The sequence below is a fragment of the Papilio polytes genome, unplaced genomic scaffold, assembly GCF_000836215.1.
Source record: "Papilio polytes unplaced genomic scaffold, Ppol_1.0 DF824080.1, whole genome shotgun sequence".
Taxonomy (NCBI): domain Eukaryota; kingdom Metazoa; phylum Arthropoda; class Insecta; order Lepidoptera; family Papilionidae; genus Papilio; species Papilio polytes.
In genome coordinates this window covers 647,592-791,770 of record NW_013525124.1, presented here as the reverse complement: position 1 = coordinate 791,770, position 144,179 = coordinate 647,592, and the positions used below count along the sequence as shown (strand labels likewise).

The 144,179-nt window shown below is 33.2% G+C and overlaps 6 protein-coding genes across 7 annotated transcripts in view; 3 read left to right on the top strand and 3 right to left on the bottom strand.

Moving 5' to 3' along the window:
• The window catches only part of LOC106100049 (RING finger protein 212B-like), a 7,408-nt gene extending 3,391 nt beyond the window's left edge, over positions 1 to 4,017 (top strand). The window contains exons 6-8 of the mRNA XM_013278784.1: positions 1,603 to 1,680; positions 3,385 to 3,479; positions 3,834 to 4,017. Coding sequence (XP_013134238.1) covers positions 1,603 to 1,680; positions 3,385 to 3,477 — 171 coding nt within the window. The 3' untranslated portion in view covers positions 3,478 to 3,479; positions 3,834 to 4,017. The remainder of the gene's footprint in view (positions 1 to 1,602; positions 1,681 to 3,384; positions 3,480 to 3,833) is intronic.
• Positions 4,018 to 4,519: 502 nt separating this feature from the next.
• Positions 4,520 to 6,463, bottom strand: LOC106100048 (ATP-dependent RNA helicase glh-1-like). Its single transcript, XM_013278783.1, has 3 exons — positions 5,394 to 6,463; positions 4,998 to 5,290; positions 4,520 to 4,707 (listed from the first exon to the last, which is right to left on the bottom strand). The coding sequence occupies exons 1-3, from the start codon at positions 6,184 to 6,186 to the stop codon at positions 4,567 to 4,569; spliced, it is 1,227 nt and encodes a 408-aa protein (XP_013134237.1). The 5' UTR covers positions 6,187 to 6,463; the 3' UTR covers positions 4,520 to 4,566.
• Positions 6,464 to 33,014: 26,551 nt separating this feature from the next.
• LOC106100047 (serine proteinase stubble-like) lies at positions 33,015 to 112,280 on the top strand. Of its 2 annotated transcripts, none has more exons than XM_013278782.1 (10): positions 33,015 to 33,155; positions 47,262 to 47,331; positions 79,890 to 79,976; positions 105,956 to 106,120; positions 106,200 to 106,601; positions 107,013 to 107,258; positions 108,600 to 108,792; positions 109,683 to 109,980; positions 110,489 to 110,638; positions 111,704 to 112,280. In XM_013278782.1, exons 2-10 carry the CDS (start codon positions 47,310 to 47,312, stop codon positions 111,839 to 111,841), a joined length of 1,701 nt encoding a protein of 566 aa, XP_013134236.1. In that variant the 5' UTR covers positions 33,015 to 33,155; positions 47,262 to 47,309; the 3' UTR covers positions 111,842 to 112,280. The 2 variants fall into 2 exon arrangements, with proteins under 2 accessions (XP_013134236.1, XP_013134235.1); XM_013278781.1 differs by having other exon boundaries at positions 79,890 to 79,991.
• Positions 112,281 to 114,564: 2,284 nt separating this feature from the next.
• Positions 114,565 to 115,028, bottom strand: LOC106100006. Its single transcript, XM_013278722.1, has one exon. It carries the CDS (start codon positions 114,956 to 114,958, stop codon positions 114,599 to 114,601), a length of 360 nt encoding a protein of 119 aa, XP_013134176.1. The 5' UTR covers positions 114,959 to 115,028; the 3' UTR covers positions 114,565 to 114,598.
• A 15,097-nt stretch (positions 115,029 to 130,125) lies between these two features.
• On the bottom strand, positions 130,126 to 134,126 carry LOC106099981. The gene is made up of 2 exons (XM_013278684.1): positions 134,011 to 134,126; positions 130,126 to 131,096 (listed from the first exon to the last, which is right to left on the bottom strand). Exon 2 carries the CDS (start codon positions 131,079 to 131,081, stop codon positions 130,200 to 130,202), a length of 882 nt encoding a protein of 293 aa, XP_013134138.1. The 5' UTR covers positions 131,082 to 131,096; positions 134,011 to 134,126; the 3' UTR covers positions 130,126 to 130,199.
• A 5,512-nt stretch (positions 134,127 to 139,638) lies between these two features.
• The window catches only part of LOC106099982 (UDP-glucuronosyltransferase 3A1-like), a 6,189-nt gene continuing 1,648 nt past the window's right edge, over positions 139,639 to 144,179 (top strand). The window contains exons 1-7 of the mRNA XM_013278685.1: positions 139,639 to 139,785; positions 140,439 to 140,526; positions 141,003 to 141,168; positions 141,418 to 141,612; positions 141,943 to 142,162; positions 142,578 to 142,797; positions 143,902 to 144,121. Coding sequence (XP_013134139.1) covers positions 139,642 to 139,785; positions 140,439 to 140,526; positions 141,003 to 141,168; positions 141,418 to 141,612; positions 141,943 to 142,162; positions 142,578 to 142,797; positions 143,902 to 144,121 — 1,253 coding nt within the window. The 5' untranslated portion in view covers positions 139,639 to 139,641. The remainder of the gene's footprint in view (positions 139,786 to 140,438; positions 140,527 to 141,002; positions 141,169 to 141,417; positions 141,613 to 141,942; positions 142,163 to 142,577; positions 142,798 to 143,901; positions 144,122 to 144,179) is intronic.

The window sequence follows — 144,179 nt, the reverse complement described above, 5'->3', positions numbered from 1 at the left end:
ATTTCTTCTAACTTAAGTTAACGATACAAATAGTATTACCCTACAATAGGACAAAGCGTTAAGTGAAGGGGAAAAAATGTGACCTCGTTTTTTCACATTCCATAAGATACGTATTTTCCGCTGCGAATCATCCCAGATCGATAAAACATGCGACCCTTTTCAACCGAAATGTTTTATACGCTGTGGTCACTGGATATAATGTAATTTTCATTTTTTTCGATCTCAAAATCAATTGCTTTTAAAGCGTTTTATTTTTAATGTTGATTATATTAATTATGATTTAAGGTATAGCTGAAGTTATCTTATACTTTTTTCCTTATCTTTGTCCCACGAACGTGAAAATTGAATATTTTAACTAAACTTTACTGTAATAACTTGAGGCTATAAAGGTAGAAAAAGACTGATGAAACTGTAAATATATTATATGAGTACACAGATATGATAGCTGATAGAGATGTATGGAAGAGCAGTTCATACTCTGCAAACCCTCCGTAGGAACAATTTACTTAGTCACCTATACTATCTATACTATTATAATAAAGCGTAAACACACACTTCTTTGTTGCTTAAGAACTCTGCAATTACAGCATATTTTTGTACAATTCTTCTTTTAATAAAAAGCCCTACACTTAAGTTATGATTGAGGCTATATATTTTCACACCAATAAACTTAGGGGGTAAATTTTTTGGATAAAAATCCTAATGTGGGAATGAGACCATCAGAAAGATTGCTAAGGTGTGTCATGTCATGTCATTTTGACATTTGCTATTGACAATTTGACAAATGTAAACAATAAAATAAAATATTCATAATTTCATGCTGATGAAGTCGCACGGGAACAGCTAGTTATAAATAAAGTTTGAGTAAGTTAAGTTGTAGTATTGTGTTTAAATTGAGTATCGTTTTATTCCGTCTGTTTATTGGCCGTGCTCTTGTCGCGGTAAGTTAAAGTGACGTGGATTAAGTTGAGCTGTGTCGCTGCAGCTGTACGACTTAAACAGAATTCCTGCAGTAAGCAGATTATACGCTTTAAATATTGCCTTAAATATAGCTCGAGGCGCTCGCTCGGATGTTCTTTGCCAAACTCGCAGATTCCAGATTATAAAGTAAGATAGCTTGGAAATTGTAACGGTTTAATTTCTTTTTATTATGTAAAAGACGAGGTTTAGCTGTTTTTAAGTTTACTGTCTAAAATGTGATTGAAGTAATTATTTTGTATCCACAAAAATAAGTTATAGATCAAGTCAATAAGATTACCAATGTGTTTGATAATGTTAAGTTATCATTTATCATTAACATCAGCTTTGATTTATTGATTAAAATTTTACTAGTCATCGAGAAGAAGTATGAAATGTTTAAAATTTGTAAAAACCCTCATTCGTGTTAAAATATTTTTAAGCGTCGTGAACTCACAATAAGAAGATATATAGCAATCAAACGAACAAAAGATAATATTGAATGTTTTTATAATTTGACATTGTTGCCTAATTCACTAATAAACAATGTTGAAAAAAAAACCTTTAATGGGTTAAATTTATCGCCGGGTAATCCCCAGTTACAAATAAATGTACGTATAGTAACAGCGAGTGATGTTCCGACAGCAAACTTATCAGTCGAACCTCGTGACCCCAGCGAGGATAAGCAGGAATCGATCTATCAGTAGCGGTGCTCAAAGTCAGGTAAACATAATCGATATATACTTCTATACTAATATAATAAGCGTAAACACACACAACTTTGTGGCGTAAGATGTCAGCAATCGCAGCATATTTTTGAATTACACTATCTTTAATACGAAGCCCTTCACTTACGACAGGCTTAGGCTATATATTTTCACACTATTGAACTTAGGGGGGTAAATAAATTGGATATAAACGCCAATGTGGGAAAGGGACCATAAGCTACAAGCTGCCAACATCAAGGAAGTACGATTGCAATTGTTTGTCATGTCATTTTGACATTTGCAATTGATAATTTGACAAATGTAAACAATAAAATGATTTTTTCATAATTTCATGCGGATGAAGCCGCATGGGAACAGCTAGTATTTTATACAAATATAAACAGTTTTATTTCATGAAAATTATATAAATGTATCACATATATATTTCAAAGTTTCATTAAATAAATATCAAATTTAAAAAACTCCATACAATATACATGATGGGAGATAGATTTCTTCGGTATTTGCCACTTAACTGTTATTACCTACGATAAAAAAGTATTTAAATTTAATTTGAGTAGTTAAACTGTTTTAAAATGTATATCTGTCTCCAGTAAAGATTCCTACTCCATTCTTAATTTAAATTATTTTTAAGTTATCTCTTTTACGTCATATAAATATCGGTGTGAGACTTAAAGGTGGTTTAGTTCAAATGTTATAAAATAGACTGGTCAGATAAGAGAGAAATCAATTTAAATTACGATCGTAATGGTTAATTATTTTTAATGGCAATGAGATAGAAAAGTAACGTAAGCATAGGAATAACTATTAGAATAGGAATAACTAGACGAAAGGTGATATTTAACCAGAAATTGTACTACATTTTCCTTTAAATCTAACTTCTAACTAATATTATAAATGCGAAAATTTAGATGGATGGATGTTTGTTAGAGTTTGTACCATAAACGGATGAACGGATCTAGAGAAAATTTGGCATAGAGGTCAGTCTGGAAGAGCACACAGAACTACTTAATTTTTTTTTTTAATTTCACGCGAACTGAGTCGCCGTCGAAAGCTATTCTGAAATAAAAAAAACAAACTTTGTTAAATGCGCCTATATTTACATCTAACGTTTTTTTGAACATTGTTTTTCTTCAAATGAATGTGAAACATGAATTAAATAAAGGACAGAAGTACAAAAAATATCTCATTAGAATTTCATAGCATGGGTTCGCTTTCCCGATGTCAAAATGTTTGAAGAGTTTTTGCAAACAGATTCAACCGAACTCGGTATGAGTTTGTTATTTTTATTCAATTATTAAGCTTAGAGATTTTCCTGTATTGTTTTTTTACATTTACAAAATTTCATTAAATGTCTAAAGTCCTACAATCTAAAGAGTTACGAGTATATCGCAAGGGGTTTTCAAACTAAAGTTTACTATAAAATGCTTCCGATTAGTTTAATTATTTACTAGCTGTAGTCCGCAACTACGTCTTCTCGAAATAAAAAAAAACAGTATAATCCTATTTGTTTTCCAGACTATCCTCTACATCTATGCCAAATTTCATCGAAATTCCTTCAGTAGTTTACGCGGCAAATTTTAACATCTATCTAAACTTTCGTATTTATAATGTTAGATTGAAATTGAGATGGAATTGTAGATAAGTGAATATCACTGTCTGATGATAAGCCAGTGTTCACTTTAGCTTTCTCTTCCAGAGATCAAGCACTTCTAACAGGATATCATCGACGGTGTTCACTCCGCCCACGCAGGAGTCCGTCGGGTACATCAATTTTTTAAAGCATCTCTAACGGTATTAAACAACATCAAGAAGCTTGCGTTGCATTGCGAATAGCATATATGCCACTGACCAAAAATGTGTTGTTATCCCTTTCATTTATTTTGAAAAAATAGAGACATATATGTCTTTAATATAGAGGTTATTGCATTGAGTTGATTGACTTATGATCTAAACTGAAGATCTGAGTTCCAATGTGAACAGAGTTCAGATACTTGTAGTAGACGTTATTTTTAATTTCTTAAAGGACTATTTCGTGTATCATATGAAATAAGAACCCGTTTTGATGATTTTATCCCGAAGATTTGATGCTTGTCGGTAATTTTATGGTAGGATTTCTTATTAATTGTTTTTTGTGGTATATTCTAGGAATCAAAATTACGATTCGGGGTACAACTCTAATGGTAGTTTTACAGACAGCCTGCCTAAGAAATGCTGTATTCTGCAAGGACTTCATTGGAAGAAGTATATTTAGTGTGTTTCTTAACTATTAAGCAAATAATTGATTTTAGTTTTAGTTTTAAGGATAATAATTTCGTTTTTATTAAACTATTAATGCATGTTTTCTACCGAAAGGTTTAATAAATTGATTTGCTTCTTTGTGTTTTTTAATAGTTTTTAGCGAAGAAATTTTACAAACTAAACTAATCAAAAAAAATGTTTCTCGCGGTCTCTTTAAGGAGACTTTTTTATAGTCCCATGATATTTTTATTAAAAATAAACAGGAACCGAACTTTAGGTCAATAATGTAAGAAAAGATGTACGTACCAGGAACAAACATAAATTAGCAAGACGAGTTTTTATCAGAAAACATAACTCATCTGTAGAACAATAAGTATTCTTTAAAAAGTTATAACGAATCGCCTTATGGGGTCCTTATTTTCATGGAATGCATAGTGTTTAAACACTTTTTGCCGCCTCACTGTTGTCCATTGTTTTATCTGTTCTTTTAAATAAAGTGTAAAACCAACAGTTTTAAATGCCAAAATGTGGTATTTTTAGTAATCATATTAGTTAGAAAAAACAAACAAACTGAAGATCATTCTTTTATTCACTCAGTTGTAACAAAACAATCGCAGGTTTTCGTATGGATGGTATTTCGTCAATGGATTGGCAGTATAGCTTTGTTCTGTTGGTATCCCCCGGATGCCTCCTGATGACCGTGTATAGAGTGGGCACCCAAGTTGTTAAACTTCTCCAATTGTTCCGCACCACCTTTGTACCCTTTCTGAAGAAACTCGCCCTAGAAAAACAGACACGAATTAATCCTGTGTCTTTTATGAGACTACATTAATTCATAAAACCGCGGTACAAATATGAAGTACTAGCATTCGCTGGCGACTCCGTCCGCGTGGAATTAAAAAAAAAAACAGTGAAATGAAACAAATTTCATCGGGATACGTTATGACGTTTAGGCAACAAACTCTGACAAACATCCATCCTTCTAAACTTTCACATTTATAATAATTAATAAGATTTATATAATATAAATTAGCTACAAGATTTATTTATTTGGTTATCTTTGAATCTTACCTTATTAGCTTTAGTATCGTCAAGTTTATGTTCAGATAAGTGGTGACCTTCTTTGCCTTGCGAGTTAGCATCGAGTACCTTCTCTTCATGTGCACCTTTGAATCCATGCTGCGACTGCTCTCCGAATGAACCTGCGTTCTGTCCGGAGACTTTATGATCGGCTTCATCATGAGCCTCGTCGTAGAAGCTTTCAGATTTTTCTTCCTCATTCTTACTACTGGAGGTCTTGAATCCTTTGCTCACGTGACCTTTCTTATGACTCTTTGCTTTCTTGACATGTTCTTCGTTAGCACCTGGTTGTAACGTTGAAAAAAAGATCAATATGATATATGTGATTTCCACTTTTGTGATTGGTGAAATCAAGGGAAAGTTTCCTTAACAAATAAAAGTTCTTACCTTGTTTATCGATTTTCTGTCCACCTTCGTAAAACTTCTCATCTCCGGCCGCTTTCTTTTTCGCCTCTTCTCCTTTGTAGAAACCAGATTCTCCTTTTTCGGATTTTGCCGCTTCTGCTGCCTGCTGGAATCCTTCCTGGCCGTGTTTCGCTTCTTCCTCTACCTTCTTTTCTACCTTTTCAATGTTTTCATCGGCGTCCTTTTTCTGCGCAGCGTCGTAAGCTTTCTTATCTAAATAACCACCTCCGGCAGCTCCCAAGATAGGATGGTATAGGTAACCATTCCCAACCCCAATACCTCCAAATCCTCCAAGACCGGCAAGTCCGGGGTTAATATAACCGATCCCGTTAGGCAGGCCTACGCCGCCTGCACCAATGCCTTGTCCTCCAATGACTCCGATTCCTCCGTTATTAAGTCCAATTCCTCCAACCCCGAAACCACCGACGCCTAAACCTCCAACACCACCTAAACCGATACCTATTCCTTGACCTATCCCTGTTCCTAGTCCTAGACCACCAAAACCTAGTCCTTGGCCCAATCCAATACCACCAACACCAGTAACTGTATTCAAAACGTTAGACGCTGCACCTTTGATAGCCTCGGGGTAGTCTTCACTTTCTTCCACTTCGTACGAATTTGATAATGGCAATCCAGAACGTGCATCCATTCCAATAGCGTCTAAACGTTCATTCACATAATCGTACGGCGTCTTTTCTTCGGCTAGCTCAACTTTTTTCATATCCTGTCCACACGCCAATGCACTAAACGCAAGTATAAACACTGTTACTAACATCGTGCTAATGGTTTACCGTCACAGTTCGACTGATGACATTTCAGAATTGCGTTGATCATTTATACTGGGCCCAACAACCGTGGAACGAAGTTGGTATTTTACGCGGATTAAAACTGTGATAGTTTTCTCGACTTTTAGGGTTCGAAGCGTGGAAGTTGTACACTTCCTGTGGTATTGTCTTTTATAATTGAAATGAAAACGTAACTCCTAAATCACAATGATTCGGTCAGAGACCTTGCTTTCCAGTTCATTGGCGGCGGCAGTGGGGCATTGGTTGCGAAAGCTGGTATAGGTGACACGTTTTATTTGTAATAATTTTTATTATAGAATTTTCTGGAACATCATAACTAAGTTTAAGCTAAAATAGATTTTAACTCTTGCTCGTAAAATTAATATAATTTTCTCAACAAAAACTATGTATCAATTGATCATGTTTGTAGTTTTTTATTCTTTTCCATATTCTGGCCTTGTGTCATAGTCAACGATTTCACGTTTTCTTACTCGAAAATATATGTCGAGGGCTCACTGTAAGGTTAATTGTTTGGTTTGAATTGACCATTTATAAGTCACCTAATTTCAATTGATAACCGCGAAGACTCATTAAGTATTATAGAACTTAGCTGTTTGTAGATTCCTAAACACAGTTAAATACGACACGAATAACAGAGCGTATTTTTAACATACCTGTTTGGTATGCGCCACTACAAAAGGCAAACTTTTGAGACAAAGCGTATAATTGTAATTTGCAACATGTTTTATAAATCCAAATAGTAAAAGTTTGAGTACAGAGACATAAAATGTATAACGCCTGTGAAAAAAATATAGCAATTTTATTCAATATGCTTTTTACCATTGACAAAACGAATCGTCAAAAGGCGTTTGTGTAATTATCTAGCAGCGAAGCAGTGCCCGCGCTGAGTTTGTTGTCTAAATTATATTCATTTTATATTATTTAGAATGTAAAATTCATGCTTACGAAAATTTGTAAGATAACTATGATAATTTAAATGAATATTTATTCATGAATTTGATAATTTTAGGATACAAAAATATGTAAATCGTTTGATTACCACGGCTCTTTTATAGTAGTTAATGTATGAAAAAAGGGGCTTTTACATATGACCTAATAAATGAGGATGAAATTCTATTTTCTGATTGATAACTTACATTGAATGATTCTTATTTTCAGAACAGTTAAAAAAATAATCAAAGAGTTTATCACGAATATTCATGAGAACGTGTACGTAACGTAACGCAATTTGTGCAGCGTACCTGCCGGGCGTAAAGTACACCAACAAATATCATTCAAATTTTAATGACTTACGAATACATTCTCGCAACTGACACGAAAATATTCGTAATAGACCCTCTGTTACTTAACCCGGTCAAACCGTTTATTGTATTCACAAAAACAATGACAACATAAACAATGAAAATTGATCGTCAGTTGCTGCAAAAGTGAAATAGCCGACTGAGATACAAATTGCTCCGTGTGGAAACAATTTCAACGTTATCAAATAAACGGCTCCTACGTATAGAGTAGAACTCGATTTTTGCTAAATGACTTCGTACTTTTGGAATAACAAGAATTGTATTTCTTTAAAATATGTATATTTTGGAACTACCTGTTGTTCGCTACTTCGCCCGCGTTATATTAAAAAAAAAAGTATCCTATTTTATTCACTGATAACGTATCTTTTTATAGTGAAACAATTTTTAAAACCAGCCCAGCAGTTTTTGAGTTATTTCAATACATACAAAAATACAAATATTTCCTCTAGATAGTCTTAACATAAGAACAGTTTTATGTCATTATACTATTATCTTGAAAAATTACATTTCTTGTGTTACTTTAGGTCGAAATTGTCCTGCATAAGGTAACAGTTTTATCACCAGCGGAGGACGCGTCATTGTGGCACAATTCAGCTGTCAGTTGTTGCACGGCATTAGGCAAGCTTGCTAGATAATGGTTGCAGCGTAGAAATTCGCGGTAGACGTTATTCAATAGCCGGTTATTGTTACGTTATGCTTTCTGTTTTTGATATTAAATTAAGCTTTTTTATATCATAAGGTGGCAAACCGCTGCCCATAGACATCCGCAATTGCAGACGGAGGAGCTAGATTAACTATCGACCGCGACTCCGTCCGCGTGGAATTAAAAAAAAGCAAAAGTACATGCTTTTTCCAGATTATCCTCTACGTCTATGAAAAAATTGATCCACTTCCGATCTGCCGTTTAGGTTACTAAATCTAACAGATATCTATTCATATAATCTTTTGCATTTATAATATTAGTGAGATGTATTTAATCATTCAAGAAGTAGTCGACTTTATTAATAACTAGCTGTTGCTAGCGACTTCGCCCGCGTGAAATTGAAAAATAATAAAAAAGCATAGCCTATGTCACTCACAGACAAATTACCTTTCTAACGGTGAATGAATTTTTAAAATCGGGTCAGTAGTTCTTGAGTTATTTCAATACATACAAAAAACAAATCTTTCCTCTTTATAATATTATTATAGATATAGACAAACAAACAAAAACACTAACACTCCCCGCAGAAGTAAGCTTAGATCAAACGTATCAATTTCACAAGTTATTTAGTACTTCCTTCTCAGGATTTATCTAAAACCATAAATATTTGCAACCAAGCTATCACTACGGTAAGCTTCATATGGTCTTCCTTTAGTATAGAATCACATACATTAGAGTGACCATATAAGAACACGACATTGATAACAAGAAATTTTAACATGCTGTTCCCCTTTGTTCGCTCACGTGAGGAAAAAGCCGAATTTTCATTTCGTGATCGAATTCTCAAAGTTCAGAGACTACTTAGAATCAAGTATTTCACAGTGAAAACTTGCTTTAATAAAATCAAATTTAAATTTAAACTTCTCTTTCTTATCTTCAGTTTGGAAATATAAATTAAATTTTCAACTTGCCAACTCAATTTGTCAATACAAAGCTATAGAAACGGCCGTCTGTATTATAAAGTTTTAGTAAATTGGAGCAAATCAAGTTACACGTAATTTGTTCAAAAACTTAATTATTATCATTATTCTCATATGTTTAATGTCTTATTTTAATATATAAAACATATTACATGATCTTTATTTAAAAAATAAAACATATTATATAAAAAAAATAGAAGTCCACCGGCTGCGGAATCCGATGACTCAAGCAACCAGTGGTCAGGGCTGCAAAGACAGGAACCTCCTCAATATTCATGCGGTGTCCGTTTCGGTATCGGTTATTATTATTATTTTGTTTCTCATATCTTTATTTTATAATAGTAATATATTTTTATTAATATTATTTATTTATTAATTAAGTTTAGTTGTTAATACGTTTGTAAAATTGTGATCCATTTGCGTGATTTTCCCTTTTGAATTTAAAAGATATAATGTTATGCCTTCTCTTTTTAGACTGTAATGTAGAAAAAGAAAACAATAATCTGTTAAAAAAATGTTTCATTCATTTTCTCCCTAAGATGTTTTATTTCAATAATTTCTTACACAACATTTAATATTAGCTAAGTGTGTATTTTATAGGAGGCTTATAGTTGAACTATTTGCTAAGTATCCGGTATAAAGGAGGCGAGGCGTCCTCTCTGAATATATTCATGAGGTTCCATCAATGGCCGGGGAATTAGAATAGGTGGCCTAGGTGAACACTACGGTAATGTATTCTACACAACTTAAACCTTTTATATCAAAGATTCTCAAACTTGCATAGATCCAATTGAGAATTATATTACTGGTCTCGTACCTGCGGAATAAATAGAGCATTTCTTCTAATTGTGGCCCTACAAGTTAATTTCTCGTCATTGTACAATCAGCTTCTAAAGTGGTAGAGCCCGCTTTACATCTTTGCACGAATGGGCCGGCTCGCCCGGTGTAATACCACGACCACACAGAAAACAGGCGTGAAGTGGAAGCAATTTTGCGTTTCGTTTGATGAGTGTGGTACCGGATTTTAGTCCCTTTCCCTTTCCACCCTTTTTTTAAGAGGAAAGGAGAGGAAAAGTGGATTTGTCGGTGGAGGAGACGCATAGGAAGGGGAAATGTCTTTTTGTGGGTCTCCTCCGCCGTCAATTAATGGTAGGCAACGCATCTGCTATTGCGGATGTTTATGGGCAGCGGTTGCTTTCCATTTCGGTGGATTCAGGTGGCTGCTTGCTCATTTTTCACCTTATATTATATAAAAAAAAACATAGATGCATTTAGAAAACTTTAGAAACTGGTCTTTGTCTCAATTTAATTAAAAAACATAAATGTATTAGTTAAAATGACAAATTAGTTCTTGGATGAATATAGGCTTGTATGTTTTTGAAATTCTAGGCGTATACAAATCTCTAAAGCTCTGTAAATGCACACATAGTTTTTGCAGCTGACTGTACATCTCGTTTTCCGTTGTCATAGGATCGGCTTTGACCACTTTGGGAATCACTGCTTTGGATCCTTTTATTTATTCAGCTTGAAGCTTATTTATTAGCATTTTATATTCTTTCAAATATATTCGCAAGGTTTATTTGTCTGCGGTGAGCTCTGTAAATATTCTACATAGAGTCTATTTGACTTGGAATGGAACGAACTAGATTTTTTATTCAAACTGTACTCTTTTTTCGAAACGATTTGATTATTAAATTATACCTCAAAGTGAACATTGAATTAAAGATTAAGAGTACTTAATTATTGTTTACTAAAATTTACTTACTAATCTTACTAATATTATAAATGCGAATGTTTAGATGGATGGATGTTTGTTAGAGTTTGCAGCCTAAACGGCTGAACAGATCTCAATGAAATTTGACATAGACGTAGAGGACATCCTGGAAGAACACATAGACTAATCACTTTTGGTTTTTTAATTCCACGCGGACGGAGTCGCGGGCGAAAGCTAGCTTTTTATATATTCATAGGTCATTGACGACCACATTTTTAACAGAAACACATAAAGATAGTCTAATTTAGATGTATATAAATGTTTCAAGCCACTGTTTGATATCTTTTCATAGTAATTTTAAAATACAACACTAACAAACATGTAAAACAAAACAATATTTACACAAAGGAAATATAGTGTTATTGAAATGAATACAGGATTTGTTCGTATTACGTTGGATTAGATATTTATGATACATTACGCTTTATAAATGTAACGCCTCGTTGTGGTTTACTAAATAATAAATCAATGGAGTTTGTTTGCTGGTAAATTTTCTCAACTCGTACAAAATTCGATTACATTTACATACTATAAAGGGCAAAGATTTGTATTTTTGTATGTATTTAATTTACGCAAAAACTACAAGGCCGATTTAAAAAATTTGTTCACTGTTAGAACGGTAATTTATCTGTGAGTAACATAGGCTTGTTAAATTTCACGTGGACGAAGTCGCGAGTAAGAGCTTGTTAAAAATAATTTAATTGCTTTTTTTACCTTTACTTTCTCATCAATCAAGAGTTTTTGGAAATTACCAGAGTTTACGAAATCCATTTAAAGTAAACTAATAGACAGGTTTTTTCAATAAGGAAATCTTAACCTTAACTATGTTAAAAAACAAATCCTAGTAATATATCGATAGACGGAACAACACTAACCAATAACCACAACTTATTACTATTATGTAATAAAATAATATAGAGATATCCATAAATTCACGAGATACGCAATTTAAACACATACTTTAAAATGAACCATAACTTTTAATCAAAAAGAACATTACATTTCTACATTTATGAGCACATTTGCTGCAGAACTCAACACTATGTCTCTTTAAATAAGAATACAGTTCTGTCTATATAGTCTTTTATGTGTTAAAATGAGAATTTACAGAGTTCTCTGTACATTGTTAGAGTTTAATACAATCCATCGCTATATAAATGTAGTGCTTTTTATCTTTGTTTTGATATAAAATGTACACGTAATCCTAAAACTTATTAAAACTTTTCGTAGCCTGTAGTTTACAAAAAGTTTATCCGCCATTAATCCGAAAAGGATCCACAGATTATAAAAGTTTTAAAGGTAAAAAAGGATCCCTTTTCCCAACGAGTTATTGAAGTTCACAAATTTATGAAATCAAAATGAAATACCGTCCCAAAATGTTTATAAGTTAGAAGCGTGCTGCCACTACTGAGTTCAGGAAATAATATTTGATAGAAAATTTCCAATTGGTTATAAAGTTTTACTTTATTACTTTCGACCACGACTCCGTCCGCTTGCCGCCTTATTATTCTTGCAATCTATCTCTAGATATATGCCAAATTTCATTGAGTTCCTTTAGCAGTTTAGGCTAAAAATTAACAAACATCAATCCATCTAAACCTTCGCATTTGTAATAATAGATTAGATAAGTAGTGAAATAAAATTAGAGTATACTACATTTAGAACACATTACCATTTACCATTGAGTGGTGTATTGTAACAGTTTTATTATGTGGAAAAATAATAGTGCAATTTTTAATAAAACTTGTTACCTTACATAACATTCTAAGGCATCCAGGTCCATTTAAAACCTGTCATATTAATTCAATGTAGTAACTATAACCTGCATGTCATCCGCGAACATTTACGTAATTGCGACGAGAAACGGCATTCTCTCGTAAATCCCGTTGTATACAATTTTAAAATTAATTCATATTTAAATAAGTTTTATATTTCATATTGAGCAAAATTATTCATTAAAACTCAAATTCTAAGAATTGTGACACCATTAATTTCTCAAAAATTATTTCTGTATACCATTAAAAAGCTACTGAAATATGCCTAACAATATACCTATTATTAATTTGTAGTTTGCATCTGTCGCAAAAACTTTCATTGGATAGATGACAGTCAATGTAGAGTTGAGAACTAGTTGAATATCTTTTCAAATTTGAACAATGGCAGCTGCCTCGGCGGGTAGCTGAGATCAATACTGGTGGACTGCGCGCGACTGATAAATCTTTATCCTCTACCAAATTATAAATTGAAGCTTTATATTTTTCATAAAATATGTCTTTACACTTGTGCGAACCTGCCAGACTTTGTTTAAAACTTGGGAGTTTAACATCGTACTCTCGCCATAAACTTCGAATAGGCAGAGTTTTTCTGCTTGGAAATTGAAGATTTTTCACCTAGTCCTGGACAGTGTTTAAATAAATATTTGTGATTATACTTTTGCCGCATATAATTCGTTTCATTGAAAATAACTGTCATTGTTTATTAAAATAAGTGGTAGAAGATCTGAATAAACTAAAAAAAAATATAGAATAAGTGAAATATTATTTTGTTTTTAAAGATGTTCTAAAGATACGAAACCTTTTAATAAATCAAGACTTAATATCTTTATGAAGTTGACCCTTTTTCGGTTGATAGGATTACAAGAAACACAAAGTCAATTGTTAACAAATCTGCAAAAACATTAAAGACACGACCCGAAGATCTCGGTCCCAAATGAAACCCTTGAGGGACGCTGAGATATTATCGCAATTCATTATGAAACCAAGCAATCAGTCGTTACTAAGAAACACCGTGTAAGGCACAAAGAGACAAATTAAACCTCTAAACACAAAGGCGATCAGTTGAACAAAGACTTATGTTTAGTCAATTTGATTAACATAGTCTTAGTAAATTCACCTTCGCCTTTTTATTTTTCTAAAAAAGGAAAGGCCCACAAACAAGTATCTACTAAATCACGAAGTACTAAGAAATTAAAGTAGTGCGAATCAGTCCTACTAATAATCAATCATATCTTGAGATTAAATAATCTCATTTATTTTCTTTCTTTAATATAATTCGATTTAAATTACTCGTACTGTAGAGAAGCGTCCGGTGACATGTCCAGTAGCGGCTACTAAACTACTAACTTGCTCTTTGCAGCTGTACAGAATTTATGCATGCACAGAACATGCTCTGTGTCGCTACACGGTGTCCCATGCGGTGTTTATAGCCTAGAGATAACATCGACTTATAGCAGTCGATTTAAACTATAACCTTATTTTATTTCCTATTTAAAAACCTAATAAAATACTCGACAAAATATTCTGAGAAACAAAATAGATTGTTTACTAACTTCTAGCTTTTCGAGTAAAAAAACTCGAAGAAAAAAATATAATTACCACTATAAAATGCCTTTTGTTACTTTTCTAAATAAAGAACCAGATAAAAGCGAAACAGATATTTGAAAGTGCTAATGAAAATTACTATCTAGACATTTTATAATTGGCACTTACTAAACTTTCACAATAAAAATTCGCTACATGAAAATTGTTTTATTCAAATGACGCATTAGCGGGATTACTGAGCGAACAATTCACATAGGTATTCTTGTGGTATTTTATCTTAATTATATCCTAAAAAGTTGTTTTACATTTTGTGTTACGGTCGAGGTAATAATTATTTAGAAAGGTATACTTAGCAATTAAAATAATAAGTCATAAATCACCTCAATTCTTGAAAATCTAATAGTTTACTTGTAGTATATTGAAAAAAAAATTAAGAATAAAAATCCACCACAATCTTCAAAATTGATTTAATCCCAAAGCTAAAAGCTACAGTGTCAGGATTGAAGTATAAAGCGTTATCCCTCTGTCCATCTAATAAGTGAGAAACGGTACGATGAAATAATCAGGTATCTTAGCAATAGTTATGGAAAGCAAAGCAAGCAGTGGTGATGTGTGGAACGGAGCTGCGGAGTCACGGCCGATGCAGACGATAGCCACCACGCGCCGTTTACCTCTGCAAACTCACACAGATACAAACATACTGGATATGACAATGTTGCATTAGCAACGTAATGGTTCAGGGTAGGGATTACGAACTTAGCAGGCGTTGGTTCGAATTACGTTATTTTTTATATCATAAGGCGGCTAATGAGCAAGCGGCCACCTGAATCCGCCGAAATGGTGAAGCGCCCGCTTTCCATATATATTCGCAACAGCAGATGTGTTGCCTACCCTATATCGATGAAGGAGGAGACGCACATGAACAGGATATTTCCCCTTCCGATCTCGTCCCCTTCACCGTCAAATCCATGTTCCCTTCTCATCCTTTTCTTATAAGAAAAACGGTCGGAAGGATAACGCACTAAAGTTGGGTCTCCGGCATCACACTCACCAGACGAAACGCGAAATTGCTTCCACTTCACGACTGTCTTCAGTGTAGTCGTGGCTTTGCACCGGGCGTGCCCATCCATGCGTGCGAAGATGTTAAAGTGGGCTCTACAACTGTCAAAAATCATTCGACTGATGACGAGAACCATTGCCCGATATAATTTTAGACCTAGCATCTAAGGTAGTACGTTTTATTAGTAAAGAAACATCTATGTATTCATTGTGCAAATGCACCATCTTGTAACACAACATTCATGTTGTAAGCAATCACGGCCAATTAGCCATTCGAAACTTGAACTTTCATTGTTTCTCTGCTGAAAGATCTTAGATAACTGTGCGCTTTATCTTAATATATTACCAATTATCTGGTTTGTGAATCGCTTTTATTACGTTATAAAATGTACTTTGTGGCCTGGAGATGGTGAAGAGAACGCACCAGAAACAGTCGTCGTGGTAATCGCTTTGGCATGCTTTAAGATCGTAAATACATGTTAGCACATAGCTATAGTAATTTTGATTGATTAAATAGTGTACGAGTATTACTGAGATATCTTAACACAGTTTCGAGTCTTGGACTAAACATACACACACTAAAGTTTGGTGCCAAAATACTGTTGTCAGTTCGCGTTTTGACTCACCATATATTTCAGATTTGTATATGCAAAACTGCATATCGACAGGTCCACACTAACGTAATGGCCCTGTGGCATCTACTTTAAACGGCAAGCTATGTAATTATTTGATGTTGAAAGTTAAATTTCTTCCTTCGTAATTATTCTCAGAAAAGGTAATACGTAAGTTAATTACATCGTACAAAATTATAGCTCAAATAAGAGAATGTGTTCTGAGTTAAGACAGAGGTCCTGTTTGAGGGCAAACATTGGTTTATTTAATGAAGCCCGTACGAGGGTCTTTTGCTCGAGATTCGTTAAACTTTACCGTAGACTTGGAAGTTTCTTATGTTCTCAGAATGTTTTCTTTATAACTGGGACATGTTCTAATTAAAATTTCATTAAGACTGTTTGTGTTAACATGTAGATCTGTTTACTGAGAAATTTTTTAATTCAAATTTTGACGAAAATAAAATTCTTATTTTTACTATGATATATTGATCTGTGTTATTTAGATTTACAAAATGTAGGAACTCTCCTAGTAGTGTATCCTTACTAAATTTTCTTTCAAGTGTTTTTACTTACTTTTAGTTCGTTAGTTTTAACTAATACACCGATACTGTCCAATCCATAATCTTTTTTATACAATTTCTTACTTTACACTATAATCTATATACTGTGTACACAAACAGATCTCTATTTCTCAGAGTATTTTAGTCAAATCGGGCAAAGAAACTTTGTTACGAAAGTTTCTGTGATTTGAGTGCAATGTTTTTTTAGCTCCTTACTCTATTGACGCAGAGACCTAAAATGGTACTTGATCTCCGACACTAGAGAACATTAGAGCCTTCCACTCCTAGTATAATACATGATTAATTATGATCAGATAGCAGCAACCGATCAAGTCGAGATTCGGCCCTCTCGGGCGCCCTTGAATCGGAATGCTAAACGCGTATTGAGTGACAGCCCAAGACGAGGTCCCCTCTCGGGGACCCTCGTGCTTAGTCACTCCATGGAGCGACCACCGAAGCGATCTAAGAGCTCGGTGGCCTCCCAATCCGGTAATAATAACGAAGTAACGGCCCGAGCCGAGGCTCCTGAGGGAGCCCTCGAGATTTGTTACTCATAAAAGAGATTTAGGCTAAGCGCCATCTGCGCTGGGCCACCTCAAGCCCGGTGAATCTGTAAATGCCTCTTCAAGGCAAACAGTGACAAATCAGTCACAAAAAAAATCCTAGTATAATAGTATAATGTTGGCAATAACTTTTGCAAGTAGTAAAAGTAGAACTTCATATTTACTTTCACGACTTGATAAGAATCATCCGCACGAATATAAAATGTAATAGAGAAATTGCGTTTCATAATGTTACGTTTTAGTTGATTTTATTAAAATGATTTAGTTTGTAAGCCGAAATGCTACGGTTTAGAGATAATTAATGTCGAGAAAATGGAGCACTCTCGCCTTCTGTGAGAAGAAAGCATGTTTACATAACTATCGGTGTGTGAAGATGCAGGAATACGTCACTGAATTTACGATCGCTCGTGAATTTCTTAATTAACTAAGTTATTTGCAATTAATGTTTTGTTACAATACTGGTTCAGTTTTATTATTTTTCTAACTGTTCCTGTGCGGCTTTCGCGTGATATTATAAAAACGTTTTATTGTTAACATTTGTCAATTTTTTAATTGCAAATGTCAAAATGACAACGACGCCTTTGACATTTATCGTTGCCATAAACCTTGCTTCCTTAATGTTGGCAGCTTGTAGTTTACGGTCGCTTTTCCAAGTTAAGTTTTTTTAATTTATTCACCTCTAAGTTTAATAGCGTGCAAATATATAGCCTAAAGCGTGTCGTAAGTGTAGGGCTTTTTATTAAAGAAAGAATTATTCAAAAATATACTGTGATTGCTGATATTTTACGCCACAAAGCAATGTGTGTTTACGCTTTATTATACTAGTATAGACTAGTATAGAAGTATAAATTCCATTATCAAGAGATGGATGGATAACGTGAAAGATGACATGATCAAGTAGTGTCCATGATGACGGAAGGAATTAACTTCTTCCTTAGCTCTACAGCCCTTTGTGGGTCTTGGCTTCGTCAAGCAATTTTTTCCACTTCGGTCTATTAGTGATAATCGATTTCCAATTTATTATGCCAACATTCTTTGCGTCACGATTTACACTGTCTATTCATCTTAACTTTGGTCTTCCTCGAAAGAAAGATTAATTTAGATGACCATAAACTGGAAGCTATCTAGTAGGAATATAACGAAAAGACGATGAGTATTTTATATCAAGTAAAAGAAGAAATAAGAATTTATGTCGTCGTAGATTGAAGTATTACTATTATTACTATTACGGGTAAAATCGAGGGAAGAGATCTAAAGGACGTCGCCCTATGCATTGGCCGGACCAAATATGCACCACTCTCAACACAACTATACATAACATTTTAGCACAGAATTTAGAAGCACTCTTCGAGAGAGTGTCAAGGAGAGTGGTCGCGACCCTCAGGAATGAGGAATCGATCCGGAGAGAGAGAGAGATTGAAGTATACACTTAAATATACAAAAAAACCATAGCAGCACACCTTTTTAATTATAACGTTGAACTTTCAGACTCCAAATTACCTACGTTCCTCAGCCCAATTGAGAATTCAGTGCAAAACATCATTTAACGCACATTACGCGTTTTAATTAATGAAATGTATTCTCGGCTTCGTTGTTCGCTGTCGATTCCGTGAATCGAGTATTTAGCGACGGTATCACCGCGGCCGTACCACTGTTATGTTATTAAATAAATCTCGATCATATCTCACGCGTCCTAACTCTAACAAGCAGTGAAATCCAGATAATGTATACGATTAGTGGCAATTAAAACTGAGCATTCGGCGCGCTTTGTGAACGCGTGATACAGGCGAATTTTTAAACGCATCGTTTGATTACCGCTACTACGAGTTTTATCGACGAGTACATTTTTTTTTATTTCATTGCATTTATTAAAACCAATGTAGCATATCTCCGATAGTTTTAGATTGTCAATTGTTAAAACATACGAGTAACTTTCTGACTGATTGTATCTGGTTTTATAGATATTTAGTATTCTACTAGCGATATCATTTTATATATACTCATGATACTGAAAATAACATTTATAATATTACAAATAATTACACTAAGAGCAATCTTAAGTGTAGATTTTTCATACTACATTTGGCGTGTCTTTCAAGAGTAAGAAAACGGAATAAATGAGTTATTTGATGAAATATCCTAAGATGAGTTCGAGTCGAGTTACAATGGTATCTACCGATGATATCGGTGAGACAGATTGCGCCTAGGTAGGAACTCGTTAGCTAGATAACAGGATTGTCGGGCGTTTCTCTGATTCCGAGACGCGTTAGTTTACGCATGCAATATTCATAGCAACTAATTAATGACAACAGTTATGTTGAAGGCTGTAGGGGATTACTTTTGTTTTTTTTTTTAATTCCACACGGACGGAGTTGCGGGCGAAAGCTAGTATCCTAATGAATTATAAAGAGCTTAAATTTGGTACAGATATAGAGGATGGTCTGGAAGATCACATAGGCTACTTGAATTTGTTTTTTTAGTTCCGTGCGGACGGGGTCGCGGGCAAAAGCTAGTTTTGAATAAAGTTTTCTCCTAATATTATTACTTTAACATAATTATTATAGACAAATTAAACAAGGCCTTTTAATTGTTTTTGCTTTTTTCCTCGTGAAATATTTTACAAGACCTTTTTTCTCATTCCACTTCAAGTTAATACAAAAGATGAAAACATTAAGTAATTTACCGTTCCATTAAACACGTTCGAGTAATTACGTTGAATGTGACAAAGGGCTTTTATAAAAGAAGGGTAAAATGTCGGCCCATCATGCTGGGTCGTTTGTGAATTTCCTTTTAACGGAATTCTTACAAATGTATACTTCTATACTAATATAACAAAGCGTAAACACACACTTCTTTGTTGCCTAAGATGTCAGCAAACACAGCATATTTTCGTATAACACTTTTTTAATAAAAAGCCCTATACATACGTCACGCTTTAGGCTATATATTTTCACGCCGTTAAACTGAGGTAAATATTTTGGATAAAAACCCTAATGTGGGAAACAGACCATAAGTTGTAGCCAACATCAAGGAAGCAATGTTGCCATGGTTTGACATCATATCATGTCATTTTGACATTTGCAATTGATAATTTGACAAATGTGAATTATAAAATGAAATTTTAATCATTTGAAGTCGCATGGGAACAACTAGTGTTACTATATGTCGAATTATTTTTCTCATTTTAGGTCGCCTTTGTAACTGACGTCTGCCACTTATGTTTGTTTCTTGTGTATTATGTTTTTATGGAAATCTCTTAAGTGATCCTTTGATCGTTTGAACGTCAAGTAAGATCTGAAAATGAAATCCGATTTCTACCGCCTTTTATATTTGAACGCCGCTTGATTACTTTAAAGAGAGGCTTTCTTTTATATGTAACTTTCATGCATAGATAGGTATTTTATAATATCTGCCGAGGTTTGATTACATATGATTTCCCAACACAAGTACGAATACATAGGGTAGTCAAGGTTCTAGCTTTTTATAAGATACTAGCTTCCGCCCACGACTCCGTCCGCGTGGAATTAAAAAAATAAAGGTAAAAGCCTACTATGTGTTCTTCCAGACTATCCTCTACATCTATACCAAATTACATCGAAATCCGTTCAGCTGTTTAGGTTACAAACTCTAACCAACATCCATCCATCCATCCATCTAAACTTTCGCGTTTGTAATATCAGTATGAGTATGATTGATTTAATGTAAACTTAAATAGTTCGGTATGAGGCAAGTTATTTTAACAACAAATGACGTTTTCATTGATATGCCCGTCTATGTCCGCTACCCTTTAGTGAGAGTCCGGTCGAAATTGGCCTAGTCGTTTCGAAGATTACCCGGAACAAACGCACCTTGCGGACAGACAAAAATTTTTAAACGCAAATACATCATCTTCCTAAAATCTGGAAATTTTCTTTTGATATTACAAACAAACACTCCAATTTTATTATATGTATAGATTAAAGTAAGAACAGAGAATTCTATAAAAACTTTTTTTTTATAAAATTGTTGGAACTCAACAAAGTTTTTCAGGTTTGTTGGTTGAAATGGAAATTATGTTGATGATAAAAGTTTGTACTTAATTAAGTTACATTCGCAGTACACGTGTGGGTCTATATCTGACGGAACTAGTGATGGGACGGTCATTTACTAATAAGAAATATTTAAAATAATATTATAAAAAGGAAAGATTTGTATGTATTGAAATAACTAAAAAAGTACTGGCTCTATTCCAATTTTTTTTCACTATTATAAAGCTACGTTATTAGTAACGTAGACTATGTTTTTTTTTAATTTCACGCGGGCGAAGTCGCGAACAACAACTAGCATTTGATGAAGAAATAGGTAAATAATAATTGAAAAATACGAGCGATATGGATTTTGCTCAATTCCATTCGAGAGGATGAATTGCATGGTAAATTAAAATTTTTCATACAACTAAAATAGGTTTGAAATAAAATTTAAAAAAAATAACTTAGTTAAATTCAAGTTTATGTAGGTTTATTTTCATACTTAATTTTTACTTTTTTTTCAACTGTACTCCTCTAGATGTTAATAATGAAAACATAGCTTTGCTTAAAGTCGGCTTCCACTGATGTTTATGTGACAAGTACAAAAGTATGACAAATGAGCCACGCCCATCACTGGCGCTGCGGTCGACGTTAATTAAACCGCGAGATAATTGGAACACGCGCCGTGACATGCTTGCTGGAGTTATGCACGCGAACTTGCGATGCGAAATTGTTTTCTATACATATAATAAAATTGGAGTGTCTGTTTGTAATATCAAAAGTACAATTCCAGATTCCGGGAAGATGACGTATTTGCATTGTTGATAACGAAAATCGCATTTAAAAATTTTCTGTCTGTTCGCAAGCCGCGTTTTTTTTCGGGTAATCACCGAAACGGCTGGGCCGATTTTGACCGGACTTTCACTGAAGGATAGCTAACATTGACGGACATATTATAGGCTACTTTTTACCTTAATATTGCACGAACAAAGTCACGGACAACAGGTAGTTTATAAATACGTCTATAATAAATATAAACATACAAATATAATATGTCTACTCCTCCGTCAATGAAGGGTAGGCAACACATCTACAATTGCGGATGTTTATGGGCAGTGGTCGCTTGCCATTTTGTTGGATTCAGGTAGCCGCTTGCTCGTTTGCCGCCTTATATTATAAAAAAAAACCTAATGTTCTATACAAGAGTTACAATCTTTACTATAATATAATAAAGCGTAAACCCACACTTATTTGTTATTTATGAAGTCTGAAATCATTTATGTACTGTACAATGTACTGTAAATTTCTGATAATCTTTGAAATTCGAAGTTATGTGTTAACCATACATTAATGGGACAGGTTTGATAACTATGACCTAGTCCTATAATCATCATCATCACCATCTCACTACATGTCCCTACCGAGGGGCTCGGAGCCTACCATAAGTAAGGGGTGATTAGGCCATAATCAACCACGCTGGCCCAGTGCGGGTTGGTTGACTTCACACATATCTTTAAATTTCTTCACCGATATGTGCAGGTTGCATCACGATGTTTTCCTTCACCGTTAGACCGTCGAGTAAATTATGTACATATGAAAATTCGAAAAATCGAAAATCACATTGGTACATGGAGGGATTCGAACCCAAGATCTGTAGATTACAAGTCAAGAGCCTTAACCACTGAGCCACCGACGCTCCGACGCACCGAGTCCTATAATGAGATGTTGAAATAAATAGATTCAAATTAAATTTGCTATGATTACCTTACTCAAAACATAATACTCATAAACTTTAAACTATTAGCAATTTTAAACAATCTTAAATACTCACTGAACAAGACTTTTCCATTATTTAAATTATAAACGCCTTTAAAACTTTGTCTAAAACACAAGCTCTTATGACTTCTTTAGGGCCAAAAAGGTTACATTGTCCTCTACGCCTCAGACAGACGTTAACATCAATTATGAAGTTGTTTCAACTTTGAAATAGAAATTAATATAAGTGTGCCTTTGCATTGTCGAAATACATGTAAAAATGAACTCATATATTATGTTTAAACACTGATCTCTAAAAATGGACAGGCTATAGACTAACTTTTTTAATGATTTCGTTTGGTGATGGATTTGAACTAATTATAGAGATAGACTTAACTGTCACTTTCTAGAGGCGTGTAAGTCGAAATGAAGCAAATTTTCATTACAATTAAAGACCTGTCTATTTGTAGAGGTCAGCATTTTGATGTAGGGAAAGACCGAGAGTATAAGAGAAAAAGAAAGAGAAAGAAGATCAATAACATGTTTTGTTACACTCTAGATAGTGAAAATATTCGGTTAGTTATTTATTTCAACAGATTTAGTTCTTCACCAACTAATATTCTAAACAAAAAACAATTGTATTTTTGTATATATTGAAATAACTCAAATGTAACTAATCCGATTTCAAATATTCTTTTACCATTAAAGCTACGTTATCTGTGAATTACAAAAGCTATGTTTTTGCTATTTCTTTTAATGCCAACCAAAGTCGCGAGCAAAGCTAGTTTACCCACTATCAAAGAGAAAAATTGCTTTAAGCGACATCTATTTAAATGTACAATTTTTCGCAACAAATAAAAAAGGCAAAGTGAAACTGTATCTCTTTCAAAGAGAATTGAATAATTCAAATTATTTCCTTTTGTGCTGAAATGTTAGAGAACTTTAGTTAGTTTCTTTGCTTTTCACAAATAGCAATTACTTGTGAATGCTTTGTATTAGTGAAAACAAAGGAATTTTGTTATCGTTTGAAACGGATTTTTATTCTCCTTTAGTAAAGTACTGAAATTAATTTTTAATATAAGTTATCTGTCATACTCAGATTTAGAGTCGCTTTGGAGGTCCTAAGGGTAGATTAAGTTAATCCTACACTAAAGAATCTAATATGGCAAATTGCTTTGTTTAGAGTAAACATTGTTTAATTTTCAACTTTTAAATAATTAATCTGGTCTATAAATAATATTGTATCATTAATTTGAGTTAACTTTGAAACTATTTGCGCTATCTAGATGAGAAAATAGTTAAATTTACAGTTTATGCTCTCAACTATGAAATAAAACATTTACCCTCCGCCGCAAATACTCTGAATACTTGAGATTCCGTACTACAGTTATGTATATAAATGAAGAATAGATAAAGCTTTTACATTCTTATTTACTTAATATTACACTGGAAGCAGTTTGTCATTGTAATCTTCAGTTACTTTTGTAATGTACAAAAATATATTTATCTCTGTTTCTTTCTAAGAGAACGTAAGAGACGGCACTAGTTTTTTATGTTTTACTAAAACGAAATAACTAAGAATTCTTTAACTTCCGAAAAAATAATATTGCTAGACTTAAGTTCGTTGTAAGTTGAGTATTTAGTTTGTTATTTGAAATGTAATTAAAGGTTCTTTTTATTAGATTTTTACTCGAAGTGAGGCATTTCACACGAAATGTAATAAACGCTCTTTGGGGTCGAACAATGTGACTTATTCACCCGATACGTGGCGTCGTACTTTGATAAATTCGTGTTGGTTTCATAAAAGCGGATAAAAGCATCTGAAATTGAATATAATATCGCCTTTCAAGATGGCTCAGGAATGTCAATTATTTTTATATTGTCTATCTTACAATTTTGTTTTGATTAAAATAGTTATCTACCTATTATTTAAAATGTTTCAACATTAAATACATTTGAGTTTTATTTAAATACTAGCTTTCGCCCGCAAATCCGTTCGCGTGGAATTAAAAAAACAAAAGTGAGTAGCCTATATGTTCTTCCAGACTATCCTCTACATCTATACCAAATTTCATCGAGATCCGTTCAGCCGTTTAGGCTACAGACTCTAACAAACATCCATCCATCCATCCATCTAAACTTTCGCATTTATAATATTAGTAAGATAAGATTAATAGTAAATCCAAATAGGCTACATATCCAATATTTTCAAAGCACAGAAAATATTTGTATTTAAATATATTTTCAATTTGCACGTTTGATATTGAAAATTGAATATGGGCATAATTTGTTTATTCGTCTGAAAACAGTGTATTTTATTGTAAATGATAAAAGTAAAAAATAATTATTACGACAGTAACGCGCACAAATGTACGCCATCTGTCGGATTTATGAAGCCCGAATAGATTGTTTTCTACTTTATACTGGCGAACGAATACACTGTAGGGAACATCTGGTTAAAATTTATTGTATTCACTAACGTAGTTTCTATTTCTGCTACATTTTAAAGTTCTCTTTATTAAGCCAGCTGTTGCTCACGACTTCGTCTACGTGAAAATTAAAAATATAGCCTATGTTACTCAACTATAAAACTACATGCTGCTTTTTAATGGTGAAAGAATTTTTAAAATCGGCCCAGTAGTTTTTGTGTTTTTCTTTTTTTTTATAATATGAAGTGGCATACGAGCAAGCGGCCACCTGAATCCGCAATTGTAGATGCATCGCCTACCCTTAACTGACGGCGGAGGAGACGCACATAAAGAGAATATTTCCCCTTCCTATGAGTGTCCTCCACCGTCAAATCCACTTTTCCTTCCCATCTTTTTCTCTTAAGAAAAGAGTGGAAAAGGAAAGGGACTAAAATTAGGCCACCGGCACCACACTCATCAGACGAAACGCGGAATTGTTTCCACTTCACGCCTGTTTTCTGTGTCATCGTGTTATTACACCGGGCGAGCCGGACCATTCGTACGAAGATGTTACTTCAATACATACAAAAATTAAAAAATCCAAATCTTTCCTCTTCATAATATTAGTGTAGAAGTATGAGTAAATAACGATACATGAAATGATATTTCTGCTATCGTAAAACCGTAATCGTATAGCGATCAGAACGCAACGAATCATATCGTTTACCTCATCCCAGGAGCAGTAATTAAGCTACACAAGTACTTACCCCCTTCAGTTACAAGCATGATATCACGCTAAATAACCGCAACGGCTAAAGTACGGTGAATTAAATGTCTTTGAGTTTTACAAGCAACGACATTTTGTTAAATGTACGTCAGAATATATTCTAGAGAATTTTGTGACTTTAGAAGATACTAGCTGTTGCTCGCGACTTCGCTCGCGTGAAATTAAAAAAATAATAAAAACCATAGCCTATGTTACTCACAGATAAATTATCTTTCTAATGGTAAAAAAATATTAAAAACCGGCTCTGTAGTTTTTAGGTGAATCGAAATACAAAAATATTAATCTTTTCACTTTATAACATTAGTATAGTAGATTAAAACGCTCTTAACGCAAGGACATGACATGATTTTTTGTAGTAGAAACATATTGTTTTTCTTTTTTTTTTATAATAAAAGGTGGCAAATGAGCAAGCGGCCACCTGAATCCGCCAAAATGGCTAAGCGACCGATGCCCATAGACATCCGCAATTGCAGATGCGTTGCCTACCCTTAGTCGACGGAGAAGGAGACGCACATAAAGAGGATATTTCCCCTTCCTATGCATCTTCTCCACCGTCAAATCCACTTCCCGTTCCCATCCTCTCCTTTAAGAAAAGGGTGGTAAAGAGAAAGGGTCTTAAATTAGGCGTCCAGTACCGCACTCATCAGACGAAACACGGAATTGCTTCCATTTCACGCCTGTCTTCTGTGTGGTCGTGGTATCACACCGGGCGTGCCGGCCCATTCGTGCTAAGATGTTAAAGCGGGCACTACCACTTATAACTGTTCTGATTACAAAACTAAATATAATAGAAATCACTTAAATGGGAAAAGGATAAATAGGAGGTAAGGAGTGTGTAGGGAAATATCTCAAATTTTGCTCATTCTACACTCAAGATTTACTCATTCTATATTTAAGGTTCCGTCAAAGAGGACTCGATATTAAATTATAAATATAAATGTCTGTTTTAAACCGATGTATAAATAGTTCGCTTGTTCGCTTAACTTGTGCATACTTAACATAAACTTAACACCAACCTAACACTTGCATATTGTACTTTCACATTAAACTCGCTAAACTGGCAACTGCTAAAGTTCTGCTTGTATTATTTGTTGCTTTATACTTGTGTAAATCGTTTCCTATCATATGTGAGTTTTTGATAACTACGTCGGACACTTTATTAAAGCAATTAGGTAAACAGAGTAGGTAAATATGGAAAAACAGAAGGAAATCATAAAAAAAGAAACTTAAAAACATATAAAATGGTAAGAGTGAAATATTTTCTATTTAATTTAAACGCCTGGCGTAAAATAAACAGCATTTTGTGACATTAAACATTTAACCACAAAGTCGTACTTACGTTGCTATAAAATAACAACTACGTCAAGATCACTATCAGAGTTCGTTTTTATTTATTTTTTAATAAAATAATAATTATCTAATAATAGCATATTATTTAAAATAAATAGATTGCTGTTATTTATTTTTACTAACAGAAATAATATTGTCATACATTATTACTTTATCTGTAGGCGCTAACGAAGACTTTTATTTTTAATTTTTTTTCAACAAAACAGTTTTACATAATTGTGTTAACACAGCTTGGTGCTATTAAACATACAATGTTTATATTGGCACTGCACAGTTCATATTTTAATTAAGAGTTAGTTAAAAGATACAATAAAGTTTAAATAATGGTTTAAATAATAAAGCAATAATGCAATTTTATAAAACTTTTGAAACTTAATAAAAAGATTGCAAAAGGTTATTATCTTACCTTTTGATTGAGTGTAACCGAAATATAACCGAAGTGTAATACGGTCTTAACTATTACTTGTTTTTAAATCATAATTCAAAGTTTCTTTGTTCATAAATTTCATTGATACAAGTAGGTTAAATAAAACGCATGCAGCGTCATACCACAGACAAGTGCGTAGGGTTGCCGATTTACAAAATAACCTACTCTTTTGAAAAATACTTTACAATAGGAGGCCTCGGCGCCTCTCCAAACGATCCCGGGAACACAGCAACAAGGTATGGTCCTGAGTTGTAGTATTCATGGTCACGAGGGAAGTTCAGTCTCCAACTGGGTCATGCAGAAGCCCAATGAAGAGAGTCCGGGGGCGTTTTTTCAGTGATCTCGAGACTCTAAACTTACAATCTAGGATTGCCAGAGAAATGTGTTTTAGTAAGTCAAGTCCCACATAAACCTGCCATATAATGTCTCTCAGACAAAATATGCATTGTAGAAACTCGCATATTTCAAGTCAAACTTGTAGAGACAGCCCTAAATGTAAGTGGCAAGAGGCAACGTAAAAGCAGCTCGGAAATTTTAATATATCACGGTAAAACTGTTTTTATGCAGTAACTGCACGCGGAATGAAACCCCGAGAGCTTCTGCGTTCAAAATTACTTCTTTATGACGTGCAATAAAATTTGCGCGACTGCATGTTCCTGGATGATTACTTTGTTGAATTGTTACTCTCGATTGAAAATTTAATAATAGGAAACAAGTAAATTTTATGTGACAATTTTTGTAACTATATGCAAAGGATGTTGGAGACATTTATAGGCTAGATTTAACTTTACATTTTATTTCGCCCGCGACTCCGTCCGCGTGGAAGTAATAAAAAACAAAAGTGAGTAGCCTATGTGTTCTTCGAGACTATCCTCTACGTCTATGCCAAATTTGATTGAGATCCGTTCAGCCGTTTAGGCTACAAACTCTAACAAACATCCATCTATCCAAACTTTCGCATTTATAATAGTGATAATATATGTTTAGTACACAAAACTTCTCTTAGACATATAGAACACCCAAACACCATAATCTGTACTGTGCTTTGTTAATATTTATAAGACAAACAGATATTGATTTATTTTCCTTTAGTAAGATACAATAATTCCGTTTTATGCTTTATATTACATGTTTTAATTTAACATAACGTAAATTTTGATGAAGACCGTTTCTTGTAGAAATTCTCCCTTGCAGAACGTCGTTTAGATGTGTATCGCGATGGTTATTCTGGTGTCGGGCTGTGTTGAAACTGTTCCGGTTACAGCGGCGTGCCTGCAATTACTGGGTTAACAGGCGCCGTTCTATAATATCACGAAGTATGTTGCAAATTTCTATTACATATGACAAGTATATCATGAGCCTTAATTACAATAGTATTTGAAGAAATTGACAAAACAAATGAATGCTAAACATGTTCTTCTTCACAGTACTTTCTTGCGCTATGACAAAATAGTGAGTGTAGTTTTGTAAAGTTTATTCATACTTTCTATTGAAATTAATTATTTCACACTAGCTCTTGCCAGCGACTCCGTCCGCGGGAATGGATAAAACAAAAGCCTATTTGTTCTTCCAAACTATTTGCTACATCTATGCCAAATTTCATCGATATCCGTTCAGCAGTTTAGGCAAACTCTAATCCATCTAAACTTTCGCATTTAGATTAGTAAGAAGCCATTTTGGAAGCTGTTTTCTTTTGTTTTTGATAAAGCAATAAAATACTGTTTATTTATTATAGACAAATTGGCGTCGTCAGTTATTTTTCCACTTCACAACCGAGGATGAGTGAATGAGTTTTCTATTTATGTGTTACTCGTCACTAGCCGATACTTTGTTGTTAACGAGACTTTGATAAATATCGCAGAATACACATCAATCAAGAAGACAACTGTGTAATGTAATTTCACTAGTCAACAAGACGTGAATCGAGTTGACGATCATTGTGCACGCATGATGCGAATTTACACAATTTTTTTTTGATATAAAAATTCTAAAGCGTTTATTACTTATTACTTTACAAACTAGCTGTTGCTAGCGACTTTATCCATGTAGAATTAAAATGTAACCTCTGTTAATCAGTAATAACGCAGCTTTTTATAGGTGAAGGAATTTTTGAAATTGGCCCAGTAGTTTTTGAGTTATTTCAATATATACAAAAATCTAAAATTACAAATCTTTCCTCTTTATAATACCAGTATAGACTAACGATCCACACCTGCTTTGCCTGGGTAGAATGTACGTCTCATATCTTTTTGTAATATCTATAAACTACCCATTGTTGTCAAATATAGCCTATTCGTCGTTAGCCTATTATTCGTATTTCTGATGGCGAAAGAATTTTTAAAATAGGTTCAGTAGTTTTTAAGATTCAATGCTTACAATCAAATCTTTTCTCTTTATATAATTTCTAATTAAAACTAGCTTTCGGTCGTGTATCCGTTCACAGGTAATTGAAAGAATACACAAAAGTGTTCCTATATGTTCTTCCAGACTTTTCTTTACATCTATGCCAAATCATCGAGAGCCGTACAGATATTTAGGCGGCAAATTCTAACATCCAACCATTCATTTAAACTTTCGTGTTTAGGTTTAATATTGGGAAGATTGTGCAATGTGAATTTTAATTTACCGTTTCTCATACATAAAACAACACCAATATGCGAACTGATAAATATACGATATGATTGGAATAGTAGCTAATTAATTATTTACAAATAACAATGGAAGAACTATTAACACTGATACGATAATTATTATGCGCAAATACAAAGTATCGATTTTATTGTTGCGTTAATAACGTGGGAAGCAAATAATTAAAACATAGTTTTCTTTTTCCATTTTATTGTAAGTTTCTGAAACTAATTTTTCCCCTGGTGTAGAATATTACTAATCATATCTTACTAATACGAGTATTATAAATGTGAAAGTTTAGATGGATGTTTGTTAGAGTTTGTAGCCTAAACAGCTGAACGGATTTCGATAAAATTAGGTGTAGATGTAGAGGATAGTCTGGAAGAACACATAGGCTATTTACTTTTGTTTTTTTTTTAATTGCCCGCGGACAGAGACGCGGGCGAAAGCTTGTGTTTATTAATTATATTCAACATATAGTTTTATTTTTTAGTTTAATTCTTCTCATTGGAGATTAATGAGGTAAGACTCCTTTAAGAAGCGTATCATTTCCTCAAGGGCCACGAATCTTGTAGTTACTCTACTATTGCTGGTTGATTGTATGTTCTTTCTTTAAAAAAATGTACTTTTTTAATTAAATTTAGTTATAATGCTCACTGATGCGTTTATTAGAATTTCTTCATTGCCTCATTTATCGTTACCATCAATTATCTGCGTTGGTTATTTTGACAGCCTTCTCACCGCGTGGGAAGTAAAGTAATATCCGCGAATATCTCTTGCGTCACTTTCACCGAACTGTGCGATTATTTCTTCATCTAAAATACAATGTCCATTTGTAACTCATTGAACAACTAATAGTTTGTTCGATAAACACTTAACGATTCGTTTGAATTTTCATTTGATCCTGACATTCAGAGTAAACAAATGACTAACGATAATTAAGAAATTTTTATTATTTTTGCTTTATATTTACACATAATGCAGACAAAATACATTAAACACAACTACACTTTCATATTAAGTTGATGAGTCTAGTGATTCTCAACCACTATGCCGCGGCATTTTTGTGTGCTGCCAAAGTTTGCATATTTTTATCATAAACTTATACAGTATGTTGTATTAAGTAAATAATTTTTATCTTTTTCTTTGTGTGCCATCAAATTTTGAAAACGTTAAATATATAACGCAACAAAAAAGGTTGAGAATCACTGGTTTAGATAAACATTTGACAGTCAGAATGTTTTCTAAAAATGTAAATTTTAAATTCGATTGTTTAGTTCAAACTGTGCAGTTCGAACTTACTGTGTTTAATTTTACAAGCAAAGAAAGGCACATAATTTATTTAAGAAGCATTTACCGACTCGAAGTTTGACTGTTTTAAATTGAATATGGTAAATATTTAGTTTAACGGTTAAACATATTTAAAATATTAATTTAGCTTACGTTCGTTAATAGCACTATAAACGTGAGTAAAACATCCGTTAGGAGTATTTGACATGAAGTTATTGCTAATAATTAGCGACTTCCATTTCCTATTAAGGAAACTCGTATGTAGTTCAGTGGGTAGGCCTTTAAATATTAAACTTATTTTATTGATTACTACTAGTTAAAATGGTTGTTTCCGTTGGGAAGATTGGCCTGATGAGATTTTTCCCCACTGTACCGAATCCATAAAATTTTGCAGCCTAGCGGAAATTTTTCCCATTGGATTGGTCGTGAAGCCGATTGTTCATGGGAAATATCCATAAAAATGGCTCATATTTGTTAAAACTAGCTGTTGTCCGCGACTTCTTTCACGCAATATTAAGATAAAAAAGTAGCCTATAATATACCCGTCTATATCAGCTACCCTACAGTGAAACTCCGGTCGAAATCGGCCCAACCGTTTCGGAGATTACCCGGAACAAACGCAGCTTGCTGTCAAACAGACAGACAATTTTTTTTAAATGCGATTTTTGTTATCAGCAACGAAAATACATCGCCTTTCTATATCTGCAATTTATCTTTTGATGTTACACATAGACATTCCAATTTTATTACATATAGGTATGGAAGATATAGATTTGCGTTGAAGTCTTTAGTATGAATACTCTTAATTTGTTTAAAATAAATGAAATTTAAAATATCAAAATAAATATTTACATGAAATAAAAACTACACTTATAGCTTATGTTATTATCCATATAATAATAACATCCAATAAACTGTAATAACATTTCACCGTCACTAAAAGATCACTGATGCGAATAGGAATAGAAAATGTATGAAAGTTAAGACGTCAAATTTAATATTTCCTGTGCAATCAGATGAAAACAAGCTTACACGATTCAATGAACATACGAGAATATATTTATATGTGAGGATATTAAAAAAAATATTTATTGTCTTTACAAAAACATACAGAAATTCAAACTACTGTTTGTGGAGAGTTTACTTTGAGAATAATCTTGTTAATGTTAACTGAATGAATTGTGACTAAATATAAATAAAGTAGCACAAACTGTTATGAAAAACTTTCAGCAGATAGTCAGGAAAACGGGGTGAATCACGTTTAGAATGTTGACCACTTTTACGTTTGGCAGAAAGAGATTTTACTTGCACGATGCGATACATCCCGGTGGATCGCAGCGGTCAGTCGCGCTTGCGCATCGGAGACGCACGCACGCGCCTCTCAAATATATAAAATCACCGCGTTCAACTTACGAATTGTGACAGTGATATGGTTTTGTGCTCTAAACGGATTACGTTACGGTGTCATTGAAAACGTAAGTCATAGATCAAGAATATTTTCAGAATTGTATTTCTATAATGTCAAATAAAATTATTATAAACAGATGTGAATTCAATAAATAATTTACTTGTAGATTATTTGAATTACATTAATTCTTTGTGTAACGCATGTTAAATGGACACGCGAAAGCAAACACAGAAACTATGGATGCATTAATTGCATATGTTCGTTTGTAACATGCGTATTTAAATGATTTAGAAATCGTCATCGTGCAAAAAATGAACAAAATCGCTGAAGCGGTGAACAGCCGGTGGCCGCAAGATGCCGCAAACCGCTTTGACTGCGACCGCAACTTGATAGTGTTGGTTTAACCGATGATAACCCTACATGCCTGATACAAATAGTTAAGTACTTGATTTGTAGTCCAATTGACCACAAGAATTTCAAACTATAAAAGTCTACAAGTAGATATTGGTAAATTTTCTGTTAATTGTAAGTTTATGATGTTTGAAAATTATGGTCAAAGTACTTACAAGTATAAAATCAAGGTGCAAGAGGTAAAACAAGAGCATGATGTATGCAGAATAATAGAGCGATACAATATTCTAGAGATATCTAATGCTCATGCAAAATGCAACGAATCCACTAGCCGTTGCTATAGACACCAAAATTCATCTAATTCCCAGGATGATGTACAATTTGAATATTTCAACTCAAATTGGTGCAAAAAGTAAAATCGTAAACAATTTATTTATTCATCGCTTATTCATATAATCGAAACGTCTTGTTCATATAGACAGGAGTAAACAAAAACAATTTTATACAAATATCAGATAATTACTTAAAGTAAATCATTTAATTAAAACGTCAAGGAAAATTAATATAAGCACGTCAAATTTCATTAGTATTAATTTTAGACGTTATGTTTATTATTTCATTAAATATTTTATGGTAGGATATTACGACTTTCAAGCGCCAATTTTGAAGATTATTAATTAGGACACGTTACATTTTATACCAATTGTTTGTTACATTTATTCACTTTTATTTTCTATTATTTATGTAACTACTCGATAAATTACAAAAGGTGCAAAGAACGACGAATGCAATAAATAAATTTACAGCAATAGGTTATAAATTAGAGGCTTATTCGTTGACAGATGTTATGCTGTTAGAATAAATTAGCGTGCAGGAATGTCCTGTAAAAGCGAAACGTATGGTGACTCTCCGCTGGAGATGGTATCCGCGCGTGCTCGAGTGTGTTAGTGGTGCGGCCAGTGAGAGTTAGAATGTGTAGCGGCGACCTGTAATACATTGCAGAGAAATACTGATGCTATACACGGACTGCAAGCAAACGCTACCGACAACAGTGGTCGACGTAAGCTATACACGAAATGCAGTTAGCAGTCTGTTAAAATGTCGCCGACCACGTGAACTGTCGACTGTTAAAAGCAGTCCCTGTACAGCTTCATTTAACCTGCGTGAATTTAATACACATCTTAATTTTCCTCTAAAACAATCGCGTGTTTCATGCAGACGTTTTACGAAATTGTTTGCGATGTAATTTTGGTAAAATTATCTAGGTTTGTCGACTAAATGCACATCTGTTAAGACGATTGTAGATTTTTGTTACCGTTAGTACAAATAAGTTTGGAAATGCGTGGACTACATTCGATGGACTACGATATTCAGCTTTTTAACATACTTAACTTTTAATATATATTCATGTGCTAATAAAAGTGTTGTAAAATCGTAATTGTCTATTTAAAATTATTGTCATTAGACTTTCAATCATAAAATAGTTACATATATCGATATTTGAAATCGATCATAATACGAAACGAGCTGGTAAAAGCCCGGAAGCTGCGAGATATCGATTACGTGTCGTCATAAAGTATCGGAGCTCGGTATTACAAGATTCAAATTTTATGACCGCTCAGAGATCGAATTTACGAGTGGAAGACACTGCTCAAGTTTAGCATCTATTTGCATCCTTTTGATACTTATATTTTTAATTAGCACATAATATAACTTTTATTAATATTTCTTTGAACTATTCCAAATGTGTTCGAAGCTTGTGTTACGATTCACGATAACAGTCAAAAAGCGAGAAACGCTAGGGTAAGCCGGCATACATTTTGAATCGTATTATACAGCAATAAACATCGTGTCCACACTACGCTTGTTTGCGAGCATTAGTAACATGAGATCTACTTGTCCACTCGATGGGAACCAATTTAAAGAATGTCCATTACCATAACGTGGCTCGACAACTTATCTAAAACATTTCATGGTTTTCTGATGAAATCGCTTTCAGAAAAGTAAGAGTTCAAATTGTTGAGTTCTTATAATTCTTCTTGGTTCATTTCTACTATTACCGTAGAAATCTAAAATACTATTAAATTCCTAGACTGAATTTGTTTATTTTTACTCTCCTTGATCAAATAGCATAACAAATGTTTTCATCCAGGCCTTTGTATTGATAAATCACGGTTATGTAAAATTTAATTGATGTAATTAATAGCAACAGCATGATACATAAACTCGTGAAGTGGAAGCAAATCCGCGTTTCGTCTGATGAGTGTGGTGCCGGAGGCCTAATTTTAGCTCTTTTCCCTTTCCACCCTTTTCTTAGAGGACAGAAGGGAAGAAAAAGTGGATTTGACGGAGGAGGAGACGCATAGGAAGGGAAGATGTTCTCTTTATGTGCGTCTCCTCCTTCGTCAATTAAGGTAATGCATCTGCAATTGCGAATGTTTATGGGAAGCGGTCGCTTTCCATTTCGGTGGATTCTGGTGGCCGCTTGCTCGTTTGCCACCTTACGTTATAAAAAAAACACGTATATTTAAGTGTCCGTCAGCACTTAAAAATCGCATATATGGGTATAATAGATTGACCCAATTCGGTGAGCCGTTGTCAGATCTGTTACTTACGTTCGTAGTAGTTTTATTGTCTGTAAGCACGCGATGCTAACGTTTTTAAGACGGGTCTATTTTAAATTACGCTGAATTTTAATTTTGAAATCACTGATCAAATGCTTTAATTTTTTAATTTAGCGTAAGTTACTTAAGACGGCGAGACAAAGGAATTTAATTATCTCAGTCAAGAAAACTAATGAAAAGAGATGTTCGAGTGGCATGTAAAACTAAACTATCTCATATTTGTCTAGTCTCGCTTGGATTCCTGTTAGCTTATATGTAGGTGCGAACACTACCCGATTTTTAGTTGTGCAACTAAACAGTTGAGTCTGCGAAACAATCGACAATCGCACAACGGTTGTGCGATTTTTAAGTCAATGGCTAATCTTACTGTTACAATAAAATCAAGTTCACAGACAACTTGTAGATTTGCACATCATTTGAAGGCATTAACAGTGCTTGATAGATAATTTAAAAGATTTTACGGCGTTTTTATTAGTTCGTAATACGGGACACGACGTGCGGGGAATTGTAATCGTTACATCTACAATACGCCATTTATGCTTGGTTTCTGGTTTCCATTTATTTTATCATTGCCTAGTGATTCATTAGTTGAACTATGTTTCAACAGAGTAAAATTTAAATTACATCGCTCGGAAACACATTTCATGAAGTTATCGAAACAAAAACACTAAGGAACTGTTAAAAGTAGCTAGGAAACCGGCGATTAATGATATTGTTTATTGAAATGCAAAGGGTACTTTAACTCAAAAAGTTTTTTTTTGTTCGTTTAACTCAAAAAAGATTCGAATAAATCATTCGAAATTCACTTATAAAAATTCCCAGGCCATTTATCGGCCGCGTAAAACATTCCCAATTTATAGCCATGTCTTTATGCTGTTAGTAAACGTATTTACTCTCGATAAATATACACAAGATATATTTAAGACTCGTTTGCGTCCGCGGCTTCACCTTCTATGTATATAATTTATAAATTCTTTAATACTTTGATAGATGTTCACCTACTGGTTTAGCATTAAGATATAATAAGTTAGGTGGTGTGTAGTAACTATTTTATACCATTGCATCAGGTAACTGTTTCTGGATATTTGATGTAAAGAAAATGTGCTTTCAAAATCATTCTTCTATGTTAATATTGTAAAGATTTGTATTTTTGTATGTATTGAAATAACTCAAAAACTACTGGGACGATTTCAAAAATTCTTTCACCATTAGAAAGCTACATTATCAGTGAACAACATAAGCTATATTTTTAATTTCAAGCGGACAAAGTCGCGAGCAACAGCTAGTGTTTAATAAGTCAATAATTTATTGTTCATAATTTTTATTAGCAACATCAAGTTTAGGTATGGAAATTGTCTTATTTGTCTAGAATCTTCTAGTTTGACCTTCTATAATATGGACTTTGAATTAATAACTTTAGGTTTGACCCTGTATAGTATGGACTTTACATAATCATTGGAGATTAAATGCAGGTTTTATGCAGTGGTCCGCAAAATAATTGTCCAGCAATCATCACGTCCCGAGCGTAATTAGCATAATTGCACTCACCACCTCTGACCTAGAAAGACATTCTGGTCCGCTTGTTATCCCGCTATATTAATGTCTACTACTGCTAACTTGAAATTATAAATATTTAAATTGGTGATATTATAAGAAAGTATTTATAACAACATTTCAAATTACTTAAGGTTATAATTAATTTGTATTTGTATTAAGTTTTTCATATTTTTGATGCCTAGATTTTTGTTTAAATGTAATGAAATTTACGATTTTTTATTTAACTTACGTGATTCATGATCTAGAGGTTTTTCCACGTTTGTTCCATAATTAAAATGTGGTAATTTTTGTATCATTTGACGTTTTATTGTTTATTAAAAACATCGATAATCAAACCCCCAGCTTCTAGACTATATTTATGATTCTACGAAAGCATATTGTTACATAAATCATAGCTACCATGCATTCTATGGACAAAGATAAATCGAAACAGAGCAAATATTCAGTACCATAACATGTTTATCGAACACCATTTATACTTGAATGGCGTATTAAATGTAAATGTGTAGAGATATGTCACCGTTCGCTGTAAATCTTTATTGAGATAAGATACACCCTATATATGTCACAGACAGATTGTGAATACTGTCCATTTTTATATTGACTAGAAATCTGTCCGTCTGGAATTTAAAAAAAACAAAAGCGAGTAGCCTATGTGTTCTTCCAGACTATCCACTATATCTATACCAAATTTCTTTGCAATCTATTCAGCCGTTTAGGCTACAAACTCTAACAAACATCCATCCATCCATCTAAACTTTCACATTTATAATATTAGTAAGATTAGTAAGATAACTATGACAGATGACTTTAATTGTAACAAAGGTGTTATGTTTCTTTATTGTGTCTTTAACAGCTAAAGTGTCAACTTTGCATTACCTAGGCAAATTACAAACGGTCTGAATTCTCGATTGCACTGTGATAACTGCACGGTTACTGAACTTAAAAAGAAGGCAAAGATAGCTACTGCAGTTTTTTTATCAAGCCAAATGGATTCCTCGCATGTCATAAGTATTAACTAATAAATTTATTCAATGTTTCTTTATTGCATATTCTTTATAGGATACTAGTTTTATTTTAACATTGCAACTTGCTCCGACACGAACTTATACGCAATATTGAAAATACTTGTATTATACAAGCTACAATATTTGCCGTAAATAAAACTCAATCCTTTTTATAGAGAAAACTTAAAACAATTTTATAAGTTATGAAACATTTATTATATTTGAATTTAAAACTGCTGTTTGACAATGGAAACTTTTAACACGTCACAAATGATAAGAACCACATTTAGTTTCAACTAGCTTCCGCCCGTGACTACTTCCGCGTCGAATTAAAAAAAACGAAAGTGAGTAGTATGTTCTTCCAGACTATTCTCTACGTGTATGCCAAATTTCATTGATATCCCTTCAGCAGTTTAGTCTACAAACTCTAACAAACATCCATCCAACTAAACTTTCAAATTTATAATATTAGTATAAATGTATCAATTGACAGAAGTTTAGCTTAAAAATTCCCGCAATAGCAAACTGGATTGTTTGCGAAATTCGTCCAAACATCTTTACTATGCTCGAATTCTAATGAGATTTGAGTCTTTTAAGTGTTCTTTTATGTATGGATTGATCCTTTAATACATGTATACGTGAGTAATATGTTTCAAAATATTATCTAAAATTGGTAGAAGTTAATACTCTCGGAGGCTGAGTTATGCTATACCCGTTGAAAAGTAATCACTGGGCGTCACCGCACGGCCAGTGCCCGATAACGTACCTCTGCCCACCCACCACATGATCCTATAGCTTTCTCCACTTAATATTAAGTAATTTAATCGCTTATATCATGATCAGGATAATGAAGGGTTATTTTTAAACATAAAATTATAAAGTATAGTGAAAGTAAATTTATGTTCAAACTAAATTTTATAAGTTATTTTAAACCCCTGTTAAAAAAAACATCCAAATAAATATACACTAAGTAGCATCCTAAGTGTTTGAACTAGAAACATTTATCATCTGTGCTACTACAGCATTGTTTGCTCTGTGACAAAACTTTTGCTACATAATCTATGGTGACGTTTCCGATGACTCTTTCAACCCAACAACGGAACGTCGCGGAAGCAAAAATCTTTGTAAACTTACAATCGTGCCATATTATTCATTACAAAATTACAAGTTTGTAATATTTTCAAAGGAAGTTTTATTTCTTTGTTCTACAATGAACACTAAGTATCCATTTAATTATGGGACTATACAAAGAAATGATAATAGGCTAGCCCAATACTGGAACGAATTGTAAAAATTTCGCTTTATAAGCCCCGTTTATATAATCAGATTTTAATGAAATTATTATCAGTTACAAGTGTCAAGTAAAAAGTTTGAATTGTACTTTTGGATAATTATTTATCCACTTATCAAGAAACCATCAAATGGTTTAAAAATTCATTACGTAATATGAACATAGACGCGTAAATTAACGAACCCTGATCCCGTATACACGCAGGTTATGGACCTCTGTAATTTACAATTACAACACTTTCCCGCGCTTTAAATATTGCAGTTATAAAAAGTCAGTTACGCATCCTAATAAAACACTAATGATCTAATCTTTAAAGACCATAATAGCATGTTTTGAACTAACGGTATATTTTTTCTCTTCCTTTAGTCTTGTTTATATTTCCTCAAGCGTGAATTTTTTATTTCGCTAATTGTATTGTTAAAATAATACCAAATTAATACAATTAAATAAGAATTTTAGTTTTTAACGTAGTAGATTTATGCAGTCTACTAATGTATATCGTACTAGCTTTCGCCCGCGACTCTATCCGCGTGGAATTTAAAAAAAAAACAAAAGAGAGTAGCCTGTGTGTTCTTCCAGACTATCATTTATATCTGTACTAAATTTTATCGATATCGGTTCGGACGTTTACGTTACAAACTCTAAAAAACATCCATCTAAACTTTCGCATTTATAATATTACTAAAACAAGTTTTAAAGTTTTTGAGATTTTTCTTTCGGTTTCATTTAAGATTGATTTATTCCCCTCATTACACGTGTCAAAATGTCAAAATCAAGTGACATTTCAATGACGTCCAAGTCTGACATCTTATTGACGTTCAGACTTCATTGAAGTAAATTGAGTCTTATTCGATATCTGTCTATACTAATGTTAATAAAGAGGAAAGATTTGTATTTTTTTATTGAAATAACTCAAAAACTACGAAGCCGATATCAAAAATTCTTTCGCCATAATTCTGTTTTAAATTTACGCAGGCGAAATCGTGAGCACAGCTAGTGTAATCTAAAAACTGTTTTAATTTTTGTAATTAAAATACAATTTACGTATTAAACAGCTTTTAATATTTTAACAAAGCCTTGTAGATTATTTACAAAGGTTTTAGTTCCGACCGTATTAGTGGGAAAAGTTCGATATATCGTCTAATAGTTTAAACAGAAAACTGTATAAGGTGTCAATAAAAATTGCAATGAAACAAGTTCCCGATACCAGACATCTATAATTAAGTCCACGCCATCTAGCGATGTCAATGTGAAACTCTTATGCTTAGAGCAAAAACTTGATATACAAAACGATTGTGTTTTGAGTTATGAAAGCATTGTAGGTAAATAAAAAATGCTTTGAAGCCGGATCAATGAATCGCCTATGAAAATCAATATAATGGTTATTGGATACTCTTATTGTTTTGTAATATTTTTAGATCTAAACCTTTACAAACAATAATACTCAAAAATATGATAAGCAATATTTTTTATAAGTTCATGTTATAATTACCCTACACTAATAGGATTTATCTTCATCATTTTCCTCCTTATTCTACTCCTGTAATGTCGGCGCAACAGATTTTGACCTCCACATAACTCAATCATACGTCATCTCAGTCACTCCCTTCTTAATCATGTCACCTTTCACGCAATCCATCTCTTTCTAGGTGTACCTCTACTGGTGTACCACACTCATAATTAACGTTCTCCTTCTTACATGCGATTCATCCCTCCTAATTTTTAAAGATATATTTGTTTTAATTCTATTGAGATATTCAATCCTTAACTTATATCTTTTGTTGCTTGTTACCTTTCATGTATTTTGAAAACTGAAAACTTTTAAATAATGAATGAATGAATATGAATGAATGAATGAATATGTATTTATTGCCACAAAATAGAAATTGCATAAAAGGACTTATTCTAAAGAAAACACAATCGTGGCAAAAGGTATATATAATACGTTGTATTGATTCATATCAAGCGGATATAATGAATTATTAATAATGTCATATCCTAATAAAAAAAATATTACTGTCCATTGTCTTTAAAGAATCGATTTCTAGGTGTCATAAAAATTGTATTTAATTTTTAGTTCAAAGAAGCTTTAAAAATTAATATCAAAACATAATTTTAAGAAATTACCTATAATAAAAGTACCATAAAAGTACCAGTGTATTTTTAAATTAATTTATAGTTCAAAATTATTGTTTTATCAGCGTAATGTAGAAGGAAATGGTGCGATTTTACAAATAACTATACAATTATGATTTTTAGAAAGTTAATGAATTGTTTTTGTTTCTTAATATGATGGTGTTTACTTATAATAATCGGATATCGAGGTCGCACATAATGAACAGGAACTATAGATATTTAAAAAAAGTACTTTCTCGTAGAGATTTCGCTATCCAAGTAACAGTTGAAAAAATATCTTATTACTGTATAATAACCGCAATGGAAGTGTTGACCGCAAAAAACGCGAAATACCAAAAATCACTCACACGAATCGCTTTTAGTACATTATACTGAAACCGCTAAAGCTTTAACCATATTGAATATCAATAAGTCCGTTTTAATAGTGAGATCTTTGATTATAGATGAACGGACTAGGCAAAGAGCGCTGTACTAAGTAATTTTTGCGGCGGTTAAGTAACTTTATCATATGAAATTCAAAAACACTCATGTATATATAAATGCACACTGACTTAAAAATTTATGAACACAAAATTGTGTTAATTTTTATTTGAAAGTGAGGAATTAACGCACTTGACAGGTCCTGTCTCTTTAATGTCAAAGATTGAGGCTGTAGAATGCTGAATTGTAAATGGACAAGTCTGTCAGTCGGTGGAATGATCGTCGACGAATTGCGAAATGCGGTCCACATTCGAGGTAACTGCGTCTGAACGCCGACCACTCTGACAATTATATTTGAGACACACTGCTCAGAAGGATGTTGAACAACACGATATATATTACATTTTATTGTTTATTTTTTACAGTTAAATCGAATATGCATTAAATCATCTGATATATTTAAAGTCAATTTAATTTTTTTATTACTGACAATTTTTGTATTTCTAGAATACAATGTTTATGTTAAAATCCGTTACTTTTACATTGTCCATACTTATAACGTCGTACATTTAAATGTCAATAACGTATTGTTTTACGAATGTGTTAGAAAGTTGACAGCAGTGTGTCAGATGTGCAAAATTTAGTGCAATTTGCGTACCGCAAATTGTGGACATTGAAGTGTTTTACTTTATTGTCTTGTTGAAGAATATTGTCGAAAACTAAAAAGGTCGATTTCAGATCGTAAAAATTTTCATGTAAATTAATGATTCGGATTTTTTACCTACAGATTTTATTTTCTCCAATATTATGGCAATCTTACTCCAATTTTTAACCAGATCAGTTTAACCGTTTTAGAGTTACATAGTAATAAATTCTTACAACTATCCAAACTTCGTATTTTAACTAGCTTTTCCGCGACTCCGCCTGCGTGGAAAAAAAAAACAGAATCAAGTAGCCTTTGTCTTCTTTCAGTCTGAGAGAACACATAGGCTACATCATCAAACATCCATCTATCTAAACTTTTGCATTTATAATATTAGTTACATATTAGTTAGAAGTAGATGACACGATCCGCCGTCTCATTACACAAGACAGTTTCGCTTTACGGTCTTCAAACTGGATTACATTCTCACGTCAAAACTTCATCCTAATATAGACTATATGAAATTCCACTCTCACTATCACATGCACTTCAGAACTTGTAAGTTGACTAGATACAGATATACGAGTAGAGAGTGGTAATGGTATTTAGAATTGAGATTTCCTTCCACTAATTAAAGAGGTTTTGACAATAATTAAAATCCATCCTTACTTAGTATTAGGTAAATATTCGTCCCCCTGAATTAAAAAAAAAATAATAAAAGTCATAGCCTATGTTACTCACAGATCAATTACCTTTCTGTTGGTGAAAGAATTTTTGAAATCGGCCCTGAAGTTTTTGACTTATTTCAATACATACAAAAATACAAAAAGTTTTCCTCTTTGTAATTTAATTTTTTTTTATAACAAAAGGTGGCAAACGAACCACCGGCCACCTGAATCCGCCAAAATGGCGAAGCGATCGCTGCCCATAGACATCCGCAATTGCAGATGCGTTGCCTACCCTTATCCGACAGAGGAGATGCACATAAAGAGGATATTTCCCCTTCCTATGTATCTCTTCCTCCGTCAAATCCACTTTCCCTTCCCATCCTCTCCTTTTAAGAAAAGGGCGGTAAAGAGAATTGGACTTAAATTAGACTTCCGGCACCACACTCATCAGACGAAACACGGAATTGCTTCCATTTCACACCTGTCTTCTGTGTGGTCGTGGTATTACACCGGGCGTGCCGGCCCTGCAGTGCTAAGATGTTAAAGCGGGCACTACCACTGTAAAAAATATTATTAGTATTAGTATAAATAATAAAATCTTGATATGTTAACAATTGTCTAAAACATGTGATAAAATAGATTCAAATATGTTCACATTTTTAATACAATGCGGTTATCGTAAAGTTACTTCGAAAGTAATGTTTTTTAAACCATAAGTATATTATGTTTGTTCGCTCGTTATATTTAATTTAAATTAAATGAAGAACTAATCCAATAAGCTTGTGTGGCCCGCGGTGTTTTCTAACTAGCTGAGCTGTAAATGGTAATAATTACTGTACCAACTCGTGTAACTGGAATTCAGGGTTCCCACCTCTTTGCCACCACTTTTAGTAAATCGTTAAAGGTCATCGGTCCTTACTTTCTAAGTTTTACAATGGTTGGGTACTTTATTAATTTTCACTTGAAACTTAACTAATTCTATGTAACTGAATATGCGCTGTTGCCCGCAAACTTCGCTAGCTCAAATTTGTACCACCCATTACGCTATTTTGACAGCGCGGAATTAAAAATGCCTATGCATGTCAGCTACCTCCCCAATAAAAGTCCCTTCAAAATCGGCCCAGCCATTTCGGATATTACCCGGAACAAACGTGGCTTTAAATTAAGTGCGATTTTTGTTATCCGCAACGCAAATACATTATTTTCCCAAAATATGAAATTGTTCTTTTGATTTTACAAACATACACTCCAATTTTATGATATGTATAGACTGGAATACAGACTCAACTCAAAAAAACTCAAACTTAACAAGAAAAGAAAATTCAAAAGCTACTGGACCGATTTCAAATTTCTTACATTAAAAAGCTATGTAATCACTGAGTATAATAGGCTACTACTTTTGGTTAACTCTACGCGGACGAAGTCGCGAGCAACAACCAGTTAGTTATAATACGACCGACCTCATATTACCCTGCCATTTGAGTATGCTCGTAAACTATATCAGAGTAAAAGTCTTCACGATAAATCATTTACTATCAAAATAAAATTTTAATAGCTGTTCCTGTGCGACTTCATTCGCATGAAATTATGAAAAATTTACTTTGTTATTTGCTTGTGTCAATTTATCAATTGCAAATGTCAAAATGACATGACATTATGACAAACCATGGCAACCTTGCTTCCTTAATGTTGGCAGCAACTTATGGTCTCTTTCCCACATTAAGGTTTTCATACAAAATATTTACTCCCTAAGTTTAATGGCGTAAAAATATATAGCCTAAAGTGTGACGTAAGTGTAGGGCTTTTTATTGAAAAAGGAATTATTCAAAAATATGCTGTAATTGCTGACATCTTAGGCAACAAAGAAGTGTGTGTTTACGCTTTATTATAATAGTATAGATTATAGATAGATAATTTAGTTTGAAACAAAATATTTCTTTATATTACGTCTTTCACGTAATTCTAATAGTATAAATTTAATTAAAATAAAGAAAAAAGTTAAATGTTTTAAGTTTTAGCTTTTACAGTAAGTAAAGTTACACTAGGGAAAAATATCTTATTTTTTGCGTGTACTTTCAAGTAATTAACTTTACAAAGTCAAATAAAGCAGCGTAATTCTACAAATGCTCGTTTATATACCATTCCTTTGAAATATTGCCCTCGGCTGTACTTAGTGATATGCAAAGTCGACTTTTATTGCGCTTTAAACCTCTATTCTTATTTTATTAAAGCGAATTGTTAGTTTAATGTTTGCAATTAAGTAATTTATATATTAACAAAAGTATTTCAAAAAATTTGTTAAGTAATGTTAGGTTATTACGAGTATAATTAAAATTTTACGATTGAAGTCTAAAGTATCTGGATATTTAGATTAGAAAAATTAGACTCCAACAAATCAAACCGACTAAAAACATAACAGTGGTAGAGTATTTATTTGTTGACATAAGAAAAAATATACATCTCTCACTTATTTATGTACATATTTTTTTTATAATAAATGCAAAACTTTAGATGGATGGATGTTTGTTAGAGTTTGTAGTTTAAACGGATTTACGGATCACGATGAAATTTTTTGTCTCGAAGAACACATAGGCTACTCACTTTTTTTTAATTCCTCGCGGACCAAACATCGGTGAGTTAGTGGACTTATAAATGAAAAGTCGCCAAACTGCACATCATTAGTTACACGGTTTGTTGAAAGAGCAGTAATACCACACAGAAGGGAGTGTATTGCCGGGTGGTTAATCGTTTTCATGCTACTAGTTACAAGAAAAAAAGATTTCATTGAATCATTGTAACTATGCGAGGTAACGCGTACGAGATTCCTCTTAGTTATATAAATATTCCGTAAAGGCTAGTAAATCTGTTGAGGCAGCGAGGCAGTTAGTCGCGTCACGTACTGTTAGCCGACGGTATTGCGGTCGCCAAAGGTATTCGTAAGTAAATGGACGAAAATTAGCAGTAAATTGAAGTGAAACATCAGCGAAACTTACGTTAATACCATAATTATACCGTTTGCTCTAATTTCGAATTAATAATAGGCTTATCTTAGCAGCGACGATATATTTATTAACTTATATCAACTTTTGCTCGCGACTTTGCAAGCGTGAACTTGATTTGTAATAAAAAAATGATAACGTAGCTTTTTAATTGTGAAAGAATTTTTGAAATTGGCCATGTAGTTTTAGGGTTATTTCAATACATGCACGTACAAATCTTTCCTCTTTATAATAGTATAGATGAATTCAAACTGATGAAGGAGGGATGAATCGCATGTAACAAGGAGATTGTTATGACTGTGGTACACCAGTAGAGATAGACCTAGAAAGAGATGGATTGCGTGAAAGGTGACATAATCAAGAGAGTGATGACTGAGATGATGTTTGATAGAATTATGTAGGGGACAAAAACCCGTTGCGCCGACCTTACGGGAGTAGAATAATAGATAGTGATTTAATGGTGTTTGTGGTTTTCAGGTTGCGTTGGAGGTGCGGTGATGCGCCGCGCGCGCCAGCGCTCCACACATGCATGCCGCCCGCGCACCAGGTACCACCCCAAAATCATCCCCTACAAGTCTTTGTCCACTTTTTTCTGAATCACAATTTTCAATTTCAACAGATTTTGCTTTTTTCGTTGTATTTTTAATTGACCCTCAATATCTAAATGTCGCGTTGTCTTTTGTATTATATGGGACAAATGAGCATTAGGCCATATGTATTCGTTGTAATAGCGATGCTATCTCCCATAGACTACCTTTAACCTACGAAAGAGGACAACTCCTCTTCCTGTACGTCCACTCTTCCGTTAAATACATTTTCCCATAAGATCTTTTGCTTATAAGATAAAGATTGGGAGGAAAAAAGGACAACAATTAGGCACAAGCATGCATACTCATCAAACGAAACGCGGAATTATTAATTTTTGCCGCTGTTTTTAATTATATTCTCTTCATATCTATTATTAAGTAATAACAAGAACATACAAATCGGTATCAAGTTAGTTTAAAGTTTCTAATTACAAGTTTTATCTCACATCTTTTTAATTTAAAACTTGAATATAATAAATTGAGCTATAGATAACAGGGAATTCCATTCGATACTAATAATATTTAATCTGTGAGCCGACTGGTTTGTCTCCGCACTCATATTTATAGTCTGTACAAAAGGCATTTAAAGGTGGACTTCCACTGTGCGAGCTTGAAGAGACATGAACAGACGTTACGTAAACTATCGAAACAGCGTTAGATATGTCTGTTGTATGAAGATGCTTCAAGTTATTTCATATCGTTAAAAAGGTGTGTAGTATATGTTGTGGTCGTTACCTGTCTGTTATTCGCACCGTGGAAATCCACCTTATATGCGAAGACTCACGCAAGTCGCCATTTATGGATAATATAGAACATTCAACATCTCGTATCGTAAATGAAATCTGCGAAACTATTTAAATCAGATGTAAAAAGAAGTTAAGGAAGTTCTTGCAACTTAGACTGCCTTTTACCATTTGCTGTAGTGATGTTACTATTTAGTTTCTGGTCTGTATGTAGTTTTTTATATATTTGCGAATAAAAACAATCAATGATTATTACCAAAATTATGTACGTTACAATTCTCATTCGAAGTGCCTACTTAAACATTTTTCTTTTTAAATATCGCACAAAAATCCTTGTACATACTGCCTACTATTTCAAAACTATATACAAAAAAAGATTCTCATACCTAAAAAAAACAGCATATAACTGTGTTACCAGCAACATTAAAAATATATAAACAAAACATTTATGTCAGCATTTAATACGCGTTTATCAGAATAAAACCTGTGTTGCGGCCATGTTGTGACAATTACAAATTATCAATTCGCTCGTCGATCAAAAAATCGACATTTTCGTGCTTCCAGGTCAAACACTTACTTTATTGTAACGATGGTGAAAGTGATTTTTATTACTTGACGAGAGAAATTTTATAAGGTTATAAAATAAACATTTATGATTCACTAAATTTAATTATTACCCGATTTGTTCCTTTTTCAATTAGTTTACGAAGCTTCGTTTTTTTTCTACTTCTTTGTGGCCAACATTTTTTTTCATTGTGTTTTGAAATCGTGAATAGTTTTTACGTAAAATTTTATTTACGTCGGTTTTTTAGCTTCGATTTATTTTTGTATTTAAATCTTTTTTTGATCTTTTTTGAAGTTTTTTTGATCTGGAACTATGTTACGTGAAAAAATAAATTGAGTTTTATATTTATTGCTAGCAAAAGTGACGCTTGTTCACTAACTAGGTTATCTTGCTGTTCTGAGTATTGTAAGTAATTGACTTTTGTTCATTGAATTTTATAAAATACAACCGAATTTAACCTCAAAGTTAGAGGTTATAGGTTAACTGTCTTTATACTGAAGTTACTGTTAATCGGATCATATTGGCTGGTAATATTTTAAAGCAATGTTATATCAGATCCTTAATAGATTTTACAATAACGATATTATCTTTTTTTAAATGTTCTATGAATAAAATGTCTGTATTTCTTTTGCAATATGTGAACTTTATTTATCAAAACCCAAAAATGGCCAGTATGTTACATAAATTTTGTTAAAAAGCTTGTCACTATCACCAGTTAATATATCATTTTTATTATAAATTGAATAATTCCTATTGATCATCATCACCAGCTAGCTATATGTTTCCATAGAGGGGCTCGGAGCCTACCCTAAGTTAGGGTGACTAGGCCATAGTCAACACGCTGGCCCACTGCGGGTTGGTTGATTTCAAACATATCTTTGAATTTCTTCGCCGATATGTGCAGGTTGCATCACGATGTTTCCCTTCGCCGTAAGAATGTCGGGTAAATTATGTACATATGAAAATTCGAAAAATCGAAAATCACATTGGTACAGCGGGATTCGAACCCAAGACCTGTAGATTACAAGTCAAGTCCTTAAACCACTGAGCCACCGAAGCTATATATTTTCCTATTGATAGATTGATATAATTAAAATATATCTTAAACTAAAGTTATTTAAATTAAGATCAGACAAGAGCTCGTTAGCACTTTAACGTCGGATAATGTTCGTCTTGATTACTCGAAGAAATTGCAAGTGGTCGGTAATCGTTAAATAGTTTATCTGATAATTAGCTTAGCATTAAAATTACTGCGAAACAGTTTACATGTTTAGGTTTACTACTGATTTACTAGACTATAAAATGATTTAATAGCTTCTATTCCCTTTGATATTGCCTATCTTAATCGATAAACAACCTAGTAATAAAAAAATTAACTATTTTTAACAAATTGTTCAGAAACACTCCGCTTGTAGACATTAAATGAATGGTTTAAAAGAAGAAAGTAGAAAAGAAAAGTGTCTAAAAGATAAACAAGATTTTAAAAATAAAATATCAATAAATACGTACATTATAATAATTGATGGATTCAAACTTAAGACCTCACTTATACCTTAGTCTAAAACATGGTACAGTCGTCAATATTTTACACAAGAAACGTGACAAACTTCAGGCGACGTCTGCTCCACATAAATTCAAATATTCTCTAGTACGAGTAATTTAAACTTAGCATTCGTCATAAAATTATTTTCAGACAGAATTCAAAATGGAACAGTGAGATTATGGGAAAAGTTTTCAGTTTACGTAACTAGCTGTTCCCTATGGGAGGGTACAATGGTAGGGATAAATCTAAGAAGAATTACGACCAATATTAATAACCAATACGACTTAGGGTCCTTCAAGAAGCGAGCCTATCATTTTCTCAAAGGCCGGCAACGCATCTGTAGTTCCTCTGGTGTTGCGGATGTCCATGGGCGTCGTTGACCACCTTGCTGTTCACGCCGCTCGTTTGCCCCCTTTTATTATAAAAAAAAAGAGAAGAATTGACAGCGACTAAACGTAACGACGTAAATGTGATGTGTTGCCCCCTAAATAAAACTATCACTTACTGCAGATTAAAATAGTTTTGAGTACTTTGAAGTTTCAAGTAACATTAAATTCAGTTTTAAATTAATAATTTCTGAGCTCGGCGTCAGAAAGAAAAAGCAAAGAGAAAAAGCGCTTTTTATATCTATACTAATATTATAACGTGGAAAGATTTGTATTTTTATGTTTTTGTATGTAATTAAATAATTCAAAAATTACTGGGCCGATTTCAAAAACGTTGTCATTGCTACGTTGTCATTGAATAACTAAGGCTATATTTTTTATTTTCACGCGGGCGAAGTCGCGAGCAATATCTAGTTTTACATTAGTGTCACAAACTCCAATGTCACCAAATGAGCATAGCAATAGCCTCATTCGCCCATTAAAATCAATTTAATGTTCTGTATAAAACTTGTCTCGATGATTGTCATTACCGTGTTAATAAGTACAGGCGTGCAATGAAATGTTTCGCATAATTTTATGCAGTTTAAAGCGACAGCTGTTATGTGCGGTTGACAGTGGAAGGGCGGAGCTCGTGTGAAACGCCGTGAATATTTAAATTAGTTCAGAAATTGTAGCAGTTGATTAACGTGCGGAGTGTGACGTCATAAAGTTCATTAAACTTTGTAATGTAAATGAGATTAATCCTGATACATTTTAATACGTTAAAATTTTTACATGCTATTATGAAATTATTTTTCTTTTTTTTTTATAATATAGGGTGGCAAACGAGCAAGCGGCTACATGAATCCACCGAAAGCGACCGCTGCCCTTAAACATCCGCAAATACAGATGCGTTGCCTACCCTTAATTGACGGAGGAGACGCACATATAGAGGACATTTCCCCTTCCTATGCGTTTCCTTCACCGTCAAATCCATCTTTCCTTACCATCCCATCCTCTTAAGAAAAAGAGTGGAAAGGGAAAGAGAGTAAAATTAGACCTTTTCTTGTTTTATCTTTTACGATATCTGTATAACTTTAATATTGAATCTTAATTGTGAAAAAAATTAAACTATATTAATTTAAGCTTCCAACAGCCGCTTTAATTTTTTTACTTCGATCAACTAGGCTTAGTTAAGTCTAGTCAAAAGTTTTTAATTACGCTCAAATCTTTCATGTTAAAAGTCCGTTGCTTACTTCAAGGAAATCCCCAGAGACTAGTTTTTGCACGTGGCCGCGGCTGCAAGCAGTGCATTTTTAAAATATCCTGTACCAGGACGTACATTCCTACACACAAGTGAAGATTAAAGTGCATTTAGTCATCCGGTGTACTTTTTTGTTAAAATTAACAGAGTGTTCACGTAATGAATTTTTTAGTATAAAGTGTCACTCGGGGATAATGTAGAATTCTAATTATATAAGAATTGTAATAGATTCAGTAGTTTTTAACTTTATTTGTTACAAAACAAAGAAATCGTTTCTCCTTACTAGGCTAGATAAATTGAAAATAAATCAAGTCAATATTAACAAAAATGGTAATAAAACTGTCTTCTTATTTCCAGACATTTTATAAAATGACAGTGTCGTTGAAATATATTGGAGAGTTACCGTTAACGAGAGTAAAATGGATGCGAGTGACAGGTGACAAGTGGGCCCGAGTTGCATTTACTTTGTCATAGCTTGTGGGCGCTTCGCTTTCGCTCGATCGTTTTGAGTTTTGTTTTCTATTGCATTGTGTTCGCGAAATCATTTTATATTCCTTTGTGGCTCAGTGTAATTGAAAACCGAAGAATAAGTGTTTATGAGAACAAAAAAAGTGTGTCAGAATATTAATGTCTATTGGCCCGTCTTGTTCCCGTTAACAATTGTACATTGTCAACTTGACGTATAGTTTTTTTTATAACGTTTTGAACTATAAGGAAGTAGTGTTATTTTTAGATACAATTACAAATTTAACATTTCAAACTATTCACAATGTTAAAATGAATCCATTTTTAAAGGAATAGCTGTTGCGCGCTACTGCTCTCCCGTGCATAAAAATATAGCCTATGTTACTCACAGATAAATTACCTTTCTAACGGTGAAAAAATTTTTAAAATCGGCCCACTAGTTTTTGAGTTATTTTAATACATACAAAAGTAAAAAAATACAAATCTTTCCTCTTTATACTATTAGTATAGAATAAATATATACATTTTCAAATAATAGCCATATTCGTAGGGTCCCATACTATTGTATAGAGATATGAAAAAGGTTTTGTTGAGATAATAGTAGGTAAAATAATCAACACACGCTAGTATTACGCCCTGGGCGTTCGCTAATCGACTAAACTACGCCGCAATTATAATTAAACCGGCCCCTATAACAAAACCGTGACATTAATAACCAAGTCTAAAGTAACCCTAATAAAAAGTGAAAACGCTTCGCTTCTAACAGTCACACACGTTAGGTTTTGCATGGCGCATATAAACCAATCATAACTGAGTTTAACAATACATATTAGAGCTTACTCATCCTTAGGAATAAAAACTACAAATAAGATTAAATTAATGGTAGCCTCCTCTTCCTAAACTTAGCCTTATCAAGTTCTATGTTGCACATAAATATACAGTTTTGTCAAATTCCTCTAAGTTTCCCTTTAAGTTGGAAACTGTCATGTAAACCAAACGTGTGTGGCCGCTATTACATAGTACACGTGTTCGGTGATATTGCGAAATGTACCTACATATGGGTTTCTTCGTGTTATACCAAGCTGGTATAAGTATGTCTGTCATATTTGATACACTTCGCTGACTTTTTATTAGCTTATATGTGTAGACCAGGTTTTTGTAACACGTAGTTCTATTTAAGCTGGTTTCTATTGTGCCTTCAACATTATAGACTAGCTGTTCCCGTGCGACTTTATCCGCAGAAAATTATTAAAACTTTATTTTATTTTATTGTTCACATTTGTCAAATTCTCAGTTGTAAATGTCAAGATTTAAATGCACAAATGCTTTGATATTGGATAAAAATTACCGTACCATGACAATCTTCCTCCTTGATGTTGGCAGCTTGTAGCTTATGGTCCCTTTCCCACATGAAGGATTTTTTCGAAGAAGAAGTTTAATAGCCTTAAAATATTTAGTCTAAAGCATGTCGTAAATGTAGTTTTAATTAAACTAGAACATTATTCAAAAATGTGATGTGGTTGCTGACATTCTACGACACAAAGTAGTGTAGTGTAGTGTGTGTTTGCGCTTTTTAAATATGTGTCTAGATAATGTAATAATACAGTATGTAGTACAGATTATTTAAAGATTAAGTAAAAATAAATAAATATGTTATAATCTATTAATTAAATACAATAATATAGTGTCACAATAAATAAAGAAGAGAGTTAGCAATTCGTTTGACAACTCTTCGGAGTTCTCTCTAGACTTTATTTCATGTTATATCGAGAATTAACTTTGACATATTATAATAGCCGGCTTTATATTTAAGGTAATAAAAAACAGAAACTGCCACCGAAGTTTTAATAGACTTACGCCTGTACCAATTAAAAAGTTTCATTGCAAATTTCATAGCCGGCAGTTATTTTCAGGTCGTTAATAAATTCATATTTTCATAAAGTTTAAGGGAGTGTAAGGAAATGCGACAAGCTTGGATTATAATTTCACAGTTGCTTTGTTTAGGGCGTTTTATTCAAAACAACTTGCAAGTTACGGCACGCTAGATTAAACTTTTTAAATTAAGCTAGCGCGTTTTGTTACAGTTAAGTTATAAAACGTATACAAGTAGAATTACGCCTTTAAATTGTAATGTAGCTGGGTTTTAGAGATTTTAGGGAGAGTTTTTAACATTTACTTACATAGATTTTTACGACAAAGTGGCCATCGAGCGACCGGCCATCTGTATTCGCCGAAAAGGCGAAGCAACCTCTGTTCATCACATTCGTAATTGCAGATCCGTTAGTACCCTTAATAGACGGTTAAAGAGGTTATTTCCCCTGATTGTGCATTCATACACCTTCAGTTCCATGACATCAATTTTGCCTTGTATTTATATATATTAAAGTACTAGCTTTGGCCCGCAACTCCGTCCGCGTGGAATTGAAAAAAAACAAAAGCGAATTGCCTATGTGTTCTTCCAATCTATCCTCTACATCTGTGCCAAATTTCATCGAAATCCGTTCAGCCGTTTAGGCTACAAAGATCCATCTATCCATCTAAACTTTCACATTTATAATATTAGTAAGATTTGTGATGGAATTTGATCTTAGCTAATACAATAATCTAATTAATTAATCTTTCGTAGTGTTTAGATATATTTCTTTGTGCTTTTAAATATTATTAACCAGAGCGAAGATATTTGATTGTACTAATTCATCTCTAATTATGCATCTCATCTAAATTTTGGACGAAGCGAAAGTGACAACTAATCAAGATTTAACCATCGACATCTGTAAAAATTTCATATTTTTAATTAGACTATAAATAATACTTCTATTGTTAAGTAATTTATGTTAAGAACTAAGCTTTCTCTTCAATTATAAATGCATTCTGTTTGTGATCGAAAAGATTTGATCGGTCAAAATCTTGTGAATATTACCAGAATATTTTTTTTAGAAATACATTCTTAGAAATGAGTATATTAGAGGAAGTTTGAGAGTAGCCTCCGTAGTAGAGAAGGATTGAGTAAAAGGTTAGCATGGTATGCGCATGTTATGAGGAGGAATGAATCGCATGTTACAAAGAGAACGTTAGTTATGAGTGTGGAAGGGTACATCGGTAGAGGTAGACATAGAAAGAGATGGATGGGTTGTGTAAAAGGTGACATGATCAAAAAGGGAGTGATGACTGAGATGACGTACGTAGAGTTATGTGGAGGACAAAAACCAGTTGCGCCGACCCTACGGGAGTAGGATAAGGTGATGATGATGATGATGACATTCTTATAGGTATTGTTTTTAAAAGCGTCGCTGGCTTAGTGGTCAGCATTTGACTTGTAATCTACAGATCTTGGGCTCGAATCCAGCCATGTACCAATGTGATTTTTGAATTTTCATATGTACATAATTTACCCGACGTTCTTACGGTGTAGGAAAACATCATGATACCTGGAAATATCTGCGAAGAAATTCAAAGATTTGTGTGAAGTCAACGTATCCACAGTGGGCCAGGGCTGACTATGGCCTAGTCACCCTTATTTAAGGTAGGCTCCGAACCCTCGGTGGGGACGTATTGTGATGATGATTATTAGAGTCGCAGTGATCATTTTTTAAAAGTTAGGGGAAACTTTGATTTTTGAAGGTAAATCCTTTTAAGACTTAATTTGTGGTTTACGTAACTATATCCAGAGAATCAGCAATGAGTGAATTAATTCTATAGAGTCGCGTGGTCGTGACCTCGGTACAAATGAGCCCTCTTTTTACTTCATTACGTGACTTGACAGCTAGTGAAATTAAAAGTGTTAATTTGATGTGACGCAAACGTATTTATTCTAATGCTTCGCGATGTATTTAAACTTAATTACATCAAAGGTACGTGCAAGATATTTAGTATCGCACGTTTTAGTAAATACTTTCTTTTTAAATACAGTTTACAACATTTATGGCCAGTCCCATCAAATTGTAAATTGCTAACAATCCAACGTGTAAGATATGTGATGGATATATCGGATTTTGTTCGCTTATCTGACAGTGACGTCATTTTTATGCTATCTGAGCCCCTATCAGCCAGTGGTGGGACAGGCCCTGAAACTGTAAATTTGAATGCTTAAATAAACAAATGATAAACCTTCCGTTGTCATCTTTTAATCTAATACTAATCGGAGCCTAAGTGGCTAAATACATAGGCACACTTTATTTTCCACGCGGACGGAGTCGCGAGGGTAAGCGTGTTTAACAGTAATACTTTATGGTTTTGAACTTTAGTGTACACGTACGTTTTTGCAATTAATTTTCGATACATACATATGAAGTCCTTTTACATTATACATTTATATGCGTTTCATAAAAATTATCATATTCTTTGGTAATGTTAAAGCAATCTTTTCTGGCAAAGTTGCGGTATTAAAGGTGTATTAACGAAACAGTAATAAGAAATTCGTATTGGCGTCTACTTTCTATAGCACTTATCTTATTGTCATGGGACGTGAGTCCAATATTTGTTTTTGTCAACTGAAACCAGACGCGCCTCTGTTTATACAAGTTTTAAGGTCATTTTCACTTTCGTTTGTCTTGCGGCGGGGTATCGTCGCGTACGAAACTGTTAGCGTCGAGCCTAAAATAGATTACGAATTTACGTTAGCGTATCTGTTTCTGAATATTCTAATAGTGATAGTAAATTTTTATCAATAGGATAAAATATTCGTTAGACGTTGAAAAACTGTTGAAATGGAATTATCTTCTTATTTTACACAATATGTGTAAGAAGGTACAGTATACTATAAATATATTGAATGGGTTTAATTAGAATCAAATGGGATTTATAACGTTGATGTTGTTCAACAAAATACTATGGTATTTTTACAATCTATAATTAGAAACTAAACATATTTGTACGTGATTGTACAACTTCAAAAAACGGTACATGCGGTTGACTATTATGTTTTTCTTATTTTGGTTCTAATATTGAGTTTATCAACGTCTTGCATGTAAGGTGTAAGGCATTAAGAAACAAAACGCTTTACCATTGAAAGGCACCGGTCCCGAACAATAGGACGGTGGAAACGATAATAAAGGAATTATTAATACGCTTACGTTTAATTGAATATCGATAGATCAGTTCTCAGGAATCTATCGATAAATCGTCACTTCTCTATGAACAGATAAGAATCTAGAGAATGGTCGAGTACATTGTGTGGCTACCGTGTTACCCACTTGTTTGAAGCCTCATGAAAAGCTACTTAGGTGCTTTCGCTATTTCAACTTTGTAGTTCGACGTCTAGTTGTATCTAGTACAAGGGATAAAATGGCAACTAAAGTTGAATGTGGGCCGACTTTTGAGAAAGTTTCGAGGCGTGAAAATGAATGCACTAACGTCTTTTGACAGGTCCCGAGAGTTCTCTTTACTTTAGAACATTGGTACACAAGCGACTCGGTCCGGCTTCGCACGGGTCGAATGCTGATACGAAAATGTGATTATTCACATCACATCAGAAACCTCTATTATCAGTATTTCTCTATTATAATGTATTATACAAATAAACCTTCATCTTGAATCACTCTATCTATTTAAAAAACTACATCAAAATCTATTGCATAGTTTTAAAGATATTATATTTAATATTTAAAAGAGGAAAGTTTTGTATTTTTGTATGTGTTGAAATAACTCAAAAACTACTGGGCCGATTTCAGAAATTCTTTCACCATTGGAAAGGTAATTTATCTGTGAGTAACATAAGCTGTATCTTTTATTATTTTTTTAATTTCACGGGGACGCGAGCAACAGCTAGTAAGTAATACATAGGGACAGACAAACTGTGGGAAGTGACTTTATCATAAACTGAACTTACTCTGTCATGAACTGAACACCGCTTTTTAAAAGTGTTAATAACGTTAATTAAGGAGATATCTGTTAAAAAAAGCTTTGTAATAAAAGTGACTTATTATAAATGTAATCTGAATTCAAGATTTTGGTTTCATTAAGTAAAATATATTGATGGGCCGGTGGAATATCTTTGTTAATCTAAGCGTGGGTGTGTCTAACCGTTTATTAGCAATTTGTCAACTTTCAAAGAAATTATGGTATATCATATGCGTGTCATAAATTCTACAAAATAGCTTGGGAGACATAATTATGACGCCTTTGGCGGAGTTCTGACCTTATCAATTAACTTCGACGTTTATTGGCTGTTTAAAAATCGGTTTTTAATTGATACCTCACGCTCGTCACGGATATGGGGTCAATGATTTTCACCAGAGGTTACTAAAAATTTAAATATCTTTTAAAGCGTTTTGTGGGATTATGCTTTTGTCTTAGAAGTTAAATAATAAGACGTCAATGTATCCAGCGATATATGAAGTCCTTTACATACACTCAGTTCTGTTTAGTTAAAACTGGCAGTCTGTAGCGGGCTTTATATCGAAGTTTTGTAATGTTTGTCTATAACTTTGTTTCAGTTATGTTCATAGTTAACACTAAATATTTCTAAAATATTCCTAACATTGAATCAAATATAAATTACAATCCTACAAATGTTTAATAGTCTGAAGACGTCTAATCCGACAATGTAATAAGAGGATAACGTCGACTTGAGTGACATTTCTGAAGGCAAATACTCCCGAAATAACCGACAGAACAATCTAGATTTACATAAACCAACAAGATTTGTTCTAGCGTCATTTGCTTTGACTCCTCGGCTATGAAATACACAAATTTAATTATGTCTTAATCTCAGACGACTGCTTACGTCTTAACGCTTTGAAATTTTTATAAGTAATTGACATATCAAACACAATTCGACTTTGAAATGTTGTTTGTGAGTTTTTGATTTAGATTTTTTAAATTATTGTTAATTCGATTGTCGGAACTTTCGATATTTCGTACTTCGATGTATTTTATTATATAATGCAATTATTACTTTATGTCTATATTTCCATAAATTTATAGAAAACAGTAGATATCACTACACCCTCAAGTATGAGATCCTGGTACTTGTACTTCATCCTTGTGTATAAAATAACGCCTGCAAGGTCTTGTTTTCACGGCACGTCACATAAAAATTTTCCATCAAATTATTATGGCCTATCAGTTCGATTTCTTTATTGAGTCACAGATATTGATTTAACAGTTACGAGGAAAGTATGCAAATATCCTTTTAACATTTTCCTTAAGATGAATCATTGAAAGGATTCTTTGGCTGCAAGATTTCGGTGACGAATTTTGATTGCATCAGAACCTTTGCGAAACAATTTAGCATATTCTGCACACGATTAGTATAGTTATGTTTACCACTGAATTAATTTTTCAAAAATATAAGAAAGACATAAGATAAAACTTTGCCTTCGACTCCGTCCGCGTGTAATTTAAGAAAGACAAATCAGCCTATGAGTTCTTCCAGAATATGGTCTACATCTATGTCAAATATCATCTAGATTCGTTCAGCTGTTTAGGCTGCAAACTCTAACAAACATCCATCCATCTAAACTTTTGCATTTATAATATTAGTATGATTGTTTGTATCATTCATACCGTCTTTGTTATGATCGTATACTTTCTTGAATTATCTATGTGTGTCGGGTCGCAGCCGAATGACATTTACCTATGAATAAACCAATTATCCATTCACTTTCGAGTTCTAGAGCGTTCTTTAATTAGGTTAATGTGTAGATTTGGTTCATTGATAGTGTCGTATTTTATCACACTTGATTGTGTTTGATCTATGAAGATGTATGGAGTCAATCCAGGTGACTTTTGTTGATTAAATAAGATAGATTAGGTAATCGTTTTTATATATAGCTTTTGGCCGCGACTCGGTCCGCTTGGAATTAAATATAAACAAAAATGAGTAGTCTATGTGTTCTTCCAGACTATCCTCTATATCTATACCAAATTTCATCGAAATACGTTGAGCCATTTAGGCTACAATCTCTAACAAACATCCCTCCCTCCATCTAAACTTTCGCATTTATAATATTAGTAAGATGAAGTATGATTAGTATGATATACTTTTTAGTCTATGTAATATGAATAAAAAGGGTTCAGGAATATTAATTACACTTGTTAAACCGAAATATATTGCAATTTGTTACACTAAAATAATTTAAAAAAAAATTGTGCTGACATTTTCTAGTTCAGAATACTACTTATCCAGTATTACTCTGTCCAGTTAAGAAGGCTTAAAACACATCGGAAAGTGTGTATTTTAATTAAGTATTAAGATATTTTGCAAATGTAAATAAACATAAATAAAGTGTATATCTAAGTTGTGTACGCCGAAGGCGTACGCCCTCATGTGAAGCCTAAATTGGCGATAAGCAGACCAGTTTTTTTGCAATTATGTATACGGTGTGAGTGAGAGTGGTATAACAGGATTGCAAATGAAAGTTGCAATCATTGCCTTGAGGATGTTTATTTTTATAATGATTCTGTATTGGTATTCATGGAAAAGTCACTAACCTGCTCTTATCCCTTCGCAGAATGTACTTTTCCATACATCTCTATCAGCCGTCATATCTGAATTCACTTAAGTATATCTTTCATACAATCCATCCATACTTTCTTTGGTCTTCATCTACCTTTAGCTATCGGTATTATAAAAGCAAAAGCTTAGACGGATGGATGGATGTTTGTTGGAGTTTGTACCCTAAACGGCTGAACCGATCTCGTTGAAATTTGGTATAGACGTAGAGGATATTCTGGAAGAACACGTAGGCTACTCGCTACATAGGATAAAAGTAATTTTGATGCCAAGATCTAAATTATATCATGCATTTGAAAAACTCCGCTTAGTATTCAAAACGTGAGATAAATAACGTTTATATTCAACAGCTTCATTTTCTTTGAATTATTAAAGCGACCGAACCAAAGTTAAATTGCCTAATTTTAAATTCCATTTGAATTTTAAATTTTTGCTTCACCTTCGATATGTTACGTTCTGATTTATATTTAATATATTTTAAATACTTAATATATAACATCGATTAGTCTATTTATATTCGGTTTTAATTTTAAATTATAATTTTACTAGCTTTCGCCTGCGAATCTGTCCGCGTGAAATTATAAAAAAAAACAAAGTAAGTTCTTCCAGAATATGTTCTATATCTACAAGTATGTCAAATTTTATGTAGATCCGTTCAGCCGTTTAGGCTACAAACTCTAACAAACATCCATCCATTTAAACATTCGCATTTATAAAATTAGCAAGATTATTAAGATTTCAAATTTTCATTTTATTTCGGTTGAAATGCAATGATAAATCACATTATAAGCATATTAACTTTTAGCAATATTTGATGGCGTAGTTTCACCAGGCGGTAAAACAAATTTGGTGGTGGCAACCAATAAACCACACAAACAATGTGGTTCAGCATTGTTTTGTTTGTATTAATTTAAAAAAAATTGTGGGTTAATTTCCCATCTGTTAAAACATTAAGCTGTATTTATCTAAATAGATGGATATGGAATTCAATAATAATGGTGAGAATTATAACTAGTCACAGCAAACTCACCGCTCAAGAGTTCTAATCTTGCTGAATATCACTTGAGTTAACGCTGAGCTCCGCGTTGAGTGCGTCAATATTCAACCACTCGGCTAATATCTAGTCCAGTTTAATCCAAACTTCAACTTCATATCTATGATTTGCATTGCATGGGTAACTTTTTAATTTCATTAATAGATTTTATATATATATTTTAAAGCAATATTCGATAAATAATGTTCGTAAGAAGGGTTAACGATTGGGTTGATTGAAAAATATTACTTTTTTCACACACACAGTCAGAAAATGGCGCATGCAACTTTGTCGTAATATCGATAGCTAAAACAACCCAATTGTGGTAAGAGACCCGTAACTTACGAACATTACATTTCTAAAAAACCACGACAGTTGAAAGTTATATAACATTTACATCATCATCATCATGAGCCTTCACCTGCCCACTGTTGGACACAGGCCTTTCCCAATGCCTTCCACAGAATGCGGTCCTCTGCCTTCCGCATGAACATAACATTATATATCATTCGATGAAAGTCAAATAGATCTTAGCTTAACTGTCATCAAGTTAAATTACTAAATACTTATTGTATAAATATTTTGTCAGGATTAAATGAGAAATAATTTCATTAGATGACTTCTAGTTACTTCTCAGATAGCTCTTTACCTATGTAGTTAAATTAGCTACTCATATTAAAGCTAATCTTCTGTATTTGGCCACTTCAAGTTTTGTAGATATCTCATTAAGGAAAACAGTGGCTATAAATTACGTAAATAACTGTTAATTGTCTACAATAACAATTTAAATAATTATCTTAACTATTCCTAGTAATTACAATATGTCGAATACGGAAGCTCGAGAAAATGCATTTATAATTTTAAAATGCTTTATTAGTTACGGCAGTTGAATTGTTATCGCTTCCTCGCAGACAGCGCTGTCAACGACGACAAGGGGAGTCAGCAAATATGCCGGAGCGACCGGCCCGGTTGCATCTTGCATTGCCAACAGATGCATACACACGGTCACTAAGGATAGCAATCACATAGTTCCTTTTGTTAAAAGAAATAATAGTTTTTTTTTAAATAAACACAATTGCTTATTGACTATATCCTCATGACATTATAGAGAAAAACATGAACCAAATAATTAGTTACTTGACAAAATCGGTGCAATAGTTTAGGTTCTGGGCTGCCACAAACGGATCTAACCCCGTTACATACAAACACAACAATGAGCAGTCCATTAGATAAAAAGATAGATTTAAATAAAAATAATTCAATGTTGTTCAATTCAAATTATTGAATCATCTTCACTGAGATAATAAAAAAATGTTCCCAATTCTTGAGATCCGTGTGTCCCAATAGCCGTCGGCGTCATCTGACGAGGCTTGTGCATCAGATAGCTACAAGCTTTAGCAAAGCTATGCGGAGGTTACCGTGCCTGCGCTTGGTGGCTGCAGATAACTATCGCGACGCTCCATGACTCACAGAGGCATGAATAATGGGTTATTTAGCGGGATAACGCCCCTTTCGCGAACCCTGTTCTATGAAAAGACTTTAATTAGGTCAAATCATTTGTACTTTCAGTTAGGATTGAATCTTACTTCTTACTAATATAATAAACGCGAAAGGTTAGATAGATGAATGTTTGTTACAGTTTGGAGCTTAAACTGCTGAAAGGATATCGATGAAATTTGGCGTAGATGTAGTGGATAGTCTTGAAGAACACATAGGCTACTTAGTTTTTTTTTAATTCCACGCATACGGAGTCTCGAGCGGAAGCTATCCATGTGATAACTGACGTCTTTATAACTATTGTTTTCCACAGTCGTTATAGAAAAATCTTTTCCATTTTTTCTACTTAAAAAGTTAAGATATATTCCAGTTCCAGTTGGCCGTTCTCCAAATAGAACAAAGGTATATCTTTTATAGATAAAGACAAGTAAGGTAAGATATAACAGACATTATACTAATAATACTGGAACAGAAACAGTGACGGAAATAACTCAACAAACCTGTCCACTTTTATCTTGACGTATAACTATATTTTCTATGTTGCACGTCGAATGGGAACAACGTATATTGTTGGCTTGACTATCGTATCGGAACCTTAGTGATAGAATATAAGGATATGATGTAATTTAGTAGCCAGACAATGTTATGTCTTAGTAAAAGTTTATAGAGATTCTTGTATGTGCATGCGTCATTTTATTTAATTATGCAACCATGTTTAAATGAAAAAAACGTTTAAAAATAGTCTATAAAGGGTTCTGTAAGAAATTATAGGTATCAATTTCTCAAAGTAGAAACGTAGGAAAACAAAGAAATCGTTTAAAATAAACAATTGAAATTCACTTTAAGAATAGAACTTTAATAAAAAAAAAACAATCTACAATCGTAAAACAAATAATTAAACATCAAAAAGATTTTGTTTTCTTTTTCAATTAGGCAGTACGAAACGGTCTAATTCTTATTTATTCAACATTGGAACAAAAAAAAAAGAATAATCGCAATTTCTTTTGTCGATGGTCGCTCATTAATCTTGTTTACTTTTTACACTATCAGACTCCTTTGTACTCGACGATTAGTTACAGAGAAAGTAATACGTCACGATACTGATTGAAATGCCGATACTTCTAGAAAAAGAAAGAGTTTGCCAAATATCGTGCTCGGTTGGCGTGACGCGACCAGCGTAGAATAGCACCGGTGAAAAGATTTTCACCGTCATATCTTGTACGGATAATCTGAACGACTCACAATTCCAATGAAATTCCATTCGAGTGAACGATTTATGAAATGTTCAGTCGTTATAATAAATGATGACAGCGATCATAAACGACTCTAATTATTGTGGACTTTTAATGGACCAGTATGACTATGTACTTTAGTAGTGTAGTTTTGCCGCCTTTTACTTCACAATTTATTAAAACTTTAACAAAAACTGCCTTTTCATATTTTTAACCCCTTAGAAAGTGTGGAAGATACAGTCAAGAAAACTAAATAAAAGTGTAATGTAAATTGTAACATATTTTTCATTGTCGTCGACAATTACAGAGGTTATTTCCTACATTTTGATATTTAAAGTTCCAAATCCGCATGGCAACTGAATCGAATCAAATCAGTTATCTTCCCTGTGGATTCGCAGAGCGGCTACCGGCTTATTTATGTGCAATTTGTACGCTCAAATCGATTTTTAGGTCCTCTTTAATAACACGCTTGACAAAGATCGATATTTTTTGTGTCGATTTTATTTCAAAGTTGATTAGCATAACTTATTGTTAGTGCTGTTTGCTTCTAAAATAATCTAACATTCCAAACAGTAAAACCCACTATAACGCGTTTTATGGTTGCGCGGTATAGGAAATCGCGTTGTAGGTATGACCCGGTTAGAGACATAAATCGCGTTATAAGGGTTTTTTATAAATTTATGGTGACTACTTTCGACGTTATATAGGGGTAAAGTAATCGCGTTGTAGAGAGGTTTACTGTAACACTGTTCAGTTCAAATTGCTTTCTATTTTACATAACATTATGTCAATCAATTTCAACTAATTAACGAAGTTGAGATATAAAAGCGATAGACGTTGAAATAATAACACTAATTATTCCCTTAGCAAACGTCAATCATATCAAAATGACACTATTGTGATTGTCAAAACATTCACAAATGGTGACAGAGAAAGTTACTAACAGATGTAAAAAACTCCGAATGATAAACTTAGACACTTGAGATGTAAAGATACACAAGAGATAGAAAGGTCGTGTTGCAATATATTTTGTTGTATTACCGGAGAAATTTGTAATGTACAGTCGCGGAATACCACAGTGTTGCACTTGTAGAAATGTTACTTGTCGACTTCCCAGGTTATCAATTCATCTGTATTTTTTCTGGCAACAACAAACTACGCCACTTATATAATCAAATAGGTAACAATGAGTTGCGCAAACGATAGCAATAAAACCAATTATCTGTGATCAATGATAACTGACTGACTTTTTTTAGAAAACATTTAAAAACTGCCTCCTATTGGTTATTGGTTAATCTATAAATATTCAAGTAAATATAGCTTTTAAAGTTCACTGTCAGATTTTCCGACTGTACATTTTATCCGCGTCAATCTACGAGTCAAAATTTCCTAACAAAGTGACAAATGTCAGTCATTTAATAGATCGTGTTTCAGTTTTATCTAAGAGTCAACTTTCCTTGTTCCGAATGTAGTGATTTTCGCTATACGATGTGCATCTACCATTATTGTAACTTGTTTTTGTGTATTTTAGTCTAAAAGAAAGATGCATAAAGATTTATTATTGTTTACTACTTTATGCAAATTCTACCTTATTAAGGCAAAAACAGACATAATGTTTGTAATAAGTTGCTAGGGAATAAAGTTAAAATTTTATATTAATTCAATTTCAATTATTTACCAACAATTCCGAACCGATCTACACTATAATGACTTCGTATAGGTAATATCTATGCTAAAACAAAAGGCTGCAGTCATAAAACGTTACTGATTTGTAAGCGTCTTTGAAACTTTATAGTCAGTATGTAAATAAGACGAGACATAAAACTCGGAACCTGCACATTGTAAGTAACCACTACTACGAATAATCGAAGCATAGTCACTGCCACACTATTAGACTGAATATATTTTTAATCGACTAATCAAAGATCAGAAGAGACTATCTGTTCCCACACACATAAGGTACATTCTAGAAAAAAAGAGAATTATCAAAATCAGTCCACTAGCAGCGGAGTTATGCCGTAACACACATAAAAAAAAAATAAAAAAAAACATACAGACGAATTGAGTACCTCCTTCTTTTGGGAAGTCGGTCAAAAATCAGAATAAACGCGGATTTTCTGACAGACAAAATAAAATATGTTTTACAAGTAACGAAAATATATGTATCATGTACAGGAAATATGACTCTTTAGAAATGAAAAACATACACTAAAATTTTGTTAATTGTACTATACTGATGTTATAAAGAGGAAATATATTTTTGGATTTTTCTATGTATTGAAATAACTCAAAAACTACTCAATCGATTTCAATAATTCTTTTACTATTAAAAAGCTACGTTATCAGTAAGTAACAGGCTATGATTACATTAAGTTTAACGCAGACGAAGGCACAAGCAACAGCTATTTATTGTAGTAGTAGACATTTAATCTTAAAAGAATTCATTATAAAACACAAAGTTTGCGGTTTTAGATCCGAAGCGTTTTAATAAAGCGACCAAGTTCTTGGAACTATCGATTTCGAGATTACGACGGTCCCTAAAATCAACCCATAAACGTTTCGTCCCGAAACTTTCGATCGTAAAAATACTGACACACCTCAAATATACGTTGAATGTCTTTCTTTAAGGGGCTATATAAAATGTGTATCGATTTTGTTAAAACGCTTTTGGCGATTACAAAGATATATGGGTTTTAGTAAGCACTAAAATAGATTTGTAGGTTATAAAATGTCTAGAACGTCTCCAGCTATATATTTTTCACTAAATTATATCTTGCATATCTAAATGCCACATTTAAAATCGTTAGTAATAATCTTGCGTAGATATCTGCATTCTAATATAAAGAGGAATCATTTGTATTTTTGTGTTTGTAACAATTAAACTTAAAAACTACTGGACTTATAAACATTCTATTACCATCGGAATCGTACATTATCACTGAACTAGCTGTTTCCATGCGGCTTCTTCCGCATGAAATTATAAAAAACTTTATTTTATTGTTTACATTTATCAAATTCTCAATTGCAATTGTTTCCTTAATGTTGGCAGCATGTAGTTTATGGTCCCTTTCCCACATGAAGGTTTTTCCAATTCATTTAGCCACTAAGTTTAATAGCTTTGAAAATATTGCCTAAAGCGTGTTGTAAGTGTAGGGCTTTTTATTAAAGAAAGGATAATGCAAAAATATGCTGTAAGTACAGACATACTATGCCACGAAGTAGTGCTTACGCTTTATTATATTAGTATAGATAGATATAAAATAGGCTTATTTTCAGTTAAACGTTACAATATACACACGCACATCACTATTTATTACAATACTGGTCTGTTACGCGCTCATAATGAATTAATTCAATAACCATTTACTCTCATACTCCACTCTAAATGCAAATTTAATATTACTGAGAACTTGGAAATATTCTGTTCTTAAAATTAATTAACATGTATTATTGCTTAAACTTAATTATTTTTTTTTGTTTTAAGATAATGAAATCAATTAGTGATATTGTAATTTTGATTGGCTATAAAAATATTTTTTATTACATTAAATAATTATTTTAAAATATTAACATAAGGAATTTTCACATGTGTACATCACTACAGCACACTGTCTCGTTAATATTACTTAATGGTTAGTTAAACTGTCCCTAAGCGTAGGTGTTTCATACTTAATACTGTTAAGAAGAAAATTAGTACCGTGCTCTAGAATTGATGCAGCACTAAATTGTCGGCATAAACGTCACGTCCCTAGCTGACAGCTGTCAATGTGATTAGAAGGATTGGAATATTCGCTTGCATTCTTGACGAGATCTCAAGCCCCGTCTCTCTTCCTACCTCTATGATCTCATTCCTCCTGATATTCCTCGCCCCATTGATCTCAAATCGCTTCTTTCTCTTATGAACTCCCCTTTCGTGTATATTCTTAGTTCATTCATTAACCATTAATAATATTGACCTGTAGATTGTCTTTCGTGTTTCCAAATAACTCCTGTATATATATCGTGGATGTCTTAGCTGTGTTAGAGTATTATATATACTTGACATTGGCGAAATCTCTAAGGAAACGCCATTAACACAAAAGATAGATAGACGAGATCTTTAGTGCAGTTTAAATTAATATCGCTAGTAACAATTATACGAATTATTTAAAAATACATACTAAGCTTCGATAATGTTGACTTAATGCCACCAGCTGCGGCGTCTATTCATTAAAAATTAAAACAATTTTAACACTTATAAATGAAGTATTTTAAATTTCTGTTACAGTATCTAGACGTTAGTGTTCCTATTAATAAGTATTTCATAAATCAAGTCAAATAGATCGAAATGACCTCGTAGTGAGGAATGTAGGAATGGCTCCGATAGACTCCAGATAGGAATCTCCGATACGCCCTATAATATTCTTACCCAGTAGCAGAAATAATTAATTGCATATTATATTCCGCAGATATTTCAGGACTAAGTATTTAGAACATCAGATAACGACGCATATTTTAAGATACTAGCCTTTGTCTGCGACTGCGTTCGCAAGAATTAAATAAGAACAAAAGTAAGTGTCCTATTTGTTCTTCTCGATTATCGTTTACCTCTATGCTAAATTTCATCGCTATCCGTTGAGCCGTTTAGGCGATAAAGTCTAACAAACATTCATCCATCCAAACTTTCTCAACATTTATAATATTGGTAAGGTTATATTTAAGATTTCTATTGTTTAGTTGACTTCTTTAGAGACTTGAGATCGTAATAATATTTAACATGTATGAGTGTTTAAACTGTACAAATCTTTTGTAGCTTATGAAAAATAATGTTCCGTTAATTTATAATATTTCTGGTGAACCTTAAAACTAACCTTTATCACAATCTTACGGTGACATAGATTATAATACTAGATAAATAATAGAAAATGCTTACGTTATGTTTACGCTAGCTGAACTTACTAGGAATAACACGATGTGATACTTCAAGTATGAAGGTGTCATTTTATAAACTGACTGGTCCAACAATTTAAATAGGCATTTAGTTAATTAATACTAGACCACTTTCTATACAGGGCTGTCCAAACAAGGCCTGCAATTTTTTGTTCATCTAACATCTTCGCTCGGCCACCTCAAGCCCGGTGAATCTGTAAATGCCTCTTCAAGGCATCAGTGACAACTCAGTCACAAAAAAAAAATGTGTGACGGCTAACAAAAATGTATGGATAGGAAAAGAAAAATGATGATAAAGTACAAAAGTTGTGTTAAGGTTTTTCCTAATGTAAGTGTGATTTGTAAATTTTCTTCTTAATGTGTGTTGTTTTGTATAAAATCCATGATATGATGTATAAAAAGCATGTTTAGAAATACGTCTCGAATTGCTTTGGTTTGACACCCCTGGATTGCAATAAACGATACATTAAGTTTATGCTAACAGAGTGGCGCACTGAAGTCTTAAACACTTTAATATTCCATGATATAATTGTTTCGTTTTATTTCAACTTTCATATAGAAAGTGATTACATAAAATTTGCATTTAATATTACCATGTGTGCATTTAATTATTTGAAGAGAGTCTTTGTACACATAATTGTTTCAATTAAATGTAATCTTATTTGTTTTCACTTTTAGTAATTTAATTTACATTTAAATTTGTTTTCAACTGGCTATTGTTGTTCATCAGTATAATAGGTGGTTGATTTTTTTCAACTCATTATAGTTTCAACTCTTTGATAGTAATTGAAAAAGAAAAAACATAATATGATAAACATGTGGTAGTGGTAGAGCCCGCTTTAACATCTTCGCACAAATGGGCCGGTTCGCCCGGTGTAATACCACACAGAAAACAGGCGTGAAGTGGAAGCAATTCCGCGTTTCGTCTGATAAGTGCAATGCCGGAGGCCTAATTACAGTCCCTGTCCCTTTCCACCCTTTTCTTAGAGGAAAGGATGGGAAGGAAAAGTGGATTTGGTGGCAGAGGGGTCGCATAGGAAGAGGAAATTTCCTCCTTATGTGCGCCTCCTCCTCCGTCAATCAAGGGTAGGCAACACATCTGCAATTATGGATGTTTATGGGCAGCGGTCGCTTTCTTTTTCGGCGGATTCAGGTGGCCGCTTACTCGTTTGCTACCTTATGTTATAAAAAAAAAACATAATGTAATGACTATCAGGGTTAAAAGATTATGTTGAGTTAATTTTTCCGTCATGTTGAAAATAAAAAGGTATGTTTTCGCCTTTCGAATGTATTTAAATTAAAATTCGTTAACGGAGTTCATTACATCGAAGCTTGCTTGACCTAATTCCGTACAACCTTAATGAACCCGTAAGCAATGAACTACATCTGTTCAGACACTTAATATTAATGTTCATAATAGTGGGTCAGATTACTAACTTAACTTGCCTATTATTCAACGCCTATTGATTACAGTCCTTATTCTTTGGTAACACTGACTCTTCTTATAACTATACTAGCTGTTGCCCGCGACTTCGTCCGTGTGGTATTAGAAAACATACGAACTATATAAATAACAAAAGCTACTTATCCCTCGGGAACAGGACATTTCTCGGAAATGAACCTTATCCCATGTGTACTCCAGACTTTGTTTTATATCTGTGCCAAATTTCAATAAGATATGTTGAACCCTTGTAGAATGGTCATGTAAACATTAAAAAACTAAATTAATGAATCCCACGGGAACTTAACTATTCCCGGGATAAAAAGTAGCCTATGTGTTCTTCCAGACTATGCTCTAAACCTGTGCCAAATTTCTTGGAGATTCGTTCAGCTGTTTAGGCTACAAACGCTAACCAACATCAATCCATCCATCGTAACTTTCGCATTTATAATATTTATTAGCTTTCGCTCGCGACTCTGTCCGCGGTGGTATTACAAAAAAAAACAAAAGTGAATAGCCTATGTGTTCTTCCAGACTATCGTCTACATCTACACCGAATTGCATCGAAATCCGTTCAGCCGTTTAGGCTACAAACTCTAACAAATATCCATCTATCCACCCATCCATTTAAACTTTCGCTTTTATAATATTAGTATGAAGTATGATTACTATGATATGATATATAATTGTTAGGTCATATTGATAGGAAAAATCAATGCGGAACTCTTTCTGTTTTCTCCAAAGTTAAATATGACAAGTTTCACAACCAACCGAAATTACATTCAAATGTATAACATTGTCCTAAACTCCACTACATTTCAACATATGACGGCGGTAAGTTATTATTTTTAGTAATAAAATATTTCACTTAAAATTAATAACCGTATCAAATCTCGGTGTTCCGTAGACTATCAATCCATTTCAATCAAAGTGGAGTTTAAAGTAAATCTTCCTTAGTAGAAGCCTTACGTATAATTAATTAAAAAACAATTAAGCTAATGAATTTAAAAAAAAGTTAATCAGGTCTACGTCATTAAAGTTTCCGGTTGTCGGGACATCTACAGGCATATCAAATCAAACATCGATCTAAGTTATTTTTTCTAACAAGCAATAGAATCGTACTAAACATGGTTGAAACATGATAAGTGGTAAGCCCGACTAGTATGTTATTACTTGCCATCTTGTTGAGTATATCTGTGATTTCTATAAAAGATGAACGCCGTAAAAGTTGGATTTATGTGACGATTATATTTTTATGTGCGTAACAATGGCATAGAAACACATTTGATACAAGAAATACTATTACATCCTGACTATATCTGTTCATAAGTTTTTCAACTACTGCAAAATTTAATGAATGGTTTAATGTTTTTGACAATCTAATCAAATATAGGCAATTTCGCACAATATTACTCAAAATTACAGCAGTTTTCTCGTTAAGTTTTATAGTAACCGTGTTTAAAAGTTAAATAACATAATAATTTTTTACCATATAGGCAGTTGATTATAATTCCATAGTGTTTCTCGTGTATAGAGCGGAGCTAGCTAGACACGTTTCTACTTAAATGGCTCCCAGGTAAGGCACGATTGCGTTTGATTGGTTTATTACAAACGCACTCTATCGGATATCGTCCCACTGACCTATTTTTGTGATGAACAAGTTGCAATTGTTTTAAATATATGCAATGTCTAGTGTAGTTAGTTTTTTTTGTTGTCACATTTTAGATATATTTTAACATAAATATGTCTCAATTTTAGTCGACTGAACATTTTATGATTGAGACAATCAAGAATTCTTCTTCAACACGTTATAGGTTACAAGTTGGAACCATTCGTTTTTTTAATTTTTTTTTAATGAAATAATTTTATGCTTGTATTGTCATTAATATTTGCCGTATTAATTATTCTCATTGCAAGATTATCTTACTACTCACTAATATTATAAATGCGAAAGTTTAGATAAATGGATGGATGTTTGTTAGAGTTTGTAACCTAAACGGCTGAACGGATCTCGATGAAATTTGGCAAAAATGTAGAGTATGGTCTGAAAGAACACATAGTGTACTTAGTTTTTTTAATTCCACGCGATCGAAGTCGCGGGCGAAAGCTAGTTATTGATAAATGCGTACAATTATTACATAGATTCCGAATGACATTGTCATTAATCAAGAATACATTATTCATACGTAACGTGCGTGTCAACTAACATGTTACAAATGAGTCCATTGTCTCATGTGTAACATGTAACACGTTACAAACGAGGGAAAGTAAACCACATTGATACCGCGGAGCTGTCGATCAAATTCTATGAAAGCTTTCGACTTGTCACTTGTCAAAATATTATAACGAATTCGAAGAAAGTCTTGAACAATGACGCTATGACAGCTGTGTTACGCCGACTGTGACAGGTGACAGGTTGCATGCTGTGTCTTTGAATTTATGTGAAGCTTTCGGTTTCCGTTTCCATTTGAGATGATACTATGAGCATTTCCCAGTTATTGTATAATCGCGGACGTTTATTTCTTACCCATTTTGTTGAAGTCACTTGAAAATCATACAGTTAGGTTCCTATACTTGTCATAGCAAAACATAAGTGGTTATGGTGGTCTAGATTATGGCGCCTCTTTCCTATTAGATATTTGATTTAAGTGGTAATCAAATTTAATTCTTCGACTTAGTAGGTTAAGTATCCTTTATTTCATTTAAATGAAACTAGCTGTTCCCATGCGACTTCATCCGCATGAAATTATCAAATTGTCAATTGCAAATGTCAAAATGACATGACGTGATGTCAAACCATGGCAACCTTGCTTCCTTGATGTTGGCAACAACTTGTGGTCTCTTTCCCACATTAGGGTTTTTATCCAAAATATTTACCCCTAAGTTTAACGGCGTAAAAATATATAACCTAAAGCGTGACGTAAGTGTAGGGCTATTTATTAAAAAAAGAGTTATTCGAAAATATGCTGTGATTACTGACATCTTAGGCAACAAAGAAGTGTGTGTTTACGCTTTATTATATTAGTACAGATTGTTTGATAGTTTTGCCCGACATTCTCATAAACAATATTTCATACACAATACAAAATTACTTCAGCATACCATAGATTTATGTGTGTAACAGAATATAAATTATGAGTGTATTACACAATTGAAATACGTACAGGGCGTGTAATTTACATATGACCCACATAAGTGCATATTCGGTGTGTAAATGTAAATGTTGCATAAAACGAGCTATCGCTATGAATTTATGAATCTAGTATATTAGTTATGTGAATTAACTAGTGTTATCTAAAATATTTTAAGGAATCCTTTCAATGATGGATCGAAGAATGTTTGTTTGAAGGTATCTCCAGCACAATCCAACGGATCTTGATGAAATTTGGTACAAATGTAGAGTATGATCTGGAATACAGGCTACTTAGTATTTTTTTTAATTTCACACGGACGGAGTCCTTTACACTAAAATGTTTAGTTTAAACGTAATATGACAATTACATATTATGTATTTTTACATCAAGAAATCAAGACAAAATTAATTCCGATCACGATGAAGTCCAATATAAATGAAGCTGAAATAAAATTTACTTTTTAGTACGTTAAAGGTAAGGTGCGAAATCGTAAAGCCGTATCTTATATAAAATTCATCAAGCCATCAATATTTGCAATGGAATTGCGCGTAAAAACACAAACATGATTAACATTGCAGTTTGGTTACCATATTTAGTGGGATAGGCCCTTATACAGTACTATAATTAACTTTCGAATTTGTAATGGCAGTTTTTACGTTTGAATTAACACGAGTTAAGAGTTTTACTTTCGTTCTTGTATCGCTTAAGGCGAGTTTGTAGCGAAAGCTTTTTACGAATCGGCTTCGTCATTGCCTTTGATATTTTGTTTAGTAAGTTTTTGTTTTTAATTAATCAACGACTTATGCTGGGTTGCTGAAGTTACTATTTATTTTATCACTAGCTGTTGCCCGCGACTTCGTCCACACAATATTAAGATAAAAAAGTAGCCTATAATATGTCCGTCTACGTCAGCTACACTTCAGTGAAAGTCAGGTCGAAATCGGCTCAGCCGTTTCGGAGGTTGCCCGGAACAAACGCGGCTTACAGACAGACAGACAATTTTTTTTAAATGCCGTTATCAGCAACGCAAATACATCACCTTCCCGAAATGTGGATTTTTTCTTTTGATATTACAAACAGACACACCAATTTTATTATATGTATAGATAAATTACGTCTTCATAAGTTTTAGGTTGAACTACATTTCAAAGGGATGAAACTCGAATTACAAAGTTTGGAAACGCATTTTAAGAAGTTAGACCATAAACACTAACGAATTATAAAAGTAACTGCGAAACCGGCCATTAATTAAAAATATTCAGAATTACTGTAATCGTAATGTATTAAATCTTTCATAATAAATCATTATCACATCACTTTTTCAAATCAGTTAAGATGTTAAGCAGGAAGTAAAATATGCACATTAAAAACATAACAGTCCTGTCTATCAAGAAAAATATTGTATCTACAGTTTCAATAAAAGGCTAGTAACGTCTAATGAAAACGCAACGCTAATTCGATTGCATATTTTCCAATGAACGAAAGTATGTTTTCACTTGATCGATGGTCTTGTAGTAATGATGGGCCGCGTCGTGCAATTAGCTTGCGCGAATCGTAACCAATCGCATAGACAAGCGTGAGCGTCTGTCAAAAGGTACTTTGTGTCTTATGGTTGTCTGTTAAACTAGTTGAATAGAATTTAATAGTTAATTATCGGTTATTTTATACATTACTAGCTGTTCCCGTGCGGCTTCATCCGCATGAAATTATGAAAAAATTATTTTATTGGTTACAATTGTTAAATTATCAAATGTCAAAATGACACGACATGACAAACCTTAGCAATCTTTCTTTCTTGATGTTGGCAGCAACTAATGGTCTATTTCCCACATTAGGGTTTTTGTCCAAAATATTTACCCCCTAAGTTTAATGGCGTGAAAATATATAGCCTAAAGCGTGACGTTTTGCAGGGCTTTTTATTAAAAGAGGAATTATTCAAGAATATGCTGTAATTGCTGACATCTTAGGCAACAAAGTAGTGTGTGTTTACGCTTTATTACAATAGAAGATAGATAGATAGATATAGTGTTAGCATATACCTGTCGCTGGCCAACTGCTGGCTTGTTCATGACATCGAATTTCATTGTAAGCGTTAATTGGAGTTTCTTGAATTGTTAGGAGATAACGGTCCTGGACTGATTATGATCACGTTAATACTCCACGTACCTTTTTCTTACTAATTAATTAAAAAGAAAATTAATTAATCATCTATATCAATTAATCGAGGAACCGTATTGTCACCCAGTGCCACAGTATACTTCAATTGAGTCATGAGAATGTTCTTCAATCAGGTGCTGTAAAAACGTGTCTTACTGACACTAATGAATGTGTTAGTTGTTCCTACTTCTTACTTATTGTTACGGACGGCTTATTATCAATATTCGTGAGAACGATTTCGTAATGTTATCGACAAAATTTGTAAGATATTTGTGCAGCGCGTAAAGTACACCGTCTAATGTTTACAAATTTTCTTATTGATTACGAATACTCGACTGTTTATGATAGTCCCTTTGTTCGTCTTTTTAGTTAATGATATTATATTAAATTTTAACTTAACATACGCATTATTTGTCTGGTCATCGATTTTTTTGTATGTATTGAAATAACTTTTATATTTTTTTCATCATTAAAAAGCAAAATCAGTGACTAACATAGAAAATATTTTTATTATTTTTTAAGTTTAACGCAAACTAAATCGCGAGCAACAACTAGTATGTTACAAATTGTTACAGCAAGGAATAAAATAATTGGAACGTAAGAGAAAATAGACACGACTTTAAGTTTTAAAATTCCATTCAATTTCCCGTCGCCTGGATTACCCAAGCGTTACTTCGAAGCTGGAACTCCTTGGATTGAGTCTGAAAACAATTTTCTAAAGCAATCTACCAGAAATGTCGTTGTAATATAATAGGGAAACTGTTTTAAGATTGAAAACGTTCATATTTCTTTTGACATTCTGATGTTTTGCGGTTTATCATCTCACAGATCGTAAGATATTTAATGACGCAATTTTTTTATTTAATCTTAAACATTTTTAGATTCTACAATAAGTAAAACTCAAAGTAAATTTAGAAATATTCATTTGCTTTCACTTATATAGATATGCAACTAAGCTTTCGCCTGAGACTTCGTTTGCGTGGAAAAAAAAACAAAAGTAAGTATGTGTTTTTTCAGACTATCCTCAACTACCAAATTTCATCGAAATCCGTTCAACCGTTAAGGCTACAAACTTTATCAAACATCCATCTAAACTTTCGCATTTATAATTAATATGAGCATAAAGTATTATAGACCCATCTTTATTATAAACTGACTTCCTAAATAATAATTATTAGGGAAATAAAAAAATACACTTTTTAAACAAGTGATCATAAAATTAAATACAGATAATATAATAAGTAACTCATTTGTCCGGTAATAAAAAGTGATTTACAATTGTTTCCGTTTATTACCATAAAGCGCTTGCTATGTTGGCAGTACTGCTTTTATCGCTTACGTTGGCAACACTGCTGGTTTCGGTTATCGCTGCGTCCTACTAAACTAGTACGACAATCTGATAGGAAAACTGGAACAGCGAAAAATTCAACAGGAGATTTCATAGTGCATTGTTTAGAATTCTCGATTATGAATGTGGATTGACTGTAATTCGTTTACATATTCATTGAGATCAGTTTGTTTATTTAATTGTAATCATCAGTAAATACGTCTCTGAGAGGCTTGGAATCTACGCTAGGTTATGGATACAGTTAACCCCACTAACTCTAAGGGTTGGTTGGTTATTGTTGGCATGCAATGCATTACTTTATTGTTAAAAAAAATCATATGAAAGTTTCAGATTACATAGAAGAGATTATTTTGTGATCTGAATACGAAAAATCTTTTTTTTTTGTTACGAATGAACTCAAAAACTGTTGGCCTTATTTCTAGAATTCTTTTACCAATTGAACACTCCATTAACCCTACGTAAATTAGCTATATTGCGCAGAGATAAATCATAGTTAATACTGTTATAAAATGTTTAAAAACGAATATTTGTCTGAGCGAAGTCGGACCGACCGCTAGTCTATTTAAAAAAACTCAAATAACTTTAATCGTGATAAGACTGTCTTATGTTTCATATTACCTTAGCTGTGGCAAACAAGAACCGACTATTTCTTTAATCTAGCAAAATATTTCCATTGCCCATTTAAAAGCTTAATGCACTTTGATCTATATTGATCGTATCTTACATTCGCTTCGCTTACATTAATCATCCGTAATACCTTACACACGAGGATAGAACAGAGCAGTAGATAGCACAGTACGCCTATGGATTGAATGTGCACGTATTGTGAAAATAATACTGTTATTATAGTGAAGTGACTGCTCTGCGTCGCTACCCTCGTGTGCATAATAAGCGTTTAATGGACAGGTAAGTGATAATGTGTAAATGCTCAGTTTATTTACGATTGCAGTCATCAACATAAACCTTAATAACTGGTTCGAACTAAACCGTGCCAATACGATAAAGCCGACGTTGCCTCTTTGAATTTATTTGTAGTGCAAATCTATTCTATTATAACAAAGCGTAACACACACTACTCTGTGGCGTAGGATGTCAGAAATCACGCCATATTTTTGAATTCTCTCTTTAATAAAAAGCCCTACACTTACGACGCTTTAGGCTATTTTCAGACTATTAAACTTAGGGGTAAATAATTGGAAAAAAACTTCACTTAGGACAGTGACCATAAATTACAAGCTACAGTATTTAATATCAAATTTCTAAGACCTTCGTTGTTATTTGAGCATTAAAATTTTGACATTTGCAATTGAGAATTTGACAAATGTAAATTATCAAATAAAGATTTTTATAATTTCACGCGGATGAAGCCACACGGGAACAGCTAGTCAATTATAAGCACGCGATTTGACTAACTACCACACGGAGTCGGTAAACGTCCGTTAAGTTTCCTTAGTGTAGATTTTATAATCAATATCTATACTAAGGAACTCGTTAAATAACTATTTAATAATGAGTACTGACTGTAATGATCAAGTATCGACGTAATTAAATCAAGATTAACAGCAATAAAGCCTTAATACGTTCCCGCAGTAAGATCAAATCGAAAATAAACCTCACATCGAAGTTCGTCTTTCAATAGGTAATTGCCATTCTCGGCAAATCTGAGGCCAGGAGCGGAAGGTGCCGGATTTCATTTGGGAAAGTAATTTACTGAGAAAACGTTTCTAGTTACCCAAGTTTACTTTGATGAATCTTTATTATTGATGTAACTAAGCTTACGGGGAAATACTGAATCGCCATTTAAATACTGAAGCTTAATAAATGATAAGACCACAAACTCTAAATTCCATTAACATTTTGACGTCTAACGTATTATAAGCACTTAAGTGAAGTGTTTGAAATCCGTTTAAGAAATCGGCCATGAATGACTAGGTAACATCATCATCACTAGCTCACTATATGTCCCCACCGAGGGGCTCGGAGCCTACCCTAAGTTAGGAGTGACTAGGCCATAGTCAACCCCGCTGGCCCAGTGCGGGTTGGTTGACTTCACACATATTTTTAAATATCTTTGTCTATACGTGCAGGTAACATCACGATGTTTTTCTTTCACCGTAAGAACGTCGGGTAAATTATTTACATACGGAAATTCAAAAAATCGAAAATCACATTTGTATATGGCGGGATCCGAACCCAAGAGACCTGTAGATTACACATCAAATGCTTAAACCACTGAGCCACCGACACTCTATCGCTTCACGGCCTTTTCGCTAAGATCAAAGTGTAGACTAGGTAACGATAAAGGGAAACTTCAGAAACCTTGTATTAATATGAGTGTGTATTACAGGTGTGGTTGTGATGAAATGGTGGTGTACGGTAGCGCTACTGGCGCTGTCGGCGGCCCCCCGCCGCGCCGCGCCCCGCGCCGCCATCGGTGAGCAATACTACAGTGAGCATTCTTCTTTGCACTTTATTCACTAACCAATCGAGAACAAATCGTAGACGACTTGTATTGTATATCTTAGTAAGGGATATATTTTAATTACACCGCTCGAACAAATGTAGTTCTTTGCAAAAGATCGCCAACTTCTCATTTCAATCACAAATTTTGGTTAAATAATTAAAATTTTAACAAAGATAGTGTCAAAAAATGCTGTAATGTAGCATTATGTAGATTATCATTATTACAAATCTTGAGTTAATTTTAACACAATTACTTTTTAGATTTAAAACTTACCTTTAAAGGGTTCTTCTTTGTGACTTAAGTTTGATGGAAGGAAATGACAACTCAAATGTTTTAGATTCTTGATAAGTTAGAGCTTTATCATACTAGCTTTCGCCCGCGACTTCGTACGCGTGGAATTAAAAAAAAAAAAACAAAAGTAAGTAACTTATGTGCTCTTCCAGACTATCCTCTACATCTGTACCAAATTTTATCGAAATCGGTTCAGCCGTTTAGACTACAACCTGTAATCCCTCCATCCGTCTAAACTTTCACATTTATAATATTAGTAAGAAGTAAGATTTAACATGAATATGTAAACATAAGCTTAACCAAAGACATGTTTCAGTAAAAGCTTTAAATTCAATTAGAACGGAAATCAGATTTACTACATAAGGGTTACTTTAATAATTAAATCACGTTATAGGCGACAGTAATAAAGGATAATTCTGAGGGCGGATTTGCTACGTGACAAGCAAACACAATTGAATACATATGTTAATCGAGTTATGCTAGTTTCACACAAGGGCAGTACACAGTATAGTACACAATACAGTACTGCATTAATTTGACTATTTACCTATAATTTCAAATAAGTTGACGTTTGTAAACACTCTACTGTTCTGTTTAATCAAAGAGTGTGAGAGGAATAGCAATATTAACGAAATATGTCAATGGAGGTTCACTTTAATGTTAAATAAATTCTGTCTCGCCGTTGTACGTACAGTAGCAGCACTGTACTACCCTTGTGTGAAACAATGCGAAATTTGAAGTCTCGTCTGCGATTTGTTTTCTTCCTACTTTTGATCACTAATCACGTACTTTAAGTTGACTTTAGTTTTGCATAAGCAGTTTTTCTTATGCACATATATTTATTTGTTGTATTTTCTCACGTTCTTGTTTATCGCTTTTTCACGTCAAGTGTCTGATTAATATTCTTTACCTTGAAGTGTATCCTTCAAACTTAATTTAAATTATATACTCAGAGTGGTTCAACTATTACTTAAACATTCCGATCTTAAAGATTTCTAGTAATAGCTTAATAGCTTAATACTAAGCTTGATAACATTGTAAGTGATTTAAGTATTAAATTCTTTGATTGTCCGACTCCCTAGCCGCATATATTGCATTTAATTTCTAAGTTTTTTACTTTTTTTAATACTGTTTACATTGTTTATTGTTTTTCTTTATTCATGTTCTCTTAGCGAATAACATGTCTAGTTATCCCGTTAAATAAAAAAACACATGGTCTCCCTTATTTCAGTATCAATATTAGCGCCTTGGGTGCTTCAAAGTGTATATGAACATATGAGAACATATTATTCGCAAACCTATGGCCCTTTCGCCTAACGCCTTATCTACTGATGACGTATCCAGATAAAACTGTCGATTTTGCAACAAAGAAAACATTTAACAGTTCAATCTTTCGCTGCCTCTTATCGTTCAACGCTATAAAAGCTGAATTAAGTTTAGCTCCGTTTATTGCTCGAAGCGTACGGAATATTTCAAAGAATTTCATAGCTTTTAACACTTGGATCGGATCCAAAATTGTAAGGGAAATAAATTTTGTTATGGATTATTCGTCTTATTTAATTTAGAGTAACGATTTTTGTTGGCATAATTGTATTATACATGCATTCCTTTGCTTAGTTTAGTAAAATTTAATACATCTTATATTTTTTACCATCCAAGCAAAGCTAGGATGAATTGCTAGTGAAAGTCCCGTATGGGATATAGCGATACATCTTGTTTGAATTAATGTTATTTATCTAAGGGCAATGGTAATGTTTCCTTGTAACTTATGAGGGTGCTCCGAATTTCCTCTGAATAATTGAACGTAGTCGTGAAACGAGAATATAAAATTCTCTTTGATAATAGATACGAATATACAAAGAATTGGAACAAGTCTATTGTACACTAAATTGTATGAATTGTAGAAATATAGTGTGTTTGAATATAAAAATAATAGATTATTCTTCAAAAGAGATTGTTAAATTCGTGTTAACAGTGATCACATCTAGTTTGTATAAATTTAAGTATTATTAAAATTGAAGCGCATATTAAATAGTAAAAAAAAAATTGACAAATGAATTAAAGACAATCTTACTTCTTACTTCTTACTAATATTATAAATGCGAAAGTTTAGATGGATGGATGGATGGATGGATGGATAGATGGATGGATGGATGGATGTTTGTTAGCGTTTGCAGCTTAAACGGCTGAACGGATCTCTATGAATTTTGGCACAGGTTTAGAGCATAGTCTGGAAGAACACATAGGCTACTTTTTATTCCGGGAATAGTTACGGTTCCCGTGGGATTCATTAATTTAGCTTTTTAATGTTTACTCGATCATTCTGCAACGGTTCAACATATCGTATTGAAATTTGGCACAGATATAAAACAAAGTCTAGAGTACATCTGGGGTAAGCTTCATCCCCGAAAAATGTCCGGTTCCCGAGGGATACGTAACTCTTTGTAATTTATATAGTTTGTATGTTTTCTAATACCACGCGGACGAAGTCGCGGGCAACAGCTCGTATTTAATTAACTTTACCAAACGTTTGATAAGATCAATTTTATTATCTGTTAATAAGTAGCCATAGGTCAAGAGATAAGGATATAAAATGATGGGAACCGGCTTCTCTAATAATTTAAATTAATTGTCATTTATGTCGATAATAATAGTCGACAGTGAAAAGTGAAAAGATTTGACTTTCTTGCGCTAAACACTTTATATGAGTCGTAAATCCTTTGACGATTAGGGTGTCCATGCTTTAACTATTTTATAGAATGATCTAGTCTGTTAATATTTAAAAAAATGTGTTTGTAATTTATTGCGGCTAATTTGCTGCGGCTATATTTTAACTAAAAATGTCAATAAAGCGATAAAATTATAGAATAACCCAATGTTATTTGGACTTTCTCACATCAAGTCTACTGGATAATAAGATTATTTTACATGTTTTGCATAAATTCATGTATTTTTTAATTAATTTTGATACTATGCTGTATTATGTTATAACAAAAGTTAACTAGTTTGCATATTTAACATTAGGTAATCAATTTGTTATTGTACATTTCGCTTTCGGTAAAGATGTTTTAACCACATGCAATAAAATGTTAGGACAAGTGATTAAATTTTTTTTTATACAGCGTGTGTAAACGATTGTTTTACAAACGAAAGCTTTCTCTGTTTGTGTATTGCGATGTTTACGTCCAAATAACTTTAAAATTTTACGACGCACTTCGCTGTAAACGTTACTTTTATTGTTTCTTTTATATCTGGTCAGCGTATTAAGTTTTACCGACTGAGATTTTACAGCTTTGTATGTTTACGTAATGAATTTTTTTTGTTATAAAGCTTTAAGTAATTTGCCTCATGTGATTGTTTCTGAAAAGGATAATTAAGTACATTTAAAATTCTAATGTTGCAATAGTAAATAAATTCCATGCAAATTTTTTTTTTTTAAGATTTTCGAACTTCACTTTCAGTAATTGTTATCCACTTTAGTTTGACCTCTCATTTGTCACACACTTCGCTAATCTGTACAATTATATAATTAAAATCAAATAATCACGTCGCTTGCTGATTTATTCGGGTCGTGTCCGGGAAAGCCGAGTTCAAGTGTAAACCGTGAGAGACGAGATAAAGTGACAGCTGTAAATGATGTGTAAAAATTAATATAATCTATCTTCTATCAAGGTAAAAGACTGACTTACTCTCTGATATAACATAGCCTATACCTTTTTAATTTTCACATACAAATAATCATCGTCACTTAAAAAGTTTAAAATAATCAATGTAATATCAGCCAATTTAAATCCCTTCTGAGGTTTACAGGTACTTAGTTAACCCCTAACTTTCGTGTGACTAGGTTAACGCTGGCCCTGGATGTATTGTATGCTAGTTATCTCCCGCGACACCGTCTTATTCGAATTAAGAAATAAACATACGTAGTCTATGTGTTTTTCTAGATTTTTGTCTACATCTGTGCGAAATTTCAACAAGATCCATTCAGCCGTAGACAGCAAACTCTAATAAACATCCATCCATCTTAACTTTTGCCTTTATATTAGTTAAATCATTAAAGAGCTTTGAATGCAGAGCTTTTGGTTAATATGTTTTCATTAACTTTAAGATTCATATCTTAATTTTTTATAACATTGTGATAAAAAGCCATTAATGTATAAGTGTGTACTCATATTACATTAGCTAATAAATGTTACTTAATACCTCTTACAAAGACCCTATCTAGGTCAGGACGAACGTGATCTGCGTACGGAATTGCTACTACGTTTTGACATCCATAAGTATGACTTCATTATGATTCAATGTAATATCAAATGTGTCATAACCTTTATTTTTGCAACGGCCGTATATCATACTTCATACTCATGTTATAAATGCGAAAGTTTAGATGGATGGATGGATGTTTGTTAGAGTTTGTAGCCTAAACGGCTGAAATTTGGCATGGATGTAGAAAATAGTCTGGAAGCACACTTAGGCTACTTGAATTTGTTTTTTTTTAATTCCGCGCGGAGTCGCATGCGAAAGCTAGTTTCACATACATTTTTCAAAAGAATTCCTGTCGATTTGTTAAAAAAACTTAGGCATTTTTGCCAATGGTGTGTTATTTTTTAGTTCAAACGTTGATTTTAAAACTATTCCATTATTTAAATAAGTTACTCTGTATTTTACTTTTACAAAGTTGTTTGAGAGCTTATTTTATTAACTTATACATCACTGACAAGTACGTCTAAGTTAAAAGTTAAGTGCAACATTTTTAACACGTCAGAAAGCTATCAAAAGGCATTAAACTGTCGATTTATGAACCATCAAAGTTTTTTACTTACAAACGTTGAAGACAAAACAAATACAAAGAAACAAACTAGGTAATGTTCTGATACATTCGCTTACTCATTGGATTTTCCATGAGTCAAAACATTGCTAATCTTTTTCGCAACAAACAAGTTATTGTTGTTCGAATGTTTATAAAAACTTAAGAGGACCCTTGCGATACAGGCTACGCCTATTGCAGGGATACTGATTACTACAGATAATCATTTCCTTTGTATCCACAAACAAAGCAATACAAATATACCTTCTATGTATTTATATTCTTGGATTTAAATAAATTATTTTTCATTTTCATTCATTGTGTAACATTTTATTTTGCAATACGCATACTCATGTGTTTGATGTCTAAATCCGCTTTTAATTGTCACTTAAACAGCCCTTTAGTGCAGATTTATAATACTTAATTACTAAGCGACTCTTAGTTACTATAGAAGAATTATGAATGTTATAGTCAAAGTTGTGTGATTAATAGCCGGTTTCCCAGCTACGTTTAACCGTTTGTTAATGTTTTTGGCTCATAACTTCATGAAATGCGTTTCTGAACTACATAACTTTGGTATTCTGGGTTGAAATTGAGTTCATCCTAACACAAATGAATTGCTAGATAATCTATATTAATGTTATAAAGAGAAATTATGTGTATTTTTGTATATATTAAAATAAATCAAAAACTACTGGACCGATTTGAAAAATTCTTTCTTTATTACAAACCTACACTATCAAGGAGTAACATAGGCTATATTTTTTAATATTATTATTTTTATTTTCACGCCGGTGAAGTCAGAACAGCTAGTGATAAAATAAATAGTGACTCCAGCAACGCAGTATAAATGTGTCAGCTGCAATAATTTAATAAGATAATCAGTTTGCATAGTTACATTTTGCATTAACCGCTTCAGAGTAACAATATGAAGTTGCAGTAAAACATAAATCAATATCAATCAATCACGATACGCCGATCATCGGTTACCGCTCACCAACTTTCCACGTGTGCAGGTGAAACGGCTTGTGTTGCGGAAATCCTACAATTATGCCCTACAGCTGTACATTTGCTGTGTCACCGATCAATAAATGTCTAGATATGACATATCTAGATGTGAACAAAATAAAATAAGTTCAAAATAATAATTTTCTTAAATTGAAAACGGGAAGTTTTGTTAGTCATTTGTCCAAAAATATTATCTGCAGTCAAATAATCTATTAACTCTTTGGTATATAGTAAATATTGGTAATTGATGGTACAATTTTAATGTAGGTTTTTCATACTAAATCTACACTAAAGGTACTTACAGACTGATAACTTTGAAGGCGACTGTTGGTTATTTTTCACCAACTTCCCAAAAAAAGGACGTACTCAATTCATTTGTTACAAACGTACCTCTTTTTCACTTTTTTTATGTGTGTTATTATCGAAATCGTTAAAAACAATGACGTTAAATGGAGATATTAATTTACCTTTAGTAGACATTTAAAGTGCTCTAGTTTAAAAATCACGATTCTAATCTTATTTTATAACTAAAAGATGCAATGACTCTTATATGCCTTTGGCCTAGTCGCTTCTATTATCTTTATAGCCCTTTGCACTTAGGAGACGAACTGTCTGCCGCGCAAGATTTCACTCGCAATCCAGTCCGAAGCTTTTTAGAACGCCAGACGTATTGCTTGACCTCTAAGCTTTGTAAAAAGCTTTCATATAGTTTTAGTATGAGAGATTTCTTTTTAAAATGTTAATCTTTATTCTTTTAATTGTATGTTTTTATTAGTGAAGTCCATGTTTATTTAATTTTTACTTGAAATCGGCTGGAATTAATCTCTCGAAACCATTTATAAACAAAAACTTAGTAACAAATTAAAATAATATGCGCAGGTTAAAAGTTATCTAAACGTAATTGCCCAAAAGCGTGTTAAGTCACTTTCGTTGACCGACAATCGGCGTAGGGCGAAGTACTTGATTTTACTCGTATGTTATCGTCTACTTTCACTGTTTGACCACATTAAATGAGTGGTTAACATGTATAGAGTACTTTTACCTTTATGTGGGAAGAGTAATTTGTATACATCTTTCAAATTCTCATCCATTTGAATTTGTACCTTTACAGAGAGTTTAAGGCTTTTTTCATTTTAACAAGGCGTTGTCCCCACTAAAGAACTCGGAGTCCGCTTCAAGAGGTGACTAGACCATGATACGCTGCCCCACAAGCTGGTAACTTCACATATCTTTGTTTTGCAGATTGAGCAGGTTGCATTATGATGTTTTCCTGACCCGTAAGAATGTCGAATAAATGTACATATGAAAATCGAAATTTGAAAAATACATTGGTACATGGCAGGGATCAAATCTGGACGTAACTGTGCCACTAATGCTAGTTTAATAGACGTAAAAGTCTCATTTTTTATAAAATAATGGTTTCTCCTTTCTTTATGTTACTGGCTTTTATAAGTGTTTATTTGGAATTCATTTACTTTTACGTGAGCGCGAAATTTTCTTCAAGTCAACGACGACTCTTGACCTTTCTTATACAAACACTTGAATGAATTGAACCTCTCAAATGTCAAGATGGAATTAGTCAATACATTTTCGAATATTGGATTCTGAACAGAATAATCGTATTATTCGAATTCTTTTATGTTTTTCTAGATTAATGTTGAAATATAATTTTTTTTCTAAATTTGAGTTACCGTTTATCTTGCTAATATTATAATTTCGAAAGTTTAGATGGATGGATGTTTGTTAGCGTTTGTAGCCTAAACGGCAGAACGGATCTCTATGAAATTTGGCACAGGTTTAGAGCATAGTCGGGAAAAACACATAGGCTACTTTTTATCCCTGGAATAGTTACGGTTCCCGTGGGATTCATTAATTTAGTTTTTTAATGTTTACTCGATCATTCTGCAACGGTTCAACATATCTTATTGAAATTTGGCACAGATATAAAACAAAATTTAGAGTACACATGAGATAAGCTTCATCCCCGAGAAATGTCCGGTTCCCGAGGGATACGTAGCTTTTTGTAATTTAAATAGTTCATATGTTTTCTAATACCACGCGGACGAAGTTGCTGGCAATAGCTCGTTAGTAAATAATTTTTCGCTGTCTTTTCCAAGAAATGAAATGAAACGACACTTTATTATTTTTGGTTGCTTCTGAAAAAATACCTTGTAATACAATGAAAGCGCAGAAATTTAGAAACCATACATGATGGATATAGGACGAAAACGTAAAATCCATGTTGATTAAAAAACATTAAACCTTTCTGCGTTAAAACTCGAAGGCATTGTCAAAAAAAAAAGAATGATCAAAATCGGTCTACTAGCGGCGGAGTTGTGCCGTAACACACATAAAAAAACATACAGACGAATTGAGTAGCTTCTTCTTTTGGGAAGTCGGTCAATAACTTTTAAATCAAACATTCAAAATGTACGTAAAACATATTCTCTGACAATTTTCTCACAAAATGATACGGAAATAAAGTTGTTCAAAATTAATTCGCAAAATTTCTCATATCCGACTGAATTTTCTTAACTAAGCAGACGTAGTTAATGAAGTTGAGTTGAAATTTTTAACGAATTCCAAACTTGGAGAGAAAAGTTACACAATTTATACTTTTGAATTATTTTTTCGTAATTCAATTGATTCTGAGAAACGGACTAGGCATAGAACCGCTTCTGTATTAAATAAACTAGCTGTTACCTGTGACTTCATCCACAGAAACTTATGAAAATGTTATTTTATTGTTTACATATGTCAAATGTCAAAATACCAATTACCTTACTATGGCAATTTTACTTTTTTGATGTCGGCAGCAACTTATGGTCTCTTTCCCACATTAGGATTTTTCGTCCAAAATATTTACCCCCTAAGTTTAATGGTGTGAAAATATATAGCCTAAGCGTGAGGTAAGTGTAGGGCTTTTTATTAAAAAAAAATATTATTCAAAAATTTGCTGTTATTGCTGACATCTTAGGCAACAAAGAAGTGTGTGTTTACGCTTCATTATAATAGTATAGATACGTTCGTTTCCATTTGACAGAAAGAATTGCTCGCTTGACAGATCCTGTCTCTTAATAATCAAAGACCGTAGGTAAACATAATGGCTTTATTTCATCGATCATTACACAAAGTTAACCCTATGTTGGTTTATAATGGAAATTAATTTTATAATTGAATTAAGTTAATCCTTGTTAAGGGCTTTGTTACGTTATGTTAACTTGCGAGTTATAATTGGTTATTAATTACCGTCGCTTAGCGTTATTAAATATTCAAGTTAATAAATTAAGAATAGTTGATTTTGTAATGCTTAGTAATAAGGGTAAGAATTTGGAATGGGTTACCTATAATATTATAATACTAGCTGTTCGCCTGCGTTTATCCGCAAATTATGAAAATTTTATGTTATTGTTTACGTTTGACAAATTATCAATAGCAAATGTCAATATGACATGACATTACAAACTTTAGCATTCTTGCTTTCTTGATGTTGGCAGTAATTTATGGTCTCTTTCCCACATTAGGGTTTTTATCCAAAATATTTACCCCCTAAGTTTAATGGCGTGAAAATATATAGCATAAAGCGTGACGAAAGTGTAGGGCTTTTTATTAAAAAATGAATTATTCAAAAATATGCTGTAATTGCTGACATCTTAGGCAACAAAGAAAAGTGTGTTTATAATAGTATAGATTATGTATTTTTATAAATATAACAACAACAACAAATCCTTACTATGTGCTATTTTACGATTTTGTAATTAAAAGTGTCGAGACCAAAAAAAATCCAACAAAAACAATGTAGTTCTTGTTTTTTTCAGAATCCAATCGATGTCTATTAACAATAAAAAATATTCGATATTCAAATTAAATTGATGAATACAGAATGAGGGAATACAGAGGCGAGAAACGTGAATTTATTTTTTAAATATTTTAAATGTAACGTTAAAAAATATTATTACACATTACAGTTACTAACCCTTAATTCGATCGTATCCGTACTTTCTTCGGTCTTCCTCTACCATTGTAGCCATCTACTTTCAATCTTTACAGTTGATTAGCAGTTGCTCGCGACTTCGCTCGCGTGAAATTTAAAAAAAATAACAATATAGCCTATGTTACTCACTGATAACGTAGCATTTTAATGGTAAAGTATTTTTAAAATAGGCTCATTAATTTTTGAGTTATTTCAATACTAGCTGTTGCCAGCGACTCCGTCCGGGTGGAAATAAAAAAAAACAAACGTGAGTAGCCTATGTGTTCTTCCAGACTATCCTCTACATCTGTACCAAATTTCATCGAAATCCGTTCAGCCGTTTAGGCTACAAACTCTAACAAACATCATCATCACCATCCATCCATCCATCCATCCATCCATCTAAACTTTCGCATTTATAATATTAGTATAGATATAGATATATGTATATTTAGATTGGAAAGCTTCATTTATATCATAACTTAATTAGATTAATTATTAATTTTTCTAATTTCATCCGATGCTTTATTCATTTGTTTCCTCAACCGCGAAGAAACGTCGGATATCCATGCTTTATATATTCCATTAACAGAAACACGCAATGCATGGATACAGACTATATATTGAACTTGAAACAGTAAAATTTCAAACGTTTAATTTATTATTATAATAAAAGACATAACCATTAAATTTGCTTTAAGATGTAACATGAACTGATCTCATTTTGCATTCTTTTAAAGTCAATTCGTGGCTTTATTTACCCGTAAAGCTTGTCATCATCAACATTATGTTCCGCCATAGGCCGTCCACTGCTGAACGTAGGCCTCCCCCATTGATTGCCACAATGCCCGGTCCTGTGCCACCCGCATCCATTTCACTCCCGCAACCATGACCAGGTCATCGGTCCAGCTTGCGGGAGGCCTACCTACGTAAAGCTTGTAATTTGTTTTTTTCTTTACTTTCTGTAGCTATTGTGACATAAAATATGGCTTATATATAGGAGCCAATTTAGAAGGCCGATAAATATTAATACAGATGTATTCTTACTTATAACACTTACATTTAATTTTATACTTAAAAGTAAATTCTTAGATTTCTTAAACAAATGTTTTACAACGCTAAAGACAATGGTTAGGAAATTTGTCATCGACATAAAATAGCTTTCTCTCTTATCTACAATTGTTTTCTTTTAACAAATTTATTACACACGCGTACAAAATTAATTGAATACAACACAGATAATGAATAGCGTCCATTGAAACCGTTTAGAGATCATCTGATCATATCCAATTACATCTTAATTTGTGAGAATTTAATAGCATCTTACTCCATTGTAATAAGGTATACTTTCGTAGTGAACTAATTAAAGATATTTCGTTGAGATTTCAAGTCTCTTTGTAGTTTGAGTGGTGAATCTATCATTCGTTTGTTTCTGACAGAGTTGTTAATCTTGTAACTTACCGACTTGATTCTATTTACTGATTAAAGTTAAATTGCGTATAAAAATATTTAATTTTACAATTTCTTCGTCCATTTTCAATGTGAACTTCCATTATCTATACTAATATTATAAAGAAGAAAGATTTGTATATTTGGATTTTTGTATGTATTGAAATAACTCAAAAACTACTGGACGGATTACAAAAATTCTTTAACCATTAAAAAGCTACATTATCACTTAGTAATGTAGGCTATATTTTATACTAGCTTTCGCCCGCGACTCCGTTCGCATTTAAAAAAAGCGAATAGCCTATGTGTTCTTTCAGACTATCCTCTACATCTATACCAAATTTCATCGAAATCTGTTTAGCCGTTTAGGCTACAAACTCTAACAAACATCCATCCATCCATCCATCCATCCATCCATCCATCCATCCATCCATCCATCCATCCATCCATCTATCCATCCATCCTTCTTAACTTTCGCATTTATAATATTAGCAAGATAAGATTATTTTTTAGTTTTACACAGAGCAAGTCGCGAGTAACAGCTAGTATAGTATAAACAATTTCTTGCCATCTTAAGGATACATCCTTATTTACATTTTCAGTACAAGCGATAAATTTGGATAAATTAAACTTGTGCATAAGATAGGAAATGTGCCTCGCATAAAACGCTGTCGTTTCTGTTCACTTCGTGATGCCGCCGCGTGCGGTCGTGTCTTAATATCCATTGATAAGAGATTTCCCTTACAATAAAATAGAAATATCACTAAAGGTTACGAACTAAATCGTTAAATTAACAACATAAATCAGATATGTTATAACAAATGTTTAAAAACAATTAATACAACTGGTTTATAACATTTTTTTTTAAATTACACTGTACGAATATTTAAACACATATTTGAAATTGCTAGCCACTTCGTTTGTATGTAATTAAAAGTAATAAAAAATAGCCTTTGTTACTTACTGATAACGTAGCTTTTTAATGGTTAAAGAATTTGAAATCCGTTCAGTATTTTTTGAGTTATTTCAATACATACAACAATCCAAATACACAAGTCTTTATAATATTAGTATGGAAAAGAATAGGATACATAGGACAAATATAATTTAAAAATAGAATAGATAAAATACACTTGATGTACATATCTGTAAAGTTACAAGCAATGAGTTCTAGCATGCTTTAGTAAGCGTGAAATTAAACGACACAGTAAATGTAGAGTTTCACGTAGTGTCGCAGAATAGACTGCGTAATGCAAAGGTAATGATTGGTCTATAATTGATACTGCCTTATGAACTTAACTCTATTGTTAATTGACTGTTCACATTTATGGTTACACTAGCCTAGACCTCGTCCGCGTGGAATAAAAATAGAAACAAAAGTAAGTAGCTTTTTTTACAGTGGTATAGTCCGCCTTAACATCTTCGCACGAATGGGCTGGCTCGCCCGGTGCAATACCACGACCACACAGAAAACAGGCGTGAAGTGGAAGCAAGTCCGCGTTTCGTCTGATGAGTGTGGTGCCGGAGGCTTAATTTTAGTCCTTTTCCCTATCCACCCTTATCTTAAGAGGAAAGGATGGGCAGGAAAAGTGGATTTGACGGTGGAGGAGATGCATAGGAAGGGGAAATGTCCTCTTTATGTGCGTCACCTCCTCCGTCAATTAAGGTAGGCAGCGCATCTGCAACTGCGGATGTTTATAGGCAGTGGTCAGTTTCCATTTCGGTGGATTCAGGCGGCCGCTTGCTCGTTTGCCACCTTATGTTATAAAAAGAAATGTGTAATCTTACAGACTATCTATGACAAATTTCATCGAGATTCTTTCAGTTGTTTAAGCTCTCAACCACATTTATTCATACATCAAAACTTTCGCATTTACAATATTAGTTAGAGGTTGATCAAAAAACCTGATTTGGTGCTAAGTCACGAGTAAATTGTTTTGATATGTGATTAAATGTAGCGAGTGTGAGTGCAAATTACCGATAAAGATTGCCATACAAGGAGTTCCGACACTTAATTAAGAAATTTGTGACTTCTTAATACATGGTTTATAATATTACTAATGTTATAAATGTAAAAGTTTGGATGGATGTTTGTTAGTTTAGCCAAAATTGCTCAACGAATCTTAAATTTAACAGAGATGTAGAACATATGGTAGCCTGAAAGAACACATAGACTACTAAGTATTTTTTTTACGCGCGGACGCAATCGTGAGCGAAAGCTAGTCTAATATAATATAGAGGAAAGATTTGAATTTTTGTATGTGTTAGATTCTAATCTACTCGTCCGATTATAAAAAAAAAACACCATTAGAAAGGAAATTTATCTGTGGCGGGAAAATTATATTGGCTATCATTTTTATTATAATTTCAACGGACGAAGTCGCGAGCAACAGCTAGTACATATGGCAGGGGTTACAAAATGAACTCTTATTATTCCGGTGTTTTCAGTTAACTTTTAAGTTAAATATTTGTAAATCTAATCTGTTTGTCTTGACGTGCGGTAAAATCACGCAAAACTTAGTAGATTACCGGTAAAACAAGATGCTTATCGACTTTTACATCCTAACTTACATATAAATTTTACTATAGTAATAAAATTACTTGTAAACGAGTTTTATCTCGATAAAGATTCTGATTACACTCATGACTAAATTTACAACCCATTTATAATTGTAGATGATTTGCACGCGATTAATGTGTGAGATTTTATCGGGTCCGTGTATAGCTACCTTTACATCGTGAAAAGGATAATAAAGTTTTATTTCGTTAGCGCTGCTCATATTGCTTCCTGTTTATTAAGGCCAAATTAACTTGAATTGCGCGAAGTTCTTCGTCTCTGTGGTCGCTGAGTGGTCATTAGATAACCTCTAAACATCATCAAAAGAAACGAAATAAAACTTCATATACAGGCTTTCCATTATAATTTTATAATGCTAACTTTGGCTCGCGACTCTGTCCGAGTGAAATTAAATTTGGAAAGCCATCTTTTTTAAAATAGCCTACGAATAAAGTATTTTATTTACATACAATATATTATGTATGTATTTTATATAATTTCACACAAAAAAAATCAAATTGTTATACAACACTCCACTACGACACTAGTTAACTCTACATAATATTGTAACAAACCCGCGGACAAACCAATTATACTGTTTTTGCGGGGCCAGATATGTGTATATATTTAATTTGTGTTTTTGTAAAATTTCCAACAGAAAATAAACAAAAGTGAATAGTCTATGTGTTCTTCAGATTATGATATCTTTGCCTTTCATCAAGATCCGTTTAGACGTTAAAAGTACAAACTAACAAACATCCATTTATCTTAACTGTCGCATTTATATTAGTATGACTAGCTGTTCCCGTGCGACTTTATCCGCATGAAAATTTTATTTCATTGTTTACATTTATCAAATTGTCAATTACAAATGTCAAGATGACATGACACGGTTACAACCTTACTTCCTTGATGTTGGCAGCAACTTATGGTCTCTTTCTCACATTAGGGTTTTTATCCAAAATGTTTATCCCTAAGTTTAACGGCGTGAAAATATATAGTCCAAAGCGTGACGTAAGTCTAGGGCTTTTTATTCGAAAATATGCTGTGATTGCTGACATCTTAGGCAACAAAGAAGTGTGTGTTTACGCTTTATTATATTAGTATGATAAGGCATCAGGGAATGCCAAAAGATGCACAAATCCAGTGGGCAAAAGACTGATGATGAAAGTGTAAGTCGAAATAAACTTAGTAAGTATTTAATTACGTACAAAAGGAATTTGTTTCAGAATTCCTTATTGTTGTACGCGACGTGCAAATCAAACCACTTCGCGAACCTTCAACAACGAATGTTATTGACCTCAGCTAAAAAAACTACACGGAAGCCACTTCTGTTACAGAAGTTACGATTGTTAGTCTAACGGTCAGATAATCTCCTTCCTCTTTAAGCTCCGACGAAAAAAAACCCTAACAAAACGCGACGTCATAGAACATGACGCAATCCGCATTAAAATTGTTCTATTCAATTGAGTAGTATTATTTTAGCTATTTTTCTGCACAGACATTCGCAAGTCATCATATCTAATTTAAATAGATAACAAACTTATTACTTCAGCCAACAAACTTACTATTAGAAGACATCCCAAAGGATTAAGGTCTATTTTCCTGTGTACTGTCGTTAAATTTATTTTGTAATTTTGTGTTACAATAGGTTGAAGTTTGCAAAAAATATGTTCACAAAAAGTGATCTATTGACGATTAATCAATTGCTTTGATGTTCTGAAAGCCGTTAATCCAGTGCGGCAAATTTAATTGATACTTTGAGTATATATTTTATTGTTATTATTTGTAGTGATGGTTTCGAACTCCATACATGGTATACTGTTATACGAGATTAAAATCTATCGTAGCTGTTTCATATCGTGACATATATCAACTTAAATTACTGTGGACCAAATATGAATAAAATATAACATATTTATATACACATGTACATAGTTATATTCCCTTTTTTGTCATTCATAAACTTATTTTTCTCTTACATATTGTTTAACTTGTTACCGACAGCGCGGCAGCCAAACATAATTAACTTAGCTTTTTTTTTTATAACATAAGGTGGCAAACGAGCAAGCGGCCACCTGAAATCGCCAAAATGGCGAAGCGACCGCTGCCCATAGACATCCGCAATTGCAGATGCGTTGCCTACCCTTATCCGACGGAGGAGGAGACGCACATAAAGAGGATATTTCCCCTTCCTATGCATCTCCTCCACCGTCAAATCCACTTCCTCTTCCCAACCTCTCTTTATAAGAAAAGGGTGGTAAAGGGAAAGGGACTTAAATTAGGCCTCCGGCACCACACTCACATCAGACGAAACACGGAATTTCTTCCATTTCACGCCAGTCTTCTGTGTGGTCGTGGTATTACACCGGGCGTGCCGGCCCATTCGTGCTAAGATGTTAAAGCGGGCACTACCACTGTTGCTTAGCTTAACTTAGCTAACACATATTTATTCAAAACTTATTTACACAAATATATACAAAAACTCAAAACTATCTGGATCACATCTTGACTTCTTATTCTTCTTTTTCTATATATTTTCTTTAACCAACGATAAATGCCTTGGTGGCCAGTATGCAACCTCTTTGGCTGTATACATACTGCTTGTCAGCCAAAGAGGTTGTATTTTGCACTCAACGCATATTAGTTACAGTTAAATTTAATCATGAGTAACTTTTAAATAAATGCTATTACGCTGCCCTGAGTGTAGGTTTCTGTAATTTTGTGTACGGATACGGATAGTATACATGAATTACGGTGGCGACGATACAGGCATTGCCTAGTGTGGCCACTAGATTAACTCGAATGACCACAATTAGTAACTTAAGATAACTATATTTCATTTTCTATGATGTATAATTTTAAGTTATTGTCTAAAATTATTTGTTTATGTGTAATCTTTACTGTGTTATTAATAAATATTTTTCATTTTCATTTTTTCATTCTGTGAAGTACAGTCGAAGAATCTGGTTGTACATAAAGGTACAGGTCGCTTGAACGTTTTGTAAACATTGAGACACGCGGAACGATAACCTATAGAACGAAGCTTCATGTACGAAAATACATCGATCTTTATTAATATTCTGTCATTTGTTTAATTCATTGCTACCTAATTAGTTAATTGTATGAAAAAGCGGAGATTGGCGTTAAAACCTTATAGAAAATAAAGTCATATAGAAAACGAAGGCTTAGATTTAACAGTGGTAGAGCCCGCTTAAACATCTTCGCACGTATTGGCCAGCTCGCCCGGTGCAATACCACGACTACACAGAAAACAGGCGTGAAGTGGATGCAATTCCGTGTTTCGTCTGATGAGTGTGGTGCTGGAGGCCTAATTTTAGTCCCTTTCCCTTTCCACCCTTTTCTGAACAGAAAGGATGGGAAGGAAAAGTGGATTTGACGGTGGAGAAGACGCATAGGAAGGGGAAATGTCCTCTTTGTGTGCGTCTCCTCCGTCAATTAAGGGTAGGCAACGTTACTGCAATTGCGGATGTTTATGGGCAGCGGTTGCTTTCCATTTCGGTAGATTCAGGTGACCGTTTGCTCGTTTGCCACCTTATGCTATAAAAAAAATGCAGAAAAATTCTTAAAAGTATTACTTTTTTATTTTAAAATGTTAAAGAAAACCTGAGTAATATATTTCATTATTATATTCTCGTTTTTTAGTCATGCAAATGTTTTACTTTAAATGAGGCGGGCCTTAATCCCAAGGGCGGGCGGGCTTTTAGCACAGATATATTCAAATGTATTAATGTTACAGACTAACGTATTTTAACACGAAGCACTTAAATAATTTATTCTAACATTATATTTTACAACGTGTGTTAAGAGATTAGAAAATGAAATTAATATAGAAATTTTGTATTAATTTTTATTTACATTTATCATTTATATAAAACGCTTAAATTTTTTTGTAGTGTTATATTTCTGGATTATTCCCAACCGTCACCCAGCTCTTTCCCCACGTGATATTTAAAATTTTCAAACGTCCCACCTTTTAGTCCCACTATCACCAATAAGGTGACCAGATGGAATCGATATGGAATAATATAAGTTCTATCCGTGCCCTCATTGCAAAAGGTAGAACGGATAAAACTTTTTTCTCATCTGTTCTCCACGTGGGGACAGAGCGGGGTGATGGTTGGGAATAATCCATATTTCTACCAAAGAAGCTCAGATGAACTTCTTTAGTATAAAGGGGAGATTCCCTATCTTATCCTACTTCCGTGGGCGCACCGGGATTACGTCCTCCAATTAACTCTATCATCCGTCATCTGTCATCACTCCCTTCTTAATCATGTCACCTTTCGCGCAATCCATCCATCAGTTACTAAGTCTACCTCTACCGGTGTATCACACTCATAACTGACGTCCTTGTTAAATGCGATTCATCCCTCCACCAAAAAAGTTATTCACAAAATATTTTTGCATAGTATGTTGATATTAATTCAAATAACCGTGGGCACCTGATATATGTTTTTGTATGTAATGTAAATTGAGCGAAGGTTATAAGGTCGTCCACCGCGGTGATATAGCGGCTTTAACCACACTCATTACTTACTGTCTAAGAGCAATGATAAGTATGGAACGCACTTTTTTGGTTAAAAAGTACTTTGTGATAAAAACATTTTTAATATGTCTTTCTTGTATTTTTCTCTACCATGCATAGTTTAGTCTCTATAAACACTAGTTGATGCACGCGATTACGACCGCATGAAATTAAAATGTAATAAAAAATATAGCCAATGTAACTCACTGACAATAACTCAAAAAACTAATACCGGTCCAGTAGTTTTTGTGTTATTTCAATATATGCAAAAATACAAATTTTTCCACTTCATAATATAGATATAGATAACAATTAAATCACATTTACTGCTAACTTCTATTTTATCCGGTTATTTTATTAATTTAACAAGAATCCATCTCCATAGCGACATATCCATTATCACAATGAGCACCTAAGCACATCATGGACGTACGACGCGGTTACACGCCGTCAGCCACGGTTAATGTAATCATAATGTCAATATAACCAAGCAGACACATTTTTACGACTTTTTACATATGTACATACGTGTACGATGCATATACCTTTAAGATTTTTAAAAACATATATCCTCATAAAGGGATAAAGGTAAGAATGTGTATATGAAGTTTGAAAGTAATGCCAGTAGTCCGAGAAATTGAGAAACATAAGGTTAGCGTGTCATCGACATATACGACGATAGGATGGGGACAAACCAGAAAGTGTTAAGATTGTGGATGGCTACAATAGTAGAGGGACACTGAAGAAAGTATGGATTGTGTGAGAGGATATGCTTAAGGAAGTGGATTCAGATATGACGGCTGGTAGAAATGTATGGAAGAGCAGCTCATAATGACTCGTCTGAGTCAATGTCCCCATACAAACGCTCGCCTAGTGTTGTTTGGACTTTACATCTTTGGATTTCTTTTATGTGTGAGACCGTTATGATATTTTTTAGTCTATGAATTGCGGACTATCATTATTGATTTCATTCTTTATTGATATATAATTCGCACTCATTGTTTTATTTTTACAGTTCGCCATTGTGTCGAGTGAATTGAAAATAATCAGTTCATTTGAACTTTTCTTTGTATCAAAGCAAATGTCGACTACAACATAGCTTTTGATTTATGTATATTAAAAAATAATTACTTAATATTGTGCTATAACTTGAATAATACAAAATAAAAGATGTATTAAATTACATTTTTGATAAGTTTTTTTTATTATCTTACTTAAATTTATTGGAGTTGTTTTAACGGATTGTAATTTTTCCAACGTATTCAGCATTTTCATTTCATTTCATGAATAAATAACAATAAAATGAATTTTATTGTTATTGTCGTTTTAATTTAGTTTTTAAAACATAGACTAGCCTTTAATGTTATCAAAAACAGGATTTCAGACAATAATCGTAGAAGTCCCGTTCAAATATGGAAGACTAGCTGTCGACCACGACACCGTCCACGTTGATTTAAAAAAAAAAAACAAAATAAAGTAGCCTATTTGTTCTTCCAGACATCCATGTCAAATTTCATCGTGATCAGTTCAATAATAGCTATAAACTTTAACAACATTCCCATTTATAATTTTAGTAAGATGGGTATGGTTTATTATGGTCTGAATGAACGTTTTTGTAATCAAAGATGTGCTTAATAGAGCAATTTAATCGGCTGTCGGCGTGTCCCTGACTCCTATAATTACTGCATTATCTTCATGACCACACTTCCATTAAATTAATAGCATAAAGCCACACACACCTTTAGTACTGCAAAGTGTTAGCTGAACTGATAAGCTTTATACTCTATGCCATTGGACTTTTCAGTTAAACGTGTGGAATGAACACTGACATGTAGTGAGCTTTACTACTTAAGTGCTCGTTTAAGTTAAATAGTCGTTTAGCTTAGACCTTTCTAAGCTAGTCATACTATATCTTATGTCTTACAGATATTAGAAATGCGAAAGTTTAGATGAATGGATAATTGTTTGTTAGAGTTTGTAGCCTAAACTGCTGAAAATATCTGCATGAAATTTGGTGTTGATGTAGAGGATAGTCTGGAAGAACACATAGGCTACTTACTTTGTATTTTTTATTCCATGAATACGGAGTCGCAGGCGACAGCTAGTCTTCTATAAGAAAATCTGTCACTGCATACAAATTATTCGTTGGTTTTTTATAAAGTGAAAAAAGTTTCCATTCCCATACCTTCAATTAATCTGTTTAATAATTTCAAATCTCTCCAAACCCCGACTTATTTTACGATGCGAAAAGACAGAAATCAGAAACAGTAACCAGTGTTTACTTTACAAATTACACCGCGAAACGGAATAATCGTAAGGAAAATCTACAGTTATATAAGAGAGTCGTAACATTATTGTCCGTACAAAAGAATTGCGGAACATCTTAACACAATGGCTGGAAGTTTTCAGATTCAGTAACAAATGCACTTCATTCCGACTATCATTTTAATGTAACGTAATTCGCATTCTGATGAGTGGATGCATTTATTTTCATTGTAATAAGTGACATTTATATGATACTAGCTTTCGCACGCGTCTCCATCCGCGTGGAATTAAAAAAACAAAAGTAAGTAGCCTAAGTGTTCCTCCAGACTGATTTCTACATCTGTACCATATTTCTTCGAAATTGATTCAGCCGTTTAGGTTACAAACTCTAACACACATCCATCTATCCATCCATCTAAACTTTCGCATTTATAATATTAGTAAGAAGTAAGATATACTTACATTTCATTACTTACAAAAGCTGTTACGACTGTTCTTAAGCGTTTTCCGTTAATTTAATTAGCAGAAAGGTCTGTAAATTTCGTTGCGGTGGAAACCATAACCGCAGCGTTTTTCACCAACTCATCTCAGTACTCAACAAAGTAATTTTATATAAATTCTACTAATGCCTTAGCTTTCAAGCAAAATGTGGTTAAACGAGACTGTATTTTATAGAAATTTAACTAAGGTCATGTTATATATACTCCTTGAAGAAAGAGTAACCGATTTAGTTTATTTAAAACCCATTGGTCGCATCATAAACAGCAAAGATAAAATAAATACTAAAAACCCTGCAGGTAACTTAAACTTAAGCTGTAAACGTGTCAGGAAATTCCTTATAATATTTAATCTCTCTCAAACGCTAAAGTTTGCAATGAAAAGCTTTTACTAAAAGCTCTCTTAGTAGTTAATGAGCTTACGTCTGCGACTACTTGAACAGCGTCAAGAAACATTCTAATTAAATTGTCCGACTCTTGACAGTTAAGCGATGATTTGCTCGCACCGTTAGTAATGACGCTACCTGACTACAGTTCCGGGTTCATCTCCCACTTCCGGGTTCATTTCCGCGGATATTCCGCTGAGATACATTTTAAAACAATGGAATAATCTCTGTTACATCTAAACACGCGGAATATTTAACACACTATGGTTCTATTTAATTAAACACTAGCTTTCGCCCGCGACACCGTACGTGAACAATAAAAAAAAAGGAAGGAGCCTATGTGTTCTTCTAGACTATCCGACAAGTAAGCGAAATTTTATAGAGATCCGTCCAGCAGTTTAGCCTACAAACTGTAACAATCATCCGCATAAACTTTCGCATTTTATAATATTTTATGATTCGGTTTAATGTTGTTTTTGCTTTGATTATTTGTATTAAGCAACAAGCACAGATTTTTTCTCTCTCTATTTGCTTATATTACGTAAGCTATTGTCCGCATCACAATACTAATTCAAAAATAACATGTTTTTTAGGGCATAAAGCATTTTGCTTTGACCTTAATAAGAGACATTTCGTTGTTCTTCTCGTTTGGGTTTCGTTTTCTTTGTTACAAAAGACGATGTTATTTTCGTTTTGTAACTGTTTGTCTTTGTTGTTTGTTGCGTCATGGGTCATACATTTGAACAATGCTGACATTTTTATACACACAATTTTTAAAGCATACTGAAATATATGCTTCTATACTTTTTCACAAAATAAAGCGTAAAATCAAACTACTTCGGGGCGTTGGATGTCAGCAATCACATCATGTTTTTGTATAATTCTTTCTTTAATAAAAAAACGCTACACTGACGTCATGGTTTAGGCTATATATTTTCACACTATTAAACTTAGGAGGTAAATATTTTGGATTGGCGGATGAAGCCGCACGGGAACAGCTAGTGTGATATAAATGGAATCGCTTTGGTTTTTGGTTAAAGGTCCAAGACGTACTTTCCAATTAAACATTTCCATGTAAAATATGAATAAAGTCACTTATCTTATAGATGTAGCAATGGATAATGTAAGTTTTAATTACTTGATCCATTACTGTTTGTGATATAAGGAACACTTAACGTTACTTTACAAAAGAAGCAATGGACATCATGAGAGGAAGATGATTAGTATTCGAGTATCGTAACATTCGTAAGTGGTTTGAAAGGGAACGTCTTGGCACGGGGATTGAGCCCCTTACATAAGCTTCATTCATAAATCACGAAGAATAAGAAAATGCGATAAGGTTATTTGAAAAAGTATCATATTATTTGAGTAGGAATAAGGAAAATTCTAATGATAGCTGATTGAAGAAATTAATTAATACATAAATAGTTGTTGAATATTTTAAAGAATTTTATACAAAAAACCAAATAGAAAATTATTATCGTGTCACACTCGCCATATGACTGAAAAAAATTGAAAATTTTGCTTCTTTGCTATTTTACAATTGTTTATTTTGTCTCGTGTGAAGACGTAATTTAGACTATTGTTAAACTGAGTGCATGTTGGAATGAATACTGTAATTAAGGGAATCTCGGTCATTAAAAGTAAAAGCCGATATGTTCTCACTATTGGGCGATGATATCTGACGCCCTTACGATTATTTTAAATACGCCATCTTTTTTCTTGTTTCGACGTTCCATTGTTTTAATTGCATTTTAATGAGGTTGGCATTTGTTTTTAAATCTTCTATTCTTTTGAATTTCTTAATTACTTTTTACGTAATTCTTTAATATTCCTTTTAACGCATTTCTTCTTGGGTATCCTACTAATATTATAAATGCGAATGTTTAGATGTATGTTTGTAAGTATCTTCGTAACAACTAAATGGATCTTGTTTAAATTTACCATAAATGTAGATCATAGTCTGGAAAACATAGGCCACTAATTAAGGTTTTTTTTAATCCTCGAGGACAGTCACTGGCGATAGTTAGTTGTATATTTCTTTCATAATGTTGTCTTATAAAATTTTCCTTACAAAACACTTCTATTTTACGACCGTATTTCCTTGTCATCGCGTTGTAGGAAACCTTCTATTTCCCATTCGGGAGGTACACTGAAAGCCTTCACAACGGATGTGAATTTAATTATTCAGGAGATTGTACTACAGTAGGCCGGTTTCTTGCTGAAAATAGTTCTATACAAAAGGGTAAAGAATTTCATCAATATATCTTCCTTATATATTGACACATTTCATTAAACAGAATGTCCTGGAAAGACGTGTACAATAGACTAGCACAGATTACTTTGTCGAAAATATAACAAGTAATACAACTGAAAGGTCTGTCTGCAATAATGGACAGAGGAGGGAATATACCAGCTGAAAATCAGCGCAGGAATAGCTTAGTCCGTCCTGCATACGCTGAGCTGACTATCTTTTGCCATGATTGTGTTTTCTTTAGATTAAGTCCTTTTAATTTATTACTTTTTTGTGACAGTAAATACTCGTTCATTCATTCTCATTCATTCATTCATATATGTACATACAGAAAGACAATTTCCTATACGTTTTACGTCGTCTGGCAATCGTGTTTCTTTTTCCCTTTGTTTCCTTAAATAGAAAGGGTAAGCAGACTGGATTTCAGCCTATTTCTATTTGTATTTAATGTATCATTTGCTTTAATATCCCTAGAGTATAATATGGAGAAATTTCATCGAGAAATAATATCCAATAACGATAAATCGTTTGAAATACGACCCTCGTATCTGGCTACTAGTTTATAGAAAGCCTACTTCAATTTTCTATAAGTTGCAACCGCTTTTACACAAGATCTGGTAGTTTGTTTGTTTGTATAATTTAATTTTACTGATATCGATCTATATCCATGTGAATTTCTAAACTTTTTTAATTGATTCACCTTTGTTACTAAATGGAAAGTAAAATATATAACTTCTAATAAATCTATACTAAAACTAAATATACCGGCAGGATGTTTCTCATTTTTTCAATAAATAGACTACAAAGTAATTCTGAGTACTTTACAACAAATGTATGAAAACACAAAACCCCCTCAAGCACTTTAACGTATTTAAGCCTGTTTTAATTGGCACAAACTTCTCTCATTAGTAGGAAATTCTAAGTGGAAGTAGGTTAAGCCATTTTTAACGAGATTGTAAAGTCCAGAGCCTCAAATAAAAGCAGTTCTCTTGTTTCCGGCTCCGTTTTAAAAATGACGTGAAAAATGTGACCGCAGCATTTTCAATTTATTAGACAATCCTCTACATCTATGGCAAATTTCATCAAAATCTGTTCAGTAGTATAGGCTACAAACTCTAACGAAAATCCATATATTCATCCATCTAAGATATAATTATTTCCTACGCGTAATAGTCGCTAAGTTACAGTTGTATAGAGCACTAAAAAAGAAATGTGTGCTAAATATTAAATAACCCAAAAGCAATGCGAAATGCGAACGTTGCGTGTCGCTGCGGACCACAGCCAACATTTTTCATCTATCTAATGGCTAAGATACATCAAACACTATAAGTCGTAACTGCAAATAATTGCCAAGCGGAATACAACTATGACTCGTAGAAGTTAAGGGTCATTTTAAGTTGTTCTATGTCTTGAGATGTGATTTTATTAAATGTTACGTTAGCAGTCCGCAAGGAATTTGGCAATAGATTGGGATATATCGAAGGATTCCCTGACCTCAGTTTATTAGGTGCGAATTACGACTGGTATATAAGAATGAATTTACGTTCTCGTCCTTCGTATTTCAGCGTACGCAGTAATCTGCATTAATTACAGAATTAGAAGCCACTTTTAGTCAATTAAGTAAACTAAATCTATTTACATGAAGATTTGAAAATATTGTTCTTTTAATATTTTTTATCAACTAACAATTGAATTACTTTTTTGTTTATTCTCATTTCTTTGTTTAATTTTAATGAACAATTGCCTTCTATATTTTATTGATACAACTACCGCAATCTGTAATTTGTTTATATAAATTAATTTACATTTTACAATTACGAAAACAGATGGCAGTATTTTATGTGTCGAAAAACTTAATTCAACGCCATCTATTTAGAATACTATGACACTAAATTTATGAATTTTGTTTACAGGTTACCAGATGTCGCGCAAGTCGTGTGCGGTAGGCGGGGCGCGGGGCGCATGTATGTGGGTGCAGGAATGCAATCGAGTCGGTGGCATACACGCCGGAGTTTGTGTCGATGGTTTCATGTTCGGCTCCTGCTGTCGATTACCGGACAAACCTATTCTTATCGAAGGTATCAAATTAAAAATAATTAACATTTACTTGAATATCACGCCATCTGTTTTTTGCTAATGACAACATATTTTTTCCAGAAACACAAAATCCTACAACAATCACCGACCGGCCGTATATAGCGTCATCGAGCGCCGTCACCACGCAACCGCCGGAGACAACACAAGCGCCGCCGCGGCCGACGTCACAAACACAGCGGCCGTCGTTTATGACTAAGCCAATAGATGGCGCGCCTTCATATAATTACAGACCGCCAGAAATTAATTTACCCTCATTAAGCATAGAATCAAGTAGCGAACAAAATAGTGATATAGTTAATAAAATACCATATAACAATGTAAATAAGTATCAAAATGTAAATAGGCCAAGCGGCGAAATGGAAACTAGTCCTCATAACAAAATTTCGTCTAGTCTTAGCTTACTGGCCGGCGCACGGCCCATGGCGGTGTCGGAGCAGCATCCAGACAACAGTATTAGTGCAGGTAAGCCAATATCGCCCGTAATCCAAAGGAATAGAAGTGAAGTAATGTAAAGATTTAATTCTTCTATACTAATATTGTAAACAGGGAAGATTTGTATTTTTGTATGTATTAAAATAACTCAAAAACTACTAGGACGATTAAAAAAATTCTTTCACCGCTAAAAAAGTAATTTATTTGTGAGTTACATAGTCTACATTTTACGCGGACGAAGTCGCGAGCAAAAGCTAGTAGTTAATAAATAAATGAAATAAACCTTTATTGCTGTTCTTAAAGTAAAACATTGTTTTGAATTTACTATTGTGTACTAGTACATAATTTAAAAATGAAAATAGAAAACTACTTTCTTTGATAATTAAACCAAAGATTTCTACTTATGGTATAATAAATCTGAGTAATCTATAACTATTCCAGCGCATTTGATGTCCCGACCTAACAACGCGAACACACAGTGGCAGGCGACGACGGAGCCGACATTTGTGACCAAAACACGACCCGGCAGCTGGGAGAAGCCGGGCAAACCTAAGCCGACCAAGAAATTTACCACGACCACGGCTAAACCACATAAAACTCACAAGCCTAAAGACCCTGCGATAAACGTCATAAAAAATGAAGATATCACCCCTCCTATACAAACTACAGCAGCTACTGGTAGCGTAGGTCAGTCTTGTACGAATATAATATTATAAATACGGAAGTTTAGATGGATGTTCGTTAGAGTGTAGCCTAAACTGCTGAACGGATCTCGATGAAATTTGGTATATATGTAGAGGATAATCTGGAAGAATACATAGGCTACTCATTTTTTTATTTATTCCGCGTAAACGGAGCCGCGGACGAAAGCTAGTAGTAAATATTTTTTTAATTACAATTCGAATTCAAGTGTGAATGAAGTTACTCGATGTGTATTTTTCTACAGTTTTTTTAACTTTTATTGTGTGAAATTGCAATATCTTTTCAATTTTCTTGTAGAATAAATCTACACAAAATCAGTACAAGAATAATCAAAAGTAATGTAAGACGCATTGAGTGTTGAATTTATTTCAATGAGAAATAAACATCAGTCAAATTTATTCAATGCAATAATATAGCTGAATGCGATTTCGTTTTCCACTCAGCCATAAATAAAGATTACCATTTTCCGTAGAAGATTTCACTGTGTTTATCAATCGAGAAAAATGTTCGACATTTTGATATTTTTATAACAAAAGGTCATATTACTGAAAGTTTTCCCCAAAATCATTTCTTATTACATTTATTTCGGGCACGGAATTGACGGTTTGTCAAATCCCTTCTGATTCGTGCCATTTCCCGCCAACGCTCTTAGTGGCCTTTCGATGGCTTCGCTGAAAATACTTTTAACATAGCGGGAAAATATTTACTTTCTTAAAAGGTAGCTTGAACAAATATTATACTCTAATAAATTACATTTTAGTTGTTATTAATCTTAGCTGTTCCCGTGAGGGCTTCTTCCGCATGAATCCGAATTTCTCACATGCTATTTTTGTTCAAATTCACATCCTTAATTAAATAGCGTGAAAATATATAGTCTATAGTGTGATGTAAGTGTAGGGCATTTTATTAAAAAAATAATTATCAAAAATATGCTGTGATTGCTGACTTACATATCAAATATGTCTGTCATTTTCACAAGCTCAATATATGTCCCACGTGAGGGGCTCGGAGCCTATCCTAAGTAAGAGGTGACTAGGCCATAGTCAACCACGCTGGCCCACCGCGGGTTGATTGACTTCATATATCTTTGAATTTATTCGTCGATATGTGTAGGTTGCATACACATTACACAAGTATGTGTGTGTTTGCGCTCTATATTAGTATAGATTTAATGACGTGCTAGCATCGACATCGAATAGATTCACTTTATAACTTCGATTGTCACTGAACCTTTGATTTCACAGATATACCTATGGGGATGAGTGATGATTCGACTAATATTCTTCCCGAAACATCTACTACTAGTTCACAATTTCTGTATTCCAGAGTGTGGTGTTACGGCCATGTGGCCGCGTCCGGAGACGCGCATCATGGGCGGCCAGGACTCCAGCTTTGGACGGTGGCCATGGCAAGTCTCTGTTAGACGAAATTCCTTCTTCGGCTTTTCATCCACCCACCGATGCGGAGGCGCCATCATCAACGAAGGCTGGATAGCCACTGCGGGGCACTGCGTTGACGAGTATGTAAAACTTTACTATACATAATAACAAAAAAGATTAAAAAACAATAGAAGTCAGACAAAAGAATGTTGTAAAGATATAAATTTAATAATATACCTGTCGCCAAAACAATGTTCCTAAAGTATACAAACAAATACAAAACAGCAATTTATTTATATTATAGCTAAAGTTCGCATACGTATCTGAATTTCGTGGCGTTCGCGCGAACGCATTTTGGTTGTATTTCAAATTTTTAATCTCTGTAATGTATCTCCGAGGCTCATTCCAGTTTCGTTGGCAATACCAAAACACTATTAGATTTAAGATAAATACGCTCCAAGTTGTTTATCTTACCTTTATTGTCGATAAAATTGTTAGTGACCGCCATTCGCTTTGTTTTAATGTTTTCAAATAAATTTCATTGCTCTCGATGCAGTAAATTGTTTGCCCTTAAAATTACGACTATAACAAAACGTAAGATAAAGATAAAAGATATTAAAATGTTATTCTAATTAAATAATAATTTTAATATTCTTTATTTCTAAACAATTTATTCATATCTTTTAACTGTTCTTTATCTACCAACAAAACACGAATTTTGTTTGGATAGTTGTTACTAACAAGTTGTTAATGATGTTTTTCTTTCCTGAATGGTGACATGTTATTGAATGTCATTCTCATCTTAACACTAAACGTGCCCACACCTTAACTAAACCATCACACCACTGTCTAGTCGCGTTCTGATTCCTATATGGATGTGCGCACACTACTCGATTTTTAGTTGTGCAACTAAACAGTTGAATTGGCTGCGAAACAATCGACAATCGCCACAGTTATGCGATAGTTTAATCAAAGGTGTGCTCGGTCCGCTCTAAAGCACTTCTTTGTTAATTATTCATTTGTTTCTCAGCTTGCTGACGTCACAGATAAGGATACGTGTCGGTGAATACGACTTCTCGTCGGTATCAGAGCAGTATCCATTCGTGGAGCGCGGTGTCGCGAGGAAGGCGGTACACCCGAAGTACAATTTCTTCACTTATGAATACGATTTGGCGCTGGTGAAGTTGGACTCACCTGTGCAGTTTGCGCCACATATATCGCCTATTTGTCTGCCCGCGACTGATGACTTGTTGGTTGGTGAGAACGCGACTGTCACTGGATGGGGACGACTGTCTGAAGGCGGTGTGCTACCTTCAGTTTTACAAGAGGTACACTAATACATTGAGATCTGTACACAAATATTCTCATTTTCTTTGGAAAATATATAAACCTCACAAAAACATGTTACTCAAAATTTATGTTTATTGGGTAATTGACTTCGAACTTCTTTTTCTATATTATAAGGTGGCAATTTTTTTATTAATTCACTTATATTGCTATTAATCAATCTCACTAAGTTTTAGGCTTGTGCTAAGATATGGTTCACGACAATAGTCGAATGACGAGATTCAAGCCCTCGACCGCAAGATCGGTAGTCCGTACCCCAAACCATTACACTATTGGTTTACACAGGAGATTTGTGACGAGAGAAAAATACGTTCTATCTTTTATTTTCATTATGTTGTGACGCGAGTTGAACTAAGTCGTATTCTTCTCGCAAAAATAATGTTTATAATAAATACTCCAAAAACATAAACTTTGAGTTAATTCTATTTATTAATAAAGGTGCGAAATGTTCTTACCAAATGTTGGATACTATATTGGTATGTATTGCAGGTACAAGTTCCGATAGTATCGAACGAGCGCTGCAAGTCGATGTTCCTGCGCGCGGGACGACACGAGTTCATCCCGGACATATTCCTGTGCGCGGGACACGAGAGAGGGGGACACGACTCGTGTCAGGGGGACTCCGGGGGACCGCTACAAGTAAGTTGCATATTTTGAATGTGAATAAACTGCCTATCTTTAGACGTTAAATGATCAACAATGTTTCTAAACAAGGCATTTATTGACAATAATTTCATTTAGTTACGGGGGTGTTAGATATATCTATGTGGATATTCTGATCATCATCATCATCACCAGCTCACTATATGTCCCCACTGAGGGGCTCGGAGCCTACCCTAAGTAAGGAGTGACTAGGCCATAGTCAACCACGCTGGCAAAGTGTGGGTTGTTTGACATCACACATATCTTTGAATTTCTTCGCTGATATGTGTACCGTAAAAACGTCGGGTAAATTATGTTCATATGAAATTTCGAAAAATCGAAAATCACATTGGTACAGCGGGATTCGAACCCAAGACCTGTAGATTACAATTCAAGTGCTTAAACCACTGAGCCACCGACGCTCTCGGTGATCATAGGTTCTTAAATTAAAGAGACTATAGTATTATCTGCATTCATTAAAAACTATATTAGAACAAAATGTAGGAAGGTTTTAAACATAAATCTGAATAACGATTTCATTTAAACACTTCCAATATGTTCAGTTTATTAGCCGTTAGAACATCTTCAGTAAAATTAGATGTAACATATGAATTGCACACTTTCAGACCTCTTGCCTAGTCTTATCATTTGAATATTGAATTTGGCGACAAGCCACAAACATTAAGCCACGTTACCAGCGTCACCTATTATACCGTAAGTGCTGAGAGCCGCCAAACGACGCCGTTCATACATGAGCAGTGATACGTGACGTGGAATTTTAGTTCCCTAGTTAATTTTACTGTTAGATGAAGTCATTTCGTTTGGTGAGATCAAGACGAAAGCAAATCGGCCCTAGTATGACCAGGAATCAACCTCTTTTAGATGGATAAAGAATGCTTATTTATTTATTTAAACTAAAAAGAGTTCAAAGTTTTATTTCTTAAATCAGTATAATTAAATCTTTCAATGTGATTTGTATTTTACTTTTAAATTTTAATGTTAAATTGAAAATTGAGAACAGCGCCATCTAGTTTAAATCATCCATTTGTTTTTATCTTTCAGGTCAAAGGGAAGGATCAAAGATATTTCCTAGCTGGCATAATAAGTTGGGGTATCGGCTGTGGGGAAGCAAATCTACCCGGAGTCTGCACTAGGATATCTAAATTCGTACCGTGGATATTACAGACAGTGAGCTCGTAGTGTTAAACAGTGATGAACATATGTTTATATATATTTAATGGACGAAACGATCGAACTAACGAAACAGTGCAAGTTACCTTCAAAAATGTTGATAAACTCAACGTTTTCTGAGGCGTTTTATTAGGAACAGTCTTAGGGTTGCCAACTTGACGAAAACGATGTCTACACATTCCTTAAATGACTTCTTTTGATGCCAAATCTGTAGCTGGATTGATTATTACCAGAATAATTCTGTTAAACTCAAAAAGGTGGCAGCCCTAAACAGTCTACCAAGAAGCTATGCAGGACTTGTTTTGCAATTCTGCATTTCAAGCTTCTATACGGTTTAATAATCAGGCTTGGACCTATAATAAACGCCCTTACAATCCCAGCTTATTTTCAACACATGCTTAGTTTTAAGAAATACACATATTTTACGGCTTTTGTAAATATTTTTGTATACTAATTACCTTTTTTGTAAATGTAATTTTTGTAATTATAAATACAAAACAGGTAAATAAAACAAAAGGAGTTTATAATTTTATTTAGTTTATTAGTTAAATTGACAATGCATTTAAGTTGTAAATATTTGATAATTGCAATTTTTCTTGCCTTTTAGGTTTTGTATTCTTTTGCAGTATTATTTATTAGTTGTTTTTACAACAAATGGTTTTGTATATAAAGCGAATGTAATACTCTCAGATCATTTTCGTTTGCATAATTTTTGTATAGTTTAAAAAAAATATCTTTGTATTGCATTATAATAAAATGGCTTGTATTTAATTTGTAAGTTTAATTAAAATATATACTCTACCTGTATTAACTTAGTTTTAAGTTTTTCATAAATATTTTTAAATAGATTAGTTTTAGTTTAAGGTATTTTTAATAGTAATGTGAAATCAAATTACCAAATCGCAGTTTGTTGAAACATAAAGTTTAGTTTGTAATTTATTTAATAAAGTGATTTTTATTTCTAATGTATATTTTATTATAATTTTGTTTGAATGAATAGTTTATGATATCGTTGATTATATTATTGTATGTTTGCACATAATTATATTGTTAAATAATTAAACATGGAAACGAATTTATTGGTTTTCTTTTATTTTTTTAATCTATACTTATTATAATAAAGCGTAAACAAACACTTCTTTGTTGCCTAAGATGTCAGCAATTACAAAATATTTTTGAATAATTCTTTTTTCTATTAAAAGCCCTACACTTACGTCACACTTTAGGCTATATATTTTCACGCCATTAAACTTAGGGGGTATATATTTTGGATAAAAACCTTAATGTGGGAAAGAGAACATAAGTTGCTGCCAACATCAAGAAGTAAGATTGCAATGGTTTGTCTTCATGTCATGTCATTTTGACATTTGCTATTGATAATTTGACAAATGTGAACAATAAAATAAAATTTTCATAAATTTATGTGGATGAAACCGCACGAGAACAGCCAGTACTTAATAAATCTTATTAAAAATCACATACTCAGAACAGAAATATTATTTTCGATAGACAAAAGTTTTGATTACAGTAAACTTGCTAAAATATTTTAATTACTCTTAAATAGATATCTAACCATACACTGACGAAATTCCTTTTAAATTTCTTATAAATGGAACCGATAATTAAAAATGTATTCGGATAATATAACAGTTTAAATATCCATCTACGCACATTATTTTTTTCAAGATTATACACTGAACCAGCTCGATATAATTTACACTGAAAAATGCCTGTTTTTCGTACTTCCTGAGGGAGCCCTACCTTAAAGCTACAATCGTTTAGTTTAATTGTATAGTCGAATTGTGGATTTAAAGCAGACTTGTGTAAGCAAAACTTATAACAGAAGTGTTTAATAAAAATGGTTACGAATTGAAAATATATTTCTCTGTACGATCACATTCATTTCTATAATTAGCACATGTCACAATAAAATCTTAAAAAAGTATAAAAAGCTCTACACCTTGTACATACAATACTATCTCGTTTCTCAACAAGAAGGTTAAAACTGAAAATGTATAAAGTCTTTAAATTGCAACGCGAAAAGTACTAGAAAAATTTTCTTTTTAAATTATTGATTGCATCGTTTAATGAGTCGGGGTTACGTAGGCCTTCAATTAATTGACGTCAGCTGCGGCGCCTGCAAATAGCGAATCTAATTATTCATTACGCGTATAGCTGCGGTCATGAAATCGAATCAATTGTACGTCCGGAATGCCCCGTTTAGAAATACCGAGGCCGTTAGAGGATTTAAATATACGTAGATGAAGGCAGGTAGATGTTACATCACTTCTACTGATCCAGATAACCAGATTTTTTAATTATATGGATGGATGGATGGGACATAGTTGATATGGAGAACATAATAAATTAAGGAAGCCTAAAAGGAACATAATGGAGAAAAAAAATTTGTTGCACAACATTAGCATGGAAAATGAGACAAGGATATGAGTAAGAGAGAATAAATATTAAGTAAGATCGTCTTAAAAATATTGGATAAAGTATCACAAGGTCATATGAAAAATAAATCTAATCGAAATGAGAATGACAAACAACATAGCCCGAACGTCCGCATTGAGGGACTCTTAGTTCTTAGTTAAGGATGACTAGCTCATATTCAACCATGAATAGAATGGACTGAAGAGTATGAATTTATTTGAAGCTGGATTTTTAAAGGAAACAACGATTTCAAATTGATAAAAAATTTATTTGATGATATGAAATCATATTTACAATTGCATATTTACAAGTGTTGACCATGCATGCGTGTTATGGCCAACACATTCCAAATACTTGCATCGCCTTTAGTAACCATGTCTGGAAATTTTTCACGGACGTGTCATTCTTCATTGCGACATAACCTTTGTACCAAGTGGAGACGATACAGTCGTAGTAAAATAGCAGCTCTCTTTTGAAACCTTTACTGCATCTCTCGAAGCCTGGATGTATCGCACTTGGTGTGTTCTTACAATGGACACTGTTGAACTGGACATCATAAATAGGAATATGTCTGGTGACAGCTGCTCTAGGCAATCCAAACTCCAAATCTAGTAACCAAGGCGTATGGTCGCTTATATCTTTCTGATCACAGAACACATCTATGATTTGATTCGGATCTATGGTAAACATTCTTGCGGTAGGAAATAATTCCTTCGGTAGTCTTAGGTAACATTCTATTGACTCTTCAATTCCATCTGAATTGCTTGATTCAATTGGTGTCGATTTCTCTATTTCTTCGTGAGGACCGTTGACAATTGTTCCGTTTGAACACGGGGATGTGATAGGATCAGCATCAAGTATGTAATTTACTAGTGGTTCATAGTAAGTTTCTGGAATTTGTACAGCTTCTGATATAACTGTTGGAGAAACAACAGTTATCATAGGTTCTGTAATAATGGTGCCACAGGGACATAACGATGGTACAATTGCTGGATTTATTGTTTGAGGTAATGTTACAAAAGGTACTTGATGTACAGATGTGTAAACAGACGTAGGTAATGTTAATATTGGGTTCCAATCATTTGTGGAGAATGTTATTGGAAAATTGTAAATTTGTTGAGGCACATATTGAGCATAAGTTGCCATATTTGTTGTAAAATTCTGAATCTCTTTGAAATAATTAGAGTAATCTTCGTTTGTATACTTTTCTATAAAACACAATTGTTTTATGTTAATTAAATTATTTTGATTAGTATCATTTTCATGTTTGTATAGATTTTTAATTTCTTGATCTTTTTCGTAATTCTCTTTATTGTTATTTATATTTTCTTGATCTGTTGTTGAATATGGGGCCATGGTTCACATTTCTAATGAGTTATCCGATAATTGCTAGTTATCAATTCAAATATACAATTTACACTCCTAATGACTTACTGTTTCTCCTTTAAATGATGGAAATCTTCCATTTTAAACACTTCTGAACTTAACGTGAATAACTTTATCATTGTTATAACCTTTGAAGAGATAAAAATCTAACTTCGAACATTTTTATTATAATTTACAACACAAATGAAGGTATTTGGTAATATGCAGACTATGAACATTTAATGTTTTTTTTTTTAATTTCAATCAATCAATTATAGTAAGTTGAAATTTATATTTTTTTCTTAAATTTAAAATGTCTTTCGAAATTTAATTTAGTGTTTTTTGTCTAGTGGTTAAAGGTGTAATGGATTTTTATTTCGCTAGACTGTACCGCTGCAAATTGCTTTCCGTTTCTCACGTCGCGCCTAACGACATCTATTGTGTGACTGGTTCATTTCCGTTTTTAAAAAAAATTCTTAACTCAAAGTGGGGACTTTTTCAATGCAGCTGAAATAGTACGGAGGTAATTTTGAAAATTAAACGAGAAGTTAAAAATTAATATTTTCAACTACAATAATAAGTCAGTTTATATTTAATCATTCTTATAAATAAACTTTTTAATAAAAAAAATACAAATCGACTTCCAAACATAATACACTAAAAACAAAATATTTTCAAAAAAACAGTACACTAAAAAGTAACGAAACAATTCCTTGAAAATAGTAAACCTCCCTCATTGTAGCTGTTATGTCTATATTGTACAATTATTATTACTTTGATGTCGGTGTCAGCCGAAGTATGCAGTGATATTTATACGTAAGGCTTTCTACATTTTTACCATAACAATTGACAATTGAAAGTATAGTAGTGTATTGGAACTATTGTATATAGTAGTAGTTTGGGAAATCGGTCAAAAATGAATGGAGGTATGACGTATGGTTTATTTTATCTAAAGTAAATAGTGTATTATAATTTTATTAGAATTATGGAACATGTTTGTTGCCATTCCTAGCTCACGTTCACTTTATGTTAGTTCCTTGGTAACTTAGGAGAATTTAAGTGATCCAAGTTGTTCTTAAGTTAGATGATGTTGCTTAGAAATATGACTAAACTTATATCTTAATTTCAACGATGAATTAACTTAATTATTGTTGTTTTAATTAAATTTTTCATCCCAAATGTTGGCTAACACTGAAATATTGGATAATAATTTAATTGCTATGTAAAATGGATCCATTTTTAGAAGAAATTGTGGTTTTAAAGTAAAAAAACCCCTAATATATTAAACAAAACTTATACAATTTGATATTTTATGTAAACAAAAGTCTGGAATAAAATATTTTGTGATACAATCTTTCTCATTTGAATAATACGATTGCAGTAACTTGTGTTTCAAATTAAAGATAAGTTTTGCCTTTGTTATTATTGTTACTGAAGCAGATAACCTTTGCATGTAAGTTTGTATTAAAAAATAAATTAAACGGAAATGGACAAATACTTGCAGTTGCTATTTAAGTAATTTGAAAGCGTTTCATCATGATTATATTTGTTTCAATGTCTGACATGTTATTTATTTAATTCTTTTGTTGAAATTATTTCTTTATTGGATACGTAGGTTCGTATTCTTTCATAAGAAATTATTACGACAGTTCTCTTATGCAATTAAAGTACTAATATTTAATTGGTGTTACCTACCTTACGAGGCAGCTTCCTAAAACTTGTGAAATTTTGTGGAACAATAAGGCATTTTTCATTTATATTTGTAATAAATAATGAAATATCACCATTGAAAAAAATTCCAGTTAAAGTCTCACGATGAGTAGGTATTATAGCTTGTAAGAATATCGTTTGTAGCGAGAAACTAAATGGGATTCTGTTAATTGGTAAGCCGAAGCTTCGATTGGTGTTTGGAGTTAGCTATAATTGCTTCAACTAAACTTGCACTTCTGACTTTAGTTGGAAGAAAATTGTTTGCTAATTTCAATAGACAGTATAGTCTACTATAATTTTATTCTTTAAGCTTATTTTAAGAGCATTTACGCGATTATTCGATAAAGTTTTTATGTATGCACATACAGTTCTTAATCGATTGGATCGATTTTGACTAGTAATGTGCCATTCGATTTGCCCTTTTCCTAAATGTTATACATTTGCACAGATTTTTTTGAGGTCTGTACGATAGTTTAATAAACTTGTTATTTTATTCTTACTAATAAATGCGAAAGTTTAGATGAATGATTGTTTGTTACAGCTTCCAACCCGACGGCTAAACGGATCGCGATGAAATTTGACTTAAACTTGTTACTATTTGGGTGTATCATTTTTATTTCAAGCAACTTTTTTTAAATTGCGTTTTTATATTTTCCTCATCCACATTTTTTTTATAATTCGCGGCAGGAGTCGCAGGCGAAAGCTAGAATGTAGTAAATTAACTCAACTGCAGGCTACAGGTCACTTTAGATCAGCTGATATATCTTACACGTTTTTGCCTGTACACGTTTGTTATATTTAAACAAATTTAGCCACGTGTCATAGTTACATCATCAGTCACACGTTTGTTACGAGCTTATGTTATTGTTAATAGTTAGAGAGACGATAATTATTTAAGGAACGTACCGCTATTGTATTGATAAATAATATAGACTGTAAATCCGCAAGGTTTTACTGCGAAATGATTTGTTGCATCTAAAAATGTATTAAAAAGGCGAGGCAATAAAGAACTTCTAAGCATTGTATGCAGGTTATTTTTTTATGAATGAAAATATACGGCAAATAATCGGAGAGTTCTTTTTAAAGCTTCCATTCCAGTGCTTTTCGTTGGTATTCAATTTTCACTTTTATTGTATTGAAAATCAATGCACGGATCTTTTGATGCCAATAAAAAGGATATATATACGCATATTTCCTTTTACAAAATACAAGCAAAAAATACCATTATTACAGAAATGTAATGTCATTTTATTCCGCGTTTATAGTTCTTTAATGTAGACAGTTGCTTAGGGTAGATAGTGTATGTTAAGGGACCTCACAAATCACTAAGTGCAACAGCTAACAATGTCTTAGAATTAAAGCAGACCTAAATTTTTTTTATTATAATCATCAATTAAAATATGTTCCAGTTGTTGGAAAATGTAGAATAAAATATATCTTTATAAATGGTATTATTTGAGGGAGAGCAAACAAGCCGTGTAGTTTCTTGCATTTCACGGAACATTGCGCAATACATTGATAAAAAGATATATTGTGGATGCGGTATAAATATTAATTAATAGAAAAAAAATATACCCAAATAGTATCAAATATAGCTAGCTTTTGCCCGCGACTTTGTGTTCTTCCACTAAATTTCATCAAAATCCGTACAGCAGTTTAGGCTACAAACTCCAAACATCCATGCGAACTATTGCTGGAACACTTAGATTTAAAACAATATTGTTTGTTATCTTATTTTATTAATAAACCTTTGTACACGTGTTCTAACCAAACATCCATATAAATAAGTTACTTAATAGAAAAGGATATTAAATAATAAAAAGGATCCTTCAACATCCTGCATTTACATTTTCAGCCACTAATCTTTACTCTCGTGATTTTTAAAATAAAATTTCAATACCGCATCTAGCTTATCATAGTTCATGGCTTCTATCGTACTTTGCATTCAATAGTATTCGAAAGACATTACGAATACACGAGAGAAGCGTTATGTAAACAAGATGCCGCGCAAAATACCAACTCTCGAGTGCACTTTGGGAATAAAAACGTCGAATCCTTAACGGATAAGTTTTGAATAAATTTAAGAGTTTTATTTCCCGGCATTTGGAACTATTAACTAAACATTTAGTCTGAGAAAAACTTCAGCTTTTATACATTGACACTTAATTTTTACCATCACACAGTAGTTAGCGTAGGGCGAGACGGGGCGATTTCCAGGGCGCCGGAAAAGGGGGCGCCATGGGTGCATGAAAAGGCGCCTTTTTCTTATGGGTTTGTATTACAGCTAACTGTAATACAAGCCAACCCATAAGAGCGTCGTAGAAATATCGCCCATGGCGCCGGTAAAGCTAAAACAAGACCTGCTTTCAAACTTTTTAACAATCAGAAAGAAATTTTGAATGTAGAAATTCAAATTACAAAAATGCAATCCGAGGAAATCTATTTTACCTGTATTTTACGTAAAAACGAAAATTATTTATGTCCTGTAAAAATGTTAAAACGTAAAAATCTAAAATAATCGATGTTAAAAATTACAGTGTATTAAAATAAACGCATCGAATTTGTTCACTTGTCCAGTAACAAGTGCGTACATATTTCACTGTAATGGAAGTCAATCATTCACTGACATAGTGTGTCATTCGCATACCTGTCTATCATCGTTAAACTGTTCTGACACTGTAAAACTGTTCTCGATGCCAAACCGCTATATTAAATAATAAAAACAAAATTAAAACACGTCTAACTCGTACATTCCTTTTTTAAATCCCCATCTAATTAAAACAACAACTGCTTGCTTTAAAAGTTATATTCAACAATTTTTTAAAAATGGAATTATCAAAAATGCTTTTAATATACCGCGAAATCATCAGTCTATAAATATTAGTATCATTTAAAATTATCAAAGTTCACAACTTGAAAGTGGCATCAAGAGGTATAAAAGGTTAGTAGGTTCTTGGCTTCGGTGTTACCGAACAATATTGTTGTGGAGGGGATAATGATCATGGGCGTTGCCTGGGTTGCAAGTACAGGTAGCTCACCCCTTGAAAATTTTAAAAAATAACACTAACTCAGATCACCGGTTGGCAACATCCGTGCACCTCATTGTCCTCATACTTTACAAAAAAAAGAAAGGATAACAATTACTTACGGTTTATTTTAATACGAAAATTCACGGTTAAAATATCCGAATAGTGACTTTCAAATTAACTTTGCTTTTAAAATTATGACGATTTGTTTGCGAATGGGTAAACAAAAATACTGTTTGCTTATACAATTTCCAACTGCGTATTGGAAATATTGCAGTGTGCAAATATAATAAAATCTGATTGGCAATAAATTGGTACGTTAAAACTATTTGCATGTCCTTTTTTATAACCAAAATAAAGTAAAGTAAAGTAATTGCTTTTGATTTTCGTTACAAAGAACCCTTATTGGTTTCAGCTACAAATTAGAACTAATTTAATCCTTTGTGTTTAAAAGCTTTCGCCAGCAACACAACCACGAAATAAAAAAAAACAAAACAAGTAATCCAGTCAATCCTCTGTATCTATGCCAAATTTTATTGAGATCCGTTCACCAGTTTAGGCTAAAATCTCTGACAAACATCCATCTATACCTTTCGTACTTGACAGACGAATTTAGTACCATTAATTACTTCTTCTTCCGTCTATGCCTCAATCCCAATTATTTGAGGTCTGCCTTCTTTGACCCACGTCTCAAGAACATGGTTCTTAAAGACTTGGAATCATTAATAATTCATTTGCTTTCTTTTAAGTTACTGCTTTCATACTAGCTACTAGCATTTAGTAATTTAGTTATTTCTTTCCATATTATTAAATATTTAATATCAAGTAAATGTAAAAGGAAGTTAAAATATCGCATGCAATTTCCTGAAACCGAAATACTCGGTCGCTTCCACATTTCAAGCCTCTTATAGTTTTATTGAAATCATAAATTATACATGTTTCTCGAAACGCTACATTTTAATATTTGTAACCAGTACTGATGTTTAAATTTATAAACTACTTATTTATGTTTCAAGTATTTAAATATGTAGCTACGACTACGTCCGTGGAATTAAAAAACCCACATGTTCTTCAGACTATCCTTGACATCTATGCCAAATTTCATAGAGATCTGTTAAGCAGTTTAGGCTACATACTCTAACAAACATCCATCTAAACTTTCGCATTTATAATATACGTAGGATGGTACTGGGTATTTTGAATTTCACAATTTGTAACGTACTGTTTCAAATATATATAAAAACTAAACCTTTTTACATTATCAGCCTTTATCTGCTTACTACTTACTTACCTTGCCCAACGTCTTCCATAGAATGTGTTCCTCCACCTATATTCAACGACTGCTTACCGTGAGCAAGTTCTTGTCCCCGTATGTTATTCAATTTTTGTAAAAGTTCGTTAATTTTAAATGGTTATTCTTTCTATAGAAAATATATACAACTATCGGTTCAACAACTTCATCCGCATGAAATTATGAAAATTATTTTATTGTTTACATTTGTCAAATTCAATTGCAAATATCAAAATGACATGAATGATGACAAAGCATGACAGCCTTGCTTTCTTGATGTTGGCAGTAGCTTATAGTCTCTTTCCCACATTATGGTTTTTTTCAATTTGTTAACCCAGGAGTTTAATAGCGTGAAAATGTATAACCTAAAGCGTGACGTAAGTGTAAGGCTTTTTATTTAAAAAAAATCAAAAATATGCTGTAATTGCTGACATCTTAGTCAACAAAGAAGTGTGTGTTTACGCTTTATTATAATAGTATGGAGAGATAGTATAGATAATAACTTACTTCTATTCTGGGTACATAATAGTATGTGTAAAATAGTAAGACATATTTTTTCCTCACAATTACAATTTGAAGAATACCTGTAACAGGGACGAGATTATTATCAGAATGAAGATGTGAACAAAATGAAATCGCCGTGGAAAAGTGGTAACCTTACAACCGTGGCAACTTGCCAGGTTCGAAAAATTTACCAAGTCGTGAACATTTCACACTCTGCTATCTATGCTACAAGTTCATACTACTTATTTGTAATTCAGTTGGATAGTTCATATTTTTTTAATTTAATGCTGATATAGTGCAATAATGTTTTCCTAATAGCGATAACATAAGTGTATTTGATCCTTAGTATATTTTTTTCATACATAAATACGTATTTATAGTATGTATTATTTATTTTTCGGAAGTGTAATAATTGAGGCATTTTTAGAGTTACGGATGAGATAAATGTTTTTGGTATATAAAAGTTTGAGTTAAAAGTACAATCGGGGAATCTTGTGGTATTCAACCTTTGAAGCTACCGTCGTTTGAATGTTTTGTACATATTGGGACGACGAGACGAATAGAACGTATATTTTAATGTGTCTGTATGCAAAAAGGTTGTTCAGTGATACACGGCTATTTGATTTTTGTTCGTTTGCGCAACTCACTGCTACCAGGTTATTTCTAAGAAGAGATGGAGTTTGTTGTAAGGAACAAGGAAATTTTTCTACAAGGAACCCACCGCCGATATACCTGACTGTACATCATTTGGCAGCGTAACTAGTCTATGTGTTTTTAACATGAGATAATACTCAAAATCCATCATAGTAACTATAATTAATGTCGACTTCATTTGACATTTTCAATTTATCAAATCCTATTTTCTGTTATTTGATTTTCAGTCGAAGCAAATCGATGTTAGCATAGTCAAAGCCAACAACAGTGTGATTAAAATTCAAGCAGCGAACTTCCTCTCCCGTCCTGTTTGTGCAATCCACTGGAATTAATTTGTACTTGATTGCTGTAATTCTCATTGTCTCTCACATGTTTACAAAGATCCTGTAATGTATAACTATTTTAATTATTTACACAGACCCCATGTAAAGACGGATAAAGACTAAAAAATACTTAATAAATTTATAGTATTGTATGTATTTCTTACTTAATTTAAGCATTGTTTTATATGTGCAGAAGTATTAAATAAATAAATAAATACTATTGACTATTATATATCTATAGTTATATTATAGAGCGTAAACACATAATATTTCGTGTCGTAGGATGTCAGCAATCACAGCATATTATGGCACGCTTTAAGCTATATTTTCATACTATTAAACTTAGGGGGCAAATAAATTGGTAATAAAAGTAATGGGAAAGGGCCCATAAACTAGATGCCAACATTAAGGAAGCAAGGTTAGTATGGTAACGGTAATTTTGGCATTTTCTGAAGCTGCACTGGAACAGCTGGTAATTAAATAAATGTAAATACTATGATAACAAGGTAGTTAGTAAATTACTTAAAATTTTATGAGATAAAAATCGTATTACTATTATATATGTATGTAGTTAGTCCAAATGGTATCAACTTGTTTCTTCCTCGCCAAGATTTTTTGTTCAGGATTCCATCCATCTCGTGGGAGTTTGTATCATATTACGAATTTTATCTTTAGTATTGTTTGACAGAACGTTTTGAAGGTTTTTAATCAATATAAAGTTTTGAAAACTTTTCTAATAAAGTCAAATACGTAACAAAATCAACGAACCCGTTTTACTAACAAGTGAAAGGCAAATGTTTGTACTAATCAATGGTAAAAAGTGTAGCCCGTTCGTCGAATTACGTGACATAAATATTACATTAAAAAACCCTTTATTAAGGTAAATTTATGTATTTAACGTTTCTAATCAGTAAATACTATGGTACAAAAAACTGTAATTCAAATGACCACTTTATCGTTTATTCTAACTTACTATTCCATTTGGGTAGTAAAATCTTATCTATACTATTATAATAAAGCGTAATAACACACTTCTTCTTTTTTTTAATAAAAGCCCTACACTTGCGTCACGCTACAGGCTATATATTTTAACGCCATTAAAGTTAGGGGGTAAATGTTTTGGATAAAAACCCTAATGTGGGAAAGAGACCATAAGTTGCTGCCAATATTAAGGAAGCTAGGTTGTCATCGTGTCATATCATTTTGACTTTTGTAATTGATATTTGACAGATGTAAATAATAAAATAAAATTTTCATAATTTTATGCGGATGAAGTTGCACGGGAACAGTTAGTTTTATTAATATAATAAATGCGAAAGTTCAGATGGATGTTTGTTAGAGTTTGTAGCCTAAACTACAGAACGGATCTCGATAAAATATGGCATAGATATAGAGGACAGTCTAGAAGAACACATAGACTTACATTTATTTTTTCAATTCCACACGAGAGTCGCGGGCGAAAGCAAATTTGTACATTGCTTCGCATAATTGAAAAATGAATCCGTCGGTGTAGAAACGATATAGTTCGTATTACATCGTACATTTTGTCAGGAGCCAAATCAATTTTCCGGAGGAAAGGATAAGTATAACTTTCAATGAATCTTGTTTGTATACCTGTTGTTGACGTGTAAGTAATAAAGCTTCGATAACAAGTCGCTGCTGTCTGGATAGCTGACATTAGAAATATATTACAAATTACTAGCAGTTGCTCGCGACTTCATCCTCGTAAAATTAAATAATAAAAAATAAAATTTAGCCAATGTCACTCACAGATAACCTTTCTAAAGGTGATATAATTTTTAAAAATCGCCCAGTAGTGTTTTGAGTTATTTCAATACATACAAAAATACAAGTCTTTATATTATTGTATTTTTATAAATTACTGTTCCTCGGGACTTCGTCTGCGTGAAATAAAAAAATAATAATAAGTACATCTTAGTTACTCACAGATAAATTACCTATGTAACGGTTAAAGAATTATTTAAATCGACCCATTAGTTTTTGAGTTATTTCGATACATAAAAAATACAAATATTCCTCTTTATAATATTAGTATAGATATACTGGTAGATATGGATAATTCTTAGTTATTTATATCCTTTATAAGAACTGAATTTAATTGTATCTCAGGCATTCGTATTCGAATGATTTAAAGGAATGCAGTGAATCTTGAGAAGCTGAGCTCCAGTTTTGCGGTCAGCATACCTACAGCTAAATGCTTGATGTATCAAATATGCGAGAACTAACCACATTTTTATGGTCTATTGGATATGTGAATATTCAGAGGCAATCGATACATAACTTATGTATATGTTTGACTTTAGTATTGATCAAATGTATGTAGTTTGTACAGTATGGTATAACATTTTGAACAAGATTTTTTTTTAGAGTAATATGTTTTGTAAGATTTGTTCTTTTTTATAATTTCTTTGGTCAATAGTGTTTTATTTCATTTATTTATTTATAATACAGGCATTTTATAATTCAAAAAAAAGCACGCAACGATAAAAGCACAGAAGCAATATTAAGCATTCGCAACATTCCCACGGTCATTAGCGGGATGGGCGTCAGTAAACGAATTTTCCCACGCTCCCAAAATGCCTCCGTAATGTCCTGCATTACTTGTTATCACCTGTGTCCGGACACGAACGTTGCCTGAATTTCACTGAAAAATACCATCGAACTGAAAAAACACAGAATAAACATTTTTTTTTAATTTTCATTACATTTTTTAATCTGGGTATTAATTCCCTCTCTAAAAATCAAACCAAAAATCTTATCGACCGTTGTCAAATTGTATTTCTTTATTTTTTTGTCTTCATGTTTTGATTTTCGTAAATATTAATTACATATTTAAATATAGATTACTTCTATTAATCATATTTAACTACTAGCTTTCGCCCTCGACTCCGTCCGCGTGGAATTAAAAAAAAATAAGTAGCTCACTTATTCTTCCAGACTATCCTTTACATCTATGCCAAATTTCATGGAAATCTGTTCAGCCGTTTAGGCTACAAACTCTACAAACATCCATCTATCTAAACTTTCGCATTTATAATATTAGTAAGACAAGATAACGATTTTGTTATTACACATGTCATCTTTTGAGACACGTACCTAACCTAACTAAATAGTGGTTATAATAATTAAAATTGTTTTTCAGAGAGTCCGAAACTACATAAAAACTAGAGTCGTTAGTACAAGTATATCGCAGCGACGCCAGAAACATCCGGCGTTTAAGTCAAAGCTCCTATAAACAAAGAAACAGGCTCTCACGGATGTATCAATTTAAAAAACAAGTTATGTTTTTATCTATTCAATTCATAGATTTAAACTTCCGTGAAAGTCTGTCATCAGATAATGTTTGATAATGTTTTTTAATAAACAATCATTTTTCTTTTTTATACCCGCGACTTCGTTTGTTTAGAATTTCATAACTTAGTAAATAGCCTATGTGTCCTTCTAGGCTATGATCTAAATACATCTTAGCCAAATCTCGGCAAATTTGGCGAAGATATATACTAATAAACATGTATCTATATAAACTTTCGCATCTATAATATTAGTAAGAATAGTATTATATGATCTGGAAGCACGTCAGTCGGAATCACACACAAACAATTCTTCTCCCAAAATTACTAGTCATTATTCAGTGCAATTTTCGCACTTAACTAAGTATAAGGGTTAAGCTGCCGTGGAATGTTGCGTTGGTAATTAGAAAACTAACGACATCAAGGCTTTCTTTGTTATCACTTGCACTTGCAGTTAATTGCACCATTTGGAGGAAAGATAAATAGTAAAAGGTAATTCAATGAGTAAAAACTTCGTATGAATCAATCATATTTGTATTGTAAATGTGAAATGTATGGATGGATGTTTGTTACCACCTAAGTCCAGAACAAAAAAACAAATGTCGAAATTTGGCATAGATAGATTCTAGTCTGGAAGATTACATAGGCTACATACATTTTAAAAATTACCCAAGAACGAAGTCTCGGCAATAGCTAAAGTTCATTAATGAAAGCAAAGTTTTATATTTTAGATATTTATTTCTAATAATGAAATTAAATACCGCGAAAAGTTAGATACAGACACATTTTTAAGTTTATATAAGAAGCAACGTGTTGGAAATGGAAGTTAATTAATATGAAAGTGTTGCCATGCTACAAAAATCTTAAATTACTAAGATTGCACAGACTATATAATATTGCAAGTTCAATTTGTATTGAACATCTAATATGCCAATAAAATAAGCTTTTGATGATAAAAGAAAGCTAATATAATACATGCACTAGTGCTGTAAATTTAGTATCGATAATTTTTGTAATAAAAATAATATACTTTATAAGTCGTTAGCTGTAAGCCCACAGGAGAACGGAACATTCGCATTCCTTGAATATCATGTTTTGTAGTCCCAAGATATACTTATTTATATAAAATCGAATACGTAACATCATAACAATTATCTGTAAACGTCGGTATAATTTAAGAATTAACTTTCACACCATAAACGTGTTGTTAAATTGTCGAAATTTGGTTGTATTACATCACTTTCTTTGCAACTTGTTTCTTTTGGAATTTTAGTTAAGCTGGATGTTGATATTGCTATGAGTTACGAACCATCTATGAATGACATATTGCTATCTCTATCTTTTCATACAGGATAAGAGAGAAGATTATACGTCTGTGCTTTGTTTCGACATTGGAAACCAACCAAAGTTAAGCAACCAACCGAACTCAACGGAATTTGCTTTTCCCACATTAACAAAATGATAGCTAAAAAAGATTGTTTGATTGTTAATATTATTTTTTCCAAAAAAATCTGAAAAAGAAACACGCTAAAATAATCATCGTCACCAGCCCACTATACGTCCCCACCGGGGGGCACGGAGCATGCCCTAAGTTAGGATGACTAGACCATAGTCAACCACGCTGGCCCAATGCGGGTTGGTTGACTTCACACATATCTTTGAATTTCTTCGCCGATATGTGCAAGTTGCATCACGATGTTTTCCTTCACCGTAAGAACATCGATTAAATTATGTACATATGAAAATTCGAAAATCACATTGGTACATGGCGGGATTCGAACCCAAGACCTGTAGATTACAAGTCGAGTGCTTAAACCACTGAGCCACCGACGCTAAAGTAGTGCAATAGTCAAATAGATTTTCTCTACACAGCAAAACGTTTACATTGTATACTTCAAACATTTTTAATAAAGCCACAAAATACTGGATTTTTGTCAAAGCACAAACGTTGTCAAAGCAATTTAATATTTGCCTGGACTATGCCAATATACGCTTTAAAAACCAATATACCTGTAAGCTACTGTTTTTGTTTATTGAAACAATGTACATATTAATTGGATATTGTCAGTGTTCTTTTTTAGTTAAAACTAGCTGTTGCGCGTGACTTCGTGCACGCAATATTAATATAAAATAGCCTATAACATGTCCGTCTAAGTCAGCTTCCCTTCAGTGAAAGGCCGGTCGACATTAGTCCAGCCGTTTCGGAGATTAATCGGAACAAACGCGGCCTGGGACAGACAGAAAGATTTTTTTTTAAATTATTTTCGTTATCAGCAACGCAAATAATTTTTCCGAAATCTGGGATTTTTGTTTTGATATTACAAACAGAGACTCCAATTTTATTATATGTATAGATATAATAGGATTTTTCCTTAACTAAATTGGAAGATCATGGACTTTATTCGAAACAGTGGTAATTTTCTTTGCATATACAATATTTGCCATGTCTATAACAAGTTGTCTTGTATCGTAGTTTTAATATTCCTCTTGCTGCTTTATACAAGTGATGCTTAGTTTTCAAAAATAGTAGGTAATAAGTGAGCTCTAGTGTTGCTGGAAAGTTCGATACAAGTGGATCATAAAATTCTTGTTGACTGGTTTACTAGAAGCGAATCTAAGGCGCCACTTTCATAAAACATTGTCTGTATTCTAAACAATCAGCCTTTATCTATTATGTCTATCTCAAGAGGTTTTATTTAAACATTCTCACGAGATTATTTCTTTATATTCTTCTAATTACAAAGTAAAATAGTTTAATCTCACTAATAATATAAATGGATGGATGGATGGATGGATGTTTGTTTGAGTTTGTAGTCTAAACCGTTGAACGGATTTCGATGAAATTTGGCATAGATGAAGAATATAGTCTGGAAGAACAAATAGGCTATTTTGATTTTTCCAATACCACACGGACGGAGTCGCTAGTTTACAGTACGAAAGCTAGTTTACATTAATTTTATTTTACATTGCACTAATATACTAGAAGCAATCGTCGAAATTAAATTATGTCATACTAATAATGTTAATACGAAAAATTAGATTGATGGATGGAAATTGCAGGATGAACGGATTTCGATTAAATTTGGTAAAAATAAAATCAACCTTTTACTTATTAGTACAAACAGGTAAAAAGACGATATAGTCTGGCACAACACTTTAGTTTTATTAATTCCACAGTCGCTGAAGAAAGCTAGTCCTTCGTAAAATCTAAAAGAAAAAAGCTACAAACGTAACAATACAGTCTAGTTATTAAGAGTTTAAATATCATACTCTAATTAGTATTATGAACGATATACTAATGTTTGCTACACAACAAAGATACTGTCTGGTGTGGTTTGTTCAAAACTGTGCACTACTAATGACAATCTAATTAAAACTTTGGTTGACTGAGTACAAAGTTTAAGCAACATCAATTACAAACGTTGGAATTAATATTATTCATACAAATATAAACCACAAGAACCAAGAGAAGTGTATGATTAACAGTTTTGATTGTCCTATTAAGTACGCACAAATGTAATTATGTAACGACTTCAAAGGGTGCTTAATTATGTAATAGCTGCATCTAATCTCATTATAAAATTCCTTAGGTAATCGAAATTATCAGTATAAGTTTTCATTACATAGTGATCAGGTGACAAGGACAATGTTTCGTGAATTAAAAAAAATCAGGTCAGTTACATGATTTTAATAATTAAATAACAGAATAGATTGCACATTATGTAGAGAAATAGTTTATGATACTATTTAGTCAACAATGTTCACTTTCACTTGTTCCAGAAGTTTCGATTTTGTTCTGTTGATTTTTTTATATTTCGGATTAGCTTTGACAGATCGTCTGATGCTGTTCCTCGTCATAACTCGATCGAATATTTCTTCACTGGTGTCCTCGCTGCCGTCGTCTGAGAAATGATTGTTCATACTTTCGTTTAATTTCTTCGGTTTGATCAACACAGGTTCTGTTAAACTGTCAGACAGACCTGCGTCTTCACCAGTGTTTCGTTCATCATCACTTGTGACTTTACCATTTCTGAATTGTGGCACTAAAATTCTGTTTTCTGTAAATTGTGTATCGTGATGTTTCTTTTTGTCTTCCTTCTTTTTAACTTCCCTGTTACTCGGTTTGTATTTCATAGGTGAGAAATCTACTCTGCGTAGAAATCCAATTGGGTCTGTGAATTTTCGACTGCATTTTCTAGTTGCTTTGACTTCAGCTTTTGTTTCGTTTTTGCTGTTTACCGTTTCTTCTAACGCTACACCTGAATCGGAATTGGAATCGACGATGTTTATGTCTGGAATTGAGAAGTTATGACTCAACTTTTTGTTGAGTTCTTCTATTATCTCGGCTTGTTTGCGAATTATTTCGTCTTTCTGTGTGAGTTGTACCGTGACAGATTCCATTCTTAATGCTAAGTTTATTTCATACTTTTGAAGTTCACTCGATAAGAATTCGAGCTCCTTTTTCCTATTTACTTCTAATTTTTTAACTATTTCCGATTGTTTATGGTATGCATCTTTCATTTTGATTATCTCTTGTTTATGTGTTGTTTCTAAAAATTTTATCACATTCAGTGCTTCTTGTAACGTTTTCGGTTGTGTCATGTTTTCTTTGTTATCGACGGACGCCATGTTTATCAACAAGATCTGTAACAAAGAAATTATGTTCATAAACATGTGTATAATTGGACGCATAATATAGAATAAAAAAACAGGATTAAAAAAAATAGTTTTCTTTTACAGAAAGTTGTATATAGTATTTAATCTTATAGATACAGAGGGGTAGAATTTTACTGATCAAAAAATTCAGTATTTGTACATTATTCATTCCATTTGCCAGTAAAACTGTTAATTAATCTATCACGATATTCTTAACTTTAGCTTACACATTAAGTAGAATGATGAAGAAGAGAATTTTAAGCAAACAAACTTAGTAATTCAAAATATTTAAATTACACCAGACAAGTGTTTCAAGTTACATACATAAATAACACCTGCTTTCAACATTCCGTTCCGCATCCTATCTCATTTCCCACATGCCGCAGCCCAGTGTTTACACATGTAGACTTACAGGCCGGACCAGTATTATTATAATGTCGCATTGTCTTCGATACAAACGACCTTTTCAAAAGTAAACAATCGCTTCTTTTGTCCCATACGTTATTTGTAATAATTTTCTACGTTAGTACCTCGTGTAACGTCGACTATCTTTATACAATTATTCTGTGTTTTTTAATTCCATTGTCCTATGATGATACCTAAAGAACCTAATATTGAACACGTGTATTAACCACTTTATCAAATTTATCTATGAAACAAAAGTTTTTTAACATTACGATTTTTTATCACTTTAGAATTTTTAAATGTATCTTTGTGGTTTTTATGTTTTACTTTTTAATATGTAATAATAAATTAACATTTTTAGTTCACTTTGTGATTTTTCGTCTTATAGACAAAATAAAGTTTATTTATGCTTATTTGGAATATGGTTTTGAAGTACACTCAAACTTGAACTGATCCAGTTAGTTCTGTGAATTCGACATTTCCAAGAAATATTTCAATAGTCAAACACAGAATTATTCGTAATCCAGAAAACAGAGAACAAAGTGTAAAAAGATACGTAGAAAAGATCGTAAAACAAGATTTAAGTCATTACAAATCCTTTTCAAATTAGCCGCATTATAAAAGTACAAAAGGTTGTTTTGTTTTCACGAGTTCTTTTATTTTATGATAGTCTTTATCAGATTATAGTGAAATAACATTATAACTTATCCTTCTGTTTAACACTCATAAAGTTTTATGCATAAAATAACTTCTGTTAGAGTAGCGTTTTCTTCTGAATGATATTTTGATGTAAGTTTGGTGTTTAAGTTACCCATGTGGTATTTTATAATATTTCTTACTAATTATAAATGCGAAAGTTTAGGTGGATGGACGGATGTTTGTTAGAGTTTCTAGCCTAATCTGCTAAACGGTTTTCGATGAAATTTGGCAAAGACGTACAAGATAGTCTAGAAATCACATAGACTACATAGTTTTATTTATTTTAAATTCACGTAAACGTAGTCGCGGGTAAAAGGTAGTACCAATATACATCTTATAGTATATAAGCTTTCGCCCGCGACTCCGTCGACATGGAATTATAAAAAAAAAAACAAAATTGAATAGCCTATGTGTTCTTCCAGGCTACCCTCTACATCTATACCAAATTTCATCGAGATCTGTTCAATCGTTTAGACTACAAACTCTAACAAACATCCATCCATCTAGACTTTCGCATTTATAATATTAGTAAGATAGTAAAAGTCAACCCTAGTCTTAATGCTGAACTTCTTTTGATTAATTTAATTTCGGTAAGTAGATAAGACAAAGTTTCCTAGACTAACGTCTAGCGGTAAAAAAGGGGTGTAGTCGAAATTTTAACTGTCCGTTAAACTCTACAGTTAACGTGTTATCTAAACTAGCTCAGTTTTTTCTGTAAAATTCAATTGTGCAGTTAACATTGAATGTGAAAACGACTTGGATAAGATTTTTTTATATCATTTTATTTAATGACACTGAAAATTATTATCTGCATGAATCCTTTAGTAATGTTCTTCGTAAAAGCAATATAATTGAACATGTACAAAAATAGGCATTCAACTTCCAGGACTTCCTTTGTTACGATAACCAGTTTTCAACCACTTCTCAAGTTTAGTGGGATTCGTATGAAAAGTTTTATATTTATTTTGGTATAAGGTTTTTGACAGGAATACCATTTAAGATAATTACTAGCTTTCCCCTACGATACCGTCCGAATTTAAAAAAAAAGTAAGTAGCTCTAGTGCTTCCTCACTATCTCTACATCTATGTTACTTTTTATTGAGATCTGTTGAGTAGTTTAGGCTAATAATTTTAACAAACATCTATCCATCCATCCATCTAAACTTTCGCATTTATAATATTCGTAAAATTAGCAAAATTATAATTTTTAACTAAGAGAAATAAATTTCTCACATTTAATTTCTTTATCCGAAGATAAAAAAACCCTATGGAATGGAATGATAGTTAATAAACCTATACTTTATAGAACTAAATAGATATAAATATATATAAATTTATGAATAAATTTTATTATTAAAGCGACTCTATTCGATGTCAAATTTGATTCAGAGTGAAATACTTAACAATACAAAGTATATGCAGACGTTATTAATTGGTAGAATTATAATAATTACTGGCTAGAATATTTGAAATTAAAAACAATTCACGGATAAAATAGTATTTTTATAACATTTTTCTGAAGACTAGAAACTAAAAGTACAACCGAGAAAACTATTTAAATTTGTATTTAAATTAATTTTGATTTAACAATTATTAAATCAATACCAGTTTGAATTAATTAATAAAATAAAAATAATTAATCAGAACGGTAATCGAACAAAATTCTAATATATGTTATTAGTCTAATTATTTTTCAATTAATTAAATAGATTAGAAAATAATTGCTTAATAAATGGATATTAATCAACGTAATTAAGAATTTATTAAATTAATTTAATGAATAAAATTAATTACTAACCTGTCTTGATTGATCCTTAAGACAAAGGCCACATTAAACTAATTCACTGTATAATTCACTTTAAAATTAACATCACATAACACTACCTTCGCCGGTGTTTCAATACTTACTGAACACTAAAGTGACAATAATAAATTGACTGCTCACAAGACACTTATTCTCTACCTTTTTACAAACAATACAGTGTTACTGCTGTTCAAACCAAATTCAAAGGAAAATGAACTCTATTCCGATAGCGTTAAGGTGGTTAGAGGATTATTTCAATGTAATACGCAAGGTGAATGACTCACACTAAGGGCCAGTCTACCTGGCCTGTAAGAACAGGTATTCCAGAAACTGGTTTAGGAGCTCTACGTATTGATAGCTCCTGGAATTAATTAGTTTGAAATTGCTTTTTGTTAATACATTCCTGGAATTATATTTTATGCTTCCAGGAATCGATCCCACGGTTTTAAATATATATTAGGAGATTAGATAAATTGTAGTTTTGAGATAATCTCATTATAACGAACGGTATAAGTTTGCAGTTATGTTTACATTTTAGTTCTAGAAATACTTGTTTTATTACTTTTTGTCGTAACGGAAAAATCGAAAAATAACTGGTCAATTTGTCGATTAGTCTGATATGCAATCTGCCTAATTCTTACGATTTGCCGTGGCAAAATACAAACAGTCGGTGTATACAATTTGCCGATAACATAGGTAAGAGAAATACAGCAAATAAAGCATGTTCTGGATATTCTTTTCACGTTGCAATTTTATCTAGAGAGTAAGTATAAAGTTATAATTGACGAAGTTATCTACAAAGACTATTTTTATGTGCCCTTAATTGACAATGATCAGACGTAATAAATAACAATTCTTCAATTGTTCAGAAAATCTACGAGAATACCGAGAGCTGAATTTTATGGTCGATTATTTCAATTTCAGTACAGTTTAGTCTATTATATTCCTTCTTACTAATATTAAAAATGCGAAAGATTAGATAGATGGATATTTATTAAGGTAAGTATCCTAAACTGCCAAATTCTTGACGAAATTTGACATAGACGTAGAGGATAGTCTGGTAGAACATACAGGGACGGAGTCGTGGGCGAAATCTACTTCTACTTAAATTCTAATAAAATTAAAGCACTTAAAATATTTTATGTTCTTAACATTACGTCATTTATGTACTCATTTGTTACTGCCATAGACTTTTAAATATACGGTGCAGTAATGAACAAAGCCGTATACGAGACTGCAAGTTATAGGTCATTAAAATTGCTTGAGACTGAATATAGTTCTCCTGACTGAGCAATAAAATGTTTATGATACAATAATAATGAAAGTGTATTGATTGCTATTCTAAAACTGTATATGAGAATGCATTAAAGGCTGAAGTTATTTTTATTCCTAGTGCTGTTTCTTTTTTACTCGAAGTATGCTCTTAGTATTGAAGAATCTAGTTTAAAATGAGGTTTTTTCTTTTGGAAAAAAATTGTTTAAACTCAAGAGCATTGAATCCGGGTGACTTAAAAAAAGTAAAATACTCGTAAACTAAGAATGCTAAGGAGTATTTAATTATCTATTAAACAACATTTATTTTATTAACATTTTTTTTTATAACATATGGTGGCAAACGAGCAAGAGACCACCTGAAACCGCCAAAATGGCGAACCAACCGCTGCCCATAGACATCCGCAATTTCAGATGCGTTGCCTACACTTATACGACGGAGGAGGAGACGCACATAAAGAGGATATTTCCCTTTCCCATGCATCTCCTCCACCGTCAAATCCACTTCCTCTTCCCAACCTCTCCTTATAAGAAAAGGATGGTAAAGAGAAAGGGACTTAAATTGGACCTCCGGTACCACACTCATCAGACGAAACACGGAATTGCTTCCATTTCACGCCTGTCTTCTGTGTGGTCGTGGTATTACTGGGGGCGTGCCGACCTATTCGTGCTAAGATGTTAAAGCGGGCACTACCACTGTTAGAAACATTCATATTTTTTATTCTACTATTTGTTAGTAGAATACCAAATTCTCATCAATGTCATAAACTATCTGTTTCCGGTTTGCTTCATGCGCATGAAATTGTAAAAACTTTATTTAATTGTTTACATTTGTCAAATTCTCAATTGCAAATATCAATATTCATCATCATCCACTTGCCCTTATCCCTTATGGAGGGTCGGCACAGTATGTGCTGCTCTTCCATACATCTCTATCAGCCGTCATATCTGAATCCACTCCTTTCTTAAGCATATCTTCTTTCACACAATCCATCCATACTTTCTTCGGTCTTCCTCTTCCTTTGTAGCCATCATTCAATCTCAACACTTTCTGGTTTATGTCCCCATCATTTCGTCGCATAACATGTCCATACCACGCTAACCTTTTGCTTCTCAATTTCTCCACCACTGGCGCTACTTACCAATATTACCGTTACCATAATAACCTTGCTTCCTATGTTGGTATCTTGTAGTTTATGGTCATTTTACCACATGAAGTTTTTTTTCAATTTTGCCCCCTAAGTTTACTAGCGTGAAAAAAGATAGTAGCGTGTTGAAAGTGTAGGGCTTTTTTATTAAAGAAAGAATTATTCAAAAATATGCTGTGATTGCTGACATACGCCACGAAGTGTGTGTTTACGCTTTATTATATTAGTATAGATTTAATATAGATATATAGATTCCAGATCTAGTGTAGGCATATTTATAAATACTTTCGCTAAAAAATCAACCTGATTTAGATAACTATTTTATTATCTTTTTAATTACTATTAGAATACGTAACGTTTGCGATTGTATATTTTATTTTTAAATTTAGCTAGTCACGATGACCAAATAATCAATCATTGTGAAATGTTACATTATATTTTATTATTTTTTATCTACATTTATCTACACAGTCAAGTTGGAGTGTGCATGTATGTTTGTGTATGTTATATCGAAAAAAAACTTGTTCTCGAATAACCTTACTAATCTATACGTCAATACTAATAAAGCGTAAACACACTACTTCGTGGAGTATGTCGGTAATCACAGCACATTTTTGAATAATCCTTTAATAAAAAGCCCTACACTTGTGACACACTTTAGGCTATATATTTTTACGCTATTAAACTTAGGGGGTAAATTAATTAGAAAAACATTCATGTGGGTAATGGACCATAAAGGCTGCCAACATTGATTATGGTAACGGTAATTAAGGTTATTATGGTGACGGTAATTTTGACACTTGCAGTTTTAACATTTTTATAATTTCGTGCGGATGAAGACGCACGATAACAGCTAGTTATAATATAAATGCGAAAATTTAGATTGATTTTTTTTGTGACTGAGTTGTCACTGTTTGCCTTGAAGAGGCATTTCCAGATTCACCGGGCTTGAGGTGGCCGAGCGCAGATGGCGCTTAGCCTAAACCTCTTTTATGAGTAACTAGGCTCGAGGGCTTCCTCAGGAGCCTCGGCTCAGGCCGTTACTTCGTTATTATTACCGGATTGGGAGGCCACCGAGCTCTTAGATCGCTTCGGTGGTCGCTCCATGGAGTGACTAAGCACAAGGGTCCCCGAGAGGGGACCTCGGCTTGGGCTGTCACTCAATACGCCTTTAGCATTCCGATTCAAGGGTGCCCAAAAGGGCCGAACCTCGGCTTGATCAGTTGCTGCTATCTGATTACTTTGGATTGATGTTTCTTAGAGTTTGTAGCTTCAACTGCTAGACGGATTTCAATGAAATTTTTCACAGATGTCTGGAAGAACACATAGGCTACTTCTATTGTTTTTTTAATGACACGCGGATGGAGTCGCGGGCAAAGGTGACAACATATAATTCACGTGTTTCAAAATGTTTACTACGCCTCATCCACATATATCTATACTAATATTATAAAGAGGAAAGATTTGTATTTTTGTATGTATTGAAATAACTCAAAAACTACTGGGCCGATTTTAAAAATTCTTTCACCGTCAGAATGGTAATTTATCTGTGAGTAACATAGGCTATTCAATTTTCAATTTCACGCGGGTGAAGTCGCGAGCAACAGCTAGTATTACATAAATATTTTTGTATACGAATAAATAAACTACAAATCATTAATGACAAGCAAAAACAGACTTGATACGAAATTTATGATGTTATGATTACTGTACATTTTTTTAGAATACAATTATAACTTGCTATTACAGCGAGAAGTATATCGCACAGAAGACGGGAATTGGAAGTTATTACTATATGTTTATAGTTTGTTTAAATAAGATAGATTAGTTTGACAATTCATTTGACAATTTAGTAAGGATGGGTTGTGTAAAATCAGTCATGAATCTTATCGATTTTCGATTTTTATTCTTTTAGAAGTTGGAATCGATAGATTCATAGTTAATTTGAATTAAAATTAAAAACACAGTTTCTCAAATCAATAATGACTACAGAACCAAAAGAAGTATGTGAGTTAATGTTTATTACTACTACATTTGTATATTGATTTGAATTTTGCTATTATTATTATTGTCATATCTATATTCTCTACATACATATATTTATTACTAGGATTTTCCCCTAAAATAGTCAATAATTAAATAATAATTGTAGTTAAGTTTGTAAAATTTTATTTAAACCGAATATCGATAGTACGTAATTGTTCGCTGCGTGTTTGCGTACTACGATACCTGTCTACTAAGTACGGCATTTGCCTTCATTCAAATTGAATTCGATACTTTAGATGCGTCATTTATCAAACTAATCTATCTTATTTAGACAGAGTATAGTTTGACAATTCATTTGACAGTTTAGTAGAGATGGGTCGTGTAAAATCAGGCATAAATATATCTTATTTAGACAAACTATAGTGTGGTTGCCTAACCATCCGTTCTTAAATGTCGAAAAGCATGTAGGCACAAAATAACACAGTTCAGAACCTGTTCATTTGAATGTACAGTCGTGGAAGACCGTAGTGTACCATGAAATATTGCCTTGTTACGAGACAAACTCCACCTCTTCCAAATAACTAATGAGATAGCAGTGAGTGTACGAAGGGATAATAACAAAAAGAAACTAAAAGTATATCACTAACTGACTTTATTTTCGCACAGATAGATTTTTGCTCCGCGTTCGTTTAAATATTTTCAAACGGTTGGATCTTTAAAGGTAGAACAGAGTTAGTTTCCCCGATTGTACACTGATAGAGGTAGAAACAGATAGATGTATTACGTAAACCGATAACCGTAACTAGAGCCTTCGCATTTGTTATATGGTCAGTTTCTTAGATACTTTTAATCAATCGTTAGTGTTAATGGTTAGTTCAATTCTTGAAATGTGTTTCTGAACTACATAACATGTGTTTTACTGATTTGAAAATTAGCTTAACACTAAGGATCACTAGGTTATGATAGAGTGACTGGAAACTTCAGAAACCCAGCAGAAGTAATGTTAGTTTTAAAATTTAGGAAGTTTAAGTAAGATCTGAGTGTTTTTATTTGTGTGTGTGTTTTTTTTTTAATGTTTCTCCCTACTTTTGTCTTCTAGTTGTGAGTGTAATATTAAGTACATGTTTTTTTTTCTTTTTCTATTCTGTAAAACTCCGTCTTCTGTTTTAAGATTCATTGAAAACCGGCGCTCTAGTTATTGTCTATTTTCAGTGTCACAATGAAGAAAGCAGTACTGCTAGTTGTCCTAGCGATATCTTCTATCTCCGCTCATAATATCCTATGCATCTTCCCAGCACCGTCTCGAAGCCATGCCACACTGGGTAGAGGCATCGTTAATACTTTACTACAAGCTGGACATCAGGTAAACCGTACACGTCTTTTGAAATATTTCCATAAATATTTTCTTTTTTTTTATAACATAAGGTGGCAAACAAGCAAGTGGCCACCTGAAAACGCCAAAATGGCGAAGCGACCGCTGCCCATAGACATCCGCAATTGCAGATGCGTTGCCTACCCTTATCCGACAGAGGAGGAGACGCACACAAAGAGGATATTTCCCCTTCCTATGCATCTCCTCCACTGTCAAATCCACTTCCTCTTCCCAACCTCTCCTTATAAGAAAAGGGTGGTAAAGAAAAAGGGACTTAAATTAGGCCTCCGGCACCACACTCATCAGAGGAAACACGGAATTGTTTCCTTTTCACGCCTGTCTTCTGTGTGGTCGTGGTATTACACAGGGCGTGCCGGCCCTGCAGTGCTAAGATGTTAAAGCGGGCACTACCACTGTTTCTGCCTGCATCACGCCACTACATCTAAACAAACGAATCACCAATTAAATTAGTTCACAAACATGCCAACTGTCAAAAGATCCTTGTATGTCTATACTTTAATTTGACATTGACAGCTACAGCTGACAATAGAGAGGGGACGTGCACGTCAACCTTTACTTAGGACAAGTGTTGCGCTTCACTGGTACGGTATCGGTTTTCTTAACACAATTAATATTATTTCCAGGTAACATGGGTGACAGCGTATCCAGATAAATCTAGCAACAAAAACTTAAGGCAGATTGATTTGCCTCAATCTAGAGAAATAGTAAATGGTGAGTTATTTTTATTAGTACATATAAAAATCGGTCTAACTGTTTTACGATTACCCGGAATAAACGCAGATTTATAGACAGTGTAAAAAGAACAATTGCCGGTTACTGACAAATTTTTCACATAGTTATAACTAACGCCATCTATTGATAAATCCTCAAAACTACATATCAATAACATTAATTGTATTTATTGTCTATAAAACATGTTTGAATTTCAATTTGCCTCTTTAGTTTATTTTATAACAAAAGATGTATCATAAAATGTTTTATTACTTGTAAATACAAAGACACGAAATGGGAATAAACTTGACAACTGATATAGTACCTTTCAGAGAAAGTGCCGGTGAAAAATTGCTCTTGACTATGCCTCGTCTATATATTTCTTAAATATCTTTGTTTAGCAACATGTAATATTTTTTTGCTACAAAACTCCTTTAATTTAGGGGTTAAAGTAAGGTCATTATTTTTTTTTCCAGCCATGGATGTTACTAGTGAAGGACGTATGAGCGTTTCTTTGGTGCGAGAGTTCGCAAGAAACATATCCATCGCAGCTTTAGAGTCGCCTGAACTAAGGAATGTTTTAATTAATGAGAAATTTGACGCAGTTGTCAGTGAATGGTTTTTCTCTGACGTGGAATCAGGGTAAGTGGTTATTTTATACACGTAGTATAAGGACAATATTTCTTGCAACAACTTAGCCAATTAAAAACGTGTATTTGACGGAGGAGACGCTTAGGAAGGAGGAATATCTTTACGTGCGTCTCCTTCATCGTATAAGGGGTAGGCAACGCACCTGCAATTGCGGATGTCTGGGCAGTTGTTTCGCCATTTTGACAGATTCAAGTGACCTCTTCCTCGTTTGCCACCTTATAATATAAAATTTTTCTCCAGATATGCAGCGGTCCAGCAAGTGCCTTGGATTTTATTGAGTGGTGTAGTGATGCATCCATATATGGAGTTCCTAGTCGACAGTGTGCGCTCTCTGCCAGTCACTCCCTTCATGATGAACGACTTCCCTGTGCCCATGAGTCTCTGGGATCGTCTATTTAATACCTTCAGCTTTGGCATGTTTATGTTTGGCAACTGGTAAGTAAAGCTAAATACTTTATATAAATATTCCGTCACACATTGTAACATTAATAAGTCGCAATTCAAAAAGGCTACAGACAAATGCTATAGCTGTCATTATGAACTCCAAATTCTTGCTATGCAAGAAAGATATGGTACGGCGGGAAAAAAGCCTTAGTATGTCTGGTTATGCCACTGGCTATTTCTTACTGCGAGATAGATGGCGCTAACCTCAATAAATCAACGCATCGATTGTTATGCAAATCTGGTAAATAGGCATAGTAAAAGTAACTCTCTTTAGAAGTCAGTATGTGATGAATTTCAGTGATGTTATATTTTCATTTCCAGGCAAGATAGTTCAAGAGCAGAGGCGGATTATGATAAATATTTCGCACCAATTGCGAAGGCGCGCGGTGTGCCCCTACCACCGTTGTCCATCTCACGTCATAATATCTCTATAATGTTGGTTAATTCTCACTCTTCGTTTGCGCCGGCGCAGCCCCTACCACCAAATGTGATCGAGATCGCCGGATACCATATAGAAGAGACCACACCACCGTTGCCAAAGGTACTTTCAAATGTTCAAATACATAACTTTATTATTTCACTAGCCGTTGCTCGCGACTTCGTCCGCGCGGATTAGAAATAATGAAAATAGTCTATGTTACTCAGTGAAAACGCAGCTTTTTAATAGTGAAGGAATTTTTAAAATCGGCCCAGTAGTTTTTGAGTTATTTCAATACATACAAAAATACAAATCTTTCCTTCTTATAGTTTAGACTAGCTGTTGCTCACGACTTATTCCGCATGAAATAAATAATATAGCCAATGTTACTTACAGATAAATTACCTCTGTAACGGTGATTTGTTTTAAAAACGTCCTAGTAGTTTTTGAGTTATTTCTATACTTTTAAAAGTCCAAAAATAGAAATCTTTCCTCTTTGTAATATTTCAATGTAATAATAATTTTGACGTGTTTTTAGGATTTACAAGACCTTCTAGATTCTTCTCGGAATGGCGTGGTCTACTTCAGTATGGGATCAGTTCTGAAGTCGGCTGCACTCCCAAGAAAAACAAAGCAAGAGCTGTTGAAAGTCCTGGGATCACTACCTTATACTGTACTTTGGAAATTCGAAGAGCAATTAGAAGGTCTACCTAAGAATGTACACATCAGACCTTGGATGCCGCAAGCCAGTATTTTAGGTTAGTTTGCCAAGAACGCCAAATACATAAGAAATATATTGTATTATTTTTTAAAACGGTACTTTCTCTGAAAGTTACTATTAGGTGTCGTCAGCCGTTTAAGAGGGGAAGGCCGACGATTAAGGGAGGAAGGGATACTATATTTTTTATTCCGAATAGAAAGCTTTTCGATATAAGGTCCAATTAAGAAGACTGACAATTAGATTACCTATCTATTTTTTTTTATAACATAAGGTGGCAAACGAGCGAGCGGCCACCTCAATCCGCCAAAATGGCAAAGCGACCGCTGCCCATAGACATCCGCAATTGCAGATGCGTCGCCTACCCTTATCCGACGGAAGAGGAGACGCACATAAAGAGGATATTTCCCCTTCCTATGCATATCCTCCACCGTCAAATCCACTTACTCTTCCCATCCTCTTCTTGTGAGAAAAGGGTGGTTAAGAGAAAGGGACTAAAACTAGGCCTCCGGCACCACACTCATCACACGAAACACGGAATTGCTTCCATTTGACGGCTGTCTTCTGTGTGGTCGTGGTATTACACCGGGCGTGCCGGCCTATTTGTGCTAAGGTGTTAAAGCGGATACTACCACTGTAATATCTATGTCTAGGTCCTAGGGTCTATAGGAATTAAAGGCTTTCCAGTTTCTAGATTTTTGCTTTAATTTAAATATCTATTTCAAATTTCTAGATTCTCTAGGTAAGTCTACCTGAGCTGACCCACCTTTAGAATATTCGCTGTTTGCTATTCCCCTTCTTTCATACTAAAAGACATCTATCTCTTATAATTATCTATTGAATCCTCTTATGTTTTTGTCTAGCTACCCCTGTCCCTCCCGGTTGTAAGAGATTGCTGATAGCAATATTCCCTTCTGCAAATCTTGAAGAAGCTCCGTTTTAGTATACTTAGGGCCTTAACAACCCAACGTATAAAATATATGATGGAAATATCGGATGTTATTCCCTTATCTGACAGAGACATTTTTAAGCTATCTGAGCCTCTATCAGCCAGTGGCGGAGCATGCCCTTATTGTAATATTTAGGCATAAAGTCCTAAAATATTTTTTAAAAATAATAAACACACTCATTTTTTATTTTACAGCGCATCCTAATGTAAAATTATTTATAACACACGGGGGGCTTTTAAGCACATTAGAATCATTACGGTATGGAGTGCCATTGCTCGGTGTGCCAGTGTTCGGAGACCAGCCCGGGAACGCGCTACGAGCGATGAGGTCAGGATATGCTAGGAAAGTCACCTTCTCACCAGACATGGCGCCGGAGCTGGAGAAGGAATTGAAACATATGCTAGCTGATGACAAGTAAGTTTGTCTATACTTCTATGTCGATATTTTATATTAGCTGTAACTCACGACTTCG

What these genes read in the sequence shown, in the direction of transcription:
- LOC106100048 (XM_013278783.1), bottom strand. Translation starts at nt 6,186, where the DNA reads ATGTTAGTAACAGTGTTTATACTTGCGTTTAGTGCATTGGCGTGTGGA. An exon ending in ACAGAAAATCGATAAACAAG is followed by an intron (nt 5,291 to 5,393) that starts GTAAGAACTTTT and finishes CGTTACAACCAG; the next exon opens with GTGCTAACGAAGAACATGTC. An exon ending in ACGATACTAAAGCTAATAAG is followed by an intron (nt 4,708 to 4,997) that starts GTAAGATTCAAA and finishes CTGTTTTTCTAG; the next exon opens with GGCGAGTTTCTTCAGAAAGG.
- LOC106100047 (XM_013278781.1), top strand. Translation starts at nt 47,310, where the DNA reads ATGCATGCCGCCCGCGCACCAG. An exon ending in GCGGGGCACTGCGTTGACGA is followed by an intron (nt 108,793 to 109,682) that starts GTATGTAAAACT and finishes TTTGTTTCTCAG; the next exon opens with CTTGCTGACGTCACAGATAA. An exon ending in ACTCCGGGGGACCGCTACAA is followed by an intron (nt 110,639 to 111,703) that starts GTAAGTTGCATA and finishes TTTATCTTTCAG; the next exon opens with GTCAAAGGGAAGGATCAAAG.
- LOC106100006 (XM_013278722.1), bottom strand. Translation starts at nt 114,958, where the DNA reads ATGTTTACCATAGATCCGAATCAAATCATAGATGTGTTCTGTGATCAG.
- LOC106099981 (XM_013278684.1), bottom strand. Translation starts at nt 131,081, where the DNA reads ATGGCGTCCGTCGATAACAAAGAAAACATGACACAACCGAAAACGTTA.